Here is a 142,098-nt window from a genome sequence, read left to right as displayed (position 1 = left end):
CCCTCTCTACTTAATGGATGCCCTACATGCTTTATATATCACGAATGTATGCTAATTAAGAGAACAATATTAATTAACAATGTCATGGCATAATAAACCATTTTATACATTAATGTTTTCGTTAGAGTAAATTAATTTGTTATGGTGTAAATTATATTCATATATAGCATCAAATAATTAATTATAAAGTGATAAAATGTGGTAAAGAAAGATAAAAGAAAACAAGAAAAAAAAATATTTTTTATACTCTATAATATATGTCAACAAGAATATAGAAATAACCACAAACTATTATAATATGGTAGCACATATGAAAGTAACTTACTAACACATACCCATAAAAAAACGACCTAAGACATTAATAATCAGCCTATTGTAATGGTCCAACTTTCAAGTATCTCTCAAATAATTATTAACATTTGAGTATTTGAAAGATATGCATACTAACAAAGACAACTCAAGATAATAAAGATATCTTTGTTTATATATTTTCCAATTTTATATATAGACACCTTAATTAACATATACTTCTATACTCATTTTATCACTTATAATTATTATTTAATTTCTTGCTAACTTAAATATAGAGTCGGATGTATGTAAACTTCTATTCAATATTTGGTTTTTTTAATCACTATGGGGTTTTTTTTTTCTTGTTTTTACTAAGATGGGGTCGTTGTAAAAAATATTACAAATCTGGAATAAGTCGTGTCAACTTGTCACGACTTCATATGTAGAAGTCGTGCCAAGTTGGCATGTCCGCATAATATTTTTTTTTTTAAAAAATATTGTTTTTAAATAAATAAATATAGATATTATAATTATTTAATTATAATTAAAATTATAAGTTATGTGATATTTGAAATTAATTTGATAAATAATTTTTGTATGAAGGAATAAATACTTAGGTAAAGAAAATGAGGAAATTGATAATTAAACTTGAAATTAAATTTTATTATCAAGCTTGGTTGTGCGGACAATTGCTTCTATTGTGACCTTTAGTTCTGCAATATGAACATTTTTTTTGTTTTTCATATTTTTAATTAATCTAATAACCAAATTAATATATTACATTATCGTCAAACATGATTCATACACAATTATTCATTTTTTTATTGTTTAAAACTAACACCCTTAGAAAGTTATATATCAAATTAATTTTAAACATTACATAACTTACTACTCAATATATAAATAAGAAAATTTTACAAGAAAATTAATATATATATATATGACATGGACAAAGTCGTGCCAAGTTGGCACAACTTCAAGGGTTGACGTGGTAAAAGTCGTGTCAACTTGGCACGACTTCAGGCTGACGTGATAAAGCCGTGCCAATGAAGTCGTGCCAAGTTTGCCCAAATTTGTAATTTTTTTAAAAGCGACCCCATTTTGGTAAAAACGGAAAAAAAAAGGCACCATGGTGGTCAAAACCCCTCAATATTTGAATGACTTTATCTACCTTATATATATAAGTTCATAGCTAGATCATTTTATTTTTCAAAATTTACTTCATGTATATTTCATTTTTAGATAGAACATTTGATAATCACCATGTTAGTAAAATATTTTTTGACCACACAAACAAAAAAAAAAAGTGTTCGATCTTTTTTCTAAATCCTTTACGAATGGAAAGAATATTTTTTATTATTCAAAAGATAATTTTTATATTAGTACACCTCTCAATGTTTTTTTGAAATTAGTCAAAACCTTGAGGATGTACTTTTGTTTTAATTACGTTTTTATGGTCAATTTTTTGTGTGCAATTTTCTTAAGGAGTATATCTCCAAACATGTGTATACATAGTCATAGTTTTGTAATTGAATTTTTTGCATGAATGTGACTCTCACATCATGTGAAAATAGTCACAATCCCATGATCAAATATTTGTTATAATTTCTATATAAGCACACCTCTCACATATGAACACACTTATGTAGAGGTAACCACAACCAAGTGATTCAACTATGATATAATTTTTTGTATGAGTATATACATCACACATATATGAATGCAACGATAGAGACAAAGTGGAATATATAATGTACGGACATTCTACACTCATGTGAATGTCCTCAAAAACTTCTAATGATCGTGTCTATGGTACAACAAAAGAATTCTTCTACCCATTACCTTTTTTTTTAAATTTAAAATCTTGAATAGCTCCTTCGAAACTAATTGTATATTAACATTAATTTATTTTCTAATAAATAATTAGCAAAAAGACAATTTCTCAATTATACTGACTATTAACACAATTCAAACAAACTAACAAAATTAAAATTGTGTAGTTTTTTCTCTCTCTCTTATTATACTAAAAAATAAAATATATAAATTATACTGAATTGATTATTTACTCAAAATTTCGTCATTCAACGTTTGGTTCATAGACACTCCATTTTTCAATAATAGTGCCTGTAAATTAAGTGGTCCTTTTATAGTTTTTGTTTTTTTCTGACTGCTTTGAATATGGTTATGCATTATGCAAATAATTGAGATTCACCTTATGCATAGAGACGACACAGAATAAAAGTTTTGGTCAAATTTAAGCTAGAAAACGTAGAAAGAAGATAAATAAATGGAGAGTCTAACCCATGCATGCATCTGCAAACATTGAGATAATGTTTTGTCATATACTATACATTAGTTTTGGTTTTTAGAAATTGAGATTCACTGGATCACACCACCACAATTTTCCTAATATTCCATAAAATAATTTAAAACACTGCATGTCATATCATGTGGATCTTAATTTTCCAAACAAAATTCATTCTCCATCATCACTGATGAAACAATTATTTCAAATAGGAAGTTTTTGAATTTTTGGCCAATAAGTGTTTTTAAGAGAAAATAGATTTTATTCCAAAAAGAATAACAAGATGTTTAACTTCATAATGACTTTCTTCAATTAACTACTTTTTATGAGAATCTAAAGTCTCCGATGAAAGCTAATACTTCCTTTTTGAGGTGTATAAAAATGTTATGAGATGGTCGAGATTCGATCTTCTGATTGAGATAATTGAGACCCCTTATGGATAGTCTGGCCGACCGACAAATTTAACTATTAACGCTCAAATCAATGTCAGTGAAGCTAAATTATCATTAAGAATTAGGTAATGCAACCATAAGTGTGATTCATTCTACTAATTAGGCCCAATAAGGTAAACTCATTAAAATAATATAAATAGCGCACATCCAAACAAAAAAATACGTTATTATTACTGTACACACCCGAATGCCGAATATCTTCTTTACTAGCTGCAGGTACCTCTCATTTGACATTCATCCGAGACTGAGAACCGAAGGAGTAGTGCGAAGACCATAAGAATCACAGTAAAACTTTAACAACCTGCCCAAAAAAAAAAATAAGCCTTCAATAGTTCTCTAGGTCCATCTCCCACACTCCAAGAACATTTGGTTTCACTAAAATTAATTAAGATATTAAAACTATTCTAAATAATTTTTATTTTTCACGGTGAAACCAAACATAAACCTTCAATGTGTTGAGTGTGGCATGTTCATGGGACCCTTAAGAATCAGCCTTTTCAGAATACGTGTAAAACACATTTTCAACTTTTCAAATTTGCTTTCGTGCAATTGACTTCGACTTCTCTATAACAATCTCACAACCATTGTTAAAACACACAAATAATTTTTGTAAATAAAATCAATTTCGTGAGATTTTTTTTTTTAAATAACACTTAAAATTTAGCATTTTGTAATCTCTGTAAACCTTCTTAGTTTTGGTTGAAAAGTAAAAGGTTGAACATTTTAAATTCTTATATTTGTTTAAAACATTTATTATTAATATTTTGTTATACAGGCTGTGATTTCACATTCTTATATTCTAATTAATTATTTCATCTACATATAGTCTAAAATACAATTAAATTTATACGTGATGTGTCTGTTATTTCTCTGTCAATTTCTAATCATAACTAATTAGTTTATTTTTCTATTAAAATCTCCTATACGTAAAAAAAAGTATAAATAAAGTTTAGGTTATATATATATATATTAATTTTTTCATATAAGTATTATTTGGTAACTTTAATGAATGGTAAGGTCAAATGACAAATTACTTGTTTTTGTTTTGAATTTTTTTAGAAATTTATCTTTCTTTAAACATTTTTGCAAATACTATACTTATTTTGGAATCCAAAACTATGTCTACATTTTTATTTTATTTTCATTTTTACTAATAGCTGTTAAATTCAATAAACACTTGTATCCAACAGCTATTAGTTGTAAGTATTTTTCATTTTAAGATTGTAACAGCTTCACGCACTGTTAAGTTTTTGTGACAAAAAAATGATAAATAATTATTAACGTGTTGAGTGGTGTCAATTAATTTTCATTTTTATTCTATTAACATCAAAACTAAACAATGCAAAATATCTAAAGTAAATTAAGTTGACAGAGATTTAAACAGTTACAATTAAATTGCTGTCAAAAAGTCACAATCAAATTTTACTCTATTTTGTTTTAAGTTTTTTTAATATAAAAAAATATATTTTTTCCTTTTAATAAAATAAGTATAAAATTGACTCCTTTCATTTGTGCATTAATAATTAAATATTACATAAATTAGAAAATAAAAATAAAATTTAATATAGTCTTAAATTCTAAATATTACAGCTAAATGAAAAAACATTAGAAATAATTGAAGAATATTTAGTTACGCCTAGATTTCAGTTAAGAGTATAAGTTTATTTGCATTATTTAATGCGAAACGTGGTAAAGCGTATGCATATTAAATAACAACTCTTGTGAAAAGTGAGAAAATTTAATTAAACTATTAAACTAAATTAAGCAAAACAGTCTTTGAGAGTTTTACGAAATCTGACATAAATTTATGTTGATGATTAAGTATTATTGACAATTACGTGTTGAGTAACATATCAACAACAACATAATAATTTTAATTTAATACACAATTGATATAAAAACAAGGTAGTTACTTTCAATAATATTTCCATTTATTATTTAATAAATTGGACGGCGGAATATCGTATTAACGTAACACAAGCACTGGGAGAAAAATGGAAAATGAATGTAAACAACAGCATTCATCAAATTCAAACATATGATTGGACAATGCACCCCAAAAGTCAAATAAGTTAGGCCTGAGAGTCCTTACTAATGTGACTTTTTTTAATATATATTAAGTAGAATTTGAGTATTTTTAATTAAAGCTTTATTAAAAAAATTATTTATTAAGTATTTAAAAAAGTTTTTACTATTTAATTAGGTGAAGTAATTGTCATCTTACCATAAAGATTAAACTAAAAATACTCAAATTTATAGTGTAATTAAAACTTAGTTAAGCTAATAACAAAGTTTTTAAAGAAAGACATGCATGACATCACAATCAAATTATTTATAAATGATCTTTGACAAAATGTAAGAAAGTCTATTTTAATAAGGTCGAAAGTATAAATATGAAGAAGTATTTAGAAAATGTAGCTGTCAACATGTGAAATTATTCTGTAAGGTGGAAAAAGAAGAAGAAGAAGATGTAAGATGGTGATGATGTGTGCGAGGAAAGTACAGTGAGTAACATAGGATGTAACAGAGGACAAAAACATAAACAGTAACAAAAATGAAATCAGATTTTGTAGTGAGAATAAAGGACCAATGAGCGGGAATAACGCGCCCCTCATTTGAAAAACACATAAAACACGCACACCTTCATCACATCTAATAATTACCACCAAATCTTGGCCAAAGTAAACACCCCAACACAACACAACAAAAAAGATTAAATTTTTAAAGAACCAGGATTGCATAACACTTTTCTTCTGCTCTCTTTCTCTCTCCTCAAATGCTCTTCCCCACCCTCTCTCTCTTTCATTATTTCTTTTGTTTTAATTTTTGGTTTTTATCTGTCACAAAGAAACGTGTTGGATAATATTTCTGAATCTTCGCATGATGTTCCTTCACCTATGAAAAATTCCTCTGACATTCCTCTCCGATCTCCATAGCTTGTCTTTCCACACACTGGAAGTAGTGGAAGGTACTATATCCCATTCTTGTCCCTTTCAATTGGGTGCTCATCACACTTCTTGTTAAGCAATATCGTGAGAGATAATTTAAGTGGGTCAATCACCGATTCTTTTTTTGCAGATTTTTTTATCCTCAATGTCGGATTCAATGGCGTCAATTTGAGTAGTCCTTGGTAGGTGACTGTCAGAGGAGTTGTTTCTATTTCCAGTTTAGATTAGTATCCATGAAAATGAGATGAAATTAAATGAAAGGAAAAGAAAAGAAAAGAAAAGAAAGGAAATCTTTCATTTTTTTGTTTATTTTATTTTTGATGTTTGGGAGTGATCCCTTTCAAGCTTCCATCCAAAGCACAAAGCTTTTATGGAAAGTTTTTCAATAAAAGTTGAGAATGGAGGTAGATGGGTTTGGGTGGGAAGTGAATTCTAAGCAAAGCTCATAACTAACCACTTCCCTTCTGTTCTATTTCAAACTCGATTCTGGTTTCACTCTCCTATTTTTGTTTCCCTTATGGTGTGGATTTCGCTTGCCGAATGCAGATTTTGATAGCTACCTGATTGGTGTCATTGTCATATACCATTGAGTCTTGTTTCCCTGATCAAGTTTTGAGTTTTTTTGTGCTGTGTTGTGTAATGGTGTTGTAGGTGGGTCACTGTTGTGAGGGAATAAGGGAGGTGGTACCAGTTACTGCTTTTGCTTATAATATCGTAGATGGACCGGAGGAGTTGGCTTTGGCGCAGGAAGTCATCTGAGAAAAGTCCAGGTGAAACAGAGAGTTCTGGTTCAATCTCATCTCTTTCAGAAAGATTCTCTGATGATCAGGTGGGCATTGGAACGGAAGTGGTATCCATGTGTTTAAATTGAATTTTGATTGCTCAGATGATTGTTAAGTGCTTTTTATGGTAGCGGTTCGCACGGTTAGATCCTATTCAAGATGCTTGATATTGTAATTTCGTCATGATCCTTCAAATTGCACACAAATGTGGCTGTCAATTGCAGTCACGGATCATGTTCTAAAACCTCCTATCCTATTTCTTTATATCTTTGACAATTCAATCTTGGACAGCTTTGATAGTTGTTTGTTGGTGAAATAGATTGTCTGGGTTTTGACCATTTTCTGAAGTTAAAATCACACTCCTTGTTAACTGAAATGAAGAATTTAGAGGGAGGGATATGACTTCAAGGCTTGATTAGTTAAAAAATGTACCATTTTGAATAGAAATCATGATCGTGGAGTCAATTATGCAACTGTTCGTACTGTGAGATAGCCTGTAATGTGTAGTCAAGATGAAAAAAATGGTTATTGCTTGGTCTGCAGGTTTTAAATGGACTTATTCATTTTCTAAGCATGGTGGACTTTGTGGTTAATTATTCCCTTTTCAAGTGTGAGAATTCTGCTTCTTCGGATTACTGTGAAGTTGGAAAAGTAGTATGACGAATCTGATTCTTTTTCCTATGTTGTAAAGGTGTATACAACACAAGCTGCTTTATCTCCTGAAGTCACGTCTAAGTCTGCACCAAATGACGACGTTAATAGCCCAAAAATGAGTAAAGAAGAAGTTACGGATGTAAAGATTCTTACAGAAAAATTAGGTGCTGCTCTGCTGAATATTGGTGCCAAAGAAGACTTGGTAAAGCAGCATGCTAAAGTTGCAGAAGAAGCTGTATCAGGTATTTATCCTTTGGCCCTTACCATGCATATGAATGGAAATAGTGCTACCTCAAATATTTATTATCACTAAGAAATGGGTTGGGTGTTGCACCACAAAATGGATACTCTAAGGAGATTAAAAAGGAAAATTCTTGATGAAGATTTCTTAACTTTTTTAGATAATGATTTCTGCACTTTTTTTGGACACTATTTAAATTCATTGATTCTTCTGATGGTACACTTATTTATGAGTGTCTTTCTGAAAGATTTTATTCATCGTGTCGTTCTTGTGTACCAATAAATTAGGACAGTTTGGTGGTCATCATGACTAACACAATCTTTTGATTGGCTTCTCATTTTTAGGCTGGGAGAAAGCTGAAAATGAAGTGTCATCTTTAAAACAACAGCTTGATGCTACGAGGCAGAAGAACTCAATTCTCGAAGACCGAGTTGGTCATCTTGATGGTGCACTCAAAGAGTGTGTGAGGCAGCTTCGACAAGCTAGAGAAGTGCAAGAGCAAAAGATTGTTGAAGCTGTTGTGAATAGTTGTCGTGAGTGGGAATTCAATAAATCTGAACTTGAGGGGAAAGTTGCTGATCTTGAAGCTCAACTTCAAACAGCTAAAGCAGATTCTGCTGCATCGATTCGTTTTGATCTTCATCAGAGGCTAGAAGCTGTGAAGAAAGAGAATTCGAGTCTTAAGCATGAGCTGCAATCTCGACTGGAGGAACTAGAATTGAGGATAGTTGAGAGGGATTTAAGTTCTCGAGCAGCTGAGACAGCTAGCAAGCAACATTTGGAAAGTGTCAAGAAGGTTGCTAAGCTTGAGGCTGAGTGCCGAAGACTGAAAGCCATGACTCGTAAAACATTTTCTGTCAATGATCACAGGTCTGTGACTGCATCTTCAGTTTATGTTGAGTCTTTCACGGATAGCCTGTCAGATAGTGGAGAGAGGATACTAGCAGTTCAGAGTGATTTGCGTAAATTAGGTGGATGGGAGGTGAATGAATGTGAGCTAAGTCGTTTTGATTCGTGCTCGTCTTCTTTAGTTATGGAAATTGATCAACTTAAGAATGAAAAGACTAGTGGTAAAAATCACATGGTCCCTTCAACTGAGATCAATCTCATGGATGATTTCCTTGAGATGGAAAGGCTTGCTGCATTTCCAGAGAATGAAAGTAGAAGCAATTTTGTCAGGGAAGGAGTTGCATCAGATCAATCTGATGTTGGTCAGGCTACAGTGGATGCTTTGATTCAAAAGAATGTTGAATTGGAGAAGAAGCTGGGGAAAATGGAATTTGAAATGGAAGCTATGATTCAAAAGAATTCTGAATTGGAGAAGAAGCTGGAGAAAATGGAAGCAGGGAAAGTTGAGGTTGAGATGGTTTTAACCAGGTACCATACGCAGCTTGAGACATCAGAAAGTCGGATAAGGGAAGCAGAGTTGAAGGTATCAGAGTTTCAAACTCAGTTAGCTCTTGCAAAAAAATCAAATCAAGAAGCATGCGAAGAACTGAAAGCATCAAAAGCAAAGAAGGAGATAGTCGAGTCTACACTCACGCTGACTCAAACTGAGGTCGAAAAACTCATTTCAAAAATCTGTTCTTTGGAGGAAGGGATTCAGAAGGAGAGAGCTTTGTCTGCAGAGAATACAATCAAACGTGGAAAATTGGAGGAAGAGCTTTTGAATATGAAACAAGAAGCTCATGTTCAGCAAGACACCGAGATAAAGCATAGGGAAGTCGTTAATCACAATTTGAAGTTAAAACAGGTCAGTTTGCTAAAACTGATAGGAAACTTAATTTTTTAAGCCTTCTTTAATGTATTTCATATTTGTTAAAACATGCTAGCTAATCTTCTTGCACAATATTTTTATGATGGAATTCATCAAGAGCAATATCCTAAACATGATTCTTCAACCTTTTTATTTTTTGGTGCAAGAACTAGTTCATGTGGATTTGGTTTATAGAAAACTTATAATCATGGTCTATCATCAAATGTTTTTGTAGTATTACCTTGCTAGTCAAGCAACTTTTATCAAGGGTTGCAAGACAAATACAAGTGATACTTGTTGATTAAAAAAAATCATGCATCATCCATTTTATACTTGTCTTTAACTTGGCATGGTCTCTGCAGGAAAAGGAACTTGCATTGGCTGCTGGTAGATTTGCTGAGTGTCAGAAGACCATTGCATCTCTTGGACAGCAGTTGAAGTGTCTTGCAACTTTGGAAGACTTTCTACTTGATACTGACAACCCTATGGAGTCAACCTGTGAAGTCACAAAAGGTCCCCAAAATGGTGAGCAGATGAAACTACCTCATAGTGATTTGAGCACGCCCGAAAGAGATTTTGATTCATCCATTTCGTTAAACTCATCAGTTACTAATGAGAAAAGTCGTAATGGCTTTAGTAAGTTCATCCCTAAAAGCAAGAGTGTAAGCAAAAAAGGAAGTCACTAAGAGAAAATGGAGAGAAACTATAAATGATAAAGATAAAGTTGAATTGTAAATTTGAGTTATTCATTTTTATCTCATGTTGAAACCATCGCAAAAATAGCAATACATATAAAGTCCAAATTCTAAAATGTTCTCTTGTTACATATGGCAATTTACAACTTCACAAATAAAAATTATGTTGAAATGAAAGTTAAAAACAGAATTGGGGTGAGAGAGGCTCGAACTCTCGACCTCAGGATTACTCTAAAGCTATGAGACCTACGCGCTAGCCAACTGCGCCACCACCCCTTTGATCTCTGAAACAAATTTCTTTATTACTGTTTTGTTTAAAGTTTAAAAAGAAGTTTAAGATTAAGAAAATGGTTAATCTAGTTGATAACATTAAATCTGTAATAAATGTAAATTGAGTGGCATTGATGAGATTGAGAATGAAATTGGGTATGAAGAGAAAAAGAGTGTTTAGATTGTGTGATGAAAAGGAGGAATGAAAGAGAAAGAGAAGGCATTACCCCACACATGTGAGTGATGAGCTGCATATCACAAGTAATTGTTGGATTGCACTCATCAATCAGATCATGTTCTTCACACTCACTTGGTTGGTTGGGACTATCTTCTTCAATATTTAAAGTACATGTGATCAATCTTTACACACACAAAATCATCACAACCTAAACTTAAAATATGGTTTTGATTTCTCACATATTTTTGTAATAATGTTAGACTTACAACAATTTATAATTTTTGTAAAGAGCTATAAATTATCAATATTTTAAAGAGAACAAAATTAAATTTTACCCTATTATTTATATCATTATATAAAACAAATTATAATTATTTTGTGTCATTTTTAATTATAATATTTTATCATTTATTAAATAAAAATAATTTTATTATTTGATAAATAACCTCCCAATTCAAAAATAACCCCATAATATTTACGCTCAAACCTAACCATAAGTTTTTATAGCTTTTCTATAACTATATTATTTTTTATTTATTACATAACACAACTAATTATTAGTGACATCTAGTTATATAGGGGAATTTTTGTTATTTATGGATATTCAATAAAATGAACATGTGAAATAAAATAAAAAACAAAATGCATAATTTTACTAATTGTGTTCTTTTTTATTTTCTTAACAACTTAGTTTGTTAAATAAATAAATATAAATTAAAGAAACATAAACAAAACTTTATATAAGATTCAAAATGGTGATATAAATGTTAAACTTCATGTTTCTGATACATGTAGAGAAACCTTTTTCCATTGATGTCCAGAATTCTTTTTAAGGCTTCAAAATCTTGCATGCACCAATCAGTTGTGGTTTCAAAGTGAACCATCATGTAATCATCAAATTCATCCTAACATTCGAAGAACATAATTATCACATATGCATTTAGATTTTTATTATGAATGGATAAAAAAATTGACATCGAGACATAATAGCTGACTTGCAAATGTAAAACTTATAAGGTATCCATCTCTTGATTGAAAACAATAAATATATCAAAAGTATTTAGATAGTATTCTAGAAGATAATAATTTATTAACAAATTATAATATTATACAATATTTAAGTTTTATTATAAATGTATATTATATTTATATTTATATTTTATTATAAATATATTTAATATTAACATTGATGTTGCGTTTATGTGTATAAATTAATTTGAGAATAATAAAGAAAAGTTACATGTGCTGACCACGTAAATGGAACTTTTTTTTTATAAAAAACATTCCAAAACTAAATATTAAAAAATCGACATTATTTAATTCCACTACACGCCAAAAGTAAATGACCATTTATCACAACAATTGCTAACTTATATATGAACATACCAGATCTATTAAATGGAGTAAGTTTTTAACTACTAAAAAATTAAAAAAAAAATATATGTGGAAGATTTAAATTACAGAAATTGAAAGCCTTTTTTTTTTTTTACTTTAATAGAAAGTAGAAGTTCCTTAAAGAGATTATTTAAAAAAAAAAATTAACATGAGTGATTTGTAGGGAAGCTCACAACTGATTGCAAATCTGGCCTAAATTGAAAATTAATTAAATTGAAAGCTAAAATATTTTAACTTTTACTTATTGCGGTTTCGTATAGATGTTTTTTGTTCACGTGGCATTTACTATTTTAAAAAATAAATTTGAAATATTTTATAGTAATAAAGAATTTGAAATGTTTTATAATATTGTGTTATTTGGATAAGAAAGTGTAAAATAAATTAAGAATTTCAAATTTTATGTAAGGATTTGAATTTTTTTATTGATTTTTCTTTTTATTATTACGTCTATTTTATTCTTATTTTTTCATGAGTGCATTAGAAAATTTATTATCTTGATTTTGATTAAGAATTACATCAACTTTTTTTGTGATAATTTTGACTATTGGTAAATTTATTTTTTTAACTAGTGTTGGTTAGACTTTTTTTTATAGATGATAATAAAATTATCACTAAAGTACTTTTTTAAGTTGATTTTTTTTAATTCAATATCAACTATAAAATGTCATTTAATTTTTTTTATTTCACATCTATCATTGTTATCTTTTAGTCTATATTTATAAGTGTTATTTTTGGATTGATATCAGTAATGTTATTTTTTAATTAAAGTTGATCATAGTTTTTAAAATTTATATATATTTTGTATTTAAAAAATTTATTTTATTTAAATAAGTTAATCTAATGAGTATTAATCAATTTTATTTTTTATTTTCAAAATTATAAAGTTGTATTCCTTAATTTTAAAAATTGTTACATTGAAATTTAATTTTTATTATATGTAGTTTTCGCATAGTATCGTATAATAAAACATTTGTTACTTTAATTTGTAATATTACTTTTTAATTTAAATTAAATAAAGATTAAAAAAATATTAGTAAAGTAAAATAATAATAAATAAAACGAAAATACATGCTAGAAATCGTGTGAAGAAACTTATAACTTATTTTATAAACTGTATCATTCTACACATGAAATTCTTACTTTTGTGTTAATTATGCTTATTAAATACCTATCAAAAAGTATAACAGACACTCTTCTATATACTATTTTCTTATTACCCTATACTGAATAGTCACGTCATATACCAGCTTTTCTCATTTTAATAATAAAAATAAACAAAAATATAGATTCAAAAAGTAAGATCCTAATAAGATATTCTATAGATTTTATTTAAATTTAAAATGGATTAAATGGATATAAGCAAAAAAATAAGCACTATTTTCTAGAAACAATTAGTATGGAATTTATCATAACAATATTCCTATTTGGTAAAAATAAATTATAATAACAAAGTATGATAAAAAAAAAATAAAAGAGTTACATTTATTTCTTCTAAAAATCAAACATCTATAAAAACCCTAACATGACAAAGGTGTAGTTCCAGGTCCATACGGACGAAGAGTATCCATGTATGAAGTAAAAGAAAGATAGTATTTACATTTGTTTTCACATATTTCTTCAATCTTCATATAGTTTTCACCAATCAAACCACAACTATAAATATATTTTTCAGTAGCAAAGATGAGAAGTTCACCATTCATAACCATGAACCCTGTGATTGTAGGGTATTTTTCCTTCAAACCCATTTCTTTTGTTTTTACCTTCATAATTCTCCTCCACCTACTTGTTTTATAATCTTTTAGAATCCAAACTTTGAAAATATATCTTTTAAGTCTCACCAAGCAAATGGAGGAACTTGCCATTGACACCTTGCCCCAGTTGAAAATGCTCATGTCACACTTATCATCAGTTGAACTCTTTCTAGCCGTTTTGGACAACTTGAGCATTGTGGAGGTGCCATCCTTGAGATTGTAGGACATTATATAGGGTTCAAAATAAGGGCTCCCTTCAGTGATGTAAGAGCCACAATCTGAAATGAAGTGGATGACTTCATTGTGTTGCACAGGCATGTTAAACTTCAAGTTTCTGCCACCTGCACATAAACCCTTTTCCAGTGATTTCCACAATCCTTCTCGAGGCTTCAAAATCTTGCATGCATAATCTGAACACCAATCAGTTGGAGTTTCAAAATGAACCACCATGTAATCATCAAATTCATCATAACACTCCACCAACATGATTATTACATGGGCATTCAGATTTTCATCGTGGGTGGGTACAGAAATTGGTAACCGAGATTTTGTAGCTGGGTTGCAAATGTAGAATTCAGAAGGTGTCTTATCTGTTGCATGACAAAGTATCAATCCCTTTGTTGAAGCTAAGATTTTACTGGATTTTGACAAGAATTGGAGAACATCTCCAGACACACCTGATCCTTGTTGCGAAGGTAATGAGTGCAACCTAACTTCTTCATTGCAGGACATCTCTAATTGTAGGAAGAAACATGTATCATCTCTTTTCAACGAGTTATGAACATGATTCAATAGGAAAAAGGCTTCTTCAGCAAGATTGCAGAACCCCTTTCCCACAGCTTTGAACCTGTAAAGAGATTTTGCTGGCAAATAAGTACAAATAGGAAAGATCTCACTTGATATCATGGCCATGAAAAGGTGAAATTAGTTTGAGAAGCAGAGAAAACAAGTGTAGGCGAATTCAAAGGAGAGATTATGTAATGTTTGTAAAACTCAGTTTGATGATCATGAATATATACAGATAGGAAAAAAACTTGATATGTGACTAGTAAATTTTAAAAGATAAAGAAAATTTTAAAAGATAAAGAAAATTTTATCTAAAATTAAAAAAAATCTTGACAACAAATTTTGATTATCAAAATCTCATCATTAAGAAAATCTTTTCCAATTATAAAGATGATAACTATTTTCCTGAAAAGATGATAACTATTTTATTGATGGAATTGATATTTTTGAAAATCTTGTAAATTCACTAACTAAATATTTTTTGAATTAAAATGTGTAGGTGATTACAATCTCATCATTATTTTAGTTTCAACTTTTTATTCTTAAGCAATATATTGTATATTTTAAGATTATTTTTTATTTAATTGAAGATTATTTTTTATTTGAGATGTGTGAGGATTATATTTTATAACATGTGTTTGCCTTTATGCACCAAACTTAACTCATTTTATTCTTCACTAAGACTAAATCACCTTATATCTCTTATTTTTATCTTGTTTTGATTTGTTTTGATTTTTTTTTTTATATTTTTTATCTTTATTTTATTTTGTTTTGTCTTTATTCTATATCTTTTATGTTTTTAGTTATTATTTTTTTCTGCCATTTATTATTTTTTTCTGTTTTTATTTTTATTTTTATTATTGCTATTTTTATTTTCTATATTTATTTATTTTTACATTTTTTTCTTCTCATTTTTAAGCATTAAGGGTAGCATTTGCATTAGTTTCTTTTTTAGGATTTTGCATTTAGGATAGACACTTCAATATTATTTGTGTCCATTACTAATTATTATTAATTGACTTTGTTTTTTTTTTATAATTATGTCCTTTATATTTTACTTTAAATTAATATGATTACATCATTAATAATAATAAAAATAAATATTAATTTATGTTTATAGATTCAATTTTTATGTTGTTGTAGGGTTTGATTTTTTTTTTCTTCATTCTTACAAAAAAAATTGAATTTTAAACTAAATAATTTTAATTTATTATTTTTTTTTATTTTGTAAAAACTCATTTCTTAATTCATTAATTATATTTCTAACTATTTTAAACATTACAAATATTTTTTTTACAACCAATACATTTATTTTTTTAATGCATTCAAAATTAAAATTATCAATTCTTTTTAATTTATTATTTTGTTTAACCTTTAAAACGGTGTTAAATAAGGAAATAAAAACAGAAGAGTGTTAGATAGAGAAATAAAAACAGAATGGTGCTAGGAAAAATAAAAGTGTAAATAATGCTATATGAGATATTGAGTCACAAAAGAATATTATAATGTTTAAATATATTTATCTATTATATTCAATTTTATAAAACATGCCTTACCGTATATATGTTTTAATATATTTATATATATGTAAATAGTTAGCATATCAATATATATATAACTTATGTATATACTCAATATCTATAAAAAGATATTAATAATTAATAATAAAATATATTTTAAATTACACATGAAATTGTTTATATGGATACAATATACTATAATTAAATAATTAACATTAGTTGTTAATTTATTTCATAAAGAAATTATTAATACTGAAAATAATATTATATTATGATTTAAAATATTTAAAATAATTTTATTCATAATCTTTTATCTTGAAAATAAATATTTATATTTTAACCACCACATATAACATATCTGTTACTTCAAGATTAGAAAGATGGGAGAGAGGAAGGTGACTTTGATCCTTCAAAACTTCCGAAAGCAAGAACGCCGAAGAACCAACAAATGAAGGTTCGCATGATGAGCATTAGATGTAATACTTGTGAATTCAGGTTCTACTCTAAATGCACCTATTGCTCACCGGAATTTACTACTCATTCCCATAATTTAGATTATTTATTCTTTTAAATTTTTCAAATGAAAATTATGAATCGAAGTTTAATATTGAAATTTGTGATATCAAAATTAAAATTTAAGCTGCACAACATGTTTCCATGAGTTGTGTTTATGGTTGTGGTTTCAATGGTTTCATCCAAATTTCCTGCTTTGCACGTTTCATCCAAATTTCCTGCTTTGCACGTTTCATCAAGCATAATATTGCAAATCACACTACAACTCAAGTTACACTACTCTTGACAAATTACAATGAATTTATTTAATTGTTCATTGTTTATTTTTGGATAAACATGAATAGAGAAGATGGTTAGAATGTCAATGGATGTCAAAAGTCTAAATTTTGATCACCTGGTCATTAGTTACCATAACTGTAAATTAAAAACTACATAGGTCTAATTTTTAATTAATTAATTTAATCAAAAGATATAATCATTGTAATTACTGTAATTTCTATAATGATCATATACTTTTATTATTTAAAAATGGACAACTCTGACTGAGAAAGTGATGAATGTTAACATTATCATGTGACACTACTATATGCAAATCAGAATAGATCCAATTTTAAGTTTAAGTTGCCAGATTTTAGCATCTCTTAAAGACTTAGTTTGATAGTGATGAAGATAAGGAAAGGAAAGTACTAGGAATACACATTTTTTTAATGAAAAAAAATCCCCTTTTACCATTCACATTAAAAAAAAAATAAGAAAAAAGATTTTGAACCCACACTAAAATTTGTTCTGACTGATACAAATAAATAACACCCTTAAAAAGCATTTTCCCTTCCTCTTTCCCACTTTATGTTGAAATATATGCTGGTAATGTGAATGTGGCTCTTTATGCACAACCATTATTTCCCTATCTCAAGAACATAATCAAAGAGCATTAACATATTTTTTCCCATCAATACCAAACAGAAGGATAAAAGAAACAAAAATCGTTGTCTCATTTAAGCAAGTCAAGAAAGTTAATCCAAACCAATTCATAAACGCATAATAGGCAGTCAAGCAAAACTCAGTGTGAACAATAGAGGTGTAATAATAAGCTGAAAGCAAGACTAGTTCAGAGAAAATGCAAAAACATTTTACTTTAGCAACAACAAATTTGAACCCATAAAATTCACAATTTGACTGAATCTAATCAATTCCATGAATTTTCTAAACAGGAATGACAGTTTTCCACAATTATTACAAGCATCACATGAGGAAGCATCAGAAGCAGCTATAGTGAATGTTGTATAACTACTACCTTCTGCGCTTAAGGGGTCCTGTCTTATAGCCACTCTTAGTTGGCTTGCCCCAAGGAGTGCGTGATACTTGCCCAAATTTTCCACTACTCTTGCTTTTACCCCTTCCTCCACCGTGAGGATGATCTACGGCATTCATTGCCACTCCTCGAACAACAGGTCTTCGACCAAGCCATCGGCTGTGTCCGGCCTTCCTAAGCTTGCGATCCCCATGACTTGGATTAGACACAACACCAACAGTGGCCCTACACCGAGAATCAATTAACTTTTTAACACCAGAGGGCATCTGGATTAAACAGTATGCTGATGTGGGCTCTTTCAAGATCTTTGCACTTGTTCCTGCAGCTCGGACAAGCTTGCCACCTTGCCCTGGGTTCAATTCAATGTTGTGAATGATTGTTCCAATTCGCATTGCAGACAGTGGCATGCAACTCCCAATTCTTGAGTTTATGTCAGAATACATCATTTGATTCATCATAATCTCTCGCGTTTTTTGAGCACTGGAGTTTGTCACCTCTGAAAATGCAGAACAAATACATGTAACTAAACGATAGAGAAAGAAGTAACAAGGGCAGCATAGAAGCCATAATTTCCATTTTGGATCTAGCAGGTCTAAGATAGCATTTAGCCCATAGACAAAATAAAATGTACAAATTTCTCACCCCATGTTTCGTTTTCTTTAATTTTAAAACACAACCCATATAAATTTTCTTTGGTTCCTCTTCTAACAAGTGTACCTAATGCTACCTAAAACAACATCATTTTGCAATAGAGCATGAACAAGGCTATTACTTGACTTGACAGTGTTTATATAAGATAAATGATTTCATAAGCCACCATTAAACAACATTGAAAAGAATACGGCTTTCTTAGTATAAGGCTAGGGTGTAAAGAAATCAAGTCAATTGTACAAAGCTGTGTAACTAAACTGAAGAGCAGTCAAAAAAAAGAAACCCTAAAGCAACAGAGATTTTTTCCAATATTTTCCCCATCTTGCTCCATTGCTACAAAATACTACGAAACTAACGTTCTAATTGCTGAGAATTAAAAGATAAATGAATGTACCAGAAGAGAATCCGCGAAGAGTATTGGCAAACAAGTGCAGTGTTGATGAAGCAGTGCGACTTCTCCACAGTGACAGAGCCATTTCAAACATGCAATGCCTACAAATTCAGAGCCCATTTGCTTCAGCTTATAAAAATTGATTGTCAATTATGTAAAGAAAAATTGGAATTTATAGAGGTTTTGAAAAAATGATTGTCAATTATGTAAAGAAAAAAGAAATGCGATTTGAAATGGTGGAAGTTAAGAAGTTGATGCAGAGCAGAACATAAAGGAACTTCCGAACGGAGAGAACGAGAATCGAAATGCATAAAATGGTTGAAGGCTTGAAATACAGAGAATGCGAGAGACTCACCGGCGGTAGAAGGTAGGGTTGGCGAAGCCAGTGAGAGAGCTGCGATGCGAACAGAGAGCGTAAGGGTTTTGGCCCTAATGTAGACATAAGTTAGCTAATTTTGAAAATACTTTAATTTTACGGTTCAAATTGGTTAATAAGAAATTAGGAGTTTATAAATTTATTTTTATCTTTAAAAATATATGAATAATAAAAAATAATTAATTAATTTATATATTTATTTTTATAATTAATAATAATAATAATAATCATTTTTTATTATTATTAGTTTCAGATAATGGACAGTGCTACTGTCAGTGCAGACTGCAGAAATGTGTAACCTCTCTTAGAACAAGGTGTCCCTGTTAAGTTCACAGTAAATCAGCATATGCTAGAAATTGAATAGGATAAAGAAAAAGTTACTAAATAGAACATATAGGAAGGAACTAATTTCTTTCATAAATAATAAATAATGATAAACAACACGTAAAAAAATATAAAATATAACTTAATAATTATGATTGGATTCTACCCTATCTAGTCACCAAATTCTATAAACACTATTATTCGCTTAGAAATAAATTTATTTTCATTTTTTCATTCAGTTAGTTACAAAATCAGTTATATTATAGAAGGACAGTTCATCCTTAAAAACATTTACAGTTTGTGTTTCTTACTCATAAAGTTTGACAAATATTAGTTGTATAAAAAAAAATAGGAGTTGTGAAAAATAAGTTATTAAAGGTAAAATTCAACGTAGAGAATTTTGGACAGTTGCACTTAAAAAAAATCTATTTGGCTGTCACTATGGAGTTCAGTTTTACATTTGTTTTTATTAGTATTCATGCTGTTCAGTAAGAAAAACAGCATCTATAATAACAGTTGAGTTCTGTGAGGAGCTGTTCAATCTTGAATACTAGTTAGCTTTCGGATTCTAGGCTTTAAATTGTGGTGCACATTTGCAATTGTGGCTGCAACATCAAGGTTTTTGTGGTTTTCACAACCACATAGGGGCACCAGCCACATTTATTTGCATTATCAAGAATTGCAGGTAGCTGCATCCTCAAATTAAACCTTGTTTCATGTCAAGGAGTTCCTTTACCATATTTGTTATTGTATTGGTATAGCCGAGAGGCCGAGACCTTGAAAGATTTGGCCGAGAGGCCGAGACCTTGGAAGGCTTGGCCGAGACGACCGAGAGGCCGAGACCTTGAAAGACTTGGCCGAGAGGCCGAGACCTTGGAAGGCTTGGCCGAGACGACCGAGAGGCCGAGACCTTGGAAGACTTGGCCGAGAGACCGAGACCTTGGAAGGCTTGGCCGAGACCTTAGAAGACTTGCCCGAGGGGCCGAGACCTTAGAAGACTTGGCCGAGAGGCCGAGACGACCGAGACCACTGGAACATGGCCGATGGCCGACCCATGCCATTATGATTTGGTCGATGGCCGACCCCTATTACAGTTAACGCTCAAACCAAGATCAGTGAAGTTAATCTATCATTAAGAATTAGGTAATGAAAACCTAAGAGGTGTCCACCTCGATAAATGGGCCCAACAAGGTAGGCCCACTAGAATAATATAAATAGTACGCATCCCAAGGAGTAAGGTATGTCATTTATCACTCTGAGAGCTGACCACCCGCTTTACTGACTTGAGCGTCGGAGTGCCTTCGCAGGTACCCCACCATCCGGTGTTCCCCCGACGGCCGAGTCCCGAGCGCCGAAGGATAAGCAGGAGGACGAGAAGAATCCCAGGTCATCACCCAGTCACCTGCCCGACCGAAGGAAGACGAAGAACACTTCAATAGTTCCCTAGGTCCTATCTCCCGGGAAGAGTTATATATTGAAAATTGAAATTATTTAACGAAAAAGGCAATGCTTAGTGCCTTTAGAACTTAGAAAGGCTTTGCTTTTCAATTTCCTTTTAATGTTTGTTTATTTTTTAATCCTTAACGGCGAATTATAACGGTATTATTTTATGTTATCTGCTAGGTTTTGTTTCTCTTCATGTTTTTTGTCTACTCATGTATTTCAACATTCACATTGCAGGCGACGTAACTCATCATCTTGTTCTCTCATATGCATAAGAAATGGAGATTTAAATTAAAGTGCTCCTGTTTCGCGGCTTCCGCTGAGATCTTTGTTCCAGTGCGGCGCGGCGCAGCTCCACCCGTGCACAGTCACCATGTCCACTTCAATCCTCTCAGGTCTCAAACCCATTTCTGTTAACACCCTCAACCAAGGAATCCTCAAACCCGCTTTTGAATCCTTAACCCTCCTTTCTTCTCACCCTCTCACGTCCCCCTTGCGTCTCGAACACGCGCATTCTCTCCTCCTTGACTTCTGCACCACTGAGAAAGCCCTTCCACAAGGCCAACAGTTGCATGCCCGTTTGCTAAAATCTCACGTTTCGGTGTTTCTAGCCACCAAGCTCGTCCATATGTACGGGAAATGTGGCTCTTTGCTCGATGCACTCAAAGTGTTCGATGAGATAACTGAGAGAACTATTTTTACCTGGAATGCCATGATGGGTGCGTTTTTGTCAAGTGGGAAATACCTCGCAGCAATTGAGTTGTACAGAGAGATGAGAGCCCTTGGAGTGGCGCTAGATGCTTGTACTTTTCCCTCTGTGCTTAAAGCGTGTGGTGCTCTTGGTGAAACCCGCTCGGGGGCTGAAATCCATGGTGTGGCGGTTAAGTGTGGATATGGTGAAATTGTGTTTGTGTGTAATGCACTTATAAGTATGTATGCCAAGTGTGGTGATCTTGATGGGGCTAGGGTGCTGTTCGATGGGATTATGATGGAGAAAGAGGACACTGTTTCTTGGAATTCTATTATTTCGGCACATGTAGCAGAAGGGAAATGTTTGGAGGCATTGTCGCTTTTTAGAAGAATGCAGGAGGTTGGTGTCGAGAGTAATACATATACTTTTGTTTCAGCTCTTCAAGGTTGTGAGGATCCCTCGTTTGTTAAACTGGGTATGGAAATTCATGGTTTTGTGTTGAAATCTAACCATTTTGTTGATGTTTATGTTGCCAATGCTTTGATTGCCATGTATGCAAAGTGTGGTCGAATGGAGGATTCTGTAAGAGTTTTTGATAGTATGCTTTGCAGGGATTGCGTATCTTGGAATACGTTGCTCTCCGGTTTGGTTCAAAATGAGCTCTATAGTGATGCTCTAAATTACTTCCGGGATATGCAGGGTTCTGGCTCTAAGTTTGATCAGGTGTCAGTGTTAAACTTGATTGCCGCATCTGGGCGATTAGGAAATTTATTGAAAGGGAAGGAAGTTCATGCCTATGTAATAAGAAATGGAATGGATTCTAATATGCAGATTGGGAACACCATGATAGATATGTATGCTAAATGTTTCTGTCTGAAATATATGGGTCGTGCTTTTGAATGTATGCCTAAAAAGGATCTGATTTCTTGGACAACTGTCATTGCTGGTTATGCACAGAATGAATCCGGATGGTTCAGGTGGATGGGATGGCTGTTGACCACATGATGATTGGAAGTGTTTTGCAGGCTTGTAGTGAGTTGAAATCCAAAAACTTTGTCAGAGAGATTCATGGTTATGTTTTGAAGAGAGATTATTTAGCTGATACAGTGCTACAAAATGTCATTGTCAATGTATACGGAGAGGTTGGGCATATAGATTATGCAAGACGTGTATTTGAATCAATTAAATCCAAAGGTATTGTGTCTTGGACAAGTATGATTACCTGCTGTGTTCATAATGGACTTCCAGTTGAGGCTCTTGAACTTTTCTACACACTAAACCAATTTAAAATTCATCCTGATTCTATAGCTGTCATTAGTGCACTCTTCTGCCACTGCTAGTTTATCTTCATTGAAGAAAGGGAAGGAGATTCATGGGTTTCTGATCAGGAAAGGTTTCTTCTTGGAGGGACCAATTGCTAGCTCCCTAGTGGATACATATGCTCACTGTGGAAGTGTGGAGAACTCAAGAAAGATATTTAATTCTGTAAAACAGAGAGATCTAATTTTATGGACTTCCATGATTAATGCAAATGGAATGCATGGATGTGGAAGTAAGGCCATTGCTTTATTCAAGAAAATGACAGATGAAAATGTTATTCCCAACCATATAACCTTTTTAGCTTTATTAAATGCATGCAGCCATTCAGGGTTGATGGATGAAGGTAAGAGGATTTTCGATATTATGAAATATGAATATAAATTGGAACCATTGCCTGATCATTATGCCTGTATGGTTGATCTCCTCAGCCGTTCCAATTCCCTTGAAGAGCTCATCATTTTGTGAGAAACATGCCTATCAAACCTACTTCTGAAGTCTGGTGTGCTCTTCTCAGCGCTTCCCGCATTCATTCTAATAAAGAATTGGGAGAGCTTGCAACAAAGAAGCTCTTACAATTGGATACAGAGAATTCAGGAAAATATGTGTTGATATCAAACATCTTCGCAGCAGATGGAAGATGGAATGATGTTGAAGAAGTGAGGTTGAGAATGAAGGGAAACGGCACAAAGAAGACACCAGGATGCAGTTGGATTGAGGTTGAGAATAAGATTCACACCTTCATGGCAAGGGACAAGTCTCATCCAAAGTCTGATGATATTTGTCTAAAACTAGCTCAGTTTACAAAACTTCTGGAAAAAGGAGGGTATAGGGCTCAAACGAAGTTTGTGTTCCACAATGTTAGTGAAGAAGAGAAAATACAAATGTTATATAGACATAGTGAAAGGTTGGCACTTGGTTATGGTCTGCTTGTTACCCCAAACGGTACTTCAATTCGAATCACAAAAAACCTTCGAATTTGTGATGATTGTCATGCATTCTTTAAGATAGCATCAAAAGTCTCCCAAAGGACCCTTGTTGTAAAGGATGCCAATAGGTTCCATCATTTTGAAAGAGGAATTTGTTCATGTGGAGATTTCTGGTGAATACATTGATAATATGAAAATAAATGTGGACTAAGGATGACAATAGTTAAGGCGACTTTCCCGCTTTTACCAATGAAGCAGTATCTGAATATTGATAATCATAAGACGCAGTGTGGACTTGAGATTTTCTCAATATGGTCCACCAATAAAAGATAAAAATAATTCTTAAGACGGGGATTATCATATTTGTCATGTGTCAGTTTGTGATTGCACTTCACACAAAACAGAACACACATATATATATATATTTGAGGACTTTTGGATAAGTAGTCTATGCACAATTTTGTTAGAAGAATAGAAATTTCATTAATTCTAAGCTAAGTCTGGATTTGATAAAGAATGACAGCAAATCGTGAAGTATTTTTCTATAAAATTCGAGAGGAAATTGAGAATGTTTTGGGGGTGGAAATGAAGAGATACAATATGAAAGATTTTGTAGGTTCATTCATTTACAATATATCTTCAATCACAAGTTATCATGGATGATAAGTTGGTTGATTTTTCCAATAAAAGTTAAACAGTTATGCCAAGGATCTGCAGTGTAAAGATTTTCATAGTACGTGGAAATTAAACTCTATAGATTGTTTAAAAAGTTATTATTTTTTTGGGATGGTGGTGATTTTTTGAAGGGAAATGAAGCGGACTCTAGAATGAGGGCAGCCTCAGAGAGGCGTGGTATTCAGTTAACTTCTATTTCAAGGCCAATCAAGCCCTCTGATTTCACTGACTTTGACCTCATTCTTGCTATGGACAAGCAGAACAGAGGTAGATTCTGAGATGGAATGTTTGGTTACTTGCTTTGTGATATCTGCTGATGGACATTTTCTTGTTTCCTTTAAAGGACATATTGGAGGCCTTTAATAGATGGAAAGGAAAACATACCTTACCGGATGATGCACATAAAAAGGTTGGTGCAAGGTCTTGCTCTTCTTTCGGGCTTTTGTTTGGTATACTTTTTGGTCTAACCAGGATTGTGATGATGCAGGTTAAGTTGATGTGCTCATATTGTAAGAAGCATGATGAAAGTGAAGTCCCGGATCCCTATTATGGTGGAGTGCAAGGGTTTGAGAAGGTAATGATATTCATGAATCATGTTGGTTATGGTAGGACTTGGTTAGACTTGTATGTTGGAGTGGAGTGTTAATACCTAGTGCTACGATAGTTTTGAATGATGCCACTACTTGGTTCAATAAACTATTATATGGATATTGCTTGGTTGATCTGGTCTCAAATTGTTCATGATGCAAGAAATGCATCTATTTTAAAAGATAACCAACACTATTGAACTACAGGAGAACTCTTGACTCTTGGTTGATGCTTTGCTTATCATCATTATGTTGGCACTGGCAGGTGTTGGATTTGCTAGAAGATGCTTGCGGATCATTACTGGAAACCTTTTTGGCAGAAAATAAACATGTACAAGAATCTTAAAACATGTACAGAAGTTTCAATCCTGTGGTGAATTTATAGATCCATTGATGCAGATGTCATAATATCTTCTTGTTTGCGTGGTTCACTGTCCCAAACCCAACGATTTCTATGTATTGTTTGAAACTTCTTGCCATAGTCAGATAACAATTTGAGTCATTAGTTCCATTTCATCTTTGTTTTCCTTCAATGCTGAATTTCAGCCGATTATAGCAGAGATATGTACGATGATATATATTGGCTATTATGTTGACGTACACGTTTTTAATTCTTTCACGGGTGAGGACTGATTTGGGGCGTGTTTGGTTTTGTGTTTACTGGTGTGCTGCTATGCACATCTTTTCAGAAGCTATATTATATACGTTTGAGGCAAACGCATGGGTTGTTGTCTAGGCCTTTCAAATGATGAATATTATTATTAGTTGTTAGAAGCAACCACTGAATCGAACCTAAAATTCAGATTCATTTAACTTGGTTGTTTACTGCGTGTGATGTTACACATATTTTTAGAAGCTATTAATAAAAAAGTTGTGCATTTTTCATGATTTGATATGTTTAAGACGTGTGTCAAAAACAAGCATTAGTTGTCTAAGCCTTTCAAATGAGGCACATTATTTGGTGTTACATGCTGCAGCATTTAACCCAAAAGTTCAGATCCATTTAACTTAGTTTGACAAGGTTTACCTACTACCATTGATGGAGAGTAATGAGGTGGTGAATGCATTTAAAATGTTCAATTGAATATCTGGAGAAAATTTAAAAATGCATATTCAAAGAAATGTCAGTGCTCTGCTTCGGAGGAGGGAAGATTTTAATGGTGGGTGATATGTTGGTTGGTTAAGAGCAGAAGAGTGTTAATAGAAAGAAAATATTTTCAACATTTTCTCACTTCTTTATTATAAGACTTTAATTAAAATTAGAACTTATTCATTTTTTAAAACCATAGTGTCATTTTTGTTATTTATTTTTATAAAAATACCTTACAAGATGGGGTGCTGCTATTTCAAGGATGAACTCACCCACCTCCTGCATTTGTACACTAGGAGCATGTTGAATGCAAAGAAGATATTTTCCAAGACTTCAATGGTGCTAAGATATGATTTACTATTTTTAAGTTTTCTTGATCAATTTAAAGGAAAAATTAGTACAAGCAATATTGTAAAGAGTAAAGATACCACACACTGCAAATTAAACATTATAACGAGTATTTAATCCAATCCAATGAAATTTGAGTTCTAAAATAGTTTAAATTTGTTAATTCAAATTTTTAAAAAAATTGTTTTATGAAGAATCAGGAAAACAACCACTCATCACTCCCCCACCAATACAACATTCAAAATACATGAACTCACTGAATGTATTAACATCAATACAACACTAAAATACATTAACTCATGATGAATGCATTAACATCATCACTTTCTTGTGAATTGAATCCATCATTCAATCAATGCTAACCTATATATAAAGAGAGTTCCATTAATTTTTAAGTTATATATTATTTAAAGATTTTATCAAAATGTAATTTATACGTAAAAGAACTCGACAAATCTTTTTAGTAAAAAAAACATGTGATTTGTTCATAAGACTTGAATTCAATGTATTGGTAAAAATGTCTTAAGTTCCATTGCAACAATATATAATATAATAATTTCATTAATTTGTATTATATAGTTACTGATTCGTAATTTGATTATTTATTAAATTTGTGCAATTTCGGATATTTAACTAAATTCGTACAGCTTTTTTTTAGATGGATAAATTTTAAAAAATAGATAAATAATTCATGTTCGAAAATACATAAATGAACCATTTATATCTCAACGCATAACGTTAGTTTTTATTTTAGCAAAGAAGTCATAAAAAATACAACTTTAGTAAGATTTCTATTCTTTACCTCTAAAAAAATTCTCTATGAATTATTTGAGGAGATAATAATGTAAAAATTAAGTAGAGTCAATCAAATTATTGTCTTAGGTAAGTAATTATATTTTACTAAGAATTTAATTTAATTTTTTTCTTTTATCATAATTTTTTAATTATGGAAGGTATTTTCAGTGTAGAATTTTATGTTTTTTTTATTATTAGAAGTTTTGTAACTACGTGAAAAATGTTTTGATTATAGACACTGCCTCCTAATAATATTTATTTAAATTTAAATTTAGTGATACGATGTATTTTACAAGTGGGGAAAGTAAGAGAAAAATATTTTTTTTCTTTATTTTTTTTTCTTGATCTCGAGGTGCCACTGGATCAAAATTGTTGTTTTTATGCATCTTCTTACTCGAACTGTTTTCACAAACTTCCCTCGTCTAGCACCTGACACTTATGTATCATACAAAAATAGATGTAATGAGGTGCTATCCTCCGATAAAACACACATCATTTTGAGATTTATATTGATAGTCTTTTCCAAAATTGGAATTCACATTAATACCACTCGGGAGGTATATGTCATACCGATAGATTGTAATCTTCGAGTCTTCGGGAAGGAGTTTAATTGATGGTGTAGTTTTCCATTTTTTGCTAGATAGTACTTAGTGCTACTTGAAGGTATATATATCCAAAGGTAGAACCTCCATGAACAAAATCTTTCACATCATAATAATCGAAATCAGAAGTTTCACCTGAGCGCAAGCTTGAAAACCATTTAAAAAAATGTCATTGAGAGACCTTGTATCCCATCGATACACGCATTGGCGAATATCATAGTTCTTTGAATTTTGGACAAATATTTCTAACCATATTCAATCTAATTATACTGAACAAATAAACTCGAAATATTTTCTTGCGTTATTTTATCAAGAGTTGATTCACATAATTTTAGAATATGAAAATAAATTAACTTGTTTTTTTAAATAAATTTAAAACATGGAAAAGATGATGAATTGATCATTTTATTATTAATGTACACAAAAGAAATTATACACAATTATTTTACGTATCAACCGCGATGGATGACAGACAAAAAAAAAATTGATATTTCAATTTTTTATTAACTATAATAAATATAAAAATAATTCGTATTTAAAATATTAAAATAACAGATATCATATGAGTTATTGTATTTTTTTATTTATGTCACTTTTTTAATTATTAACAATAATATATCACTATCTATTTGGTTGAGTTAGTATATTATTACCAAACTTAACTTTACTTTTCAAATATTTTTATAATTAATTATATACCTTGTTAATTTGGTGTTAAACTTTTATATTAAATTTTATCCTTGTTAAATAAATAAAGAAAAAATTTCTTATTAAGAATCCAAATCAGATTAAGCATTTGTAAGTAAATTACATTAGAGCCATGATTATATATATATTACAACTTTTACATTTTGATAAAATATTTTTAACCATATTCAATTTAATTATACTGAAGAAATAAATTCAAAATTTATTTTATAGTAAATTAAGTTAAAGTTATTTAAATAAATCACTCGAATTTAAACAACATTTTAAAAAAAGCATAAAAAGCAATAATCAAATTTACTCAATTTTCCTAAGCCAAAAATGTATTAAATATCAAATATTAATATATAATATATGGATAAAAGAGTGTAATAATATTAAAAATGGTAATAAAATGATAATGCTTAGATAATAAAAGATTATAATTAATATAAATAAAAGTGTGTCTAAAAGAAAGATAAATAATTTAAAATTTTAAAATTCATTTTAATAAAGAAAATCTTATAACGTATTTATTTAGCTTAAAAAATTAATAGTTAATAATTTATATATATATATATTGATATATAACTATATTTATAAATATTAAAAATTTGAAAAAACGTAATTTAAATTTTATAAATAATTTCGAATATTTCTTTCATAAATAACTATATTTATAAATATTAATATTTATATAATATGTTAATATAATTATGTGTTTTCATAAAAAAAATACATTATATAAATTATGTTTTAATATTTTCAATTGAGATAGGTTAATTTATTTTAATAAGTTATAAATTAAAGTACAAAATTTTATATTATATAAAAAGAGAGTAAATTTTGGAAAAACAATGTTGGGAAGATTAAAGTATTACTTGGAAATATGAAAACCAACATGCTAACTGATTTATACATCTAACATACATTTTAATAGAACTTACATCCTAACTGATTTATACATAGAATTTACATCACTCATTTATTCCGTATAAGTGATTCACTTCTTTAATATCTCTAACAAACATCCATAATATCATCCAAAAGTCTAATGACTCTTCTTAGAGGTTGAGACCCACTCTTTTTCTAAACCTTTTTGTCATTGTCTTTAATCTTTCAAAGACCTCTTATTGAAAACAATCATATCATCCAACCTATTCGGTTGGATACCACATACACTAAAGATAAAAACATTTCATAATATATAAGTTGGTGCAAACATCATCCAATAAACCGGTTTTATGAGTCCGAGTTAAGATTAAAGTACACTTCTTAATATATTTTTTCACTATTTTAATACAAAAGACATTTTTCCTTTCTTTATTAGTAAATATTAGTAAACGCAAAGAATTGTTGAGTGCATGATTCTTGGAACTAAGCTTGGTTTATTATTTGGTGATAAACCTTGAGGGGATGTACACCTATAACAACCCTCAACACTCTTACATTATATGGTGGTGTCAAAGATCATGAATGGCTGAGTCTATACATTGCTATTGAAGATGAGGATTGGAATTACATTGACTAGATTTCTATGTATCAGGTTTATCTTAAGTTTATATGTTACACTTTCTATGTCCACATTTTTTAGTGGTAAAACATCTTGCTCTAAACATGTATTGCACTTTCTTTAAACTTATTAAAATCAAACAGTATCAACGAAGTAAAATAGATTCTGATAAAACTATTTATATTCTTACCAAATATGTTTGAATTTTAAAATAAACATAAATATAAAATTCTTAAATTGTATTGAAATATTCGAGAGTAAAGTTAACATTAAGAAAATATGGAAAAATTGACAATAAGAGACAAATTAGCTGCTGCTGTGCTGAATTGCATTTTGCAATTTATAACACTTAATCTTTCAAATAACAAATAAATAAAAATTATGTTGAAAGCATAGTTAAAAAATAAATGGGGTGAGAGAGGCTCGAACTCTCGACCTCAGGATTACTCTAAAGCTATGAGACCTACGCGCTAGCCAACTGCGCCACCACCCCTTTGATCATTGAAACAAATTTTGTTAATATGATTTTGTTAAAGTCTACAAAGAAGGTTAAGATTAAGAAAATGGTTATATATATATATATATTCTCTCTTTATATATTGTTATGATAGTCTCTTAAAAAAACACAAATAAATATGATGAAATTTCAAAACTTGTTACAAAATAACATAATTCATCAGATAAAAAATATATATAGGATCCCATCAGTGAAATAAAATAAAACATAAAAACATGTCATGTCTCATATAAAATATTAGAAATTATTCTGTTTATTATCATTCTTCTTCCTTACACATTGGCCTGTAATAAATAGTAGAGACGGAACTATATGACCGAACCTTGTCATGACGTGCATGAATGAATTGTGTTATTGTAAAAGATAAAGAAAGAAAGAGTCTCTCATGCTTCCTGCTACTGCTACTGCTAGCCCATGCTTCCTTCTTACTTGTCTCTTCTTAGCTGATCATAAAATATCTTCGGCTTTCTGTATTTTGACAGGCAAATGGTCTGATATCATAACAACACCATCATCATGTTAGTACACAAATTTGGACCATTTAGATGAAAAAATATTATTTGTTGTCACATGCCTTTGTAATGTAGTAGTGGCTACACAAAGGAATTTCATTACCTGCATTGCAAATGCCAAGTGGATCAGTGTTGCTTCTGCCCAAGGTCTTCCTATAAACTGAAGTCCAATAGGCAAACCCAAGGTGTCATATCCAACCTATGATGAAAGGATGATAAAGTTATCATTGAACCTTAGCTCTTAAAGAATTATAAAGAAATTGATTTAGTTGCTTTTAGTTTCTCAATATTTCATAACTGAGATTTTAAAGAAGAAGATCAACTATTTTTGTGTAAACAAGTAGAATTAATAGAGTAAATATAGGTACATAGAGAATACAATTATACCGGAACTGTCACAACAGGAAGTCCAAGGAAGTTTCCTGATATAGAATACCTAATAAGTGCAGCTGAAAGTGTGGCAAATGTTACATATTATTGTAAGCATGTGGTTAGTTATGCTACCCACAAAACTTCTAAGTGTCACCACAAATGTGAATTTCATTTATACCTCCATTTACATAGTCAAGTTCACCAGTCTTTAGTGCATCATCCTGAATCGAGTATGCAGTTACACTGCAATAAATATTAGACAATGTGTTACCCAAGACAAAATTGCTATCAAATAAAGGCACTGAGAGAACAAAACAAACCCTGTTGTTGGTGACACAATGACATCAGCCTCAGCAAATATTCTCTTGTGAAACTTTGCCTGGCGATTCCTGACCATAATTTAACAAAACAGTGTAAAACTTTAAAAGTCTAAGAGATATGCTGCTTCATGAATATAAATTGCGATTGGATTGATTGCATGAAGATTTATTAGATTTTGGAAAATAGAGCTCACAGGAAAAAATAGGATTTACTAGTAAAAACTCGATAATGGGTTGAATTTTAGGATAGAATATTAAATATTGAGACTAAGCCTTTATGATTCCTCTGATGCAATATTGAGAAGTGATAATATGTTGCAGACCAGAGTGAACGATTAAATTACCAAAGCAAAATTTAGTAGAGGAATACATGATTTTCAAGAAGATGACAAAAATGTTGTCTATGTTTTAATATATTGATTTTGAACTTTCATTAATTCTTTTCTCAGCATAAATTTTTCTATCATTTATTAAGAAAAGCAGACAACTAACCTCAATTTTTGAGCTTTAATGTACTCCTTGCTACTGAAAGAACCATAGAGAGAAAGTGCTACCCTTGCATCCCATCCTAATTCTGCAATATGTCTTTGGTAATAATTTTGTAATGTCAGCAATCAACCCCTCTCAATTTAGAGGACAAAATTGAAGAAAAAAAATCAAGGGTTGTATGACATACTTCTTTCCAAAAGAATCAAACCAAGTGGAACATTCTGATCCAATTGTTAAGTAATGTGCCAGGCGCATTGCTTCTATGTCTGGTAAAGTGACATCTATTGTCTTGTATGTTTAAAATAAGGTTGGAAGGTTAGTAAGTAATTACTCTTCTATTTATTAATGAAATGTTCAAAAATTGTGGGGATTTTCTGCTCAAAACAGTTTGTTTCTTCCAACTTTTTAATCATGGAAACAAAGTCAACATTTAAAGACCCTTTTTGTGTTTTATTCTGCAGTACCTTCCAACCATAATAATCCTGAAGTTCGCTTAATGCCTGGGTGCAGCATAATCTGACATCTTCACTGCAATCGTTAAACCACTAATTGATGCAATTAGTGGTTAGATTAGAGATATTAAATGGTGCATGACAACCTACTTATATGGGAATGCATAGTCTAAATATTCAACAAGACAAGAAAACATGCTTCTGACCTTCCCATACTTTGCCAATTTGATGTCACGTATGGACTTTGAGAAGGACAGCAGTGGTAGATTTATCTTGGTCTACGTCATTGCACAAAATATTTTCAGAAGTATAAGGTGAATATTACCAGTTCTTTGAACTTTATTAACAATGTGAAAATAGAAAGGAGTCATTTGAAAAGTCAATCACTTGGATTTTGAGGAGAAAAAGTCCTTACAAGCATACTAGAGGGCTGTTTGGATGGAATTTCTCCACTAATGGCTGCATACCTGTAAATATTGAAATATTAGAGGCTTTGAAACCAATCTTAGAACTTCTTGAAGAAAGAAAATCATAGAAAGTACAACTAACGTGATCAATGCATCCTCAACAGTGCCTGCTAGTATTCCAACCATCCCAACTGTCCAGTTTAGTGGAAGGACTCTGAATGTAGTGCAAGATAAATCTTTTAAATCATCACAAGCCTCACAATTTATACAAACATGACATCAAATTTGCACACCCACCCGGAATGAGGTACACGATCAAAAGTTGGTTTTAGACCAACAACACCACAAAGTGCCGCAGGCATCCTCACAGAACCTGAACAAGTATGCTAATAGAACATTAACCCATCACTCATGATGTCTATTCAAATCTCATATCCCTACTCATATGGACCTGTCTAGTATACTCAGGTAACTTTGGCTATAACATAAATATGTGAAATGGATGAGCAATAATAAATGATGATTTCGTTGATCTTTCATAATTTAAATTAAATACCTCCCCCATCAACACCAAGGGCAACAGGACACAACCCTGCAGACACCACAGCAGCAGATCCACTAGAAGAACCTCCTGCAATCTTGTTGGCATCATATGGGTTTCTAGAAGCCCTATGGAAGTAAATAAACCATGTCAGCAACAAGTTTTGTGCAAATTCATTAATGTATAGCTCAGAAGTCACAAAAGATGTATCATAATGTGAATAAAATTCTAGGTGTATTTCTCATGGTCACTTTCTTACCCATAATGTGGATTGATACCACTTGTTCCAGCCCCAAGTTCATGCATATTAGTCTTCCCAACAAGCATGGCACCACACAATCTCAGACGCTTAACACAACAAGCATCATCTATACAAGGCCTTTCTTTGTGCAACCACTTTGTACCTCCTAAAGGGCGCATTTTTAGATACCAAAGTGAAAATGAGATCAATCGCTAAAACAACTGAAACTCTAGTACACAACACGTCAGTGAAAGGATAACACATTGCTCTACCTGTAGTTGGATATGGCAAACAATCTATTTCATCCTTGACTGCAATAGGAACTCCGTCTAGGACAGAGATAGGTTCCCCTGCGAAAACAACATGCACCAAATCATAAGACGGTTGAAGACACACCAGCATACAAACCATAACTCTTTTTTGAAAAAAAATAATTTTTTTGGAACAAAGGTAAAAATTGTATACACCTTACTTCCGAATTTCAATAGCACATGAGAACCATTAACTTTATGAGTTTCAACTTATAATAACACCATCATCAGATTAAATCATCTAAAGATCAATCGAAAGATAATTATTACCCTTTCGAATTGACACTTGAAATTGTTATGTAGTAGTACCTTTCTTATACCTAAGAGTTGATTCATCTGCTTGTCTTAGTATATCATCAGGATTGTAGTTAATGAAGAATCCCATTGGGAGTGGATGCTTTGAAGATTCATCAACAGCAGCTATAAATCGTTCTGCAACCTTTGCAAATGAAACAGGAGAGCCAATGAATGGAAAAGTACATACGAATAAATATGAAGGGCTTGTTATGAAAAGAAATAACCTTGCATAAATATTTATTCAATGTAAAATTTTGAATGATAGATGATGTTGATGAGTTAACACAATAATGATAACATGAGGACATGTTAAAAGAATATGAATATCTGAAATACCACTCGTGGTGTTATTGCTTCCGAACTGTAGGCTTCGTAATAGTCCATTATTGTCCAACGAGAGAAAGAAGGGTTCGTTTCATTTTGTGCTTTTTCTGAAGACGAGGGTAAGCACTCTATTGCAAGTTGAACTTTCTCTTGTGGTGTTAAACCAGAATCCAAGTTTTTGACTTCTTGTTCATTGTGGTCTGCAAGAATAAACTGATATCAGGCCCCTTTCATTCAAGAAAGACCTGAGAAAATTTTGTGATTTGAGATAAACAAACTTTTAAGACAAAAAGAACAACATATCAATGTGGTTTATGATAACTGCAATCTAGCAATATCCATGTTCACACCATTATGCAGGTAACCTTTTATACCTAATAGAAAGAACCTAGTGAGAAATAACAAACCTTCAAAATGGTGTGCGGGAACATAGAGAGGCGACTCATCTAACTCTGCATTTGTAATAAGCTGCAAAAAAAAAAATATGCATTGAAAAAGGAAAATTGCTATTCAAGTGAAATCCATACCAGTAGTCTCTCCAATCAAATTAGAAAGTGATACTAGTACACAAAGAAGATGATAGAATTCTGATTCTTAAGGGAAAAAATTTCATGAAAATGGAGTAAATAGAGCATGGATCGAAAGCTTACCGTGTGAATAAGATTGTTACCCTTCAATATATATAGTAGCAATGGTCCAAATATTGGAGACTCCAAGAACCAAGTGAAAACCTTGACCAAGATTCCAGTCATACGAGGAGCTACAATAAATTGAAGTAATGATAAGTACTAACGAACACTTTTGACAACCAGAGATTCTGATATAAACATTTAATTCTAGTAACTGATGAAAATACAACTTCACATTAGATTTTCATTCTTTATCTCTAATTATGTTTTCTCTGTGGATTTTTTAGGAGATAATAATGTAAAAATTAAGTAAAGTCAATCAAATTCTTGTGTTAGAAAATTAATTATTTTTTACTAAGAATTTAATTTAATTTTTTTCTTTTATCATAACTTTTTAATAATGATGGAAGGTATTTTCAGTGTAGAAATTAATGTTTTTTTTTTTCTTATTAGAAGTTTTGAAACTACATGAAAAATGTTTTGATTACAGATACACCTCCTAATAATCAGAGTTAATAATAATATCTATTTAATAAAAAAATTGTTTAGATGCATGAATTATATATAAACATATAGTATGATTCTCCTAATAAGAAAAATATATAATGATAAGAGATTATGAGAGTGATAAATTGAGATGATTTAATGCATATAACCTATTATCTGATATAAGAATGTTCTGTCATATGTGAATGAAAATTTGTTCTATGAACAAATATGGCTGTTTTAGAGTAACACTGTGTGTTGGAAACAAATGTGTATACCTATTCAATTACTCAATTTTATTTTTACAATAAAGTATTTTTTTATAATATTTATATTATTTAATATAATACTTATTGATGAAATCCTTTATTATAAGTTAAGATTTGTTATCATAAATAGTATAATAACATGGAAAAAATCTTTTATATTTTTAATCTAAATTATTTTCATTATAATCATTATAAAAATAGTAATAATTTAAATAGATTAATATATGTGATAATATTTATTAGATAAAAATTAGTAACTAATATCATTTATAATATAAAAAAAAGGAGTCTAATTTAATTATCACTAATATTAGTTTACCATAAATTAATGTATGATCCAATAATGTCGGCCATTTAACACTTGCCATATTTGGGGGCACAAAATCCTAAGTTAAAATTAAATGTTCCTAAATCTGAAATGCAAATAAGATTAAACAAATGGTTTTTTTGTAAGGTTCACACTGCATGCAATAAGCTTCACATGACAAAACTCATATCAGATCAAGATTTATGCTTCCTAGTTATCAGAGTTTATCTTTTTCCTTCATTAGGATGAAGAAAATAATCAAACGTCCCTTAAAGAACAAAAATCTAATCTTAAAAGAAAATGATTTGAAACATGAGACTATACTTATTAACAAGTATCTTTGGTAGCAGAGAATTGTAAAGTTTGCATGAGAGGAAAACATGAAGATAAAGAGAAGAAGTAGGAAAGTGAGTGAATTATGAACCTTTGACATTGGCATGGAGATAGAATTGAGGGCTATCAGAAGCCAAGTTGAGATCCTTGACAGGCCTATAAACCACCCTTCTGCTTTTGACGAAACCCATTGAAAGTGTTTTGTTTGAGAGATGGAGAAAAAGTGAATAGATGTTATATAGTAGTTGGTAGCATGGCGAAGATAGCAAGAACATTAATTAATTCAAACTTGTTTTGTTGAGATATCTTAGTTGGCATGGTGATGGATAGGTATGGTGTGACAACTCTCTCATCAATGAACTTTGTATGACAAAAACTAAGAGGTCAACATTCTAGAAAACTCAAACTCACCACCTTCCAATTTCTGGATCTTTTTGCCTCTGCAAACTTTCTTTCATTTACTAAATTTTTTTTATGTTGCAGTATTATAAATTAAAATTAATTTATAAACAATTTAAAAAAAATCCATTCAAAAGATTTTTTTATGAATTAATTTATATATAATTTATTTTAGATTACAAAAAAAGTCATCATTTTAGAAAATAAGTTCAGTGTTTAGAAACTCGTGTTTAAAGAGGCTGGGACCATTTGACAGGCCAAACTTTATTTATTTTTTATGAATGTGATCCAGGTATATTAAAACATTGAAAATTGTTAAAAAACGATTAAAACAATATAATAAATATAAAAACAATTCGTTTTTAAAAATAATAAAATAACAAATATCAAATGAGTCATTTTATTTTTTATTTCTGCCACTTTTTAATTATTAGCAATAATACATCATTATCAATTTAGCTGAATTTGTATATTATTACCAAATTTTACTTCTTAAATATTTTTTATAATTAATTATACCCTTATTGATTTGGAACAGAACTTTTATATTACATTTTATCCTTGTTAAATTAATAAAGAATAAAGTTACTTGTGATTAAGACTCTAAATCAAATGAGATTAAGCATTTGTAAGTAAATTACTTTATAGTCATGATTATATATATGAATGGAAAAATATCTCTTATCGAACTTAATCCTTTTAATGAATCTCAATATTTTTAAGAATTTAATCTTTTGATTTTAATTTGAAATATATATATATATATATATATATATAATTGTACTATACACTTTGGACTAACAAAAAAAACTTATAAAACTTGTATTCTTTAAATTTTGAAAATGTAATAGGTTGGAATTTTTTAACCTTTTTAAGCAACATTTAAAATAAGAAACATATAAATAAATAATCAACTTTACTCAATTTTTATACGTTAAAAATGTATTAAATGTCAACTATTAATATATACTATATGGATAAAAGAGTCTAATAATATTAAAAATTGTAATAAAATGATAATAATTATATATAAATATAATTATTGACATGGTTTTAAAGCGTGTTTTAAAAAAGAAAGCAAAGATGGGACAATGAATAAAAAAGACAATATTGGTTAAAAGTTATGAGCATCAGTCTCTCACCAATACAACATTGAAAATACATGAAACTCACAGTGAATGCATTAACATCAATACGACACTAGAATACATTAACTCATAGTGAATGCATTAACATCATCACTTTCTTCTAAATTCAATCCATCATTCAATCAATGTTAACCATGTTATCACTTAATACACCTAATATTAATATATATATATATATATAGAGAGAGAGAGAGAGAGAATTTATTAATTTTTAAGTTATATGTTATTTAACGGTTTTATCAAAAACTAATTTATACGTAAAAGAACTAGACAAATCATTTTTAGTAAAAAAAAATGTGTTTTGTTCATAAGACTTGAATTCAATATATTTGTAAAAATGTCTTATTTAAGTTCCATTCCAACCATAATATAATAATTTAATTAATTTATATTATATAGGTACTAATTCGTAATTTGATTATTTTACTAAATTGGTGTAATTTCGGATATTTAACTAAATTCGTATAGTTTTTTTTAATAAATTTTAAAAAATAGATAAATAATTCAGGTTTAATTCCTATCTAGCATCATTTACACTTTTATTTATCCATCTAGCATCCTTTTGTTTTTATTTCCCTATCTAACATCCTTTTGTTTTTTATTTTCCTATCTAACACCATTTCAAAAATAAATAAAATAACAATAATTTTATTTTTTTATATAATTTTAATTTTGAATGCATTAAAAAAAATATTTTTAATGTTTAAAATATTCAGAAATATAATTAATTAATAAAGAAAAGAGTTTTTACAAAATAAAAATAAAAAAGTAATAAATTAAAATTGTTTAGTTTAAACTTTTTTTTAAGAATTAAGAAAATAAAAAATTAAACTCTACAACAACATAAAAGTTGAATCTATAAACATAAATTAGTATTTATTTTTATTATTATTGATGATGTAATCATGTTAATTTCAAGTAAAAAATACATGACATAATTATAAAAAAATCAAAGTCAATTAGTATTAATTAATATTAGACACACAAATAATATTGAAGTGTCTATCCTAAATGCAAAATCCTAAAAAAAAAACTAATGCAATTGTTACACTTAATGCTTAAAAATGAGAAGAAAATAAATGTAAAAATAAATAAATATAAAAAATAAAAACAACAACATTTCAACAGGTCTGTCATGTTATGAAAGACTATTTGATGGAACTCAGAAATGAAGAGTATTGGCATGCATGCACTAGTCAAATACTATGCTCAAGTCCCGACATGAAAGTAACCTCAAAGGGGAAGACTAAGTCAAGTCGAATAAGGATTTATATGAACATAAGAGAACAACATGATCGAACCAAAAAATGTTCATATTGTCAAAGACCAGGACACACAAAAAGAACTTGTCCCAACATTACTGGATTGTGCACTTCTCATCATTAATTATGTTCCATTTCGCACGTTGAATGTACCATTGAAGAAAAATATTAAATGAATGATCATCTTTCATTTATTTTTCTTTTTATGATCAACATATACTTATTTAGTATCGTCTTATATCTCTTATCTTTATCTTTGTTTGGATTTTTTTTTTATATCTTTTATCTTTATCTAATTTTGTTTTGTCTTTATTTTATATCTTTTATGTTTTTAGTTATTATTATTTTTTCTGTCATTCTTTATTTATTTCTATTTTTTGTTTCTATTTTTATTTTCTATACTTATCTATTTTTGCATTTTTTTTCTTCTCATTTTTAAGCATTAAGTGTAACATTTGCATTAGTTTTTTTTAAAGATTTTGCATTTAGGGTAGACACTTCAATATTATTTGTGTATCTACTATTAATTAATACTAATTGACTTTGGTTTTTTTATAATTATGTCTTGTATTTTTTACTTGAAATTAACATGATTAACTAAACATTTTTAATTTATTACTTTTTTTATTTTGTAAAAATTCATTTCATTATTCATTAATTTATTTTTGAAATGGTGTTAGATAGGGAAATAAAAAATAAAATGGTGCTAGATAGGGAAACAAAAACAAAAGGATGCTAGATAGGAAAATAAAAACAAAATGGTGTTGGATGGAGAAATAAAAATGTAAATGGTGCTAGATAGGGAATTTGATGCGGACATCCAAGCCCAAGGGCGGCTGATCTTTTGGAGGCCCACAATTTAAAAAGACTAAGTTGATTACAGAGTATCAACCTAACCACTGGGACAAATGATCATTATTGAAATATAAGGATTGTAGTTTCATCTTATTGTCTTACAAACAAGAAAAGACCTCTAGCTAAATTTGTAATTTATACACTGCTGGAACTCATAATAGGCTGAACGAATATTTTGACAATTTTAGAGAAAGTGTTTCTCTACTAGGGTTTTTTACCTGCATCTTGCGATCTTATCAAGAATCTACCAATTCTTGTGGCGGTCATTCTTAGACTTATCAAACTTTGTTTGTGACACCTTCCTTTATCCAGGTTTCTATTGTTACTGTTTTGAATTTATTCCGTTTCGTAACCCTAAATTTTCAATTTTACTTTCATTTCTATTTGGATTCATATCATTTGGTATCAAAATAAAGGTTTGAATCATAATTATATTATGCATCATATTTTTTTTTTCTCATTATTATTCATGTTCTACGGTTCATATTCACATTCTACTGTTCATGGTACTGTTCACAGTACTAACTAATTAGTTAGTGATAATTAGTTTACCTAAATTGATGCATGTCCAATAATGTCGGTCATTTAACAATTGCCATATTTGGGGGTACAAAATGATACGGAGTTGAAATTAAATGTTCTTAAATCTCAATTTTTTATTAATAATATTTTTTTACATAACGATAAATGATTAGTCTTACTATCAGTCTAATTTATATCTCAACTTTAATAATAATGTCTAACAGAATTTTTATAAAAAAACACACGCACATATTGGTAAACACTGCCTCCAAGCTTCATATAATAATATTTGGAAAGAGAAATTTATTATATATCTTGTTTTTAGTTTGAGAGTTAATTGTTTATCTTATTAATATTGTAATCATGTTTAATTCTGTAAAATAATTAAGATCAAATTAGTTAGTTAAATAATGATGTTATAAAATAATTACATGTGCTTTGACGATATTTTCTAAACCTTTTTCATTTAACTTTTTCAAAAACTTAAATGCATAATTTTTTCTTGATATGACGCATAACAACTATTAGAAAGTGACAAATTTGGAAATTGAATTAAAGAAAGAAAACTTAGCACTCACACACTCCATATTTTAGTTACTAACGCAAGACACCAAACTTGGTCATTGGTATCAACTGCAGAAAAAAAGAGAGTTGATATTTCAGTTTTATTTATGGATGATTCATTAATGGTTGATACTATAAGTTTAATAAATTTTTATTTTAAATATTTTTAATATTATATTAAAACATATATTTTAAGTTTAATTTTATTGTACAATTTGTCTATTTTAGAAAATTACACAATAATAATAATTTTTCTCACTCTGTGTTACTTTTCTTTTTTCTTTTTTCTAGATTGTGTGATGTTTGGAGTGATTTAATATCCTTGTTAATTAAAAGTTGTGGCTGCGGAAATGAATTTCATTAATTTAGATTTTTCTGGATTGGTAAGCATGTGATGCATACTAAATGGCCATAATGACAAAATAAAGGGAAGGGAAGTGATGTCTTCTAGAGGACTTTCTCTAAAATATAATATTTCCAAAATGTTTCAATTCTTCTTAATTTCCAAACAAACTATTAGCCCAGAAATTATTGTGCAAGAAAATTCTTATATATATTTCTCCGCAGTTATCATAATTTAATAGAGAGAAAATAAAGAAGGTAAATTATCATTTTAATACTAAGAAGTGAAGACAGATAATTCAGTTTAAATAGACAAAAATTGATTTAATATTTAAATGGACAAAACGATATAATAATCACATTTTTCATACATAGTTTAATGTTTCAAATAATGTTAAATTGATCGTTGAATAATATAATTTAGTATTATATTGACATTACTTCTTGATTACAAAATGATTTTTTTAATATATATATATATGTGTGTGTGTGTGTAATTGTCACGTTTTTTTTTTAATTTAAATTTGAATCTGTAATATTTTATAAACTTAATTGTCATCAATTAACAGATAACAAACAAATAAACAAAAATATATATATTAAATTGTTTTCATATTTTAGCTTTGCTTTTGAGTTATTTCATGAAAAAGTTAGCATTTTAATTTCAAATGTATCCAACATATCAATTCAATGATTTGTGTAATGAAAAAAAAGGAGATAGTGAATCAGTTGGTTTAATTTGAAAACTAATTACTAACAGGGCTAAAAATCAGAACAAATAAAAATGAGCGGAGTAAAATATTAATTAATAACCAGTTAAACGAATGATAAAACTATATTTAAAAATCTCATCCAATTTTTTTAGATAAATAAATAATGCATGTGATTATTTAAACTTTATTATTAAATAGTGGTTTAGTATAATAAATATTGACATGTTTGTTTTCGGTATAATAAAAAAAATTATAGCCTTATTACAACATCTAACTTTTTTTTAATTATGTTAATTTTGTTTGAACACATTAAATGATGAATATAATTGAGCATATGGTTGGTTAACAATTATCTTATATGTTTATTAAAGAGAAAATTAATATTAATATATTACCAACCTTCTAATAATCATTTAAAACTTAAAATTTACAAAGAAAAAATAAAAAGTAAAAGACTTTTATTAACATTAATTGCATGTTAACATTAAATTTTCTTTCAATAAACATAGGTAAAAATAAAATATATCAATATTTATTGTATTGAACCAGTAATTTATCTTATCTATATTTTATTTTGTATAACATTTGATATTATTCTTTTACTAATTTCAATTTTTATAATTTATATTTGTATAAATTAATATGGCATATGATACATTGAAATCTTTATTTTCTTTATACATGCTGAGGAAATTTTGTTTTATTTTTTACTAATTTTATTTTAAAAAGTTATAAATTATCTTTATAGAAGACCGATAGAAAAAATAAAATAAAAAGTATTTGTAATTGAATGAAAGATGATTTAATTTCATTCAATTTAATTAGATTATGTTCGTATAAATGAAGTAGATTATATTCATATTTTAGATAACTGTGCTTAATTTATTTCCTTCTTATATTCTAGACGAAATAAAATAAACCTGCTTTATTTAATAAAGGAAAAAATCCTTTGATAAAATGAAAATAAGTAAAAATTAAAGATATTAGGTTGAAAATTATAAAATTGAGAGACAGAAAAGGATAAACAAACCTACTATTTTTAAAAAGAAGTTCTCTTGCTCTTCCACCAAACATTCCGCATCCTCTCGACTCCTCCCAATTAAACAAAGGTATGAAGAAAGAAAGGCCTAGCTAGCAAGTAATTGTTGGTAAAAATGTTTGTTGCAATCATTAATGAAAGATATTAATTATATTGAATAAGTATGTTATTAAAATCCGTTTAAATAAATAAAAATATTGTCAGATATTTGATTCAGTGTACTCAATATCACAATGTTAGAAAAATCCGTGTCTAAAATTGAATAATGCAGATCCTTCCAATTGAAAACAAAATTCTTGCAATTCCATTTCTTTTATTATCCTTGTGCTACAGGCGTTTGCTTGCCCATATCTAAATCTCCACATTTATGTCGGGAAACAGATTGTCAATAAAAAAATAGCTGATTCTTTCTGAAGCTATGAGCCTGAAAGGACCTTGTACAAGGTACTTTGCAGCGATGACACTGAATCAATCGCAGATTTTGTAAGCCAGCTAATCCCCACTTTAAGCCTATGTTCATCTGTTGGTAACCTGATCAAATAAGCTATCTTCCTTGCTGCAAAAAACAGAAAAACTCAAGCCTGATTTTTTGCTATTTTATTTAATAAGTAACTAACATAATGAAGAAATGTGCATTGGGCGACTTACCAGTATGACCAAGAGGTCCTTCTAATGTCAATCCATCAACAAAACTCGGAGAAATGACAGCATCATTTCTTCCCAGGGTCATCATCTCACCTAGATTCTGAAACCTGGCACCCCCATGAGGAACAACTATAGTGTTAGGACTTAAGAGTGTGTGGTTAAGTACCTAAATGGCAAAAGTAAGTACCTAAATGGCAAAAGTGGACGCCCATTGATTGCAGCCCACAGATTCCAACCAGTGAAGTCTGCTTGCTGAAATGCAACCTGCAAGGCAAAGGGAAACAATAAGAGAACAAAGATGATAGTATACTCAACATTATTTTATATACATGTCATAGTATTATCACATAGGATTTCAAGCAGCAGTTACCACCTGTGCAGTGGCTGGAAGTATCCGTCCACTTGAATCCCTTAATGCGGACGAGTCGCCAAGGGCAAAAATCCGGGGATGACCCTTAACACGGAGTGTTTCATCTGTTTCAGCCTGTCCTCGAGCATTGAGTGGAATTACAAATGGTACATCTGAAGGTTCTAGCTGAGGGAGAGGAGGTTTGGTTCCAACAGTCCACAATACCAGATCTGCTTCGATGATTTCACTCTGCATTCCCCTTTCAGCAGGTTGTAGCTCCAATATATATTTCTCAGAAGCAGGTACTACTTCAGTACTATTTTCATCCACCCCTGTGAAGGCATCTGAAGATTCCAATTCACTGAGCTTCCGAATACAGCGGACAAAATAACCCAATAAAAGTTCGACTTTCCTTGATGAAAGAACCTAACATGCATAGGACAATGTTTCTTCAGAAACCAGAAGCTATACGTGCATAACATGGGTAATGAACCTAGGCTAGAGGAATACAATTGAATGGAAAGCAAAAACTAAAGCAGCCTTAGTTGAGAACATTGAAGGCAGGACTTCAAGGACTTAGTTTGAAGGTTTGACAAACATTTGGTTATCCAATCTCATCGTGTAGCACCGATGTAGACTTCAATTATGGCCATTGCTTTGATGGCTTTAAGAAATTTACTGTAAAATGGGTGTTAACTAGTGAAGTTACATGAAAGGAAATTTTATAACTTCAAACTGCTCATATTCTTCTTCAGAATATTTTAGGCAAACTATTAGGTAATATTTCTATGCAGCACTCCATTTTTTGAGAAAATTCAAAAAAGTACCTTTTTAGCCTGAAATTTGTAAGAGAAAATTTATAAAGTTTTGCCGTCAATTTTCAAGTCCTTGTAAAAGCACTAATTTACTAAACATGTTTACTTAAGCATCATGGAACCTGCAAAGAAATTAGTTTCAATTAGTTGCCTACGTCCGACCAAAGAAGCAAAACACGTAATTTAAGCGAGGATCATCTTGCCTTGAAGTGTTACATTTATTTAAGCAAGGATTATCTTTTCCTCATATCTAATTAATTGGGTTACATTTCCTCAACCCAGGCAATAAACAATCACATTTAAATTTAAGCATATACTTTTTGAAGTTAATAGACGAATTATATTTTATTTAACATTTAAAAATTACGCTTAAAGCTCTAAATATCTGGCTTAACTCCATTATTAACATGAAATAGGGAAAGAAAAAATTGAACAGAGAAGGGTATCTTGCTGACTTCCATACAAGGAAATACAAAGTCAACATCTTAGTGGACCATCACCTAATTGCATATGATTTTTTGGCATGTACAAAACGAATATCCAAGTTCCAACAAGCATAGAATATAAAATCTAAACAACTTACTTTTAGTGCAGCTTCCCTGTTTGCTGGTGGTGCATTTGGGCAAATCACAGTTTCAACATTAATTGCTCTCACAATTCCTCTGTTTTGTAATCGCTCTGCTAGTGTTGCAGCCAATTCAACTCCCGAGTAACCACAACCAACAACAGCCACACTAATTTGAACGTCCTTTCCAAAGGTCTTTCTCTCTAATGTTGTTAATTTATCATTGACTTTCTGAGACAGGAAGAGACCAGCATATAAAATCAACGAAATGCAAAGATGGCAAGAAAAAGGCCGAATCTATTCCTGAGATATTAAATAATAGACCAATGTATATCATGCACTCACACGTGCATCTTCTAGCGTTGAGAAAGGAATTGCAAATTCTGCTGCCCCTGGTACAACATCCAGTTTAGCTTCAGCACCTAATGCAAGAACCAACCTGGCTGTCCAGTGAGAAGAAATGAAAAGGCTCAAATCACAGAAATGATGCAATTCTATTTGCCATAACAATATAAATGTATTTCCATTTCATTTAACAATAAGCAAATTTTCTTTCTTTTACAGATGCTTTAGGTACACAAAAGAACACTTCAGCTAACTACATTAAAGGGATCCAACCCAAACATCCTAATCAGTATCAAAAGGCATAAACTTAAGTATGTCACAAGAAAATAACCACACAAAAAAACAGAGGTACTTAAAAAGTGCAGATTGTACCAGTCATATTCAATAAGAAGGCCGCTTTCAAGATGAACAGTTCCTCCACATCTAGATGTTTTGGATACATTCATTCCCCAATGATCAGAGGGATGCAAAACTTTTACTCTGTCTTTGAAAAATTGCACACTAGTGTTTGCCAGCAAATCTAAGAAACGAGGAGCTATTTCCCATTCGTCCACTTCTACACATTATAATTAATGTAATTCTATTTAATACTTTTTTAATAAAGAAGAAAACTGCAAATGGTGCTCAGATTTAGTAATGTATACCTCCAGATAGAAGCTCATACAACATTGGCTTGAAAACAAAACGTTCAGACTGATCGACAAGAATAATCTGCTCCATATTTGATAAAGAATTTATCTTGTAAAAACATCACAAGTAAACAAAAAGTGTGCACAAAGCCCTAACAATTAAGTCTCCAGGCATGCATATAAGACGTCATAATCAAGGTTCTATGAGAAGAAGAACATAACTTCTAATCAAACAATCGTTTGCAAATGATAAAGCTTCTTTTTCCCTCTTGTTGGGACGGGCTTTTGTGTCATGGCTTTTGTATCAGCAGCCATACAGCTGAATGAATTGAATTGGAGAACTATCCTGAGCTAAGGAATAAAGCAAGAACTAGCAGCTTTAGGTTTAGCTTATTATACCCTGGGATGTTGTGATGTGGTGCTCAAAGTTGAGTGGTTGGTTATTCTAGGGGACATTACATGGAACTTTGAGAAGTTGTCCATGCAGTTTTATGTTTAAGAGCAGGTATTGAGAGGGGCAACAAGTGAGGGACTTAAAACAGCCAGAAAAATGTGGGAAATACATTGGCACATGGAGTAAGATACTTGTAATTTGAAGGATCAAGCAATATATTCAACAAAGGACATGAGTACGAAACAATTATGCAAAATGTTGAATAAAAAGAATAAAAAGCCCGTGGTGACTTGCCTTTATATATCCATTGCATTAAAATTAAACAGAGATACAGACTATACTAGAACAAGCAATCACAGAGTTTTAATGCCAATCAAACCAAACTTCTATGTGACACGAAATAAAATTCCACGAAAGATTTATTTGAAGACAACTTACCTGTGGTTTGTTATCATCAGGCCACTCCAATGATTCCAACCTTAAAGCAGTATATAAGCCACCAAATCCACCGCCTAATATGCACACCCTAGGTTTCTGCAATCAGATAATAGTTTTTTCTTGTCAATTTAACCACGAAATTTCACACATAAACCAAGATCGCAGGTTCCCTAGGCCAATCACACATGCAAATAGGTACGATTTCCAAAAGAGAAAAAGTAACACTCCGAAACCTTGCTATTAGGCCACGCAAAGTTCGCAGGCTCTTTTTCGGCTTCAGATATCTCCTCCGCAATGCCGCCATTATTTCCCGACGCGAAAAAACGCAATTGCAACCGTTTCCCGAGAGAGTTTGCGAACAAGGACGAACCAGTTCCCCTGCTTCTGGGAAATAGCGCGCTCCATTGCTTCGCTCCGCCTGAAACCGCAAAAGAGAATGCCGATGCATTAATAAAATGAAAATTGATAGTAATTAAGAACTAAAAGTACAAAACAAAACTCCGATAATTCTCCATTAGTTTTATCAGATTCCAAACACTAAGCAATGCGTATGAGATGATAATTGATAGAGGAAGAAGAGAACACACGGTGAAAAGCGACGACAGTGGGAGATGAGGGTGCAGCTAACGCAATGAGCGACATTCTAATCTGCGAAGCGAGAAGCATATACAACGAAATTCAATTGAGTCACTGGAATTGACTTGGGTTTGCTTTCATCGCCAAAGAAAGAAAGAAAGAGAAGAGTTGGAAACAAACAGAAACAGAGAAGAGAGTAGAAGAAGTTAGGCAAGCCTTAGTCACAAGCTTTGCGGCTATTCTGCTTCCACGGCTTCTCCATCTCCTTTCTCCTCATATCATTTTGGTTACTGATATTTATTTTTTAATGGTACATATTATAGTTGGCATGCTAACCTTAAAATAAATGTTTTTAAATAATTAACTTTTAAATTTTACTTATTCAATAAATAAATAAGAGATATATTTTATTTGTGTTTTTTTTTCTTAATGTGATTATATTTAATTGAATAAAATTAATATATTTCTTTATTTTAATTGAGTGATTTTATTATTGTTGATATTAAAATACTTATTTAAAGTTTAATCACACCTATCCACTTCAATTAATAAAATTTATTTTCAAATAAAATAAATGATAATAAAATTTTAAATAATAAAATATAAATATATATATATATATAAATTGATATATTTAATAAATAATACTTAATAATAATATATTATTTTTATCTAATTAAAGGTACGAGGAATATAAGGTGTTAATAACTTTTCTACACATAACTTACCTCTCAACCTTAAATTGGTTTTGCAAATTAATATTTTTTATTTTTCCATAATTTTTTTTAATAAACTATGATGACTCATGTGACAGTGAAACTATTTTTATTTTATAATTTTTATAATTAGTAATCTATTAAATTTTTGCTGATAATCTTATTGGAGAATTTTTATTCCCTTACATAGTTTTTCTTCTTAAGTTATGTTTTTGGTTATTTTTGTTTAAGTTTGTAGGTGAATACAATTTTATTTAAGTTTAAGCTAATTTGGTCATTGAAACTATAATGGACAACTAACTTGTTCTGTGTTTGAGTTTAGAAATTAAATGACAATTTTGTATCGTCCATAGCAGTGTTGAATGCTCATTTTTGGGTTGAAATGTTTGAGACATAAAATTCCTATAATAGATAATGATAATTATGCATTCTGAATCAGTTAAAATATAATTGTGTAAGAGTTTTGAAATGATTTTTAGTTATTAATAATAGACTTTTTGATATATTTAGACTCAAGCAAAAATAAAGTACAGAGAATAGGTATTTTATCACCCAAACAAAATGATTTCAGCCGAGTGAAAAAACAACAAAGAATAATTCCTTCTTCTTTAGACGAATATTGCTCAAATAATGTGATATATTTATATGTTTTTTAGGTTAAAAAATGTTATGTATATAGAAGTAGATAAAATGTTAAGAGCATTATTTGATATGTTATTTGATAAATAATTTTTCTTTTGTTGATAATAATGATTAAAGGAAGTATAATGTGTTGAATTGAATCCTCATATATTTGAGATGATATGATTGATAAGTTATTTATTCTAAAGAATTAACTATATAACTTATTATTAATATATATATATATAATTTAATTATTATATAAATCAATATAGATTAAGATATTATATGGTGAAAAATTAAGAAATAATTGTTATTACTAAAACATAATGTTAGTGTATAATTTTGTACAATAAATTTATCAGACTTATGAAAGATTTGTAAACCCATGAACCTTAAAATATTTAGATGTTAAGTATTATTAGGTCATACTTCTTCTATCTTATGACTAATCCAAAGTTTATTTGGTATTGTAACAATTTTTATTGTATTATATATTAACTTAATTGTTATTGATTTTCTCAAAGTTCTTAAACAATAGATAATTGCATATTCAACATTTCTACATCTATATATATATATTAATTAATTAAGGTATTAAAACTAAATTGTAACATAAATATAGAGAAGATCTCTACATGAAAATAAGTGTTGTTTCTACCCGTATGACAAATACATACGAAAGAAAAACAAGAAAAGAATTAAGGTTTTTTAAGTCTTAAATATCAATTTTAATAACCTTAACATGTAATATGACTTGACCTACAACCATAAGAATCAATCTCACTTTATCAAACATGTGGATCTATATTTCACTTTTGATGTATGAACAATCAAAAGTTACTTGAAAAGTGATTAGGTATATGAGTATTTCTCATTAAAAATATTGGCACATTGACTTAGCGATGAAGAGTAAGTATCAAATAGTCCTAAGTTTGGCCAATGAATATCCTAATCCAATACGATATTTGAACTATCAAGATATTCACCTACTGATAAATACTTTATTAGACCCCACCATGGTTTATGTCTTCATCCCGTAGTGTACCAAACTATGACTTTCCAAAACAATGACTCATACACTAGTATGGTCTTGTTGACCCTTTCAAGAATCACACAACATGATGAATATTAGGATACATAATATTTGTCTTGACCAATAATGTATACACAACATTCAAACATATTAAAAAAGGTATAATAATAATAAAACATATATGCAACTTTCTTTTATCTAAGCTCATTAAATAAAAAATAAGAACCACTTTTACTTTATTTTTTTATTATTTTATATATAACTTTGAATTATAAAATTATTATATTTCAAATAATTTAAAATAAAATAAGAATAAAATAAAAAACTTTAAATAATTAGATATGGATCATTGTAGTAAAATAACATAACAAAAATAAAAACTAATAAAGAGGACGTGACTGAAAATAAATTAAACAACATAGTCATAAATTGAATAAAGACAATACAAAAAAAAATGGTTTTAACGAGGGTTTATTTTTACATTATCCAGAATTAAAACCTCTATTAAGTTATTTACTTAGGTTGCAGTTTCCCCTACTAAACCATCCACGGGGAACGTGTTACCTATGGTTGTTTTAAACCTCAAAAAAAGTCTTTTAGAACCTCTATTAAATACCACAAGTTTAAAAACCTTCGTAGAATACCATGGGCTTCAAAACCTTCATAAAATACCATGAGTTCAAAACCTCCGCTAAATACCATGGGTTTAAAAACCTCTGTAAAATGCTATGAGTTTCAAAATTTCCATAAAATGACTTGTCGTTTGAAATAACCTCTTCGCCACAGACTCAATGGTCGCAACTATTATCTATCTCAGCAACAATTGGTGTTTATTATTACTTTATATATCATAAATACTTACATTTTCTATCAGATGTGGGCTTCAAAGACATGTGTGTTTTTGGCTAAAGATTGCAAGAACATATTGCAAGAATAAATTAACTTTATCCTCACTTTCACAGTGAATTAATTATTAGATGCATTTTAAAATAAAGACCTTAATTTAAAATATTTCAAAATTATGAGAATTAAATATTAATAATTATAGCTAAAACTAAAATTGTACATAAAATATACGTACACCAAAAGTTAAAACAAAATAAGTCAAGTGTTTTGAAGTATAAGCTTGTAACAAAAAAAATCTAGGAATTATATAAACCAACTACCATTAATCATAAAAAATATGCAAATATTGTTGAAATACTTATCATCCAATACTAGTTGTTGATATACTTATTATCCAAGGTTATTTTGCTAAGTTTTTAAAAAAAAATCTGAAACTTTAGAAAACTTATTTGTAATGTAAAGTTACACTTTCAAAATTTTAGAGAATTTAGTTATAAAATATATTAAAAATATGTACTTTTTAATTATTTATTTCCAAATATAATTAATTATATTTATTTATTGAAGTTTGAAAAATCTGGAGTGTTTTATTGAGGTTTTACGATAAATCTTTAAAATTTAACGAAGTTTAAAAAAATATCTATTATTTTGCTTAGGTTTTAGAAAAATCTTTTGAAATTTAACGAAAGTTAAAAAAAGTTATATTTTGCTGAGGTTTAACGAAATTTAACGAAAGTTAAAAAAAATTCGTTATTCTGCTGAGGTTTTAGAATAAACCTTTTGAATTTAACGAATGTTAAAAAAATCTCCGTTATTTTGTTGAGGTTTTAAAATAAACTTTTGAAATTTAGCGAAGGTTAAAAAGTCTCAGTTACTTTATTGAGGTTTTTGAATAACCTATGAAACTTAACGAAGGTTAAAAAACTTTTGTTAATTAAATCAATTCCTATGGCTATATCAATTTGCGCTAAAACACTTTTGTTAAAAATCTTTTTTCTTGTAGTGAGAGGAGGGAGTAAGTGGAGACAAACTAAATAACATATACGAATGCATATAAACATGATTGATGCAACGTTACTGAACATAAATTAAATTACACAAACATGAATAAATAATCAGGATCAATGTGTATTTGAAGATAAATTAAATTATATAAATATAAATAGGGCCAATGTGTAACTGGATATCAATTAAATAACCTTAATTTAAAGAAATAAACAAGACGAAGTAACTGAATATTAAATTAAATATAAATAAAAAGAAAAAAGAAAAGAAAATAAAAGAATATATAATTTAAAACAAATAAAAGGTTAATAAAACATACATAAATTTATTAATATTAATGTAAAAATAGTTTAACCTGAGTCTTTCCTTACATTCGTTACCTTTGATTGAAGTGACTCGTTAGAATTTAAACTTTTAGTGTCTTTTTGGATATAAGAGGTGCATTGTTCAAACAGACGAATGTGAGGGTGCATCCTGTGTTTGTATTCATTGATGCAGAAGGGTGAGGGGCGCAAAAAGAGCAAGAAACCTCATTTTCTTTACCTTGCATCATTGGAGAGAAACATCAACGAAGATAAGAGAAAATCACGTAGGATGATTTTACTTATGTGCCATCTCAATATATGCTATATATATTGATCACTCACTCCCAACCACTGTCATGCATAACTACATACCTCCTTTATTCATGCATGGAATCTCGTTGACTGAGTGTTATTAAATACATTGACTACTATATTAATATCATAAATATATAAATAAATATACTCATTCACGCTCAAGTTAGACATTTTCAAGATTCTTCACCGTGCCTAATCGATTATGCTTGAAAAAAACACACAGAACTTAATCGATTATGTCATAAAAAAAATTGATAATCAATTAAGCATATAACATAATCGATTAACCTCTATTTTTAGGAGGTAATCGATTATGTGGTGTGTGTTAAAACAAACCTAATTGATTATGCATGTTCAATTATTTTACATACTCGATTATGTTTGTTTTTTAAGGGAAGACATAGTCGATTAAGCTCCTAAAGACAGTAAATTGTTTTTTTAAGACAAAGCATAATCAGTTATGTTCATATTTTTTTTTTCAAATTTTACAGTTTTGTTTTTTTATGAATTTTTCCTTTAGTTTTCAAGTGTTTTTTTTTTGTATTTTTTTTTTGTTTTTTTCCAATTTCATATTCTATTTGTATTTATTTTTAGATATATTAAAAAAAATATTTTTTATTAATCAAAATTATTAAAGTACATTATTTGAAATTACAGGCTGTTATTTCATTTTGATTTATTAATAACAATAGAAAATCCATTTAAATATTTAAATTCTAAGAATAGAAATAATAAAATTCAATTGATATATTATAGTAATCCATATTTTGATTTATTAATTGATATATTATAATAATTCAGATTGATTTATTAATAATAATAAATAATTTATTTAAATTCTAAAAATAGAAATAATAAAACTCAATTGATATATTATAATAATCAGACTTTGATTTATTAAGAGAATAAAGAATCTATTTAAATGTTTAAATTTTAAATAAAAATAATAGAATTTAATCCAAATTTAGATTTAGATTTTAATTTATTAACTTGAATACATAATCTATTAATATTTAAATTCTAAAATTAGAAATATTAATATAATTCTTTTATTAATATACATCTAACTTTTTTTTACATTTAACTTTTTAATCCAAATACATCTAACTTTTTTTACACTTTCTTCTCAAATTCTCACACTTACGTTACATACCTATGGCAAGTTTTCTACATATATACCTTTCTTACTTACGTGAACAGTATAAAAAAAAAGCAAAATAGATTGGACATTTAAGCCTTCCAGCCAACAGACATATTTTTCATAACTCCTAGGTCGTTCTACCTAATTCCACAACCCAAGTAAATTTTTTTTTCCTTTTGAGTATTTTATTGGCATCTATAATTATTTGTGGGTTGGATATATCTAAATGGTTTTGTTCATTCTTTCATTAATATTGTATATTATAAATACAAATTTATATTTTATTATATTATATTTTAATATTTTTCATAGTATATATACTTTATTTACTTACAAATTTAATGATTAAGTTTTTTCTTTTGACTGTTACACTTAAAAGTATTAGTTAGAAAATAAATAATTAATATTTATAATATAAATAAAATATTCTTGTCAAAAAAAGTTATTAATGAAATTATACAATAAACATGTAAATGTTTTTTATCCTTACATTAAATGAATTGTTGAATAATACACAATAAATATTAAATGTTTTGTATTCTCAATAAATGAAATGTTAAATAATAAAAATAAACATTAAATACATTTTGTATCCTTATAATAAATAAAGAATAAGTGACAAAAATTAGTTATTTCATTCATCTTTGAAATTACATATTTTCAGGACTTGTTTGTTTTTATGAAAGTCTCAGAATTTGAATAAACGAAGATTTGAGAGAAAAATGTGAAGAAAATGTGTGTATTTAGATTGAAATATATTAAAATAAATTTATAAAAAAAGTTTATTAAAGTTTGTAAATGATATAATAATTGTAAAGATATTTTTATTTTTTTAAAGATATAAAATATAAAATTACTTAGTTATTTTTGTTTAAATTTAGATAAATTAATTAATTTTAGTAAAAAATACGAGTTAATTGAAAAAAATAATTTATATCTAAAAATTATAAATTTTTATATAAAAATAAATAATTTAAATATTCATAAATTTAAAAATTTTAATTAAAAAATTCTTTTGTATTAAATGTAAATGTAAATAGAATTATTATATTTATAATAATAATAATTATATAATTTATTTATTTATGGAAAAAAATGAATATTTTTTGTTGACATTAAGAATGTTTTTAGAGACTATGCTGTTTTATGACTAAGATGAAACACTTTTGGGCTGAATTTAGTGATTTATCCAATAAATAAATAAACAATACCATTTCAATTTTGACAACATTCGCTTATCCTCGCGATCGAACAAGAGACTTCTTCTTCTTCTTTCTTCGTCGTCATGGGTGACGGAAGTGGGAGCCGGTGGAGCAGGGCGGAGTGGGTGCAGCAATACGATCTGTTAGGTAAAATCGGCGAAGGCACTTACGGCCTAGTTTTTCTGGCAAGAACCAAAACCCCTTCTCCCTCCAAATCCATCGCCATCAAGAAGTTCAAGCAGTCTAAGGACGGGGACGGCGTCTCCCCCACCGCCATCCGAGAAATCATGGTATCATTTATTTCCGCTTCCTTCCACTTTCAATTTCGATTTCCTCTCACTCCTCTTTTCTTGCAGTTGTTGAGGGAGATTACGCACGAGAACGTCGTGAAGCTCGTCAATGTCCACATCAACCACGCCGACATGTCGCTCTACCTCGCCTTCGATTACGCCGAGCACGATCTTTATGTCGGTATTCCGTTCTTTCGATGGCGTCTTTCGCCTTTTTTGTTGAGTGTGAAATAAGAAATTGCAGTGTTAAATGGCGCAGGAAATTATTAGGCATCACAGGGACAAACTCAACCATTCCATTAATCAATACACCGTTAAGTCTTTGCTCTGGCAGTTACTCAATGGATTGACTTATCTGCACAGGTCTGAAATACTGAATTTGAAACATCACTCTTTTTATTTCTTTCTTTATTTTTTCCTTCTTTTGTAAAAACTTGTGAAAGACTTGATATTTTTTGCATTTTCGCCCCTGTAGTAATTGGATGATACACCGAGACTTGAAGCCATCAAATATATTGGTATGGTTTTGGCTACCTCATTACTGCAATACATGTGTAGTTGTTCGTATTTCAAATTGTGAACTTTGTTTCTCAAGTTATTAATGCATTTGGTTTTTTAATTAAATGAACTTTCTTTGTCAGGTTATGGGTGAAGGAGAGGAGCATGGAGTTGTTAAGATTGCTGACTTTGGACTTGCAAGGATATATCAAGCTCCTCTGAAGTCACTATCTGATAATGGGGTATGATTTGGGCTATATCTAGAAAATTGGTGGCCTTTAGCAAAAATTATATTTGAGGCCTAGTTTAGTTTAATATAATTGATAATTTTGCCATTTTATTTTTCTAGCTTTTTGAGCTGCTAAATTATTAATCAAAGTGTTATATGGTCAAATATATTTGATATATTTTGCAATGTAGTCAATCTCAGATAGGATTTAATCAACTTTAGTTCCTGATTTTACATGAGCCCCACCACTTTAGTTCCTTAATTTACATGAGCCCCACCACTTTAGTTCCTTACTTTGTAAAATGACATTCTCTTTAGTCTTCTTTTACTGTAAAACCTTCATCCAAAATTTGTAATGTCTGTGAATCAAATAAAAAATAAGTACATATTCTAAACATTGTTCAAATTGGTTCTCAATAGAGGAAATAAACTAATATAATGTGTATATAAAAGAAACAAAATTGAAAGAATCTTCCATTGAATGTGTGATCTGCTACACTCGTCACTAATAATTGAAATTAGCAATGAATGACTTTGTTGAAGCCTTAAATGATTGGTGACTGTAGACAACTGTCAGTTTAGCTTAAAAGTCTCACCTGGTCTGTGTATGTTAGTGTAAAACCCCTTTACTAAACAATGGTTTGTTAGTATAATTATTTCATGCCCTGTTTGTATCTAGGTGAGGAAAGTCAAGAAACATGGAAATGGCACCAAAATTGAGAATGGATGTGACAGAATAAAATTTTAGCCATTTGCAAAGAAATACTTTCTTCGCAGAATGTGCAGAAAGTCATCAATTTTGAAGAAAAAATATAATAATAATTTAAATATAATATTAAAAAATAATAAATAAAAATTATTAATAATTTTTTTTTATCTTCCTTTCTATTCTCATTCTCTTTCTTTCTTCTCACTTTCCCTTAATCCAAGCAACTTCACTTTTCCTTAATCCAAACAACCTTACCTTCCATTATCTTTTGTTTCATTTTCTTCCTTTTCCATTCCCTTGGACAGTTATAACCAGTTTCTCTTTTAGTATTACTGTTTTAGTTTAACAGTTAGAACCATCCTGAAATTACTTTGTACTGTACAAAAATCCCTGTAAACAGGAGTCAGTGTGCAATATTTTCTCAATTCAGTAGTATACAGTTTTCTTTTCGCTCAACAGGGTATGACCATAAGGTGCATTTTTTCATTTTCATCCACATTTATTATATCCGACATATATTTTATTGGTGTATTTAAGAAATCTTTATCTGTATCTGCACGTGGTTGCACATACATGCATGGTATTCTTAGGATTTAAGAAACCAAAGTCTGGCTAAGTATATAATGTAGACAGGAAATCATTGATTTAAAGGTGATATTACCCCAGCTTCCTTCTACAAGCAGAATGATGGATATGTTGGTTTCAAGTTTACCTTCTTCCACTACCTAGATTGCCATTAGGAGGGAGATAAAAAAAATGGGCGTTCGTTCATACTTTCCTAGGCAAAAAATGGAGAAGGAAGACTCTCCTTTTGTTGGGTGAATGACCATTTGTGTTGGGTCCAACTTTTTACAAATACACCCTTAGTTTGCTGCTATCATTTTATAATATTTTGGTTCCCCACACAAGGGTTGCTTAAATTGTCTGTTCTCTTCTGTAGTCCTCAATTATCAGCTTGCCATGTTTTTGATTATCTGTTTTTTTGAATATAAGATATACTGACTTGCAGGTTGTTGTAACTATTTGGTATCGTGCACCTGAGTTGCTTCTTGGAGCAAAACATTATACCAGTGCTGTTGGTATCCTTTATTGAAGTTTTACTTTTTTTGAAGTATTGGATATAAAGGTGATTTTTTTTTCCCATTTTTTACTGTCAATGAATTTCTGTTCTGTGCAATAGCTAGCTTCAGTTTTATGTTCTGTGGTTCTGTTGTTGTCTCTAGTTTTAGTCAAGACACCCACTTCATTGAGTTATGATTTCAATGAATTGGTGATTTCCACAAGATTGAAATAATGTTTACATTTTAATTTATCCGTGTGGGTGTTTGGGGCAAGCTTATCACTATGGTACACATAAACCAAAGTTAAACTTGTCCTGTATATAGTAACTGAATATGTCTAGCATTTTTCCTTGGGTGGGATTATATTTTTCTGCGCTTCTAAAAATGGTCCAGTACACCAGTCATTTTTCCTTAAATATACATTTAGATATGTGGGCAGTGGGATGCATTTTTGCCGAGTTGTTGACCTTGAAGCCACTATTTCAAGGGGCAGAAGTCAAAGCTACATCAAATCCGTTTCAGGTATTTCTTGATGCAATAAGTTATAGCTTTCTGATTCTGTAGTTGAATACTGTGCTGTAGATTTAGTTTTCTTTGGGTTGGTGTTGAAATATTTTTTTTATTAGAGCTAGTTTTGTCTTTTGGATTTTTCATAATTATTGTTCCACCTTTGCAGCTTGACCAACTTGACAAGATATTTAAGGTTTTAGGTAATTATCTGCTTAATGTTTTTCATTTTCCCTGCTGGTGGACATTCATACTGTTGATGAATATTCTAGAGCTATATCACAGGACATTGTTACTGTGCCAGGCCATCCCACATTAGAAAAGTGGCCTTCGTTGGCAAGTCTTCAACATTGGCAACAAGATGTGCAACATATACAAGGACGCAAATAGTAAGATCTTTTGATATTATTGTAGGTGGTGCTGTCAATTTTCCTTATTAATGTGATTATACACTTATATGTAAGAATGATATTTTCCTTTAATATGTAGTCCTTCTTTACTTACCCTTCATTCTTTAAATTTTAAAATTAAATTGATTTATTTCCACTTTGAAATTAATGGATTTTTTTTGTGGGTATAAAGTGACAACACCGGTCTCTACAATGTTGTGCACCTATCTACAAAAAGTCCTGCATACGACCTCTTGTCAAAGATGCTTGAGTAAGTTTGTTCCATGGATTTTAATTTTTTTTTATTTTTCTATGCCTACACAAAACATAAAAAATGGCTTGTTTCATTTTCTATTTAATACAAAATTAAACACCTAGGTGCAGTACAATAACTTCTTTATATTTGTGAGTTAGTGCTCCCAAACAGTGATGGAATGAATAAATGAGCCAAAACATTTTCTTTCCTTACCATGATGTTGATATGTAAAAAGTAGGCTTGAGATTTTTATTACTTTTACTTGTAATTATACTCCTGTTAACATCTTGTATCTTTAATAATCATGATACTAGTTCTTTCTGTTTCAACATCAGTCTATCTCTTCCTGGTTTTTATGTCATCCCAATGGTTTATTCTTCTTGTTGTTACACTAGTCAACCTGTTAAATAATCTACACTGTGATCTTTCCAATCGTGAAAGGCTGTGACGCAGATGCTTTCAATGTAAAATATTCACCATGTGAGCCATAAACCTATTTGTCATCTGAATTCTAAGAATTTGTTGATATGGACAATGAATTCAAAGGCCCATTTTACTATGCTAAATGTCTTAGAATTTGGGTTAATGATCTACATCAACCTCACAAACTTGACTTATAGGCAAGGATTGCCCAAGCGTTTTAAGCCCCATTTAAGTCATATCTCTGGTTGATATTAGATTACACACCACCCTTGAGATTACAATTAAGGAAACCCTCAAATAGGCTGCAAGATGAGCTAGGGTTGCCCTCACTTAAGGTACATTTCTAACAATACCCCTCATGCTTAGGGCCACATACCTAGAGTGTGGCAATGTAGGTGACATGACAATATATCTAGGATAGACTCTAATATTATTATATTGGGAATAAAGATGTAACTGAACTCTACAAAACTGAATTGTAAGGTGAGGGCTGTTGAGTTTTATAAGCTCTATTTAAGTCATATCTCAGTCAATTTGATATTAAACAACACCTTTGAAGTTGCAATCCGCAACTAAGGTGGGCTTGGGGTGACTTAAATTAAGACGTCTTTCCAACATCTTACAATAATTTACAGGATCTTTCTTGCATTACCTTTGAGGATTAGTTTCCATATTTTATTGTATTTGTTGATTTGTTTCTTTATCTAGTTAGGATTATAATCTAGTACTAGACTGTATGCATAAGGTTTTATGGTTTATGTCTTTTGCAACATGTACAACTCATCATACCATATCAAGTCAGTACTTATTTCAGTGTGTTTGTTGAGTGGCTCTGCGTCCTTTTCCTTCCTCTACCTAAAACATCAGTTTCAACACAAAATTCCATTTTTTAGTTCTTATTTTCTTTTTAAGATGATGGGGGATGTCATAAACCAACCATTCCCTATGCTTAAGTTACATAATTATTTTTATGTTTTACACTCCCCAAACAAGTCCTTTAGCTTTGAAGTGTGGGTTGCACAAGCCAGCCTTTATCTAGCTTCAACTTTTTTACTTGTGAGTGTTGGGGTGACAATGATTGCCTCTAGATTATTTGACCATTGAGGCTCTAATAGTGATTTTACATTTAATATCAGTTTGTGGATTTATGTGCAGATATGATCCTCGAAAGCGTATAACAGCAGCACAAGCTTTGGAGCATGAGTAGGACTCTTTTCTTTTCCTTTTTGTTCTTGGGTATATTATGTGTATCTAAAACCTTGTTTACATTTATTTAGTTATTGGTTTTTCTGTTACTGAAATTTTACTTTGTTCTATCTTTTTTAACTTCTATTTCTTGGTATATGACTTATGGTGCACTGAAAAGGATGTGGTTGTCATCTTGTTGTATCAATATAGTTAAGACTGTGCACTGTGAATTTGGTTATATTAGTTCCTCTTTGTAGTTCAGCTGTTATCTGACAAGCATGCTTATCCTCTGCTTTTCCAGGTATTTCAAAATTGAACCATTACCTGGACGGAAGTGAGATTCTTTCTTACCACTTTTGATTATTCTGGGTTGACCTTTATTCTAAATTCAATGAATAAAACCTGGTCCTATCATTCTCAATTCCTTTTAATTTATTTAAATTTTTGTTGGAAGATTTATAAAAAAAATATTAGTGCAGTTATTTTGTGTTTTTTACGAAAATGGCAGTCCTTATGAAGTCTATATTCCATCAATGTTTATTTTCTTTAACTGAACATTATTGTAAAATCATGATCAGTGCCCTTGTACCATGTCAACTTGGAGAGAAAATTGTAAATTATCCCACTCGTCCAGTGGACAACACAACTGATCTTGAAGGGACAACCAATCTGCCACCTTCACAAGCGGTATGCAATGATGCTTGAGAATTTGTTGCTTTAATATGATTGGAGTATATTCTAAACTGCAATTGCACATACCTAATATATTGTTGGGGTATCTCAGTCTATGGATTTAAAATTTTCATAGAGTAGGGCATGTTAAAAATAGTGAATGCGATGATTCAATTTTGTCCTTAAATAATCTTTTAGTGAAATTATACAGACATAAGTCTACTAGGACCAACAAACCTTCAAATTGTTAAGTATTACATATTTAGAAAAGTGAAGGACTATTTAGAGGATGTGGGTAGTCTATGTGGGTTATAACAGCTGGAATATTTTTTTATGTGAGTGAAAATTTTAAGGTTAACCAGGATTATAGGATGATAAGAAATTATACTCTACAAAGATAAATTACTTTTCTATTGGGTGGAAAGTTTAAGGTTAATCAGGGTTATAAGATAATGATGAATCATACTGTATAATGATTAATTACTTTTTCACTTGTCAATGAACAAAAACTTGAAGATGTTTAGGAAATGAGACCTTTTAAATAGGCATGTTATACAAGGGGAATATGTAAAGAAGAAAAGGGGAGTGAGTAAGAGAGAAGAAAAGAACTTGTTCATATATAAATTTATGATATCTCTAGAAGATATATTATTTTGAACTTTTAATGATGACTGCATGTATTTCCTGCCTGAGAATGTTAACTGCAATTTCTATTTTGAATTTCAACACTTCCTCTGTTCACAGTTGTAAAATACTTCCTTGTAACCTTGTTTTTACTTCTAATTTTGTATCCAAATTGAGAATTGATTGCAGAAAATTGAATTTAAAAGAGATTAGATCGAGTTTACGTGGGCTAATCATATCTATTGGAGTTCATCCAATTTAAAATTTGAGTACTTAATACTACAAAAGAGAAGTTTTAAGAGTCACTCTCTTTCTCAGCACGGTATTCGGTTTCTCTTTGATTAGTATCTTCCATTTAAAAAAAATATTTATATTTTTAACTTATATATTATTGCTTAAACTTAGTTAATCCCTTTCCGAATTTGGTTTTCAAATTTTGAATTTTAACAATCCATTTCAAATTAACAGACATAGATAACATGTTTTGATTGAAAAAATATTTTAGTAATTTCATATTCGATTTTAAAAAAAATACTTGTTTAGGTTATTCCTATCTAATAAAATAGAAATCTCATTATCTGCAATGAATAAGTCCTCCATTATATTTTATTCTTAAAATATGTTATTTCACCATTGTTAACAATATTATTTTTTCTCCTATATACTTATATCATCTATATTTTTAAATTTAATTATAATTTAAAAGTATCCTTGCATTAACTTGCCAGTTTTACATTTCTTACAGATAAGGGAACTGCTTGGAGAAAATGTAGGTGATAGTTAACATTAATAACGTTCAATTACATGGTGCCATGATGTTCATGAACAATTTCAATGGTTTTGCTATGTTTAGTAGAACACAGTTGCCTTTGTTTATAGCTTACCAGTTCGTGACAATTCTAAAATACTACTGTGAACAAGTTGTGTTCGAATCATATGTGGATTGGTAATGACAAGTCATAGTTGGTACTAATGACTATTGTGAACAAGTTGTACTTGAATTTTTTTAGATGTTATGCTATATTACAAAAGTTGTACACATGAAAAATAACACTCTAATTATATAACGAGTTATCTGCGTAATATACCACTTAGCTATATGATTTACATAATTAGAAAATTAGTAAGCCTTTAGATTTTTTTAAAAATATTTGAAGTAAAAGTTATGTAAATTATAGGTATGTTTGAGTAAACTTCATAATTCTTGTAGGAAAAGAAAGAAATAAAATAAGTTTTTCCAAATTTAATATATAAGTGGGGACATACTTTACTCTGGTTTTTAGGGGTTGAGTTACACTTACAATCCAATTTTCTATGATGATATCAGAGAGTCTCCTAGCGATGTTTGTTTGGTGTATCTTATCATGCCATTATTAGATCATCCACAAATATTTAGTCCCATGTTTGAAATGTTCAGTCCTTGTCTCATGATGAATTGTTGGAGCCCTTATCTTTATCGTTCTCACTGCTTAGCACAGCTGTAGATTTCATTTTTTGAAATGAAATCTCCAAAGTAGCCCCTGAATGAGCCACAATCTCTTTATTATGAGGTATTTTTTTAAATCAACAAGACACTCCTATCTCTTCTGCTATGGCAGGTCTTCCCTATTTGGTCTTTATGGCTGAATTAAATTGATCTGTTATGGTGGTCACAGTAGCAGCCAGGGGCCACTCTGTTTCCCTAAACTGCTAAAACATACTATTTAGAACTCTATTTTAATCAGCATCTTGTGTTTTCCGTTTTGCACGATAAACATGAGAGTTTTTGAAAAGATGATGCTGTTTTTCTGCACCAGAGTGTGAATATTTAATGACAAGACCTTTTTTTTTGTTTTGTTTTAGACATTTTTTGTCCACATGTGAAGTGGTTGGCATGAACATCTGACTCTATTAAAATTGATTGTTAAATTGGACAGGAAGGGAGATATGATGAATATTGGTAAATTGTGTATATCCTTAATTTAATATATAAGGATGAAAAATGCAACTAGAGTAATAACTCAAGGATTAGGGTGATGAAATGTTTTTTTTTTACCTTAAATTAAAAAAAAAAATTACAATGCTATGTAATTCGTCTAGTTTATGGCATACAGATTACATAATTTGAAAAGTTTGGCAATGTGTATATGTGTGCGACTGACTTAAAAATTATCCAAGTTATATATGCCATATATGATGACTATGTAATTTTTTCAATTTAAAAATTTGTTATTTAATTAAATAAATATCGTGATTTGACTCATGATTAAAGTAAAATTAAGTTGTCATTTTTCATGTATACAACTTTTCTAAATCAATTTTAATTATTAAGATTTGCACGAAATATGTTTTCCTCTTTAATATCGGACCAACTCCTTAAAAAATTCATAGATGGTGGAGTAGTAAATTGCAGAGTTGCACTAGTTTGGATATTCTACTAGTATAGTTAAAAAGCTGGATATAATTACTTAACTATTTGTTAATAATATGACAATATGTGACTTTTGTGCATATTATTGTGTGGTATGGTATCTTGCTGAACTTAAATGTGTGTAAATAATCTGAGGGCGAGCCTGTCTGAAGTGATAAAGTAGCCTTGTGAACTGTGAACTAGAGGTTCAGACCTGGAAACATTCTTATGTGAATAATAACTAGGAGTGGAAGTGCATTTGATATCATTGTTCCTTATTGAAATTAAAGTTGCTTGCTTATAAAAAATACCATTCATAGTAAAGTATGGTTTTATACTAGCTTGTGTGCAAGCTTATGCGTGTAAACATGCTCTGCACTTCTGAGTTTTAACTGTGTATGTATGTTTCTTATTTCTGAGTCAGGTAACTGCAGTTTCTGGCAGCATGCCTGGTGCTCATGGGTCTAATAGATCTGTCCCTCGGCCAATGAATGTTGTTGGAATGCCAAGATTGCCACCTCAGGCAATGGCAGCTTATAACCTCACATCTCAGGCAGCCATGGGAGATGGAATGAATCCTGGGAGTATCTCAAAGCAACGAGGTGTTCCACAGGGCCATCCACAACAGGTTTAGTGTTTCATGAGAATTGAGAAAGAGGAGAAGGGGTTTAACTTTTGTTTTTTTGTAATTTTTTTTTTCTGTTGTATTATATTCAAATTTATTATGTTGTGAACAGTTGAGAAGGAAGGAGCAAATGGGGATGCCGGGATACCCTTCACAACAGAAGTCAAGACGAATATAAGGTAATGCAATTTTTGAGTTATGGCTTCACTTATTTATTTTTGGCAATGGTGTGGTAGGCAGACAGTTATTTTAGATATGAACTTGATTTCCCTTGGACTGGGAGATACCTTTGAAATGTGAAACATCTTTAATTGGTATATTTTGAGGGCAAGCCCTAGTGCAACAATAAAGTTTCTACCTAATAACAGTTGTCATATATGTTTTAATCAAAAAAATCCTGTTGTATTTGTAAGGATAAGATTGTGTACAATGATCTCCCCATTCCTTCGTTGGGGAGTCTTATGGCTCAGGTATACTTTTGTTGGGGTGATTTTTATTGAAGAATAAGGTTCATGAGAGATGTATGGGAAAAATTCAAATAAGCTTCGAATTTTGCCATGTTTGTTTTAAAAATTACATGGGAATTTCAAAATCAATGTGTTACTTGGCAAACATCAAGTTAGTTTTATAATTCCAGCCATATTGAACCTGATTGAATACATAAAGTATTGGACTGGTTGTGAGATTTAATATTGTCTCATGGTTAGGTTTGTGCTGGGAGAGAGAACAAGTGAGGATAGATTTGGGGTCTCAATAGTTCAGTGGACTCATGCAGGACATTTCTAGACGCAGGATTTGCCCTCAATTCTTGCTAGCATCGCTTTATTGCATTCAAAGATTGGGTGCATTCTTCACTGGAATTTTGATGCTAAAATGCTAACTGTAATGTTGGAGAGCACCAATGAAGTCATGAAAGGAAAAGGGAATAAACGCAGGAAAAGGGTTAAGTTATTGTAAAGTAGATATACTGTGATCATAACGATTCCACTCTCTTTTTATTTTTCAGCTTTTGGGCAAGATCTCAATGTCAGTAAATCAAATATGAGCATTTTTATGTTTTCAAAATGTAGCATTAAATCTATCATATTCTACTATGTATTTGTAGAATATTATTACCTCTATAGTTCAAATATCACTTGCATTGTTTTCAGGTATTTCCGTTCAAGAAAATTGAAATAAATTATATTTAAATGATTTCTTCTAACTGAATTTTCTTTATTAATATTAGTAATTTTCATTTCTGTATTTTAATATTCTTTGTTTGAATAAAATGCTTTAATTTCCATTTAATACAGAATTCTTTTTAAATAGTTTTCAAAATCAAAATTTTAGAAATAACTGAATTGCATTTTCTTAAAAAAATTATTATACGAAATACTAATTTATCTTAAAAAATTGAATTGGTCTCTTAAAATATTCAATTCCAAACACTTAGTTTTTTTTATAGTTGTTGGTAGTTTAGCCATCAAATTTAAACAAATATCTAAATATGTGTTGTGGATTCTTTAGATAGAAAATATTAAGTGTATTTATAAGTAGTCTTCCTATGATTCCTTTTAAATGCTTTCGTTGCAATTGCTGATACCCGTGGATTCAAATGAATGTATTTGGTGTTAGTAATTTTACTTTGATTAAGAAATACTTTTACTAAAACTTGTATAATTGACAAAATCAAATCTAAGCTAACAATTTCTCAATAACTGTATTTTGTAGTGGTAAAATTCAAATCAAATAAATAGATTATCATACAGACTTTAAGCGTTTAAGATTCAATTTTAAAGTGTTTTAGATCAATAATTGTGTATATGATTCATTTACATTGTGTATAAAAAATGGTGACTGCTTGTGCGATTGAAAAGAGTGAAAGTGGTGGATAGTTGCGAAGACTCATAAGGACTCAAGGTTATGATGTATTGTTTTTAATTTATTTATAATGTATATAACTTGAGAATTAAAATTGTTATATGTTTGTATATGAAGGCGTATATAAATATTGGTTTAAATTTAGATATGAATACTATAATATCGTACCCAAACCTTATCTATTTTCATCTTGTTCCATATACGTATTTAAAATAAAATTATTAAATTATACTATATTTCTCCAACTTTTAAGCACAACTTCAGATCTTATTTGAATGACTTCATTTTTTTTATGTTAAAATTGAAAATTGTAAGTTTTTACTCTAGGTTCGTATTTATGGATCCCCAAATAAACCTATTTAAAAAAAAATATCAAATAAATTTTTTTAAACTTTATTTGCACAAATAAATCTATCTATTGTTTATAGATTATATTTTAGAGAGTTGAATTCTGAACTTTAAATAATGGTGATCTATATTGAAAAGTCTATAGTCAGCATTATTTATGAAAGAACTCTGTTTATAGGTTAGAATTTGGTTCCATAAAATGAAATTTAGTATAGTTTATTTATGCATTTTTTTAAATAATTATATTTAAGAAGAAAAATCTAGCTCTGTGTGAAACTATTTGTGGGTTTGAGACAAATTACCATAATGATCAAAATTAATTTAATTAATATGATTTACACTAAAAATATATATTTGATTTATTTTATGTAAAATAATTTTAATTAATTAATTTATTTTTTAAATAGGTTCCCTATGATATTTATTCTCTTTTATCCGACGGACTTGAATATTTATTATTTTGACAACTTTAAGGCAATTAGCCCCTTTAAAAGTACCTGGTTATCTATAATATATTATGTTTAAATATATTTTTAATCATTAAAATATAGTCTTTAGGAAGAAAATACTATTTTGTCTTTGTATTTCAGGTTAACATGGTGAAGTTCCTTATAAATTTGTTTATATTAATTGAGAACAAGTATACATTTTTTTCTTTATAAATGAGAATGGAGGCATCTTAAGTAAAAGTGTGCAATTTGAATTCATACTTTGTCTTTTCTTTTAACAAAGTTCAATAATTATCTTGAAAACTGTGGGACAAACTTAGCTTTCAAGAAAGTGTGAAGTGGAAAAGCAATATTGAGTTGAGACATCATAGAAATAGCCGACATATATTAAACCTTTCATGCAAAGCAGAAACAAGTTTGTTGTTGTTTTCCTTCCTGTAACCAAGGCACCCTGCAACAGACTACTTCTAGGTACTTCTGCCATATATTTTTTTAGTCTCAACAATGATCTCATCCACTGTTATTGCTATTATTATATCATCTCAACTAGGCTTCACACACGCACTGCACACACATCTCATTAAATATCTTTCATTACATTACATAGCATCATGTAATTTAATCTAAATTAATTCATACCACTTTTGTGTCTTTTCACTTTTCCACAGATGAGATACACTGAATCTAATGTCAATCTCATCATCCAATGGCATGTGTAGACCCTGAAACTGAAAGCCTCCATATCCCACTTGCAAGTGCATGTCTCTCCCTATAAAAACCACACTGTCTACTTCTGTTGTTCTTAAACATTTTTCCACTTTATTCTCAGCTATGTCTGTGTTTCCTTGCAGTTGCAACCAAACCTCTGAAAAGGGTAACCCTGGTGGTGACACTGAAAGCTTTCACCACTTTTTTGAGGGCTGGATTTCTGAGCAAAACCAACATCTGAAGGACCTTTTAGTTGTTGGTGAGGAACTTCAGTCAGTGAAAGATAAGGTGGTTGAGCATTATGAGTCTTACTACAAGACCAAGTCAAGGTGTGCAAAGCAAGATGTGTTGGCCATGTTGTCTCCAACATGGACGAGTTCCTTGGAAGATGCTTTTCTTTGGATTGGTGGATGGAGACCAAGCATGGCCTTTCACTTGCTATATTCCAAGTCTGGTTTGCAATTTGAGGCCAGACTCCAAGAATTGGTCCAAGGGCTGAGAACTCATGACTTGGGAGACTTGTCAGCATCCCAAATATCTCAGCTTGATGAGATGCAAAAGAGGGTCATCTTGGAGGAGAGGCAGATCACAGATTTGATGGCAGGTCACCAGGAGACGGTGGCTGATGCCTCAATGGTGGAGTTGTCTCATGTGGCTTCTGAGATGATTAGAGCCAATGAAAGAGGAGAGGTTGAGGAGAGTAAAGAATTTGAGGACAAGGTTGAATCAACCCTGGTGCAAAAGGAAGAGGGTTTGGAGAAGATCCTGCAGAAAGCTGATGAACTTAGGTTGGGAACACTGAAGGCTATTGTTAATGTTCTGACTCCAAAACAGGCCATTCACTTCTTGATTGCTGCTGCAGAACTGCACCTGAGGCTACATGAGTGGGGAAAGAAGATAGATGCCAGAAAGGAAAATCATGGTACTGGTGAGGGTAAAAACTATAATTCATCAATTTGAAGATAGCAAATACTGGATTGGAATCAATCAAAGTGAAATCTGCAGAAAATTGTGCTACCTTGGATTTTATGTTTCTGTAATAACTCAGAACAAGTTGAAAAACTTTTTTTGGTAGGGTAAGAATATGATCAAATCAAATGAAGTCATTATTACTGTGTATTCTCAGCTTTAGGAAGGAAAAAGTAATGCTTAAATTTAAAAGTCTTGTCCAAATGAAGCAAACAGGGATGTTTATTCTTTCAAGGTTCAATCCAAACATCAAAAGCCTGCTTAGTTGGATCTTCCCATGTTTTACAATGCCAATATTTATCTCAAATCAACCCAAAAGGGGATTTGAATTTGTAAGCAAATCTCTTATGTTCTCTATTGCAAAAATGTTTAGTTACATTGATCAGTTGCCACAAGGAGAGAAATGCTAAATTTTTTGAAATAACAAGTCCGGAAAATTAAAAGATTGAAGAAAGAAAACTTCAGATAGGAAATGCTAGAGTAGAATGACCAAAAAGCATAATAATAGAAAGAAGCACCAACTCTTGTCTGCATATTGTTTAGATAAGGAAAATATATCCTTCTTCAAATTCTGTAAATTCTTGAAATCACAAACAATTATGAGTGATGTGAAATGAACACAAATAAATCTATTATCCACTCAGCATCATCACTGTTTAATACATTTCTGATAATTCTTAACTATCTTTTACCATTACCAAAGTTGCATCACGAGATCAACATGATCTGTCAATGTTATTAACCTTTGTCTACCTATTAGGATTCCTTATTACAATACTATGACTTAATGTTGGAAACATTATCTCCATCCTTCCTCTATCTAGACTTAGACTTTCTCTTGTTCCTATTCTCATTCTTGGATGTTCTTCTCTTTGTTATGAATCCATCTCCATTTTCAGAGTACTTCACCTCACACTTCTCATGCAGTTCTTTCGACACAAGATCAACCTAACTTCTTGAAGAAAAAGTATCTCTTTTCCATATAACAAAACGAAGTTTCGCTTTCATATAATAAGGTAGGTTTTCTCGAAATGATCATGCATCTTAGATATCTTAGAGAATAAACAGAATAACGATAACTTTTGATTCTCATCTTCAATTTATACATCAATATTCTGTTGACCAAAAATCAATCTGTTAAATTCATCCAGTTTTTAACTTATCTTGTATATGAATACAACACTTGTTTCAAATACAAACTATATTTCGTCATTCGTCATATACAAACTTTTATACTTTGTCCATTGTCTTTTTCTTCGACTCTTGCCTTTGTAGGTAGTCATTAAGAGTAAGGAAAATTGCACTATGAGCATTTTGCAACAAAATTTTCTTATCCTTCTCAATCATAACAACATCAACCATAGATTCACTTTTCAACACTTATAGAATACCTTGTTGAACACCTAATCCAAAATCATTGATTTCTAATGAACTTCTCAACTTCATATTTTACCAAGGACATTGTTGAGTCAATCCACATTCAGTGCACTAATTTGTTATAGATTTTAAACCCATGTTTACTGATAAACACAATACAAGAATGTCTGAAACAAACACCACAATGAAATGAAGAATAGTAATAAGAAACAAGAAGGAAACACAAAGTACACAAGAAGTTCAGGTGATTCAATTAGAGTATTTAGAAACTCTAATTTATGCTCCAAGACAATTGACTGTACTACAAGTTTTTATTGCTTAAAGAATTAAGGACAAAAACTTAGGAGAATACAACTCAATCGTTACAACCAACATCAATGCATTTAACACAAGGTGCATCCATATAATACAATTATGACATATTTTCACTCTAATACAATTACTTAAGTAGATGGTCTATAAGGTGAAAGATGTTCTGGGTGGCCTCAAATTAGCAACAAATGTGTGTGTACAAGGTACAATTACTCAGTTTTATTTTTTAAAATAAAGCATTTTTCTTTATCATATTTACATTTTTTATATAATCATTCTTTTGATAAAGTCCTTCATCATAATTTAAGATCTGTATTATGATATATATTATGATAAAGAATATAAATTGAAAGTGACATATCAAGTAAAAAGAGAAAGGTAGTTGGCATATATCAAAAGGAAAAGACCCACAAACACTAAATCTTAAGATTTTTTGATCTTTTATATGAACAACTCAAACTCATTGGTGATGGTAAATCTTCATAGTCTATCCTATCCTGTGTGACAAAAATTATATGAAAGGTAGAGTTTTCATATTATTAAACAAATTTTATATTTCAAAAGTTCATTAACAGGTACATATTTATATATGTTATCTGATAACTATTTATTTTAAATATAATAAAAAACAATTTATTTTTCTATATTGAACAATAACTCACAAATAGTATGCAGAAGACAATCTTTACATACAAGTAAAGACATTTTATTGAGTTAAGATAAACATAAATGGTGGCAATATGAATTACAGTATGAATTTTTCTTCATAATTTTCTGAGGCAATAAAGAATATGTTGGTTTTCAGTTTTGTGCAGGTATAGTTTCTTGAACTGTACAGGGTGATCATGTGTCAATCATAGCTAGCAATTGAATTATAGCTGAAGAAGATAATGGTACCTCTACACCTGTTATTACAAATATAAGCACCAGAGAAAACACTCTGCATCCTATGAGGGAAGAAAGGAAACAAAAATTTCACCAAAATGAAGAAACTAATTGTTCAACTACAAGATAATCTCGGTTCCTCATACAATAACACAAAACAATCACCACTGACTCAAAACCTTCTATGTTCAAGCCTATTATTTCTTCTTGTGTTGGTGTTTGAAATTCCATATTAGGCTACTATTATTTATGTTGTTACCACTACTTTTAGTTCTATTTACAATATCTTTCACTGTTAGGATTATTATTATTATTATCTTTACTACTATTGTGTTTATTTTGTCGTCACCACTAATGCCTTTTCATAAGACTAATTTATTTAAATATAGTTTATGTATGAATATTGTTAAGTTATTAGTTCAGATCAAACATTCAATAGGAATTTATTCCATTTCTATCTTTTCATATTCTTATCTTATTATATTCACTACAAAAATAATTAAATAAATAGAAACTAATCTTAAAGACCAAAATAATTAATTATTATATTAATTAAATTAAAAATCATTTTAAATTGATTTTTAAATTAATTTTTATTATTGATAAATAGTTTTTAAATTAGTTACCAAGTGTTTTACTACCAAATTTAGAATATAAATAATTAGTCGTTAAAACTTTGGTAGTTAAAACTTTTATAGCTAATCAGATATCAATTTTAAAATTATTTATCAATAATATAAACTAATTTAGAAATCAATAATTTTTTAATTTCAAAAATGATTTATAATTTAGTCAATATATCAATTAATTATTTTTTATCTATAAAATTAATTTCTATTTAATAATTTTTTTATAGTGATTGACATCATAAAATCAATCAGTTAAGTTTTTTTTTAATTTCAAGTTATTTAATATGTGCAAGTTTTTTTTAGTCAATGTTTTTTATCTTTTATCCTGTCACTTAATTTTGTTTAAATCACTATAACACACGTTAAATATAGACAATTGTATATGAAAAATTGAAATTTTGTCTATCATTATTTTTTCCGCTCTCAATAGTGTATTTGATTTGTTTTATATTATCTTTCAGTTTTTTTTTTAAATGAATATTTTGATAGAAGTTCTAAAATATTTAGTACGACTATTTAAAACATTTTTTATTGTTCTAAATTTTAAATGAATAGTACTTTATTCAAAATTAGTAATTAAAGACATTAACAGTTATAAAATAAATAAAAAAAGTCCATTAAAAGTTGGTTTACAATGATGAACCATATCAAAAAGTCAAAATGTTTGTATTGGTTTTAATGAATAAAAGTACATTTTAATATATTAGAATATAAAGTGTAATTTTTAAATTTTAAAATGTCAATATACATTAACTAGCATTTCTATATGTAAAAAATATAATTTTAAAAATAAAATATAAATAAGGATAAAAGTAAAGGAGTTATACAGTTTTTTAGTTAAGGAATTAAATAATTATTTTCACTTAGAAAGATTGTATACTTGTACATTTCATCAAATAATGAAAAAGTAAAATTTTCTAATGACTCAAAAACTAACTATAAAACAATTGTATCACTTTTATATAATAGTATAAATGATACCTTTAAAAACTTTACAATTTGTTTCAACTTTCCAAAACAATTAGAATTTAATTCAAATGAGAAATTATTTTTAAAGAAAAATAATAATTTTTTTAATGTGGAATAAACATAAATGACCCTTTATTTAAAAATACTAAAAATACTCACTGAATTATTTCATATTCAAGCCCTTAAATTACGAGTTAAATTACATCGCTTCTTTCATATTTTCTAAATTTCTCTTTAGTGTTTTTTCTCCTAAGTACCTTCCAATAATTCAATAAGCCAGAGATTAGTAATGTTGGCAGCATTTTAACCTCACTGATTGAACTGACAAAGGTGAAAATCAAAGTAAAAATTCTCATTAATAAATTGTTGTAAAAAAGAACAGGGTTGTTAACTCTAGTAAAAATTACTGTAAGAAAAGGGGAAAAAAAACTAAAATGACAATGTAATATAGAAAAAAAAAACATTAATGTTAAGGAAGATTTGAGGAATACAAGGAGAACGGTAACACACCGAAATGGAAATAAAAAAATGTGCTTTTATTAGATAGATGCGTGATGGTATTGATGTTTTGTAAGGAAAGGGCTACAAATGGAGAAGAGTGGGCAGACGCAATTGGTATGTATGTATGTATGTACGTACATGTATGTATGTATGTATGCAGTGTAAGAGCTGAAAACGGTGAGAATGTATTATTGAACTGTATTGTGAAAGAGAAAGAAAGAAAGAAAGAAACGATGCGAGCAAAAGATACATAAACAAGAAGAGAAGAGAAGAGAAGAGAAGAGTGGTAACAGTAAGTGAGGAGTGAGTGAATGAGTGAATGAAACTCACAAGACAAGACAAGACCCTCTAACGCACTCAACTCAAATCAATTCTCTCTGGGTAAGTTCTTCACTACTGTCACCTGAATCTTCCATTTTTTATTCAATTTTCATCGTTAGTAAGGGATTTCACTGATGCCCTTATAAAATCAAACAATTGGGTTTTCTTAATGTTGCTTCTTTAATTGTGGGTGCCGCCTCCACCGCTTCATTATCACATTCTCAGTTGTATGCTAGTTATAGTTTATTCTTCAGATTTATTCTATGATATTCGCTCAATAAGAAAATCTAGGCCTTTGGGGTACATAAAGTTTTGAATTTTTAATTTCCCTTGGAATTTTTGACTGCTTCGCTCTTCATATTTTTTTTATTTGTTTATTTTTTATAATTCAACTAGTGGTTTGGACATTAATTTGCAATTAACATACATATACGCGTTTCAGGTTACAAAAGAACTGGATTTGCAGCGTTGAAATTTCTGTATTCTTCCGGAGAATATCTAGTCCAATCTCGTTCCGTTGTTTTCTGCTGAGGGCCTCTGGTTTACAATTGAAGTTAAAACTGCGAATGGTTGTTGTTTTTGTGTGTTGGAATGCTAGTTTTTTTGTTGACGATGGTTCTCAGTGCAGGAGAAGGGTTTGTGAACTGAATTAAGTTAATCTTATTGAAGTAGAAGAATGGTCTAATAATCTGAAAGGCCAATTTGTGTCTTTGAGTCTGAAGACTGATCAGATGGGCAGAGAAAATGATTTAGCAAGAACAAAGGAAGAAGTCAGTGATGATGGTTCCTCGACTCTTGAGAATGGGGATTTAGAATCTCATGCTCGAATTAGTCTGGACAAGGAAGGCTTGGAAACTTGTCGTGTGTGCCAATGTACTGAATCTGATAAAAGGGCAGATGCGGCGCTAGAATTTCTGGGCATCACCCCGGGTTCAGAATTGTGTAAAAGCAAGGGGGAAGTAGGGTGTGATGGCAATGGAATTCCCAGAAATATGTCTCTTAACAGAAACATTGAAAACAATACAGGGATGGTGGAATTTGTAAGCCCCGATGGGGAGGTTTTCATTTGTAAAAGCGATTTGGAACTTGGTTTGTCTCATCAAGATAAACTAATTGAACTGGGATGTTCTTGTAAAAACGATCTTGCTTTAGTACATTATGCTTGTGCACTCAAGTGGTTTGTCAACCATGGATCTACCATTTGTGAAATATGTGGACATATAGCAAATAATATCAGAGTTTCTGACTTCAATAAGGTTGTTGGAGCTTTGAAGGAGTATGAAGTATTGAGGGAAAGAACTGCTAGTGGTGATCCTGGTCTCGCACAAGCTCGTGCAAATGCTGGTGTGGATCCTGATGCAGTGGCTGCTATTCGGAGGCAACGGCTAAGTGAGATTGCACTATGGTTTTGTCCTCATAATAGCAGTACCAATAACAACGTTAGCAATGTGGACACACTTTCACAGGTTGCTTCTGAGCAGCCTTTGAGCATTGTTACTGAAGATGTTGTCCCTGTACAGAATACTGCAACTAAATGGGCCGTGGAGGGTACAGGTATCCTGCTTGCTACGGGGCTGCTTACCATCACCCTTGCATGGCTTATAGCCCCTCGTGTTGGAAAGGTATTTAAAATTAGCAATTTGAATAAGTACCCGAACTTGCTAATATATTTGAATGATAAGTTCTTGTTTTCCTTTTCTTTGCCTGAATGTTCCTGTACATGATTGTATGCAACTACTTTTGGTTTACTTTCAACTTATGAATTTACAAAATAGTAGGCTTAAACTTTGAAGAGGTTGTGACAGTGATGCATACATTGAGGCAGGCTTAATTAGTTACTCATACATGAAGCAAATATAATAGTTTGGCTCGCTATCAATTCATTTCTCTACATAATCTGTTGGGCCACCTTTTGCTCACGTGTTTCTTCATCTGCTAGACCAAATGCTAACTTTTTTTAACAGAAGCTGCTTTCATCCTTATTCAATATTCTACCAGTCTTCTTTAGTAAAAAATACATTGTGGAAAGTCAATAACTGGATCATGACTGGGAAGAATGATGGGAATTATATGGGACAGCAAATTACTAATGGACTTTAGGTTGACCACTGAGTTAACATTTAGTCTGGTATTCTGTGTAATGATCACCTATATGCCTGCATTTAATACTGGTAAAGGAAAAGGTCTTATGGCCAATGTCTAATATATAGATCTGAAGCTGAGCCATCGAGATGAATGATGGAAAGCTTTGTGGTCTGTTCTCTGCTTCCTGTAGTTTAGTCAGCACTTCCTTGGTCTGTTATAAGGGGCAGTTTTGAAGATTTTTAGGTTATATTTGGGAGTTGGGAGGAGAAGGGAGCAGTTGATAAAAAGGAAAAGAAAAGTGGAAAGGAGTGAAAAAGGATGAGGTCTCAAGTCAAGTAATACCTTTTCTACATGATAATCCTTCTTTTTCCTCCCCGTTTCCACACACTCCCACACAATGGTTAAGTCTACTCAGTCTTACCCTCCATCTAAAAACACCCTTAAGAATTATCTTTGAGAATCTCACTTATGCGTGTGCAAACAATGGTGTCAGGTAAAATGCAATTTGGGGCAATAGAAATATGTTTTTTAATTATTAAAATTGAATGGTCATTTATCAATGTGTTGTACACTGTGAAGTGGTCATTTTTATGGTTGTTACATGATTCATTTACATTCAGTCCTTTTGATATCTAGTAGTCTGTTTAATATTTGTAATTCGAAAGTATGATTTAGATTAGAATTGGTGGCATATAAACCCTTGAATCATGTCAACTTCAGTTTTTGAAGATTTATTTCCTAGGTGATATTATACTTTATTTAAACAACTAGTTTTTTTCAGTTTGCCTGATGGTACTGGATTAACTTTTGGTAGAGAACATTTGGGTGGGGGATGTTTTTACCTTAGAGGACTTTCCTGTCCAGTTTCATCTTTCTGCTTTGCTCAACTCACCATTAGCTTCTTTTATTCTATTATTCATGGTCTCTCTATACTAGGACTTTCATTTTTGGCTAGATTTGAATAAAAGAAAAACAATCCCTTTTATTCCTACATACTTGATTGTATATTTCTGTTAGCCAATTATGATAGGTGAGTTGGAGTTTGGATTCTTATGCAGAGTTCTCTTGCATCCCCGCTCCCTGGCTCGCATTCTCTATGCTAGCAAGATTAATACAAATCACTTATTGCAATTTCATGGGCCTCGTGTCACTTTTTCTTGATATGCGTGGTGTTGCACATCTAGCTATGTCACTTGTATTTGCATATCAAGGTGGATATTTTCCTTTTAAACAATTGTTTTTAGCATTACACTGCACTGGGTGTGTGCAGGCTAGAACATTTTTTGATGGTTAAGTATAGAGTATGCCACTTGTAGTTTCTTAACTATAAAAACTGGTAAATATATAGACACTAAAATCTTATGAGGGTGTTTTTTTTTCTATTCTTCAGTTTGTGTGGTTCAAATGTAATGCTTGTACTTTTTAGGGTGCTTTGGTGGTCTACTCATGGTTACTTCAAGAGAGGAACCATTTTGAATGGATAAAGTGATCAAACAACTTCATTGCTTCTTTTTTTTCCTTTTGTTACACTTGTTTGTGTGGTCTGTATATTTGTTCTTCCCTATTGATTTGGTTAGAAGCATAATGAGCCTGTGTTTGTTGTGCAGAAAACTGCTAGAAGTGGTCTTCATATCTTACTTGGAGGGGTATGTGCTTTAGCAGTGGTGGTTTTCTTCCGCTTTGTAAGTACTTTGTGTCCCTTCCTTTTGCTCCCCTAAGAAGATTTTTTCAGATTTGGTTATGTTTGGATGGATTCAAACTTGACTATGTTTTTATCCTACTCGAGTAGGATTGTCTTTTATGAAGATACGTGTGGCCTTGTACCAAAATAAACACAACAATGATTTTAAAAACAATTGAAATATAAATGAAGATCCTGACTGATTAAGTTCACAATTATCATAGACCATTGAATAGTTGAATGAATAATTTCCAAATTATTATGGCATAATCTTTGGAGTTCAACATTGAGTAGGATAAATTAATTGACGTGGTACTTGAGCTTTGAGGTTCTCCCATCTAACGGACTAGTCTTTTGGATTGAATTCTCCTCTTTTGTTTAAGTCCCAACAATTAGTGCCCTTGTTGAGGGTTGGGCCACGGAAAGGACTACCTCACATTGAGTAGGATAAAGTACGTTAAAGTCTTGAGGTTCTCTCACTTAATTGACTAGTATTTATGGTTGTACTCTTTTCTTGTGCTTAAAAATACAATACATGGTTGATCTTAGTGGCATATACATAACTGCACTTTTATTTTGCAGTTTGTGCTTACCAGAATCAAGTATGGACCTGCACGTTATTGGGCAATCTTGTTCGTTTTCTGGTTTCTGGTCTTCGGAATATGGGCGTCAAGGACCCATGGTGCCCATACAACATGATCCCTTGGTACAGTTTAGATCTTTGTTAAGTCTTTTGTCCCTCTCCGACAAAACAAAACTGCCCTTCCTTCCCATCTTGAGTTTTGAGATTTTGAATATATTCATTATGATACGACTTATGAGTCTATAGATTCGCATATTTGTTCAATGTAAAATAACAATTATGTTGTTTGCAAGCTAGATTTCTGAATGCTCACACACACATGTGCAATCCTGGGCTCCATATGTACTTGGTCATGAAAATAATGAGAATGCCGTGGGCTCTATTTGAGTTTTATGTGTTTTACTAATATTTCAGTGTATATGTTGTCTTTCTTGATTGTTACAGAGTCATCCCATAAGGTTACAAACTACGGTTGAAGGAAAATATGCAGTTCTGAACTTAAAGATCTCATGAATGAGTGATCAAATAATACTTCTCGTTGGATCTACATTTATGTCTAAATTCCTATCAGTTCTACATTTTACATTATTTTGATTGAATGCCTATTTTCGATGTGTCAACAATTTTGGTTGCTTGCACCTGATACTGTATTTTTGGTTACTTCCATTGACAAGCTCATTTCAACACCATTTCTATGTATATGTGTATGTATTTAGATAACCAATCAATGTTCTTATTACAACATTAGTTAGAGAAACAAAAAATTAAAATAATGTGGAAAAAGAGGAATTTATTTTATTACAAAATGCAATATCCATCTCGTCAAAAGTAAGTTATCCATATTCTTGAAAAAGGATTTAACATGGTGAGCAAATTTCTTTGGGTAAATAGTATCTGGCAGATAAAACTGAGGCAGAAACTGAAGTCATAAAATGTTTCCCTTCTTCAATTCTGCAATTCATTATTGTGATCAAATTATTAAGACATCAACAACATCTATTTATAGTACACATAGAAACTACTTCCTCAGTAACATAGAAACTACTTCCTCGGTAAGTTCTTGCACGTGTCAGCTCTAGAAATTTTTTCAAAAGAATATACAAACTAAAATCACTTATAAAGTTACCAAAAGAAGAAATAAAAAACTCCAACGTGGTGCACTCTTAAGCTGATACTATATTGGTACAATTTTTTTAATCATACTCTACTTTTCCAAAACAATTCAGGGAACAATGAACAATCAACATAGAGTTCTGGGGCTAAATCAGATAGCAGTGAGTGTGAAGAGGGAGTTGTTAGTGTGGTAAGGTCTTATTACCTTTAATTCCTAATAACTGGAATAATCAGCTCTTTCTTTCATTCAAAAAAGCATTTTGACATTTATGGTCATTTTCCAAGACTTAAATCGTGGAATGGATGATCAAGAATGTACGTCTTGAAGTCACTTAATTGAGGAGATCTTTGGAAGAATATAGGTACTTTTCCATCTGGTATTATATTGAAATTATATTTTTTTGTCACAGTGATATGGAGTTTCTCCTGATACTGCATGATTTGCAAGAAAAAAATAGTAAAATTAAAGTTTCATTCAAAACCTTTTCATTGATGTCTCATTTTTTTGACCGTGCTTGATAAAAAATGAGTAATTTTTTCTCTCTTGGTTTATATATTGATTAGGCTATTTGAATTATTTATCATGAAACTCATGCCAGGTCAGACACAACGCCTCTAAAGTCTCACAGAAAAACAAGCCAAGGAAATTGTAGAAAACAAACTCTACACTAAGGAGTTAAAAGATACAAAGAGAATTTTGGCTCAAAATGTAATCACATGCTTCATCAGCACACGAAATAACATTTTCCTAATAAGAACTGTTTTTCTTACTAACCTTGGTTTCTGTCTAACTTGCCAAAAGGTAAAGGAGTTTTTATGGAAATGAAAGCAGCAGAAGAAGAAGTTGGTAGATGGACGGAAGCTTGTGAGTTGGAAATTGAAGCTAGAAAGGTAGAGATTGAAGAGCGTGACAAAATGGTAAAGATATGTAGGAAAATATTGTAGGAGAGTAGAGAATTATGTTTTCATCCCTTTCCAATAGAAGGTGACATTTGAGAGCATCTTTCTTTTTCTAAATGCTATGCTTGGATGCTAAATTAGTTTATAATTACTCTATCATTTCCCTTAGCAAACAATAGAGTTGGAGATGCTACCAGAAATGTAAGCCTTAATTTAATTAACAGAAATACACATTTACATAATTTTTCAAAACTAGTGAGTTGATTCATCTTAAACTTCATTTTCCCATGTAACATTTCATCACTTTTGTTAATGTAAATGTGCTATACTTTATTGTTGTTGTTTGGACATATAAAGCACAATCACTAAAACTTTCAAAACTGACATTTGATTAACTTTAATTGTAGTGTGTGAAGGGTATATAGTTATCATTGCACAAATTTTTACTGATAAAATATAGGTGTAATGAATTTATTAAATTTTAATACATTAATTAATTTACAAAAGTTGTTTCATATAGTTTCTTCAATTTTTTTAACTTAAGCATAATCCAACAACTAGAATGCTATAACTTGAATGATGTCAATTTCCTTTACTGTATATTGTTTGAAGCAGCAATCTAGTTTCTAAACAATACCTAATTGTTTCTTGATTACTAAAATACTTGAATTAGTTAAAAGATTAAACAAATACAAATTCTGAATTATTTATTTTCTTATTTAAATAAATAAATAAAGTTTTAGACTATTCAAATGTTTAAATAAATACAATGCCTAAGTTTTTTAATATTTTACTTAAGTAAAAATCTGAAATAAAAAAAAATCCTAAATAACTCAAAATTCTAAATAAATACAAAACTCTAAATTAATTAAAATTCTACATAAATACAAATCTGAAATAAATAAAAATTATAAATTATTCAAAATCCTAAATAAATACAAACTCTAAATTATTTAATTTTCTACTTAAATAAACATCTAAAACTAATAATTCTTAAATTATTTAAAATATTAAATAAATATAAATCAAAATTATTTAATGTTCTACATGAACAAAAATAAAATATAAAAAATAGATTATTCAAAATTATAAGTAAATCCATATCCTAAATTATTTAATATCACACACTAATAAAAAATTAAAATAAAAACAAAAAAATTGAGATCATACTAAATTTTTTGAAAAATAAAAATATAAAAATAATAAATTATTCAAAATCATAAATAAATACAAATCCTAAATTATTTAACGTCTTACATAAATAAAAATATGAAAAAAAAATCTTAAATTATTCAAATTTCTAAATAGATATAAATTCTAAATTATTTAATGTCATAACTAAATAAATATCTAAAATAAATAAAATTCTTAAATTTTTCAAAATATTAATTAAATATCAACCCTAAATTATTTAATATCTTACTTAAATAAAAATATAAATTAAAGATAACCTTTAAATTATTCAAAATCCTAAATAAATACAAATCTTAAATGATTTAATATCTCACTTAATTAAAAATCTGAAATAAATAAATTCCTAAATTATTCAAATCCTAATAAATATAAATTCTAAATTATTAAATGTCCTACTTAAATGAACCCTAAAATAAATAATATCTCTAAATCATTCCAAATTTTAAATAAACACAAATCCTAAATTAATTTATGTCTTACTTAACTAAAAATATAAAATAAATAATTTTTTTTAACTTTTCAAAATTCTAAACAAATATAAATCCTAAATTACTTTATTTCCTATTTACATAAAAGTATAAAATAAATAAAATCTCTAATTTTTTAAAAATTTAAATAAATACAAATCTTAAATTATTTAATGTGCTACTTAAATAAATATTCAAAATAAATAAAATTATTTAATTATTCAAATTTTTATATGAATAGAAATCTTAAATCAATTAACGTCCTACTTAATAAAAATCTGTAATAAATAAAATTTCTAAATTATTCCAATTTTTTTTAAAAATACAATACCTAAATTATTTAATATCCTATTTAAATAAATTATCTAGAATAAAACTCCTAAATTATTAAAAATATTAATAAATGAATATTTAAACTTATTTAATGTATTACTTAAATGAAAGTATGAAATAAGTATAGTTTTAAATTATTCAAAATCCTAAATAAAAAAAAATCCTAAATCATTTTATGTTCTACTCTTATAAAAATCTAAACTAAATAAAATTTATAAGTTTTTTAAAATCTTAAATAAATGCAAATTCTAAATTACTTTATTTCTATTTAAATAAAAATCTAACATAAATAAAATTGGTAACTTTTTCAAAATACTAAATCAATATAAAATCTAAGTTGTATAATGTTTTACTTAAATAAAAATCTGAAATAATTAAAATTTCTAAATTATTTAAGATTCTAATTTATGTTATGTTTTTGCCAATGAGCATTCAAGTTTTCTATTTTGTTTTTTTACTATATGCTTATTACTTGAATTTGCAGGCTCATATAATGTTTTTAATTATAGTTTTACTTATGCATTACAATAAATATAATATCTTATCAAAATCTTCTATTATATATTGTTTTCTATTAACATGTTTTATTTTCTTTTTTTAAACGATACTTTACTCACTATTTTTTTTTTCTAAGTGGTAACACAACATGTATGAAAAATACAAATAGTGTCCTATATTTCATATATTATACTCTTTGTAATTTATGTTATTTGGAGTTACTTTGATCTGTAAGTTTTTTTTTTCTATCAATTTTACATTTAAGTTATCTGTTGTAATAATTCAAACGTATTGACATTATAATTTCATATTGCTCAAAATTCAAATTATGATAGCTAAAGGAAAACACTTATTTATTGTTTGTTGGTTCTATTATATTTTGTCACTTATATTGATTTTTTTTTTTATATTTGCTACTTATTACAAGTTTTTGTCAATTTCGTTATGTATTAGTTCATAAATTTTGTGATTACTAATTTGCTCTTATTGATCCTTTGTTACCTTATTTCAAATTTGTTGATTCAATAATATCATGTGCTGAAAAGTAATAAAAGTAATATTGTTTCATTTATATGTGTATATTTTGATACTTACATTTCTACAAATATATTTTTGTGTTTTTCGTTTTTGAGTTTGCTTCTACAATTTTATTGCTTAAATATTATATATGGTCTCATTTCAAATGTGTTGACTTTATCATTTCATGTAGTCAACACTCAAAATTTGACAACTACATAAAAAGTATCTTTAGGTTATAAGTCTATTTTAGGTATAAACAATTTCATATCTATTAATTCTAATTCACTACAAGAAAAATCAATTTATCTACAGAAGAATTTCAAATGTAACAGTCGTAAGTAAATCAACATTACCTGTAGATTATCCACGGAACAAAATCCATATGTAATGTAGGCGTAGATAATTTACCTACAAACAGTGTTTTCTGGGTAACGAAAACAGGAGTTACCCATCAACTCCAGTCCGTGGATAAATTCATAGAAAATTAAACATATTTTATTTTTAAATTTTAATTATTATTTGAATTCTTTTTTTATTTTCAATTATTATTTACAAATATTATTTATGCTATTTTTAGGATTATTATTGAAAATTATTATATATGCTAGACATAAATTGTGGTAGGTGAGACTCAAAACCAAGTCCTTTGGATGACAAAAAAATACTTTAATCATTACATAAGTCAAGTATTGTTTTATATTATGATTATTATTATATTTATTAGTATAATTATCAATATTAATATAATTAATAATATAAACATTATTAATATTATTCATATATTTACTATGGTTCATATTATTATTTAGAATAATAACATTATTAATATTATTAAATATTATGAATATTATTAATACTATTAAATATCATTAAATATTATTAATACTATTAAATATTAATAATATTATTAATATTATTAAATATTATTAATGTTATTAAATATTATAATATGTAGATAATGCTGAGTTTATCTAGAATTAAGTACAATAAGTAATATTTATAGATAATAAGTAATATTTATAGATAAGGTTAAATTTACTAGTAATTTTTAGTAATTTTTAGATTTGTAGATAAAAATCTTTAAATAATACTGATATATTTTTTTAGTGATTATTATTCTTACATCTAATTTCTACTTCTACTTTTTTTATTTACAAGAAGTAGTAGTATGCTACATTTCCAAAATCTAAGGTTTCTGGTTCCCGACTCTAGAAGCCTCACCAATGAACACCTTAATGGGCACTACAAGAAGAGTGTTCAAATTAAGTCAGCATTCTGAATTAGTACACTTTTTGAATGGATGATACTGTTTAATACTTTACAACGGTGTGGAGAACACAAAAATCTTTGTATCTGATAACAGGGTTGTCATCTATAGTAGTGGAGAACCACATAACTTTCTATTAATAAATAATAACACAACTATTTAGGATAAAAGTTGAAATAGTAGATTTACAAGTTAATGGATAAATATAATCTTCTTTTATCCAATGGAACTCTCCAAAAATATCATATGAATGACTTCATTCAATACTTTAATCGCTGAGAAACATAAGTGGAACACTTATCATGGAAGGTACAAAACCAGACTCAACTTTACAAATCTATTCAACTCTATTAATTATTATAATCAAACATTTCAAAAAGTAAAAATGCGTTTTTCAAATACGAGGGATTAAAGTAATTCTTTGTATTTTGAGGGACAATAACTAATTTATCTTAAAGTTCAAGATTAAAAACATAATTAATAATAAAAAATATCAAAAATTATAATGTTGCCCCATTTTAATCGTGCGTGAAAAAGGTACACAAATACAATGACACTGTTCTATTTCGTGATTCTCACCTTTCGTCTTCAACTAACACAGTACACAAACTTTTGGATTTGTGTGCAGGTATGTGTCACCCTTGATCCTTCTTCACTCATTTTACTGCCTTTGATCCAGGGACTGTGGCAAAGGAGATGCATCATGCATGCTTCATGGAACGGTTAGGATTCAAGAGATTCATGTGGGTTCTCGTACCACATAAAATCCTATCCATTCCATTATCAAACATTACTTTTCTACACAAGATTTTTTTCTCACTACTAAAACGTTTCTTTCAATTTTGGATTTTGGCCATGTCTTTGTCAAGCTGTACATGATCAGTACCTAGTCATTAAATGTATGCAACATTATCTTCGAATTTTTCCATGGCTGAGAACTCACTCTAGTTATGCTTATATATATACATGTAAATGCAAGTTAATGCAGATTTTTTATTTTTAGTTTTAGACATCAGTACCGAAGATTTTTCTGCTTCTTGTCGCACCATGGAAAGTCTCTGCCTTGGGCACTTCCTTGCTGCTAGGTACATGTTTTATTTTCTTCTACCGTTTGTATTCATTAAGCCAGTGATTGTTCATTTAATTTTTATTTATTTTGGGATATGAAAACAAAGATGGTCAATGCAACTTGATGGGAAGTATAATCACCCAAAGGAATAATAGAATGGCTAAATAAGTTGGAAAAAAAAGGCACTGCAATTTCATCATTATTAGTGTGCTTCTTATCCTAGTTCTTCATATTAACAGTAACCCAGTTAGTTCAAGAGCCTTTGGAGGCCATTTAACCAGAAAGTGCTTCCACAAGCATGTCCATTTTCACTCCCGTTCTGTTGTTTTCTCTTCAATGTTGTAAGCCCTCTCTCTCCCTCCACCTTTTTTGGTCATGAGGTGTTGTAATTGTATTTGCTCAATTATGATGTTCTTTTTATGTGGTTTGGTTGCATGTATATGTATGGTTAATCTTGTGAAGATGTTCTGCAACTCTATCAGTGTTGCCAGAATTAGAAGAGAAGCCGATATTTGATGGAGAGAAGGCTAATTTGCTTGTCAGAGATCTCAGAAAGTGCTTTGATTCAGGCAGGACAAAGAGCTATGAATGGAGGGTTTCCCAGTTGGAGGCCATTAGTAAGATGTTAGAAGAGAAAGAGAAGGAAATCACTGAAGCTCTTTATAAGGACCTTGCTAAACCTCCATTTGAAGCATTTATAACCGAGGTCTTCAATTTCTTGCTTCTTTTATGCATTAGTTTATGGAATTCTTTCAATTTGCTTTTTCTCCATTCCCTTTTGTCATGTTGCCATTTAATGTTTCAATTTGTCCAGTAGTCTTGTCAGCCTCACTATCATCATGGTCACATCAGATTTGATGTAAGTGTTTCTTAATGCAGGTTACCCAGGCAAAATCCTCATGTAATGAAGCACTTACAGAGCTGAAACACTGGATGAAGCCTGAGAGGGTAAATTGCAAGACGAACAATAAGTTCCAACATAGTTAAATTAATTAACAACCAATTTCTTTTACCCTTTTAGGTGAGTACTTCCATCACAACATTTCCATCATCAGCAGAGATTGTGCCAGAACCACTGGGGGTTGTGTTGGTTATCTCGACATGGAACTTTCCTTTCTGTATGTAGATGTTCCCTTTTCATTCAATTCACATATCTATACAATGTTTGGTCATAATGGAGAACAGCTTTTCTTCGTTTCAATTGTTTTCATCACTCTGTGGAGGACTTCTTTTGGATGTGTAACTGTAAATACAAACCTTTTGCACACTTTTCTTTCTGTCAAAATTCAAATTTCACCAGTTATTTCAAGCTCTAAAATTCTATCTGTTTTCTGTAAATGAATTTGGCCACTTGCTTAAAATTTCAATAAATTAGAGCCAAGTCTGTGATACTTGTGCATTCTTCTCAATATCACCATAATCTTTTGGTATTCATCTATCATGACTTTTCGTGTCTAATGATATTGAGTCTTCAGTATTTTTTTTTGGAGGGTGATGCTTACTCTCATTTGTTGACTTGGCTTCTTTTCTAAGTCCTATTCTTTCCATTGATATGTGCTTACTTCCTATCTTTAGTGTTATCAATGGATCCAGTCATAGGAGCCATTTCTGCGGGTAACACAGTGGTCCTAAAACCATCAGAAATTTCTCCAGCAACATCATCGCTGCTTGCAAATTTGATCGAACAATATTTAGACAACTCTGCCATAAGAGTTGTTGAAGGGGCTGTTCCTGAAACAACTGCACTCCTGGAGCAGAAGTGGGATAAGATACTTTATACAGGTAACTTGTCTTCTAATATTTTGTTCATATTCTACAACAAAGAGATTCATTTTAAGATGCCTGAAATTTGGATCTGATTAAAGCTGTTTCATATAAATGACTGATCCTATTAACACGTACTTATTATAAGTTGTGTCCAGAAATTTGAGTCAACACAGTTGAAATTTTCATTCTATAATTAACAAGTCAAATGTATATAGCTCATTTAGCAGGCCTGCTTCGCTATAAGTTTCCATGCATAATCAACCCGCTTTTTGCAGGTAGTGCTAGAATTGGCCGCATTGTCATGGCTGCAGCTGCAAAGCACCTAACACCGGTGATTCTGGAACTTGGAGGAAAGTGTCCTGCTGTTGTTGAATCGGATGTCAACTTACAAGTAACATCTTCGAAGGATCTCTTGATTTACACATCGATTAACATATTTTCATGCATAGTAATCATTGCATTTTCAGGTTACTGCTAGGAGGATAATAGCTAGCAAGTGGGCATGCAATAGTGGACAAGCATGCATTTCTGTTGATTATATCATCACAAGAAAAGAGTTTGCTCCAAAGCTGGTAAGGTTGCCTTAAAAATACAAAATTCTGTGCACTGTTAAAATATATTACTCTTGATGAATTTACACTCGACAGATAAGTGCCTTAAAAGAAGAATTGGAACAGTTTTTTGGGAAAGATCCATTGGAATCAAAAGACATGTCGCGGATTGTGTCTCCTAACCAGTTCGCACGACTTGTGAAGCTCTTGGATGAGGATAAGGTATCTGGCAAAATTGTTTTAGGAGGTCAGAGGGATGAGAAGAAACTGTGAGTTGCATTCCCTTTTTAATTATTAAGATTGGAATATTACTTATACAATATCTATGAATTGGTTTTGCGGTCATGATTACCTTTGATTTTTATGTGGCTCTTGGATATTATATAAGGGTTGGGATACCTGAAGTCATTTTTAATATACTTTTATTCTTGGTTGATAAAAAAAAAATATATCATAACATCAGTTCTTTCTTCCTTTATATTGCAGAAAAATTTCCCCAACTATCATATTGGATGTTCCTGAAGATGCTTTGGTAATGCAGGAGGAAATATTTGGGCCAATAATGCCAATAATCACAGTGAGTACTAGATCACTATTAAAGAGTACTAGATCACTATTAAAAAGTACATTTTGAGACATGTTGACAAGGATCATGGTTCATGGTTCATAGTTCTTGGTAAGTGTTTTGGTTCAAAACCACAAACCAGAACATTAAGAATTGAGTGATTTGTTCATAGTGAGGGGTATATTTAATAAACTCTAGTTAGTTGCTATGTTATCCTTTGGATCTTAACTAATATCATCTAATCCTTAAAGTTTGAATTTCTCTCAATCGATTCAAGTACCACAAGTAAATATTTTTGTGATTTTCACCTAAGATTCTGGATAGTTTTATTGATTCCCTATGTTAGCAAATCCTATAACCAGCCCATTAGATAAGTTACATTCCTTTTTAATAGGGGATTAGACTAACTAACGGTACACAACTCCCTACTCTTGAGTCGAGCTAGGTGAAAAGGCTTTCAAAAAGAGTTGTTTGGCTTTTAGATGTTTGACTTATCCACTATGGTACATTGGCCCCAACCTCAAGTTGGCTAGGCGAAAAGGCTTCATTAGTATTACTTCTGGAAGCTTCTATTGAAACTCTCTATTGTCCCATTGTTTCTAAGTGGAAAACCTCTCAACCGTCATGTCTTTTCAAGTATCTTTCTACATGACTACGCGAAATTGACATGTTGCCTAAGAGGTTACTCGGAACAAATGCACATGTAGAGCATATGATTTTAATAAGCTATCCTAAATAAAATGCTCTTGTCAATTTGGTTTTAAATTAAAACACAAGTTGGTACCAAATATTTTTAAATTTGGTAGTAAAAACCTTGGTTGCTAATTAGATACTAATTTAGAAACTATTTAACAATAATAAAAACTAATTTAGAAACCAATTTTTTTTAGTTTATAAAATGGTCTCTAATTTAGTTACTATTTTTAACTAATTATTTTAGTCTCTAAAAATTGATTTCTATTTCATAATTTTCTTGTAGTGTATATTTCATAGGTTAAAATAAACAAATTTTTTAAATTGAAAATATATTTAAGTTTAAGTAATACAATACATATTTCATAAAATATTCATTAATTTTTGTATGAAATCAACTACTCGACTGACATCTTAAAATAAACAAATTTTTTAAATTGAAAATATATTTAAGTTTAAGTAATACAATACATATTTCATAAAATATTCATTAATTTTTGTATGAAATCAACTACTCGACTGACATCTTAAAACATAATATTTTTTCTATATTAATCGCATAAAAAAAATATTTATTAATTTTTTAAAGAGTAAAGTAATAATTATAATATTAGTAGGGAAGTTTAAAAAATGTAAAAAAGAGACAACAGATCTACACTGATGTATTTGACACTCCATCTCTTAAAACCTATAGCAAAGAGATTTTCATCAATCACTCACATTGTTAGATTATGTTTTTCAATGAATCAATGTTCTTATTCAAAGTTTAAGTGGCCTTAAACAATTAATTGAATTTATTCATATTGAGATGTATTTTATAAACACTAGTTAGTAGTTTTGTTATCTTTATATCTTAATTAATATTATATAATCCTTAAAGCTTGTATTTTATTCAACCGATTTAAAAAATTAGATATTTTTATAGTTTTTGTCTAAGTTGGTAATTTTATTGAATCCTTTTGTAAGTGATTAACAGACCTGTTGGATAAGTTACATTTCCTTTTTAATATGAGATTAATCATACTAACAGTTCAGTAACTATCCTTGATGCAGCAAAAACATGTTCCATCTCATTTATGACTTTTTTTTTTCCTTTTCCTGCTGTTAGTGGCCATTGTTTGATTCGAACTCTTTCAAAACCGTACTGGTTTTGTTTACCAGTTTCCTGTTCCCTTTACAACTGATATAGATCCCAACTGGTTGTTAAACTTGCATCTCTTTTTTTCTTTTCTTGTATTATGTGCGAGTGAGAGTATATTGAAAAGATGATTCTAACTTAACTCAGTCTTCAATTGTTTTTTCCAGAATTATTTTACCTTCCTAGCATAAAATCACTATGTTACCGTGTACTATCAATCTTCCTTACTCCCTTTTGCATATCAATGTTGTTTCCAACCAAGTTAACTCTTACAAAATTTTATAATGGAAGGACTTCATATGTTTCTTCATACTTAGCATAGAATGTTATATTTTTGCAGGTAGACAACATAGAAGATTGCTACAGTATAATCAAATCAAGGCCAAAACCTCTTGCTGCATATCTCTTCACAAACAATGAGCAGCTGAAGAAGGATTATGTGGATAAGATATCTTCAGGAGGGATGCTCATCAATGACGCTGTCATCCATGTACTTATTCTCTTCCTAAAATTTACACATGATATTGTTTGCTATCATAATATTTTTTAATTATCATCATATTTTTTTAATAAATCAATTGTTTCCTTATAGTTCTCCATATATAAAAGGACAAAGAAAAGTTGTGTCTTTTATTTGACATCTTTCATTGCCATACATAGAATTGTTCAATTTAGCTTGAGAAAATTTTCGGTTGTGGGCTGATATAAGTGGACTTGAATCAATAATTGAAGAAAAACCATTGGTTTTAGCATTCTAGAACAAATAGTCATTAATTTTATCAGAGGAAGTAACTCATGCAGTTGTGATATGAATCTTACAAATAAATGTCAAAATTGAAGTGTTTTTTCAGAGTACTAATTATTAAGTTTCTTAGAGTTATACAGTTATACAGTTGTATTTATAATAGAGGATGAACATGCATTGGAAGCTTTCCTAAGTTTCAATATTTTGCAAGGTCAGAGTTGAATCTCATTTTTGTCTTAAAACATGAAGTGACTCATGTCAAGCTTAGATTCATAGATTCAATAACACAAGAACATAACAAAAACATAAGAATCATGTGGACTGAATTACAAAGAGTTAATGGTGAGAATTTAAAAGCATTAGAACAAGTAGAATAAAATTGCAATCAAAGAAAGTAGAAAATATGGAAAAGAAATAGAAATGGAGAACATGCTACTTGAGATTAGCTCAAGATAAATACATCGGAGAATTACCACTTGAAATCCAAGAATTTCAAGACAAGACATGGTTGTTCTTAGAAGCTTGAGTCTATAATTCAGCACTAAATGAAATTGAACCCATAACTTAAGATGCTTGAGACTTCACAACCTAACTTTTCTGTAGAATGAAATGAAAACATAAAAATCCAGTGCACATATAATGATGAAATGAAATCAAAACTTGAAATTTAATCTAGTTTATACATGCACTTAAATGTGTTATCTATGCTTGCAGGTTGCAACTCGTGGTTTGCCTTTTGGAGGAGTTGAAGAGAGTGGAATGGGTTGTTACCATGGAAAATTCTCTTTTGATAGTTTCAGCCATAGGAAGCCAGTTCTCTATAGAAGTTTTGATGGAGATTCATCCATAAGGTACCCACCATACACACCTCAGAAGGAAAAATTATTGAAGGCCATTATCACTGGCAATATTGTTCAAATATTTCTTGCTCTTCTTGGATGGTCTTAAGGAGAAGGAATGATTGGATTCTTTTTAAAATGTTCATGAATTAGAAAGTACTAAAACAGTCAGTAACTTGTGCCTTCCAATTTGGTAGAAGTAGCAAAATTTAATTACAATTTTTCCCCACAAGTTTTCAATCTCATGAATTTGTTCTTTGATTGCCATTAAATTATTGATTGAGATATCGAAGATAATGTGCCTGCTTTGATAGAATAGGGTGTGGTGGCAACACAACATAACTTGAAGGTGTTTCACATATTGTAGGTTCCTTTTCAGTGTCAATGTCTGTAATTTATTCATGTTTGTTTTGAACTGTAATGTAATAAATAAATCAAAGACTATGAGTGCACGTGACTATGAATTAGAAAGAGATTCAGATCAGATAAGCAAAATATACCTCTAACTATCGAAGAATAAATTAATTATTTATTATTAATATCCTTAACCTATTTATATAAATATTATATTTTTTGTGAGTGCACGTGCCGAAATTGTACTTTGTAAATTTCATAACACTTTAGTACAATCGACAAGTAAAATATTTTTTAAAATTCATTGTTTCTATATGCAATCATTTTTCATAAGTTATTTAATACTTTCAAATTTTAAAGATGAATTTTAATATTTTTATAGTGTACATTCTAAAACTACTAGGCACAACTTTGATTATGTTATACATAAGTATGGATTGTAAATGGTTTTGGGTTATTTAATTATAGTTATTTGTAAAGTGACTCTGATACCATGTTAAGAAGTGAGCTTTAAATCTAACTCAACTCATAAAACTGGCTCATAAGGTAAAGTTTGAACTCACTTATATACAATGAAATGTCCTCATCTCTAGTCGATGTAGGATCTCCAACAGGTCGGTCGTTATCACTTTCAACAGGCTGTGGTGGTACTTGCAGAAGACACTCTGATGATCAAGTCAGTCAGGGTGTTGTCACTCGATTGTCAGAGTACTGTAGATAATGACGTACCTGATTCTTGTAATTTGTGTTATTTATATTACCTTAATGGATTTTCGTTGGTGAACCAGATTAGGAGGTTGGTTCTTGTTTAGGGTTGCACTAAACAACTTTTAACTACGGATTAACCCGACTGACTTGGTCAACCCATGACTTGTCGTCATGGGTCGTGACAGTACAATAAATAATGTGATATATAAATACAGTTATGATACAAATAAAATTAAACTTAAAAGTAACATAACTGTTATGATAAAAAAAATCGTTGTTGTATGCCTTTTTTTAGATAAGGATTCTTACATTAACTATAATTTAAAGTAGTCTTGAAAAGCAAAAAATTGAGAATAAAATTATGATGATTAGTATCCATCATATTTTTCTACTTCCAATGATGATTCTTGCATGAATAGTCATCAAAAGCACCTAAAAAATAAATTTTAAAAAAAACATGTTAAAAGTTAATCACAATGATTAAAAAAATCATTATCTTATGACAACAAAATGATAGCAATTATGAAACTATTGTACATCGAAGAAACGATAACAATTATAACTATTATTATTGTTACTAATAATTTTTAAAGAAAATTGAATCAACAACTATTATTAAATTTCCATTACAAACTTTCATTATGGTTGAATTTTTTTTTTTAATAAATAGTGAATTATTTAAAATCAATTATTTTAATTATGTTATTTAGTTTTAACTATTATATGTTTTGAATTCTAGTGAATTATTAATATTATATTATTATTTTTGGAAAATATTAAATAAAAATTAATTTAAAAAAACAAATAATTAATTATTATATTGATTAAATTAGATATAATTTTAAAGATTAAAAATATTATTAATATTGAAAATAATTTTTATTATTAATGAATAATATTTATTTAAATATTTAAATTTTAATTATTAATTATTTAAATTTTAATTAAAACCTGATAATTAATAAAAGTTTAAAAACTATTTCTCAATAATAAAAATTAATTTAGATATCAATAATTTTTTTTAAATATCTAATTTAGTCAATATAATAATTAAATATTTATTATTTTTAAAATTGATGTTTATTTAATTATTTTAATATAAATATAATTAGTTAAAAATAATATAATATAATTAAATAAACATTATATTTGTATTAATTATGTTGATTATCTATTTTAAAGTATAATAAAATCAACTTTATTTAATAAAACACTAAAATAAGTATTATAAAAAAAGAAGAAAATAAATATAAAGAGTTAACATTTAAAATAACTATATTCGAGTGATGTTTAAAAATTTAGGAGTGAAAAAAACGTGTTCACAATACACTGTTTATAAGATTATTGTACGTACTTTAAGCAATAAAAACTAAAATACTTGGGCATAAGCTAAATTGTTTAAATTTATAAGGATTAAAAATATTATAAATAGTATATTATAACTAAAAGATATTATTTTTAAAATGTAAAAACTAAAAGTTTATGTTTGCTTAATTATAAAAGTTAAAGAAGTTATTAAAAAAAATAGAAATATTCTCAACCACTTAAAATAAAATATATAAAGTTTTTGGCTGCAGTGTTGGAAGGAGACAAGAAGAAGTTTCCCAGAAGTTAGCAAAGAGTCTCAAACACTCGGAACAGTGTTTCCAGTTCCAGTTCCAGTTCCAATTTTTTCTTTCATTTACTAAAAAATGGTTGTGATATTTTTTGTAGACTATGTTCAGTGTTGATGCTTTATGAGGAAGAAAGGAACTAGAAGCTACAGCATGAGAAGCAATCCCACTACCAATTCCAATGCCAAGGTTGTTCAGTTCTTTCCTCCTTCCTAAACCCAAACCCAAACTCAAACCCAATCCAAGGTTGTCACTTATATTCCCATAAACTAATACCAACAATTGAAGTTAAAGCAATACCCATGAATCCCATCCTTCATGGGTAAGGACAAAACCAACTCTTTCAACAAGAATCGAGATTTGTGATTTAAACTTAACCCCACCACCACTCTTGAGTTTCTTTCATCCATACATTTAAAAATAATAAACAAAATAATAAAAGAAAGAAGTTATTGGTTGGATCTAGAGAGAGAAGAGGATGAAGATGGGGAAAGTGGAGATGGTGCTTGCAATGATGGTGTTGTTCAACATGTCTTCTTGTTCGGCTTGGTTTGGTAACAAACACAAAAGTGGAAGGAGCTCAATTCTCCCAAGTCAACCCACGTCATCATCATGTCCAAGGCTATTGAATCCTGCTGGCTCTTCTGTTGTGATCCCTCTTCATGGCAACGTTTATCCTGTTGGGTAGGTACATAAGATGTTGTTTTCTGGTTCAGAACTTTTTCATGAGTATAGCAAAACAACTTTAGTTTTTTGTTCCTGGCGAAAGTAGTCTTCTGTAGACATCTATAGCTTCCTTTCTAATTGAAGTGAAACATTATAGGATATTGATATTCTGATATAAGTCATTTTTTATCGTTGATTTCAATGTTTGTAGGTTCTATAATGTTACTCTCAATATCGGTCAGCCACCAAGGCCTTATTTTCTTGATGTGGACACAGGTAGTGACCTCACATGGCTCCAGTGTGATGCCCCTTGTACCCATTGCTCTGAGGTATTATCATCATTTCACTACCTATATGAAAAGAAAATCCCCCATTAACTAATTCCTTTTTGAATGCGACTTCAAAATGTTTTGAGATTGAAAAGCTCATTCTTGCTTATAGTATTACACTGCGCATGTAATCTTGATTGGTTGAATTGAATTTGTTGCTTGTTTTTCCAGACACCCCATCCACTGTACAGGCCTAGCAATGACTTTGTTCCTTGCAAGGATCCCCTTTGTGCATCCTTGCAGCCCTCTGATGACTACAACTGTGAGCACCCTGATCAATGTGACTATGAAATTAATTATGCAGATCAGTACTCAACCTTCGGTGTGCTTCTAAATGATGTCTACCTTCTTAACTTTACCAATAGAGTCCAACTTAAAGTTCGGATGGCACTCGGGTTAGTTTATTATGCAACCTTTGTTTCACCACCTCTCAACCATTTTTCCTTTGTCTATGATTGTTCTCTTAATATATATTGGCGTTTCTGCATGCTTGCTTTTAGAAAAGGCCTTCAGATAAAATATGAAATATTCAGCAAAATGTTTGTATTGTACCAATCACATACGCACATACAATTTTTTCCTAAATCATGTCAAATAAAAGGATTTGATGCAGATGCTGGGAATTGTAGCCTATGTTAATGGATGTTCCGTTTCCTAAAATGCAGAACCAAACATGCACGTTGTGCCATGTAAAACGCTATTTACTAACAATTGAGTGATTAAAAATAATTAACAACAGAGAAGTTATGTTTTTCATAGTACACATTTTTCTTTCAGGGATGACTAAAACTTTTTTCTTTTCATTTTCCAACAAATTTCTTATGGAGTTCAGCAATCCTGAGAATTTGAATATATTCTCTCCGGATAATTCGTTTAAGTATTGCCATTGCCAGAAAGGTTCTAGAAAATCACTCCATTGTTGGGTGTTCAGAATATTGTTGATCATGCCATCTTTACATTAGAATGTGTCAAGTATTTTTGTTGAGACATTCTTAGTAGTAAGCTAATGCACCTCTTTTTCTATTCATTTCTACAGATGTGGATATGATCAAGTCTTCTCTCCTTCTTCTTACCATCCCTTAGATGGAATACTTGGCCTTGGAAGGGGAAAGACCAGCTTGGTATCCCAGCTGAATAATCAGGGCTTGGTGCGAAATGTGATTGGGCACTGTTTAAGTTCACAAGGAGGAGGGTATATCTTCTTTGGAAATGCATATGATTCTGCTCGAGTGACATGGACTCCAATGTCATCTGTAGATCCGTGAGTACATCTAAGAAGTCACATCCTCATTTTACCTTTTCCACTTGTTCTCATGATTCATAACTCTAGGTTCTCATTTAAATCTTCTGTGTGTTTTGTGTCAGCAAACATTACTCTGCAGGGCCAGCTGAACTTGTTTTTGGAGGGAGGAAAACTGGGGTTGGAAGTCTAACTGCTGTTTTTGATACTGGGAGTTCTTATAGTTACTTCAACTCTCGTGCTTACCAAGCATTACTTTCTTGGGTCAGTTAAATGATTTTCACTACATTCCTCAATTTGAAGTGTTTCAATAGGCATGAGGCCTTTCTTCTATATGATCATGCAAGTTTTATTGGAAAATGGAAAAATAATAAACCTAATTCATTCTTATGTTCATCAAAATTCAGGTTTACATTACAGTAATTTTCCTTGGCATATATCTTTATATTCCAACCCTTAAATTTTTCGAGAGGTGTCTTGCCTAGTGTAAATATTGATGTATCAATGCATCTGCCAAACGGACCAAATCAAGCACAAAAGTCTAGTTTGCAGTGTTGCTCCCTATTTGTCTCTGTCCTTATTTCTTTCAGGTTTCATCAAGAAGATTCAAATTATAAGAAAAACAAATAAATAAAGTGCTTTAAGTGAAGGTTTTGTTAACATAAGCCCTCAGGGCAATTTTAAGCAACAATTGGAAAGTTTTTTTCACAAAAGAAAAGAAAGCATTTATCATATTTTCTACTTTTGTGCCAGAAAATAATGGGAGGTTACTTAATATGGCCATTTGTTCAATTTCCAACTGTAGCTGAAGAAAGATTTAACTGGAAAGCCCCTGAAAGCAGCACCTGATGATCAGACTTTACCTCTCTGCTGGCACGGTAGAAGACCTTTCAAAAGCATACGTGAAGTTCGAAGATACTTCAAGCCTGTGGCACTCACTTTCAACAATGGTGGAAGAGTTAAAGCTCAATTTGAGATCGCTCCTGAAGCTTATCTTATTATATCAGTGAGTTCTACACTCGAACCTATCAATATCTATCTTGTATGTTTCTCAACTTCTTTGCTGCTATCACATGTAATGGATGTATTTGATGTGTCCTACGTTTTTCCAGAACCTGGGAAATGTTTGTCTGGGCATTCTAAACGGCTCTGAAATAGGTTTGGAGGAACTGAACCTAATTGGAGGTAGGGATTGTTATACTGTCACCATCTCTTTTGTTCTGGTTCCCCATTTGGATAATGGATATATATTATATAACTTGCATCGCAAATCTTCTCTTTATTGTTTATGCAGACATATCCATGCAAGACAAGGTGATGGTATTCGAAAATGAGAAGAACCTAATTGGTTGGGGACCGGCAGAATGCAGCCGTGTTCCAAAATCTAGAGATGTCAGTATTTGATCATTAAAAAAAACTAGTTCAGGCATGCATGGCACAGGGTTGGTGTTCCAAAATCTAGAGATGTTGGTTATATTGGAACATGTTACGGAGGTCCATCATGCTTAGGATATTTATTGTTCTGTTGTATTAGTATAACATTCTGATTCCCGAAGTAATTACTTATAAACATTCGTAAAATTTAAAAGGTAAAACACAATGAAAGTTGATGCAGTATCGACGACAATAACACAAGTTTAGTTTCAAAGTAGACAAAGTCTCGTTTCGAGAAGATGAGATGAAACCCTGCATTTCAATTTTCAATTGCTTCTGAAAAATTAAAAAAATATAATATAATATTATCACAAACATACAAAAAAATCCAACTGCAATAGCATTGGAGCTAGAATTTTCTACAGGGTCCTTACACCTTAACACAATTCCTAACATAACTAACGGATCTTCATTCTTCACCCAGTGGAGATCATTTTACTTTAGTGACCAATAGCAGTTAAATTCCACAGAGAACGGTCACCACTGCACGTGCAGTAGTTATGGCCGCACGATTTAATGGTTTTTTTTTTGGCTTTTAACGAATTTTAAAAATAAATGTGAAACCTTGTTTCATGCGGGTCCCACCCTAAAGAATTAAAATGTCTTGGGAAGGTACGAGAACATATCGAGCCACGGGGGCTGGTTGATTTGGTATTGGGTTTGAGGGGCAAAAGCGTCATTTGCCGACATCTCCATGAAATTAAAATCGAAGCCCGAAACCAGGTCCGGGCCCAACTCGAGGTCGTTCCACTTGGGCTCGCTCTGCACCTCCTTCTCGCAGGTGCCGTCCGGCGAAACCACGTGCTCCGAGCAGCTAGAGTCTGTATTTAACCTCGGCACCGAATCCGACGTGTTCATGTACAATTGGCTGTTCCTGAAATGATCGTGGCCGTACATCTTGATGTCAGGCTTCATCTCGGGCTGGAACAAAACCTCTTCGGGTAAATTCGCCGGTTTCTGATCCACCACAGCATCGCTATTATTGTACTTCTCAATCTTCCCTTTCTTGTTGTAAATTCGACACAGCACCCAATCATCAAGCTGCAATCCCAACAGACACAATCGTTACAAAAGTTCACCAAGTCGCATGTTATTATCACCATGAAGTGAAATTAAAAAAAAAAAAATTGAAGATTGCTGTTATTGGGACATACCCTCAAATTGTTGTTTTTCTTGGAGGCAGATCTATCGACGTTGGCCAAGCGATATTCGTGCATGATCCAATTGGTCTTCACTCCTTTCGGGGCTTTCCCCGCGTAGAACACAAGGGCTTTCTTAATTCCAAGGGCTTTCGGTTTTCCAATCGGTTTATCCGCTCCGGTGGCCTTCCAGTACCCGGTCCCGGCCGCCCGGTTCGGTCGTGAACCGTTTGGGTATTTTCGGTCTCGAGGGGAGAAAAAGTACCACTCTTTCTCACCGTAAAGAGCCATGTCTGCACACAGAAAACAACAAAGTAGATTTTAGGGTGTGTCCAAGTTCTTTGTTAGTTGAATAATGCTCAAGAAAAAGGTGGGTACCTGGAAGCTGCCATGGATCAAACTTGTACAAATCGATTTCTTTGATGATGGGAGCAGCAATGGAGTGAGCAGCACACTTGGTACACAAGTAGTGGTTCACGAGTTCATCGTCAGTGGGGTGGAATCTAAACCCGGGTGGTAATTCCAGTTGTCCTTGCATTCGCGGTTTTTCTCTGCTCTGGTTTGTGACTGTGTTCCTCGTATCCTTAGTATAGTTGTTGTGTGTGAGTTTAAACTTGAGAAAAGAAAGGTGAGGTTAAGCTTTATAGGAAGCGAGAAAGGGTTAATTTTCACGCGTGCCTGGAAGGAAGGCGGTACGTAGGGTAGACAAGTCCTTCAAACTTCGAACCTGGTCTGCTTTCCAACCTATAAAGCTCACCGCACTCCATACGTGGCACATTCTGAGTGGATGATGCGTTTCAGTGAGCCACCTTCGCCTCATTTTGTCACTGCTTTCGTCACCGCCCCACCCGGTTTCGGTCAAATCGTTGACTCTTTTGGTACCTCTTTGTCTCGTCGACATCCTGTGGGGCCAACTCTTCTCTCCCACGTGTATTATTTAATATCAAACACTTCTCACGCTACGATACTTGTGTATAACAATGGATAATTAGATAAATAGTATCTGTTAATTTTAATATTATATTAACAAGTAAATTTTATTTAATTATAAAAAATTGATTTGTAAGATAATATTTACATATTATAAATGTTATAAAAAAAATCTTCAAACCAGCTCAAACAAAATCAAAATACAACGGCCATGAGCCAATCTTTCTAATATCGGAATTTGCTGTTTGATATTTGATTGATTATTAAGAAAAATAGGAGAGTTCATGAGATGTTTTGAATCTAAAAGGGTTTATGATCATGCTCCAAACACTAATACTCCAATCATTTCTCCCAAAACTAGCTTTTAAATCTTTTCGTAAAATGTGAATCCAGGCTGCGCAGCAAATCTGGAACTTCATAATGTTAATTACCTGACAAAATTAATTGTCAGCCGTCAATAATTCTTCTGCACCACACAATAAAAGTCGTCTATTGATGACATAATCGAAATTGTTGTTTTTTGTAAATGTTTTATTTTTATTTCGGTCATTCTTAATTTGTATTATGTTGTGTTGTATTAATATAATATAGTACGAGGGTTTAGCACACTACTTTGGTAACAGGTTGAGTGATAATTAGACACTAAAGTGATTAGTATTTTAATATATCAACCACTTCAAATTTCTTTAAAAAAAGAGGTTTCATAACTATTATTAATAATAAAAAACATTTTCTGAAACACACTCCTACAAAGTAATAATAGTGTATGGTTAGTTGCAGTTGGATATTGGCACCACACTTCAGTAATGCTTTGACTATGATGTGCGCGCCACATTTGATGAAGAGTTGGTGACATCTTTTTCCGTGGCGCAGCACACAATTAAGACACCAATGTGCACACACAGAATTTTAGGTTGTGACTATTCTTCTAGAATGTTTTCAGTAAAAAAAAAAACACAACAAAAGTTATTGGGGATGTTGTAGCACTGGTTGATAAATGGAACGAGGTAAAAAAACATTGGGTAAATAGTTATATTGAGAGTTGCATGGAATATATTTTTGAATTTAGCAAGAAGAAAGGGATTGAGAAAGAGTAAAAAAAGAATGTGAAATTGATGTGGTTGGTGAGGGTAGTGGATAAGGACGTTGGTCTAAAGGGGAAGCTACCAGGATGTTACCTCGTAATAGATTCATGAAGACTAGTCAGTCCACAATTAATTGGTCTATGTTACCAATCATTTTCATCTTTTGGCCCTTCGGATTCAATTCAAACCTTTTTCTTCAACTTCTTGTCCTCTTCCTTTTTTTTTCAACTTTCCACCTTGGATCCATCCACAATCCATTCCTCCCTCCCACCTTTCACTTTTATCTCCTCTGCTTCCCATATTCAACAATAATATCTTATAATATTAAATTGAGTACAATATCACTCAAAACCAATTCTATTTTTTTAAATCGTAAGCCCAATTGATTTAAATACTTATTAAATAATAAAAATAAATATCTTTTTTACACAAAAAGTAATTTTTTATTTTTTATTTAAACTTTATACTTTTTGAAGGAATATGTTAAAATAATAAGAATATTTTGTAGAAGATAGTTGACGTCTATAAAAAAAATGTTGTAGTTTATTAAAAGCAATTGTGTGTAGAGTGAGTGTGAACACTACTGGATGTAGATATGAATTTACTGACTAACTGTTGACTTAAAATAAGGAATAACTAAAAAGATTGGTGGCTGTTTGTGAGTTTGAAATTTGGTTTGATGAGATTGAGGTGTAAACTTGAGCACCAAGTTTTGTTTCTGAAAACGTTTTGTTTCTGAAAACATAATGATCATATATGTTCGCCGCCGTCTCTTTAGTGGTCCAATAAAATATAGTATTTGTTTAAAAGTAAATAAAGGCATATTCCAATGAAGATGTGGTCCAAGACAAATTAACATTTTGTTTTCTAGTAACTTTCCCACCTTCTACGAACCTTCTTAATACTTTACATTTCTTTTAAATTTTAAAAACCTCATAAATTACATATATTACCAACATTTAAGAAAAATATATTTTCAAACGAGATTCTAAAATGAAAATTAATATTTCAGTATTTGGATTAATATTTTGGAATATACTATAATATGCTTATGAAAGAGGCCCAACTATACTGTCGCAGGTATGATTCCTGTAAATGCACTTTTATTCAACCAATAATTTAGTGTAGGTGATACCTCATTTTGTTTTCTTTCATTAAATCGTAAACATGAAAAATAGATTGAGAATGAATATCAAAACGTGGAAAAAGCATTTGGAGAAGAAGGATCACTTTATCTTGAGTGGGCTGCAAAAATGTCTGTAGGTTAGTCCAATTCAGCCCAACTTTTCATTGTCACAAATTTTCCACCTTTTTTTAAAAATTAAGAGAATTATTAAAATTACTTTAAAGAAATACTATTCTATTTTAATGTATTTTCAATTACAAATTCCTTTTTTCTATTTAACATTTAAGGATAAAGTTAGAATGTTGAACACTTTTACTAAAATCTTTTGATAATGAGTTACTATTCGACCACTTCCTTTTAATTCAATCTTATAAAATTAGTTTATAAAATTAGTTTATAAGGTTTTTATTTCTACTAATAAAGAATTTTCAATATATTATAAAAAAGTGAAAATGAAATAGAAATTTAAAAAATGTAAGATGCTAGTTTCCTAGACAAAATGAAGATAGTGAAGTTAACTGAAAAGGGGCAAGTGCAGCGCAACAAGTGTGTCCCATGCAAGTTGACACGTTAGTAGATTGAAGTCATTTTTAACAATTTCTGCTATCTCCATCGTCAATAAAGTCTCAACTCATCGAAAGAAGCTTAAGTGAAGGAAATGCCATGTCAGGTGTTTCATTAGCGGTGTGTGGTCCAGAGGAACAGGGAAGCATCAGCTTTATGGGTTCATTGCGTTTGATAGAGCTTCAGCTAGTCGCATTCGTCTTCGTTTTCTCAGCCACTGGTCTTGTCCCTCTTCTTGACCTAGCCTATTCGGCCCTCATATCCATCTACCTAATCTTACTCGCTCGTTTCGCATTTCCCTCACACGGATCTGGGCCGGGCCCTATCTTCCATGCAAGTGGGCTTTTCCGAGTGTACGTGGTTGTGGGCACCGTGGTGGGCCTGTTCCTGCCCCTGGCCTATGTGCTTGGTGGGTTTGGGAGAGGAGACAAGCACGCGGTGCAGGCCTCGAGCCCACACCTGTTCTTGCTCTCGTTTCAGATACTAACTGAGAACGTGATAAGTAGCTTTTCACTGTTCTCACCACCCGTTAGGGCCATGGTGCCCTTAATGTACAGTGCGAGGAGGATCTTTGTGGACATTGATTGGGTATCTGATGCGTGGCTGAACCAGAGTTTGGTCAGAAATGCAGACCTTAAACAGGAGAAGGCGTGGTTTTGGTTTGGGAGGGTTTTGTCTGTGGCTAATCTGCTTTATTTCTCCATCAATCTCTTTGGCTTCTTGATACCAAGCTTCTTACCAAGGGCTTTTATGAAATACTTCCAAGAAAGAGGAGAGGTTTATGCCAAGGTAATGGAAGATCAACAATATATCATCAACAATGTATCTCATCCACCGGATAATAAGAAGTCACATTAACTATGTTTCTCTCCAAACACATTTTACTATGCTTTCTGTTAACATCATCATACCTCTTCATTCAACTTGTTCATATCTAATTATAGTCTCATTTACTTTATGAGCATGAGTAACAAATAATTTCATAAAATACATTGAGTATTCGAAGACTATATACAAATTGATTGCGCAACACTAGCCGTACACAATACTGTGAATTTTGTTCATAAAATAACTTTTGAGAATTAACTAAAGTTGTAAGGTTTTTAATAGGGATATCAAAATTACAATTTAGCCTACCGTAAACTGAATATAATAAACTATTGAAATGAAATATTTCGAAGACTTATAAATAATTTTATAACTTAAATTTAAACAAATCGATATTAAAAAAATGATAATTGATATTGTATTATTTGAAAGGAATACATTCTGAGATGGAAATCCAGATAATGCTTGCTGCGTACGTCACTCAAGTATAGACACTACTGAAACCAAGAAATAATATGCTAAGATTGGTATAATATATATATATATATATATATATATGTGTGTGTGTGTACGAACAATTCTTTCACATCCACATCCACATGGACATATATAAGGAAAATCACCTTTGTACTAAAAAGAGGAGATATAAAATATGAATTAATTAAGTGTTCTTGCTACCACCCAAATACTTCCAAATTGGAATTTAGTTAAAATTAACATTTTTTATGTGCATTAATCCTGTTAATATTCTATTTGAGGAGAAATTAAACAACTATAAATAATCAAATTACATAAGCATTGCATGGATGAGTATATATATCCTATTAACTTGTTATATATATTTGTGGATATCTTAATAACTGTTGTTCTCTGCAGACAGTGTTAGCATTACAATTTGAAAACTTAATCTTTCATAATCTTCATATATTTTATTAAATAACTACTAAATATTCCGCATGATCTTTTGACTAATCATATTCTTCTATATTTGTGTATGTATAAGATATATTCTGCAACATAAAAATCTCATTATTGGAGGAATTTATGATATCATATCTGTGGCCAATTTATGATATATAGAAGAAAAATGATTGAAAGGCCAACACTTTAGTCCCTTTTGAGCTGTGGCTAGCTATTTGGTGCTTATCTCATCACAACTTTATGAAGAGAAGAGTTAAATGAGACATATAAATTGATATTTTAAACACTTGTGATAAAAAAAATCATTTCACAAATAATTATATTTTTATTTTTTAAATTAAATTATTAATATATTATTTTATTATTAAAAATAATTTTTTCAAAGTGAATGTTTATTGGATAAAGAGTGTCAAAATATAATTTTTGAAGTGTTAATCTCCAACTTTTTTGTGACAGTTTATCACCATAGGAAAGTTTTGGTAATATTTTATAACTTAAAAGAATTCGTTGATGTTCTCATTAGGCACTAAAAACTTAACTTATATGCAATGTACAAACTAAAATTTATAATTTTGTTAAAACTTAATGCCAATTATAGAGACAGAATTGAATAGTTTAACCTTAAAAAAGAATGCTTATCATTTAGTAAAATCTACACCTTTTGAAGCAAAAACCATGAAGAAGGCCACGTTGATAAGTGTTGTAGTGACCACACATTTTACATGCTGTATGGCTGCATGGGGTATGCTGCTTTTGGAGATGGCGCACCTGGGAATCTGCTAGCTGGTGTGATTTCTATAACCCATATTGGCTCGTAGACACTGCAAATGCTGCCATAGTAATTCACCTCGTGGGAGTGGCCATTGGGATTTTGGCCCCTAACTGTGTACTTTCCTGTGGAGATGTATGTTTCACAGAAGATCCCAAAATGGAGTAACAGATGGATTGGCCTCAAAATATTACCTGTTGTTGGCTCAGTGGCAGGTGTCTTGCTTGACCTTGAGAAATATAAACCATTCCACACAAATTATTACTTCATCTGTCGCCTTCTTCTGGATGTAAGAAACTGAAGTGACATGCTAGCTATGGTTCTGGTTTGTATGCAACATTTTCTATTAGATCAATTGGATTACTCTAAGCCTCTCCTTGTTTAGAAAAATCAAAGTCAGGAGTTTCCTAGAATCACTTATATCTATGTGTCCAAACAAGGACTACCTACCTTCCTCAATATTATGCATGTTTTTCGAGGTTTAGCACTCCCCAAGCCATTTTCATTTTTTAACTGCAACAGGTAATATAACTTTTCCCGAGTCTACGTTTCGAAAATGAATGCAATTTTAATGCTTTTTTTCGCTTGCTATTTTTATTTACTCCTTTTGTATCCAGATATTCATTAAATACTTAACAAATTTAAGAATGTTTCAAAGAAAAGATTTGGTAAGAAAAAATAGTAATCAAACCACAATATCTTCTAAACGAAACCTGACTCGGCTTTATATTTGACTTCCTTTAACTAAGTTAAGATTTAACATCATTATAAAAACCCTGTAGAAGCCTTACTAACCCCTAATTTAATTATTTTAACTAAATGAATCAAACTTGAAGACATATTCATACAAACTAAGTCGAAATTTTCAAGAGGTGACATGCCTTATTTACACCACCCACAATATGTACATAGAAACAAAGTTGAATATACAGAAATTTCCAGAGAAAATGAAAAACGTACAGAAGTTTTTCATCAGTGGACTAAAGACTTTGCTGTCCCAGCAAACAAAAATGTTGAACAAGCTCAACCGAACACAGCTGATGACAAACAAATTTGAATGTATAAAATGCAGAAGCTTGTGCGAAGATCCATGTAATAATCGCAGCTTTTGGTGTCAATCCATGGTATATGTATTCAAGACATCGTACTATATATACCACAAGTATAAAAGGAGGGCTTCCTAGGACCCATTTCGGGGTGGATCCTCCCTTGAACCCGGAAAAAAGGATCACTCATGAGCCCTCATTAGGCAGGGATAATGAATAATGAAATTGATAGCACAAAAAAATATTTTACATCAACAAAACATGCTACATTAATTAACATTTGAAGAAACCAAAGGACCCCCTGGAAGAACATCAATTAGACCCAAGAAGACTTGAGACGCCAGATAAGGAAGCAGTATTTAAACATCAACGCATCATAACTTCAATCAAAACAAATATGCTATTAGGGAGGGAGGTAGATGAAATGGGGCCTTGGTCCTCTCTGAACAGAATCGTTGAACAGTTACCTTCAATTGGATGAATTCATCAAAAGACTAGAAAAGCTCCTCAGAATTGAATTTATTCCAGGCTTCCTGTAATAAACGATTAAACATTCAGGAAAAATGAAGGCTGTTATTCTGGACTTAGCAAAAATATAAACGAGTCTTCACACAAACCCCCGTACATGTCATATATTTATTAAAAAGAAAAGGAGGGGGGAATATTTACGAAGAAACAGCAAACTACTGACCACTAACTGCAGCTACCTAAAATTTTGGCGTAATGAATAAATTATGTATAACCACCAGACTAAAATACACACAACACAACACGTTTTCCTTTTAACTATAACACAACCCTGCTTGATAAATTCAACCAGCCACAGGATCATAACCAATATCATCTAGTTGTCCAGCCTCTTCAAAGCTATCTATGGCAACACTTTGTTCATTGGACCAGCAGGCGGTAGCTTGAAAATTATGCAAGGTGGTACTGAAGTATTTTGAGTGTGTTTGGTAAAACCAATAAGCCAACTACTAACTTATTTGACTAGCTTATAAGCTAGTTTGACCAACACAAAAGTGTTTGGTAAATACATCAAAGTAACTTATTTTAGGAACTTCTAGCTTATAAGCCATAAGCTACTTCAGCTAAATTCTTTCTAACTTTTAGCTTATTTAATTTTCTTTCATTATTATCCCTTATATTTTCATATATTTCCTTATTATCTTTATTTTATTTTACCTATTATTACCTATTTTAATTTTTCAATTACAGATATTTAGTTACACAGAAACATATGTAGTTATGTACTTTTAAGACATTTTACATTTACCAACTAGCTTATCAGGTAATTTTACCAAACACTTAAAAGTTAATAAGCTACCTAATGAACTCATAACTTATAAGCTAGGAACTTATAGCCTAGCAACTAGCTTATCAGTTAAAAACAGTAGTTTATAAGTTAAACATTAGCTTATCAGCTAGTTTTGCCAAACAGATGCTTTATAAATCATAACTGTAAGTTTTTGTTGGTTTAGTACACAAACATAATGGTGAGCAGTTTACACAGCTTTACCAAAATCTTAAATCCTCGATAAACAGTTATGATGTTAATGCAGATCATATAAAGCTAATAAAAATGTGATATTATACGTTGTGCACTAAAATACTAAATATAAAGCTCTCAGAGAGTTAGCTCTAGCTCATTTAATTAAAATTATATATATATATATGTATGTATATCACTTTGTCTGCTAGCAGGCATGTGTCACAACTCCAATACAAAAGAAAATGAAAGGAAGATGCAGGAAAGCTTGTAAGCGTTTCCAAGAAAATAATAACAGCTAAGCTAATAACCCAAGATCAACTGACTTCGTTGATCTTATTAACATACACTTTGGGTTAAACCCGTCCCCCAACTTAGTTAAAAATCCTGTCTTGGCTCATAGACAGAATTTTGACCAAAAATTGCTACACAGAATCACTTCTAAAAGCTTCGTAGAATAAGGGTAGTGTAATATACATTCAGAAACTCACTGATTACCACGGGCAACAGTAAACATATTATTTATAAAACGTTGATACAAAATGCATATACATGTTATGTTACACAAAATGACCAAAAAATACCTTGAGTAGATCAAACACCTTCTCTGCAACATATTTCTGCTGTAGATTGGCACCCTTCTGCTGAACTTTATCAGGATGGATACACAACGTTGCTTTCCTGTAGGCTTTTTTAACGGCGGCAGCTGTGATCAAATCAGTCAAAGAAACTGGCTGCCAACCACATTCAGGCCACAGTACCTGATCATCATTCATGAAGGAAGCAAGTTAATATAATTGATACAACCCTGTAACAAAAACAATAACACCAAAAATGTTAAGGGACTGCTTCAAAATTCAAATGCATGGACTGTTCAGTGTGTATAAATAATAATGGAAAACAAGTCCCTTTTACTCTGCTTTCCTCGGGAATCTGCTGGATTGTTTGCAATTGAACAATGAATATATCCTAACAATCTTTTCAAAACCAAACTTGCTTCCTAAGGACATGTCTTCTAGCAAATACCTGATCAGAAATTGCTCCTATGGATAATATCTATTGTATGTATGGTGGTTGAACCCAATGAATAGCAATTCAAACCCATACAATCAGTAGGGGTACAGTGTTAGAATTAGCACACCATCACATCTAGCCGTAGGGTCGTAGATTGATGATCTGAGAAAAAATATGCCAAAACACAAAATCCTACCATGCAATACACTAAAATTTGAACCAAAGAATTCAAAGAGAAGACATCATGAAGTAATTTAATGCATATTTCCAAGCACCACATGGGTATGGATAGAAAAAATCAGAGATATTATCCAAAGTGTGTGCACTAGATGTGCATACATATTGTAAGGTGGATAGCAAAGCTCGTAAATTCGCCTCTTTTCCCGCAGCCCAGCGCTTAATTTCAAAATCCAGTGTTTCACCAAGCCTCTGAAATCAGTGCACAGAAATTAGATAACAAAATTAAAGGATATTAGAAAAATGCAAACTTTTACTAGCAATTTTCACAAAACAGAGTTTTGGCCAGAACAAGGGTGAAGGAGAAAAAATAGAATCTAGCTTATGCAAGAATATGAAAGAAACCCACTCACATACAAAATCAAAAGAATAAAAAAGACAACTTACATTTCTCTCAGCTTGTTCTCTTTGAGTTTGCATGTCTCTCTGATTCTTCTCAGCCAATGCTTTTGCCTAGAATAAAATGGAAAAGGTATAAACAAAACAAGTTCAAACAATTTTGTACAGAAAGATACATTTGAGACATCCACAAATCTAATTTCAAGTTGGTTCAAAAAGAAAACAAAGTAATCAAATTAAGTAGACAACTACAGAAATGCAATAATACATACAGCACGCTCCTGAGTCCTCTGGTGGCGCTCCAACCTGGCTCGTCGCCTGTCTTCACTTTCCCCTTCAACATCTTGGAACTCTCCGGATGATGGAGCAGCTTCAAACCATAAAAGGAAATGGAAAAGAAAAGAAACAAATAAGCAATTGAGACTAACATGCTAACCACTACTGCAAAATTATATTGAGAATGCTGAACTACCTCCAAAAATTGAGGAAAGATCATCAACAATATTAGTGGATGATGATGCTTTTTTCATACTAGTAGATGTACTAGTAGATTTCCTTGTTGCATCTGACTGAAATTGGGATTCAAATACAGAGTCCTGAAAACATCCAGGTTCAGAAAATTAGCTATAAACTTTCAAATAAAATCAATCTAGTCTTAACATGCATGTCGGTCTTGCCTTTTTAATTTAGTTTAAAGAGCTTTAAATTTATAAAAGACTGCATAACAATCCACTTTTCATTCAAAAAATGATATTTGTTTAGAATTAAAAAGGAAAGAGTGAAAATAAGTACCCACTAACTAAAACTTGTTTTTTTACAGGGTAAATTTTGCAAGATGGGAATACACAAAATGCCAAGTTTTGGCCATTATATGCTAGTATAGAACTATAGATTAAAGAGAGGGTTCTCACTGAAGAGTTAGCCCTAGGAGGCCTTGGGGCACTGCTAGCTCGACCCATGCCAAAGAAGGATTCAAGATCATTTTCATTCTTTTGTTGGCTCATCCTTGCAGCAGCTGCAGCCCTTTCGCGCGCCTCAGCAGCAGCCCTTTCTACACTGGCACGTTCTGTTTTAACTCGTGCTTCGGCTTCAGCCCTTGCAGATGTAGCTCTTTCTTGTGCTTCCCTCTCCTTTGCCTCAGCAGCAGCCTTTTCGGCTTTTTCTTTCGCCCATGCAGCAGCCCTTTCTCGAGCTTCTGCTTGTGCCCTTTGCACTGCAGCCCTTTCAGCACGTCCTCGAGCTTCAGCATTAGCTTTATCTACAGCAGCCCTCTCAGCTCTTTGGCGAGCATCAGCAGCCGCTCTTTCTCGTGCTTCTCTAGTAGCTCGTTCTACTGCTTGTCTTGCCTTTTCCCTTTCCAGTCGTTGTTGTTCTCTTTCTTTCTCCTCTCTTTCTTTCATAACTCTTCTTTGCTCCTTTTCATCCCTCTCCTTTTGCTGCCGTTCCCGGTCTAACCTTTCCTGTTTTTCTCTCTCCTCAAGCACAGTTCTCTCATCTCTTTCCATTTGCACAGCTTCTTTGCTTCTAGCAGCCTTTGAATACTCTCTCTCCCTAACTTCCTTTGCATGCCTAAACTTAGCTTCAGCTCTATCCATTGCCTCCTTCATAGCTGCAGCAGCAGAGTTCATCTCTAATTCTTCATCAGGAAGACCATTTCCACCCTCATTATCATTACCACGACTTCTGCCCATGGCAAAATCATCAAGTTCATCAAACTGAGGTGAAGTGGGTACCCTTCCAGCAGCTGGAGCAGACTTAGGACCCTGAGAAAATCGTGTGGAACTAGGAAAAGAAGAAAAATCATTATCCTTCTTCCTAGCATTGGCAGACACTGAGGAAGTTGATCCTGACTTGGGAATATGCACTGGCCGTGGAGGAGGAGGTCTTGAAGGTGGTGGAGCAGTAGTTGGTTGTGTAAAAAGAGGAATCTCTGATACTGTCAGCCATATATCTTCACTTGGTTCCAATTTATCTTCATACTTCGGAGACATATCTTCCTGAATATTGGCTTGTCTAAAATCAACATTATTATATGGAGGGGAAGTAGACCTTTTGCCAACTGGTTTATCAGAATCAGAAGAATAGGTAGGCATATGAAATGGGGCCTGTGGAAATTCCCTGTCATTTTCAACAGGAGTCTTGCTTTTTGTGTCTCTCTCAGGACTCCTCCCAGATATCTTGTCAACTGGTTCTTTATCTCCAGTCCAACTTGGGGAACTGCTACCCTTCATGCTATTTCTCTCTGATGAGAAAGCAGGTACAGATTTTCCAAGACCATCAAATGGATCAATATCTTCATGCACAATGCCATTTGGAGTTGAAGAACTATCATTTTTTGTACTTCCAGAACTACTAAATTTATTAATTTCTTCCAATGGGTCCATAAAGTGGCCTGTGGATGAATCCCCTGGTGCTGAAGCTGATTCAAATACTTTGAAAGGATCCTCTGCCATGGTGGAGGTTGTTTTAGATGCGCTAGCAGTAGGTTCTGAGGAGAAAGTGGTATCAGGAGTGTGCCTGTTAATAATAATAATATATAGAAAACATTATGATACATCAACCATTGACCAAATAAACAATATCAAAGACTCAGACATCAAAGATAAGTATAGACAACTATGATGCTGTTCATTCCATTAACAAAAATAAGTTTAGATAAGTTTATGAAACGGATTCATTTAATTGGAGATTCACAGAAATTAGAAAACACAACGTTCATAGACCACATTTTGATTTTGATATAGACTTATTTCAGAAAAGGAACAAAGAACTTTTTAACAGACTCTCCTCAAAAGAGATTATAAACATATCTTTGATATTTGATGACATATTATTCTCCTTCATGTTACTTGGTTTATCCATGTTACTCACATTCAAAACCACTACCACTTTTAAAAACACATTTATCATTGATAAAATAAAATACAAGACAGAAAGACATGACAAGATTTAGTTCCTAGCTGCATACACCTTGTGTCCTTTCATATTCAAAATTCCAATCATCGTGTATTTTCATAGCAGTGTTATCAATTGCAGGTTGCAGAAAAGGCCGAAAGTCAATAATTCGATACACCATACAGAAGATAAAACTGTGGCCAAATAGCAGAAATTGCAAAGCAATTATATATTTATGAAAAATTAAGCTGTGTGCAAATAAAAGTAAAATGCATAAATTAACATAATATATAACAGTTCAATTGAATGGAGACTCATGAAAGATGATAAAGATGCAGGAAGAACGTTGGAGTAACAACATGCATGGCATTGGCAGCCAGTGGACAAAGTTACAATTGCGGATCCAAGAAATTCAGAAATGCAATAGTTCTGCTATAGCCGTTATTTAACAACACTGATCCATCACATGGGGTATTTTATGCGTAAACTACAAACAGAAATTAAAACAAATACAAATTTATCTCCAACAAAAAAATGTGATGCATGAACCAGCATATAAAATAATAGTTTGTCTGTCAATGTAAAGTTTGGTCCCATGAATGGACCATCCCCTCTACTTTCCTTCTAAGGATCAACCACATTTTACTTCGCTTAATTTTATGCACATAAAAAGCGTATGTTCACAAAGTCAAATTATAATCTGTTTGTTTTCCCTCAGTCTGTCCAATTTCACAGGAACCAAGGAGTCAACATAAAATTGGTTCCCAAGAATGGATCCCTCTACTTTCCTTCCATGGTTCTACCACATCAAATCCATATAATTATAATAGTGGCTAAAAGCTTTTGTTAGTTGTAGTAGTAGTAGTAGTAGTATTAAATAGTAATAATTGTAGTGGAATTGGATTCCTCCTTCCACTATTCACAATCATGGTAGTTGAATCAAGATGCAAATCATGAATTAATGCACATTTTCTGAATTGCAAATCAAATTGTAAGATTCAAGATAACATTAATATTAATATATGTATACATAAAAGACATACAAAGGCATAAATTCACTATCAATAACTAAGACCGTTTATTTTAATTTCTTGAACCTCTATTACAAGGGCCCAATAGCTAAAGCTAACCCTCCAAACAGCAATGGTTAAACTAACTAACTGTCCAAATCCAAACAAGATTTGTCTGGTCATGGAACTAACAGAAAAAACCAAAGACAAAAAAAACACATTACAATTTCATTTAGAGTTAGGGTTGTAAATGCATCGTACTTCTCTGGCCCACTAGCAACAAGCACAACCATGTGGGTGGCAGAACAATCAACACAGGCTGTAGATTTGCAATATGGCATCACTTCGCAATTTTGGCCACAAGAAGGCTGGCTAGGTGCGAAGTGATGACCCTTGGAGTGGGCAGGATGCCGCAATGCAATGATTTGCATTAGTGCCACTATTGTGTTGTGTGCAATTAACTACTATGAGTGCAGCACGGTTTTGCCAGCTCTGGCAGCCATTTTTGCATTTTTGGTATTTTTACAAAAGCCACAACTGCCAGGCACGAGCCAAAAAGCCCTTGGGAAAACAAGGGTTTTTAACCTGTATTGCAAGAACCATACAATTCATCATCCCAGTACGATACAGGCACAAAAACGATTTGTATCACCAACCTCATGTCTGACATTGTATCGCAAAATCATACTATACTAACTACCTTGCTCACATTCTCTTACTTTCCATTCTGCCTAACCAGATGAAACGCTTAGCAACAACAAAATTTTAAGACTTTCAACTCCTAGCTCCTAGTAAACAAAGCATCCTCAGGACAAGAGTAACTTAATTTTCTTTCATCATGGTAGAGCTGCTACACATCAGCAACCAGATAAAAAGAAAAACTCCCTTTGTAGAAATACAAATGAACAACATATATCACCTGGAACCTCACAAGTTATTTCCAATGCAAGGATAACCTTTGATCTACAAACAAAATGCTAAACTTAAACTCCACAGGATGCATGACATTCTCAAACTCTCAAAGCATTTTAGTTTTAAGATTTGATGATTACTCAAACTCTCGAATTACAAAGTGCATCTGTAACTTAAGTTGACCCAATTTGGGAGTTCCATACTGCCAATACACAAATAATAAATACCCACTAATGAAATCACCTCGTTATTCATCTTTGAAAATCCCTTGAGTTTGTTCAGTCACAAAACTAAAGAAAAGTATAACAAAAGTTACTAACCTTTTACTTCAAACTGTGATATGCATGCTTAAACGTCAATCAGACAGATTACCAAATAGACTGATATCTCATGAACAACAAATAATAGACTGATATCTCATGAACAACAAATAATTTAATATTGTGTGTACGGAATCAATCAAATCTTTACTACCAAAAACAGTTTGCACCTAAATTAACAGATGAAATACTTAGAGGAAGACAGCAGAGAGCAAAAGGCAACCTCCCCCCCTAACCAAAACAGCATCACCACCTCCACCTTCTAGTCAGTTCTATAGAGAATAGATCTAAACAACTAAAATCAATTTTGAGAAGGGCCAAGTTCAAAATTCAAACAACAAACCATTGATGACTCTAGAGGATAAAGGGGGACTGATTCTTTATTTAATTCGAACAATATCCTGTGGATAGATAATACTTCCCAGCATGTTCACCATACAGTGGAGATAAACTTTATATTCAATGGGACTGAGAACAGAAGAAAGCTATGAAGATCTCCAAGGAGAAATTTAGTCACTACATAATCCTGTATAGACCCAGACAAATCAAATTTCAGGAAGATTATTGCCAATTATTTGTTTTTTCAATGCAAATTTAAACCCAGTTATTAAACCATTTAGTGCTATAGAATCATCCCATTCTTTAATGAAGATCGTCCCTAATTAATGTTTATAATAAGCTATATTATCTTCTAAACAAAATGTAAGAAAGACATACAAAATTCAAACCTATCTCTGATTACAGAGTTTCTAGATGAAACCTTAAAGCGCTATAGTTTACAACCCATACTAGCCTTTACGGAATTTTTCAGTTCAACAGAGTCATTTTCACATTTCTCACTGATGTTTCCAGATTAAAAACGGAACAACTTTCCCCATAGAACACTAAATTCCAGCTCTCTCTGACAACTGCGCATGATAAAGAACAAAAAAACGCACCCGCACACTACTTCCTTGCGCATTAAGTAAAAGGTCAAAACCATGAATACCACACTGGGCAATGCCAATTGCAAAAGAACCCTAGTTACCAACTCACAGACACACATATGCATATACCTTCCACTAGATGGTGCCCTACTGTGTCCGAATCCAGCAAGCAAATCATCGAAATCCGAAGCACCTTTAGCATCCTTCTCCGATCTCTTCCCACCAGAACTCTTCGGTTCCTTCCCAAACCCGCCAAAAATATCGTCGAACGCGGCTGCGGAGCCACCGCTCTCTGTGGTGGCGAAAACATCATCGAATCTAACCTTAGAGGTGGTCTTCATCCCCGGCACGCCGTCGAAAATGTCGTCGTCATAGACAGGCTTGTCGTAGACCGGCGGCGGCGAGCTGGTAGACCGGGCGGGAGGTCCGCCGTACATGGAGTCCAAATCGAAGGGGGAATCGGCGCGGCGAGTGTCGGATCCGGCTCCGGCGAGGAGATCGTCGAAGGTGGAGGCGGATCGCGATGATCCGAAATCGAAGTTGAGAGGGTCAGCGTTGGAAGATCCCTTGGAGGGAGGAGCCATTGGCGCGGATTTGCCCTGAGGTTTGAGGCCAAAATCGGAGGTGAAGAGACCATCGAAATCGTTCATGGTTGGAATTGGAGAAAGGAGAAGGAGGAGCGATCTGGTGTGTGATGGTGCAGCGGAATGATGCGTTGCAAGGAGCACAGAGGGAAATGAAGGGGAAGGTTTGGGTCACGCCTTTGATTCCACCCTCCCTTTGTCCAATTGGAGCATTTGCCAAGAGACGGATCCACCTTGTTTAAACTCCTTTTTCCTTTTCTTTTCTTTTCTTTTCTTTTTCTCTTCAATCAATCATGTTTAACTATTAAGCCATCATTTTCCACTCTTTCACCTCTTCCATCTTATTCTTTTTCTCCATTTTTCTTAACCTCCTTTTACTTTTTCTTCTCTTTTCTTCATTAACTTCTTCTACTTTTGCATCCTTACCCTATTCAACCCTCAATTGGTGAAGTAGGAACACATTTCAAATATAAATACTTCTTTTTCTTCTTCTAACTATATTTTTTTTATTCATTGACTTTCTTCAATTGTTCAAATATTTGGTTCATTATTGTTCATGAAATTTCTCCTCTAATTAATTTCTTTTCTATTTATAAAACCCAAAGAAAATAATAACACGTGTTCAATTGTAATATTTATTTATCGCATTTTTTTATAAAAGTTAGAGCTAAGAAAGGAAGTTTAAATTAAATTATTGATGAATTAGTGAGAAAGATAATGTCTCCTAGGGTTTAGTTTTTTAGATGTTTTTTTTTAAAAAAAAACACAAACTTTGTTAATAAAACACAAATATTATTAATACTGAATTCACTTTTGAAGGTATTAATGCTTGAAAGAAGACAAATTGTTTTTATGGTGATAAGTTTATGGAAGTGTGTATATATATTTATAAGTTTCTTAACCTTGGATAAAGGAGAAGTATTGAATATGGTAGACATGGCAAATGATTATTATTGGGTGCAATTTTTGGATGAAACCCATTAATTCATATAACTTCTATAACTATTATAACAAAGATATTTCATTTTGGTGTACAATTTTAACTAGCTATTTTTATCTTTAATTTCGAATCATATAAAATTGAATAAGTAAGTCAATCTTTTTTTCAGAATTTGTATTTTGAAATCCATAACTAACATTCTGGATTTTACTTTATATCATTTCAAAATCACTTATGAATTACCATTTTCAAAATGTAAAATACACACAAATGTTTTTCAAATGTTTTTGGATTGTTTATTCTAAAAGGTTTTTCTAGAACCCATTTTCGGAACAAGCTTCTCACACTCCTTTCTTATGTTTGGTGTTTCTTGTTCCTAGAAAAACAATTTTTTTCCTTGCAGAGTCCATTCTCATTACAACTTTATAATAACAATAAAAAAAATTGTATTTTATATTTGCAAGTGATTTTGACGAAGATAAAAGATAAAGTTAATTTTTTTGTCGTTTTAATGCATGAATTTGAGAGATAAAGGTGAGGTATTTTAATGAGATGTATTCTAATTGTTATGCTTTTCAGTTCACGTGAAAATATAAATATACATTTGTATCATTGTTATAATCTCTCTTTTTGTGTAGAAAAAAATTGAGATTTTCTTTTTAAAATTCTTTATAGAAGGACAATGTGGTAAGAATGCGATGATGTGACTGTGAGTTTAGTATTTAAGGAGTTAAATAGCTAATAACAGTTTTCTTAGTTAACTTTATACCTTTTACTTATGGATAAACAAAATGATTTTGTATGGAAAATAAAATTAACATTGAAATCTCTTCTTGCATCAGCTTTTGCAAAAAAAATGATTTTGTATTTTATTATGGTATCTTCAATTAAATATTTCACATTAATTGTTCCCTAAATATGATTTAATATGATTATGTCACATTAATACTAAGTAACTACAATTTTTAAAAAAATACTTTTTAAAAAACTAGCTTGCAAAATAATCAAAATTTATGTTAAACAATTTACAAAACCATCATTCTTACTTATCATAACAAACAACTGATTCATGTACTAACTCCTACTTAACACTGTCATGCACATATTCTTCATTTTCCACAGCTCCTTATGCATGCTGCTCTTTCTAATTGTAACATCATTCTCTTCAGTGCTGTTATCAGATCATGACATCACTTTCAGGAACACTAGTTTCATATCCATCATCTCCCCTTCCTGAACCTGAGGCCTGCCAAATCATATTCTGTGACTGCATCAACTTGTGTTTCAAAAGAGTTTATATGCAAGCAAAAGTTAGCCAACACTATTACTTTTTTATGTTTCTAATGATATATCTATAGTCTCAAATAACTTTGTGATTTGTGAGCCTTATCCTTCTAGGTTTAAAAACTAATCAAATATCAGATTAAAAAATTATGACAGAATTTATATAAATTAATAAATGCATAGATGCTACTTTCAGTTTCATGTGGAACTGAATGCTAGTGAATGTTAAAGCAATAAACTTACAGTTTCATGTGGCACAATTGCATATCTGTCTGATATGGAGGAGGAGGATTTCCCTAAAAAAATATATAGAATCATATGCTAATTATTTTAGAAGAAAAGGATATTGATCCCAAATTACAGAAGAGTCTATCAGTGCACCTGATGATGGACAAGGTTTTGAGGTTTCTATGTACTGCCCAGAAGATCCATCAACACTGAAGGCCTCAATAATAGTTGGAACATTCCTAATCCCAAAAATGACACATATTCAAGCTTAGTGAAATATTATTCTATATGAAACTTCTCATGAATATATTATTTAATTGTTTCAAACATGCAATATTAAAGTTAAATAATGTGATAAACTTTTAAAAAAATTTAAAGTTATATGAAATTTGTGCTGATTAAATTTGTATACCTGTCTTTGATTTCTCCATTCCCAAGTTGTCCATTTGCTCCTCTTCCCCATGAATATACATTTCCACTTTCAGTAACAGCAATCGTATGTCTCCACCCACATGAAACCTGATGTACTTTCTACCATTCCAGATAAAAAATTTGCAGAGATATAAAAAGTGGATCATTGTTATCACACGCTCAAAATTTTCCAATAAGTGAAGAAGGGTGTTGCACTTTCAAGTACCTGATCATAGGGAAAGTTCACTTGCATAGGAGACCAACAATCTAAATTGTTACCAACTCCAATCTGTCCGAACTACACATAATTCAAGAAGAAACAGACTATCAGATCCTGCATTCACCACCTCAATGAGTACATAATTTTATTATTTGTTTACTTTTGACTTCTTCTAAAATATATATAGATAGATAGATATTTAACCAACCATATAAATTTCTATCCACTGTGTTGTGTTGAAGTGTATTTCATGATATGATTATGGTAAAAAGAGGTTGATGAAAATAGGAGAAGAATAAAAAATAATGGCAACCTTATTCCATCCCCAGCCAAAAAGTTGTCCACTAGACGTGAGTGCCATACTATGCCTCCACCCACCTGATACCTGAGACAAGTCAAAACAAACATAGGAGACAAGGCCAACTATAAACCACTATACTTTGTGCCAAACATATCACGTTCTGTTGCATGTCAGAGGGTGTAGGACAAGATTCAGTGCTTTGTCACCAACTTTTTTTATTTTAAACAAGTTGAATTTGTAGAAAGCTTATAAGCAATAAAACGACAAAACATGTAAACCAAGCATGAAGTTAAAGGAGCACCTGCGAAATGAACTTATCAATCAAGGTTTCAACCTTGCGAGGTACAAGATGATCCTCAAAATCCCCATGTCCTAGCTGACCATATTTTCCCCATCCATATGAGTATAATCCACCAGAAGATGAAACACATATTGTATGCCGCCAGCCACAAGCAACCAGTGTTATTTTGTAATCCTGTCAAATTTACAGTTATGAATTAACACCAGCAAGCGATGCCTTCTATCAAAGTTATGGACAGAATTTAGATGCTCAACATCAGAATTCAATTTCATGTTAATAATCTATATTTATTTTTTTTAACAAGCGTATCAAGAAACTCAGTTTCAAAAGTGGAGAACAACAAACTAAGTATCTATATCTAACTTTTGCTGTTATAGTTTAATAGAAAGTTTAACTCTAAGAAATGAAATACTAATAATACATTCTCATAATATATTTTTCCAGACTATAGAATCATAATCATATTGTACAAGTTTGAGAGTGTACATCAATAGTCACTTTCTGAGGGAGCAAACGATCATTTCTGTCTCCCAAGCCCAAGTTTCCATAACGGCCCCAACCCCATCCATACAAATTCCCGTCTTCAGTGACTGCTACACTATGTTCAGCACCAGCAGCAACCATTTTGACAGGTATTCCCTACAACAATACAAAAGTTTACTTGTGTGTCCAAGTAGTCAAGGGAATAATCTTGTTTGATGCATATACATTTTATTGTCCAATTAATTTATACAATGCCACGACTCCAGAAATTAACCCTTTCTTCACAAGAGAACAATTCCTGCTATTGGTTTTATTGATTTTAGCTTTCCTTTCTCCATAATTTGTTCAAATTGAAGGATATTTATTTGAAAACTATCAAGTTAATCACGCTTTATTTTAATGAATATCAGATGATGGGTTGGTTAATTACCATCACATTATCAAGGCACCACAACTTTGGGCTAAGAAGACGGAAGAAGATATAAAACTATGATTAGAGCATCAATTTCTAAGAGTCTTTTTAATTTTCTTAGTCTTGTAAAGTTGTATAGAGCAGTGTAGTTTGGTAATTTTGGTTTAGGATTTGATTGGGCTTGTACTTAAGCCACGTATTGGACTTATTTACATAGATAATGTATTGTGTCAATTAGAGTAAGGTGTAAATAGAAAGAAAAGAGTCTAGCTAGAGTTACAATTGGACATCCTTGGATCCAATGTACAAATAAATGACTAGAGTGCAAATCGAAAGCATGGAGTGACAATGAAGACATAAAGGTTCACATGTCATCCCCTCAATGGAGGGGATTTCACCAACTAAGAATGACCTCTTGTCAACCTCTGGTTTGAGAGGAAGATTTGCTCATGAGAAAATACCTATTGTCATCATTTGAATGGAGAGAATTCTCTCAAATTAGAAGACACTTGTCAAGTCATGAGTGGAGAGTTTTTAGGTTAAACTTTTCTAAATTTTGGCATCTTTTAGCACTATAAATACAAGTGTCAGCTATTTTGTAAATGAGAGTAGAATTGATAAACAAAAGTTGTCCATGTGAACAAACTGTGTTCTTTTCTCAATCTTTGTTAGCACTTTTGTAGTTGGTCTCATCTCTTCTAAGTCTCTATATTCATCAACCAAATTCATCTTCTTCATTCAATTTTATTCATCCATTTAACCCACACAAAGCATGGTTTTTGAAAATTCTTAAACATCAAGGAGAAAGCACAGTAAATTTTTCATTTCGAAAATAGTCATGATATTTGAAAGGATGGTACTTCTTCGAGTTTTTTTTCACATTTTGATGAAAAAGATATATTTCCTCAGCAATTTTTCTAGCTATATATAATTCATTGCACTAATCAGTTAATAGAACGTTTTGTGAGCAGAAATTATGAGAACTGTACAATGCTTTCTAGCTTCATTGAATAATATTAAAAACAATTCTATAAAGATTAGTAAATACATCTTATTGAGTGCTGAAAATAACCAGGCCAGGAAGTATAGTTCGTCACCGAAAACCTCGATTCAAATCTAAAATTGGTACCTCAAATTTTTGAATTTTTTGTGGCAGAAGAGAGTCCTCTGTGGTACCAAGTCCAAGTTCACCATTTTTATTATGCCCCCAACTTCAATTGTGACAGAAAAATAATACAGAAAGATCTTCAAATATTTTCAAGTAAACATATAAGTTAGAATGGAATGAAGATGTGTCAAAGAATCAGCACATGAAAAGAACAGGTGAGAATAGACAAAGACTGGTTAACTACAAACCTCAGCACCAACTTGTCCATGGTAACTGACAAACAATGACTGTCCCCACAAGCAACTTGTTGTATCATTAGACCTTCTAATGCTCTAATGGGATGAGGAATGAGCATGTCATTATGATCACCATGACCCAACCTACCAAAGTCACCCCTGGAAAGCCATAGTACGATCTACTTCAGAACTCAAGTATTCCAGATTAAACTAGCTATTACTTACCTGAAGCTAATCCAACACTAAATGAGAACAAACATTCTAAATCAACAGCCAAAGTTACTAGCTAATTTTTGAAAAACACAGTTAAGATGGAGAGCATAGTACCATCCCCAACTATATACAGTTCTGCCAGACTCAGAACGTGCCATAGTATGATCAGCTCCACAAGTAACACTTATTATATCTTGATCATCCAATGCACTCAGTTTTGTTGGTAATAGTCGATCGTCGGTGTCACCATGGCCTAACTGTCCATCTTCTCCTTGTCCCCACGAGCAAACAACATTTCCACCTTTTAAAAGAATCAAAATTGAGAAGTAAAAACATGACACAAGAGTGTATATGGACATGAATGAAAAAGAAGAATTGAAGTTTGAACTTGAAAAAGTTGCATTTATTTTTATGAAGTCCTTCTTTACAAGGAATTTAAAAATCATCCAGTGTATTGTATGTGAAGAGGACTCATGCAAATATCAAAAAGTGCTACCATTAAACACCTTATTTAGCCACATTCCAGTAGTTCAAGACAACTCAATATCAAACTCTGAATCATGCATGATGAATATCTCACTTTGCCTACCTCAAATTTCAGAATACAACTTACTTATATGACAACTTCACACTTTAAGATGAACTCTGAATCTATACGTAGACACGCAGCATACAAACCAAATAAGAGAAGGGTCATCAAAAAACTGCATAAAAGAAACATTCTATAGATTGGGACCACATAGAACAAGATCCTGACACCAAAAATGAACCGATGATTAAGTGGGGACCTTCAGCTTAAGGCAGACAAATATTATATATATATACAACAACACAGAATATATATATATACAACAACACAGAATCTAAAAAACTTGCAAACGTAAATCCGTCACTCTTTTTGGAAAACTGAATATAAAGCTTCATTCAGAAAAATAACAACAATAAGTACATGCTAAACAAAAAGAAAAGTGAGCACTGATTGATGCTTGCTTACTCAGAAGTGCTACACTGTGGCTGGCACCAGCCGATACAAGAAGAACACGACGAGGTGGAGCAACCACTTCACTCGTCCCTTCATCTTCCATCTGCATGATCGCTACAGTCAACAAAACTTGTCGTGCTCAATATTTCGGTGAAAGAAGAAGTTTTGCTTCTTATATACCCGCACAAACAGAGAAGCATAAAAGAAAACCATGTTGTTCAAAGAGTCAAAATATTTGTATAATAAATAATTCTCTTCATACCAGACAAAAGGGTAGGTGAAAGTTTAACACTTTGAGGTAGATCATTTAAGAAACTTCCTGTTGCTAACTTGATTTTTTCACCAAATTATCTGTTAGTACTCTGTACCCAACCCCTTCCAAATCCTGATCTCTAAGGAAATTAATGCAGCTATGATATTACTAATTACCATTGCTCTAGGCAAATCTCTTTACTTTAAAACATATATAAATCCAAAAGTTAAAAACGTACTTCACATTGGTTTGATGGATACATTTGCACTGTATCAGAAAAATGATAGTGATGTTTGCATAACAGATAATTGGATTTGGAAACACATACTTCAGGGACCGGTAATGTAGAGACGATGGAATTCAATGCTGAGGGCCCAAATGTTGGATAGCACGACTCCATCTTTCTCTTGATTTTCTTTGGGGCAAGCTCTGTCATGCTCATGTATCTGCCATGAATTTGACGTGTGATGTGGTCTAGACTATAGGACTAGAGTTGCAGACTTTTGGAGTCATAATGCATATAGATATCTACACTAGTTATCAAACGTTCACGTGATATTACTGTTTTAAACTTTGAATTATTATGATTCTACATATTTCAAACATTGAGGCTAGGGCTAATGTAGTTTATTTCTGCATTACCATCATAGTTTTATGTGCTGCCATGAAGAAGTAAGGTATAAAGATATGTAAATAGCATCATAATAACCGTTATAAGAAATTAGAAGATAAAAAATAAAATTTTAAAAGTTTGAAAACTATAAAGAAATTAATGTTTTATATATAAGGTGTTTAAAAATAAAGTTTAAGTTCAAATATGTAAGAAAACAAAAATATCTAAAATATTGAAAATAAGTATATTTAATTACAAAGATATAAATTTGAAATTAGATTAAGTATTTAAAAAAATAGAGAAAAATATACAATAAAAAATAATATTTTAAAAAATGATGAAAATTAGAAAACTAATATTTTTAAATTAAAAAATTTAAAATATGTATATTTAATTATAAAAGTATATAATGAGTAAAGTAATGTTTGAAAAAAATAACATACAAAATATAAAGTTTGTATAATTTTGCAAAACATTAAAATAACTTTTAAAAGTTGAAAAATATATGAAAATTATTTTTATATATATAATGTGTTTAAAAATAAAATTTTATGTTCGAAATATATAAAAAAAAGACTAAAAATAAGTAAAATATTGAAAATATGTAAATAACTTTTAGAAGAAATTTGAAGATAAAAATAATTATTCCGGTTATAAAAAATAAGAAGAGAGAAAATAACTTTTACAGGTCTGAAAACTATACAAAAAATTAATATTATATATTTAATGGTGTTTAAAAATAAAAGCTTAACTTAGAATAGGTAAAAAACCAAAAATAACTAAAATGTTAAAAATAAGTATATTTAATTAGAAATGTATGAATTTTAAATTAGAGGTAGTATTTATAAAAATGGAGAAGAGTTTCCAATAAAAAATAATGTTTAAAAAAATGATGAAAATTATAAAACTAATATTTTTAAAACAATTTTTTTAAATAAATATTTTTAATTGTAAAAGTATATAACTATCAGTAAAGTAAAGTTTGAAAAATATTAAATGGAAAATATAAGATTTATATAATTTTGAAAAACATTAAGAAAGTGAAGAAAAAAAGTATATATATATATATATATATGTGTGTGTGTAAATAATAATAATCGTTATAAGAAATTACAAGATAAAAAATAAACTTTTAAAAATTTGAAAACTATAAAGAAATTAATGTTATATATATAATGGTGTTAAAAAATAAAGTTTAAGTTAGAATATGTAAAAAAAAGAAAAAACTAAAATATTAAAAATAAGTATATTTAATTAGAAAGATATAAATTGGAAATTATATGAAGTATTTAACAAAATAGAGAAAAATATACAATAAAAATAATATTTACAAAAAATATGAAAATTAGAAAACTAATAATTTTGAATTAAAAAATAAAAAAAAAATATATATATATATATATATATATTCAATTGTAAAAGTATATAATTACGAGTAAAGTAATATATTACATGGACAAAATTCAATTCCGTGTTAGAGTACAAAAGTCAATTTTATTTCATAGTACAGGGACAAAAGTCAATTCTGTGTTGTAGTACTGGGACAAAAGCCAATTTTGTGTTATAGTACAGGTACGAAAGCCAAATCCGTGTTATACTACATGGATGAAAGTCAATTCCGTGTTATAATACTGAGACTAAAAGCGTATTCCGTATTAGAGTACATTGACAAAATCCAATCCCATATTATAATACTGAGACCAAAAGCAAATTTTGTGATATAGTATAGGGATAAAAGTCAATCTCATATTATATTACAGGAAAAAAAATCAATTTAACCCACTAATAAATCACTGATATACTTAATAATCCAATAAATTGATCAAACCAACTATGGATCTAATTTTCATAACACTTGTTATAAGCAATGCGAAATAGAAATGCAATCAGCAAAATAATTTTACACAACCATGTATAATTAATAAACCTTATTAGGTGATATCAGATAGGACAGTTGTGTAATAATCACAAGCTGGTATATAAACCTTATTATGACATCAAAAAAACAACCTGAAATATGAACATAATTATTATGACATCAAACTCTTCTGCAACTCTAGTAAATAAACACAAGGATATTTGATTAAAGATGCAAGTCTAAATCTTACCGGAAGGCTCTGAAGCAATCCTACATTCATAGTTGAGGCTGCAGTGCAAGTAGCAAAGTGAACGGTAAAAATAACCAATCCCAGTTCTTCAAAATCAGTAGTTAAAAGATTAAGAGTATATTTTGTACCAGAAAACATTTCTTGAAAATATCGATAATTTCCTGGAAATCAACTATTGTCTCTGTATAAGCAAAACAATGAAAAGAAAGTGAATTTTGGAGCGTGAGAAGGAACTAATCTGCTGGTGCAATCAAAAAGAGGAGGAGGATCAGAGGTGGATGTCAATGGAGGAGGACGAACCACTTGCGCGCCACTGTGAAAGTTACAGAGAAAGAGAGGAATGTTATGACTTTGGTACCATGTTGAGATGAGAGGAATCAAGAAAGACTTTCCCTAACAGAAAAACAGTTAAAGCACTTATAAAATTTGATTTTTTTTAAAAATATATATTTTAAATTATATATTCCAAAATAAAAATATGTATATCAAAATATATAATTCAAAATACATATTAATACATATTTTGAACTATGGAATATACAATTTAAAATAATTATAAATTATATAATTAGAAATATAATTTTTTATATCTTAAATTGCATAATCTAAAATAAATATTTTATATTTTTAGTATTAATAAAAAATATTTTAGATATCAATAACTTTTTGTTTATTTTTTTAAAAAAAAATGAGAGAGAAAGCAAGTTCTGAAAAAATGGTTGATTGGTTTGTCTCTTTGTTAGAAAAGATTAAAAAAAAGTGAATGAGGAACAACTCTAAAAATCATAAAAGAGAAAAATGAATAAATTTGTGCATAACTCAAAAATAAAAAGGAAGACTAAAGTGAAATTCATAAGTAGGAGACTGTAAATAATAAAATTTGTGAATATCTCAAATATTAGAGTTTTTCGTCTTTTTTTAAAATATTATTGTTACAAAGTATTTATAATTTATGATTATCTTTTATTAAAAATACTTATTGATCACTTTTGGTATATTACCTGTAAACTGTAAATTATATGTTTTTAGAAATAATAATTATAATTAATGGTATAAAATTCAATTAATTCTATTATGTGTAATAATTATAATAGTAAATATAATAGATTTAAAATTGAGGCATGAACCAAATTATATTATTTATAATCCTTTACACATGTTTTAAACACAATAAAGAACTAGTTTTTCACTCCTACTAACAATTATATTCATTCAAACTAGTTAAGATGTATTAGTATTCTCAATGTAACAAACTAACACAAAACATCATATTACATCATAAAACAAATATTCTCCATTCATAAAAACACGTACATATTCACTAAAAAAGTTTTAACTAAAAGTTTAGATCCAAGTAATAATTTCCTTAAAAATAGCTAATAATACTTATTTTAACAATTTCAACTTATTGTGAGGTTTAAAGCCTATGTAATTTTCAACATTTATCAAAATTAATTCCAATACACAAATCATCAATTTAATGATCATTATAGTGCCACACAAAGTTAAGAAGTCAATCGTCAATTAAAATATGAAATAACTTTCTTTATCTTTTTTTTATTCAAAAAAATTGTTCCAAAAACTTAAAAATAATAAATAAGTCATACTTTATTGAAATTCTGATTGATCATAGTTGATTTTCAATTTATCACTATCTTATTAAAATCTTTTGATCGAGACAAATTTAAATAAATAATTAAATACTTTATTATACTTTATAATAAAGTCTACTTAAATGAAAAATAGTCTTATATCAGAGTAAGAAGGACGCAACACGAAACATAAAATATAAGACTTACTAGTGGTAGAAATATGGTAAGACGGAGCAAGAACTTGTTATGTTTCATGTACCTTGATCGGTTCTTGTTTGTCGTTCGATGCTAACCCTAACAGTATTAAGAAGGTGAGCATAAGTGTGAGAAGTAAACAGCAAGATTGGGTGGTAGAATAAAAGTATCGATTGGAGAATCGAAGTCAGTGATTGCGGAAAATTGGGGGATGTTTTGGTGTTGATTTAGTGTGGAGGATTCAATCGTTTCTTCATCATCCGAGAAAGGTTGATGAGAAAAGAAATTGAAATGAAAAAAAAAAAAAAAAAAAGCGTAACATTACCGAAAGGTCTGTAAGAGGGTTTGCAAGAAGCATAGTGATCTTGGAGGAAGCGATAGTGACTCTCATTGAGACTTATTGGTTTATTGGAACTCTTGTTGTTAGCCATTGTTGTGCTCTCTTCTCTTCTCTTCTCTCTTCTCTCTTCTCTCTTCTCTTCTCACGCTTTGTTTAGTATATTTGAATTTGAACGAGGTTAGGGAAGGAACATCCTCTTCCATTTCCTATTTAATGTTGTCATTCATTCCAAATCCTAATAACCACACTCCATGATTTCATATTTTTTTTATTTTTCTCATTATTCCTTAACTACTATAGACACTTTCAATTAAACTTTAGTTTTTTCTTTATTTATTTTTATATTAACGGTTGTTTTCACACATTACATTTTAGTTGAAAAACAATAACATATAATACCCAATATAATTTCAAATGTTATTAGTAAGAAAATCATCATACTAATATACATAATAACATAACATGTATTAATATATATATATATATATATATATAATAGTTAAATGAAAATCTTAAATAATATTCAAATAATAATCACGAGTTGATGAACCAATTCAGTTTATGATTGATTAAACTCGATAAGTTGGATTCTTAGTAAGTTGGTTTGATTTTAACATGTATCAAAATTTATTTATTTTTTAATTGAAAATGAAACTCATGGTAGGTTGGATTAGTTCATAAGTTTAACAACTCTAATATTCATATTTGATATCATGTAAAATTAATAACATGATATAATATCAAATAAAAAAACTTAAAAATTGTTGTATGATTCTCACATTTGGCCTACTCTGATTTTCTTTTCTTTTCTTTTATTTCATTTGATTTTATTTAAAAATTGTGAAATGTTATTTTTTTTTCATTTTTTCTTGTTAAAATGTTAAATTTTTAGAAACTCTTGTTGTCACGTAGATCAATTTCATATAAGTTTCTTATAAGAAAAAATTAATTTTCATTAAGTAACAAGTTAAGTAATTTAACCTGGAAATTTTATTAGTTAAGAGTTTTTTATTTTATTTTGGGATCTATAAAAGTCCTTTACTAAGAGCATATTGTCACACAAATTTTCATAACTAAAAAAAATATACTATTATCAAATATCTCGATGACATATAAATAATGGTAACGTTACGTTATGCTAAGTTACTTTAAACTCAAAAGCTTTAAGAAGTTCTTTCATTTCTATTATTTCGAATTCATTTTATTTTATTTTAATAACCAGTATTGTTCTTATAAGAGCCTTTAAACAATACTTTCTTCGAAGGTTGATTTCTTGAACTTTATGATCTTTTCGCCAGGCTTCTCGATCTCTATTAACTTCTTGAATTGGGCTTCTCGTATTGGTCTTTTGGTCTACTGGATCTCTCGGTTTCCTCTCACAGTTGGGTGTGTGTACTTGCAAGGCACTTCGATGCTAAAGTCAGAATCAGTTTATATGATTATCAGATAAATTCACTGTACATACATCTGAGATTGATAACCTATTTATAGTGTTCTCCTATTGGGTCCAAAACCTATTTGGACTTTTCTTTTTGTACCTAATATTTTTTAAACACACACCTGTTAATTTGGGCCATATTATTATGGACTTTGCTACAATAACCAATTCTAATTTTTTATTTATTTATTTTTTACACTCAACCTTTCTGCTTGACGCCTAGCAGTACACTAGCCCCCAAGCATAAGAATTTTTACAAAAAGACGTTATGCCTATTACGAAAAAAAAAAAGCATTTAAACCTTGTCAGTAAAAATATTTTTTCAAATCATTTCGATTTTGTATTAAATGCCTCGATTCACATGCTTTTTTCTCGAATGCACCGATTGACTTGATGAGGGTTAAGAACATCTTATCATTGGATGCAATGTAATTTAACCGTCTTACTAATGTTATAAATACCTAACTTCATGTTGTTCATACTCATTTTCTTGTATTTTCAACTCTGAAAGATTTATCAAATTCCATCAAAGGTATAATGTCTCACTCCATCTTTAGTTTTTTTAGCGCGGATAATAAATCTACTAGGAAAGTGATGGAGGTTAATCATAATGTGGATTCGGTTGCGTCATCTGCTACGCTTTCGTGTATGAAAGACTCAAATGAAGCAGCTATAGGTGTTGAAGTTGAAGGAACCGAAAGAGTTGAAGAAAGGATAAGTCTTCGTCTCGATTATGATTGGGTTAATCATAAAATCCAAGATTTTTTCTCTGGTATCGTTCTTCTTCAACTCTTAGCGATTTGCTTTCCAATATTTACATTTATTCTCCAAATGCTATTGAAGAGATAATTTCTTTTCGGCATGTATTTTCTTGGTATGTAGTTTTTCAAAAAATTTCTTTATATAAAGAGATTTTTAATTTTGCTAAATGTTTTATTGACTTTCAAATTTGATGGCGACAACTAATCTGTAAGCACGATCTTACTTTTCAAAGATCGTGAGCAAAGCGGGGGTTTAACTCCTCAGCCTGAAAAGAAGGTTAATCATGAGGTAGAAGTAGAAGTTGTTGGACCAATATCCCGAGTAGATGTTGTCGTTGAACCCGACAACAACGAAAATATTGTCGGGCCTTCAAATAAGAACAGGAAGAGAGATCGAAGTACTAGAAGGTTGCATTCATCCTCTAGGCGACATCGTCATGTCTTTGTAAGTTATTCTCAGCCACCTCCAGACTCAATTTTTGCTTCCACAGCTCAATTTTCAAACTTTATTCAATCTAACCTTGATGGAACTTCATACAATATGCTTAAAACTTATTGCTGATATAAAAAAAAACAAAAAAAAAAACAATATGCTTAAAACATTTGATATTTCATCCTTGGCTGATTCCGTTGTTGAACTTTAAGAGTAGTATTTATTCTGCTGTTTTTAAGAAATTGAAGACTGAACTTTCTAAATCAAATGGAAAGCTTGATTCTTTGACTACTCAAGTTAAAGACTTAAGTACTCAGAATGTTCAATATGAAGTCCATAAAGAATCACGAACTTATCTGCTGCTAAACAAGTTGACAGTGAAACTATCCATCTTTTGCAAAAGGAAATAGACCAACTGAAATTAAACGTATTTGAGGTTGAAGGCTTCTTGATAGTTCAACATAAGTTGGATTTTGATATAGTTCTTCAACAGGTTAAGTATTTTTATAAAATCCCTTTTGATGAAGGGAACTTTGATGTCTGCAATGAGATGAATGGGAAGTGGAAGGTGGCGCCATCAAGCATTCAATGCAATCCTAACTATTTGCACAAAACTTCTCAACTCCTTTAAATACTATCTTGTTATTCTTAATTAATGCAAACACATTATAATTACTAGCAGAAATATTGTAAGAGCTTAATGCAAATAAATGTAGTGCACGTTTTTGAAACAGTTTTTTACAAATTTAATAATAACTTTTTTTTTTTAGTTTTGATGAAATTATTTATTATTTTAATTTGTGTTATGATGTAAAATGATAAATAATAAGTTATTTTAATAATATTTCAATCATTAGTTATATTAAAAAAAATACATTGGTAAATCAAAATCTTATTTTACTGACAATTAATAATACTATGCATCATTTCAAATTAACTTTAGCCCAAAATCATGCAATATTAACATTTCTTTCTATTTTTTATTAAATTTTATGCAAAATTATAAATAGTTTTGTTCATATATATACACGTTATTTTTTTTAAATAACCAATGTTATCTTATAGATTTGGAATGTTCATTGGCTTCCCACGGGAAACCAAACATGGTTTAAGAGTTTCAATGGTATTATTATGATTGCAAAATAATGTGAAGCAGAGAAGATAAGACTTACCAGGGGAAGAACTAACCACGTTGGGTGAATCTTCTTCTTCCTGTTCTTCTTCTTGAAAGATGATCGGTTCGTGTTTCTTGTCTAAGTTGCACCCTAATAACACCAACGTAAATTGCGCCCTAATAACACCAACTAAATATTGAAAAGTTGAAAAGAACAAGTTTCATGTTCCACGAAGATTATGACGAAATTACAGTCACCAAATTAGTCCCTCGATGATGTAAACTGCCCATATTAGTCCTTCAAAGATTTTGTCACCAAATTAGTCCTTGATATTTAATTTTCAATATATTTATAATGGACTAAAGTAAGTAGTGATGAAAAGAATCTTTGGAGGAGAAACTTTTGTAGGGACTAATGAAGTGATACAAGATTCACAGAACAGCAACCATGAACTCCCAAAGAAGAGTATCTTTTCCAGGATATGTCCTGTATAGAGATAAACACACTAAAGAACCCCAATTTTCACAATCCCTTGCAGAAACCGATTTCACACGAAACCCCCCTTCCAAACCACTCCCACACACCTCATGGCTATAAAAGTGACATTGTCCTCTCCAAATTTTAAATACAAAATCACTCAAATTCAAAGTCCTATATAATCCAAAACTCAATTAGCTAAAAGCACTTAAAAAGATTGTTAACGAGTGTATCCCTTCCACAAAATCAAACCATAAATCAAACTCTATTAAAAAGGCAATTAAAGAAGACAACATTGAACGTGAGTTGAACCCTTCAACCACAAAACTCTTGAACAGTAAAAAAAACACGAAAATTTGTTTACCTATTTTGGAGCAAATGCACCGACACACTTCAAAAAACCTGTATTTTCATTAAAAAAGAATCAAGAACATGAGAACTGGTGTGAATAACTGCATTCTATTTAGTGTTTCTTTTGTGAGAAACTTCATTAATGAACGCATTAAAATCAAAATCAAATCCCTGCAACATGCAAGGTTGAAGCAAACCTTAATCAGCGAGACCACTTAACACAAACTCATTCTCGTGCTCATAACCTGGCACCGTGCGAGAATTGCAAACTGATAAACACATTATCGCAAAATGGAACGAAAATGAACAAAAAGGAATGACGACGCAAGGAATAAAGCCAGGACCTAGGTGATTCCATTGCAGGCGCGAAGAAATGCAAAAAGGGGAATGTGAAAAATTACTTTGTATTTTCACCCATTAGAGTTGACAGGGAAGGTTTGAATATGCCTCCCTCAATGTCTCTACCAAAGCACTAGCTGATAAATATGGCAGCAATTAAAACAGAAAATTAGCATCATTACAAAATAAAGCAGAAATATGACAATTTCAAACACACATATGGATAGAGTTAGGACTATGAGAAGCTAACAACAGAACTCAAAAAATCATTGTAACCACTCATCTTGGTTCCCCATGCATCTACTTAGCTTAATATTAACAATGAAACCCTCAAAAGTAAACCTCTAAAGTATGTCATCCAAATATAATTTACTAAGAACACATTGCACAGATCATAACAAATCAAAAAAATAAGCCTTCTCATAGTTAGACACCACATTTTTCCTAATCCTTTGAGATTTAAATTTTTATTCTTAATATTACAATTTGATTATGATGTGAAAGAAAGTGAAAAATAAGGGAGGATTAATAAATAAACAAGCGAATAAGAGAGTAAGAGGACAACACAAACTATGGTGCTCATAATCATGAAAGAAACCAAAATAGTGAGGGCATATGTAATTAATTAAGGTTGAAATGGAATAATAAAATCAAAGTATCCAGGTAAAGAAATAGTAACAATATGATATATATATATATATATATATATATGTGAGAGAAAGGAATAAATATTGATCATTAAATCTTATAATGAAATTGACCATTAAATCTTCCAATCACTAAAAATAATCTGTAAATTCTAATAAAATTGTACAACTATATGACACTTAATTAAATAAATTCCCTTTGAAGTATGATATGCATTTTAGAAATATAAGCAAGTGCTGACTACAAGATTACATAACTACAAATGTCTGATTGATCTAAAATTTGGTGTGCATGAATCTTGAGTCAATATCAAGATATCTAATGGTTTGATCAATAAAAATTAACATATACAAGAACTTAAAATAAAATATCCTCCAAGAGATGAAAAAAATGAACAGGTAGCAACAACTTCACTCATTTGGTAATTCTCTTCATATCTTTTTCTACAAACTATCAAACCCTGTGTGTCTAATTTTAGCCACAAAGACAAAAGCCTACAATTTTGTTAGCAGAAACAGTCTTTTAAGCTAATAAACATATGCATAGAAGTGGATGCTAAAGACACTGCTCTGCTCAGCAGCCTTCTCTGTCCTAATTATTGCATCATAAAGACATCTGGTGATATCCAGTATGGCAATGACTTCACCATTTTCTACAACAGGGAGGTGCCTGAATTTACCTATCAGTTAAAATGAATAAATCATATCTCATTTAATGGATTACTTTATGACTATCACAATTAGTACAAAAATTAAATACACAGATAATAGAAAAATATGGCAAAGTTATGATCAGGTATTCACCAGATAAAGATAAATATATATTAATTACTACTTAAATAATTAATAACTTATGTTTTTCTTAATTAATATTTATGAATACAATACCATCTAATAATTAATATATGTAAAATGTAATAAATTAAACTAATAATAATCTATTAAATTTAATAAATAATAAATTTCATAACATTAACTTATATTACTAATATATATTATAAATACCTGACTTCATTTGTTTATATTCTTGTATTTTCAACTCTGAAAGATTTATCAAATTCCATGAAAGGTATAATGTCTCTCTCCATCTCTGTTATCGTTTTTGAAGAATTTATGGATTTTTTTAGCGTGGATAATAAATGTATTGGGAAAGTGATGGAGGTTAATCATAATGTGGATTCGGTTTTGTCATCTACTACGCTTTCATGTACGAAAGACTCAAATGAAGTAGCTATAGGTGTTGAAGTTGAAGGAATCGAAAGAGCTGAAGAAAGGATAAGTCTTCGTCTCGGTTATGATTGGGTTAATCATAAAGTCCAAGATTTTTTCTCTTGGTATCGTTCTTCTTCAACTCTTAGCGATTTGCTTCCCAATATTTACATTTATTCTCCAAATGCTATTAAAGAAATAATTTCTTTTCGGCACACCGAGTCGTCGACAATGTTTGTCATGTCCGTGAAAGTGATAGTTGTGAATTTTTCTATATTTTATGAATTTTTTTTACTGACCTTCATGTTATGTTTCCTTTAAATGAGTTTCAAATGGTTGTACTTAAATATCTAAACATTGTTCGTACCCAACTTCATCCTAACGGTTAGCCTTCTATGCAAGCTTTTAGCATCTTATCTAAATTTCTTTCATTATCTCCTAGTCCAAAAGCTTTCCTGTATTATTATAGTTCTCGACCTGATAAGTGACCAGGTTGGTTGTCTTTGATTAGTAAATCAAAAAATTGTTTTCTTAAACCATTTACTTCCTCATACAATAATTTCAAAGGATTTTTTTTTTTTCAAAATCCTAATCGAAGACGATTACATAACCTAGAAGTTAATCTCGAATTCAAAAATAGCTTTTGGATTATGTAATCCATAATATATTTTTTTTAAATGTTATTTCAGATTACATAACTTGGAAACAACTTTTAGATTATGTAATCCAAAAGCTAGTCTCATATTAGAAAAGACTTTAAAATTATGTAATCCGAAAACTAATCACACATATGAAAAAAGGCTTTCGGATTACATAATCCATAAGTTAATTACAATTTTGGTAAAAGACTTCCAAATTATGTAATTTGGAATATTGGAGAAGGACATTTTTGGAATACAAACTATTTTTGCGGGTGGCAGAAGAACGTATGGAGGTGCAGGAAGAAACAATCTTGGAGAAAATTTGGTGATAGATTTTTTTGGGTCAAATAAAAAATGTGAAGAAATTTATAGTTTTACTTCCTGCACCCTTTTCTTGAACCTACACGCCCACAATTTTATGAACAAATTTCTGTAACTCGTTTTCTCGAATTCATGAAATACATTTTCTATAATAGGATAAAATCTGAAACAAAATTTACAAAACAGGTGAAATACATTCTGCAACAAGCTTTCTAATACAGAATTTTTGAAACAAACGTTCCAATTTTATTTTCTTTTTCTTCTAATTGTAGGGTTCTCCTCCTATTTTTCTTCTTCTGCGCATTGATTGTGTAATGGTGGTGATTGCAACCAGGGAGAAACAAACGAGCAATTCAATCATCACTGCAAGTACTATTTTTTTTTTACATTCAGAAACTGAAAATAGGTGAATAATTGAGTTAAACTAAAAAAATCACTAACATTAGTGGTAACAACTTTTAATTAAGTAAAAAAACTATGCACATAATTATTCTCTATTTTTTTTTTAAAAAAATCACCTATTGTTTTGGGTGAACTTTTAATTATGATTTTTATTGAGTAAAATTAATTTTAGATTGTAATTTTTTATTATTAAAATTGTTTCCATAATATGAATGCAACTCCATATTAAAATTGTAACATATTGTATGTTACTATAGTTAAAAAATACATATTACATTAATAGTTTTATATATCTTTTAGGAAAATATGTGAGAAAAATTAGTAGTATTTATTTTGCTTGAACAAATATTTGATACCAAGAGCTATTAAGAAGATATTTGGATAACAGCCACTAGGCTAAAATAAAATCTTCAAATTTGTATATGAAAAATATAATTTATAAATATTTTCTTTAATATATAATTTAATACTGAATGTATACTTGTTCAATATTTTATTTAAATAAACAAAAAAATAGATAAAAATCATATTTTTAATTCATTTATGAAAGAATTAAAAATATCTAAATGTATGTAATTGATAAGCTTTTTAAAATATTATGGAGGTACAAGTAACAATTCGTTTATATTCTTAGACACTTCTTGTAAAAAAATGTTATTCGAAAATGCCCATTTCAAATTAATGAGGGAATTTTTTTTACACCATATCAGTTTTAACATACACCTGGACTTTTATTAAAATGACAAAAATATTTATGTGAAGTAACAAAAATGACCTTAAATGAAACTGGATAAAGAAAATATTTCTGAAAACCCTTTTCTGTAATACATTTTCAAATTTGGATTTCTTGAACACATCCTAAATTCTGGAAATTATTTTTTTAAATATATTTCTAGATTTTATTTTCCAAAATGTATTTTTGACATTTCAAAATTATTTTTCCAAAATAAAATTTTTCGAATTATATTTTTTGAATTCTGAATTTTTAAGTCTATAATAGAAGATAAATTTGAAAGATAATATGGTACAAGTTCAAAGATTGTATGGTACATGTTCAAATTGGTATTTTACACGTTAGGATATGTTTGTGGGTGTAAAATGATTTGTACAATGAACTTATCTGACCTTTAAAGTCTATATTCACATGTAGATCAAAATTACTAAGTATGAGTTAGATATTATTCTCTCTCTAGAATATGTTTAGGTTCATAAGTCAATCTATAATGTCTAAGTGTCTAGAAATAGATCAAGCACAGTAGGTGGATTTTTTATATATTTGAATTATGATTAATTTTATGTTAATCTTATGTTTGATAAGCTACCCTTGATGAGAGTCTCTCTATATATAATATTTTTGTAAATTATTTTTGTTTTTTAAACAATCTCTTAGATAATTTATAATTAATTATATGAATTTACCTTGAGAGTGAAATATATAAATTTATATGGAGAGTGAAATACTAAATGTAGGTTCATAGTTACTCTATATAAAAGATGATCATTTGAAAAAAAAAATGAAAAAATGGATGAAATATCATATTTCTTAATTTTTAAAAATAGAAAAATACTTAAGCAGCTCCGAAAATTTGAAAACTAAAGTTACACACAGTCCAAGATATATAAGCATATGTAATTAAACTCTATATATTGTAAATTATCTTAACTATTCGTCTGTGCCAAGCATGTCAGTTTTGTTGATATACTTCTAATTCGTTGCTATATTACTATTACTATTATTATTATTAAAACTTATTAATTATTGAATTAAAATTAAATTAGTTATATAAAAATAAAAAGGGGATAAATAATTTTTAAAAAGTTAGTTTTAAAATAACTTAATCTTTCATTTTTCTCCATATTATGTAATGGGATCAGCAAATTATAATTAAAAATTATTTTAAAATCTATATTCATTAATAATATGGATATCCAATTATGAATCTCTCCATATATCAATATCCAACTCCATCCATGTATGTCTGAAAATCGATTTATAATCAATAACTAAAGTGATTAGTTACCCTAAAATATAAATACAATCTAAAAATATTCTTACTTCACTCATTAATTCCTTTAGAATTTACTTTTATTTTATTATTTTTTTACTGAGTTAAATATTAGGTAATCTTCTCTAAATATTTTCACTCAACTTTTACTATTAAAACTTATTGTAGTTATAAAAAAAATTAACTACTTACTTAACTTGAATTTAACGAATTAATGTCGAAAAATCAGTATCGTAAATGCAACTTCATAATAAAAAAATAGAAAAATTATTTAACATCGGTTCAAGAGTCGAAAGTGTGTATAAATAGATTGTTTCCTGAGAGTATGATATATATATATATATATAACAATGTTAAACCTTATAATATTTAGTGTAACAAAAATATGATGAATCTTTTATATTTGCTGATCCATTAAATAGTATATAAAATAGTCATCAAATATTTAATTAGACTAAATATTATAAGGTTTAACATTCTTAATTATATATATAATATAATATAGAGAGGTACGTTGATTGAGTATAAAAGTGTATTGTAATAAAGTGAGTTGAAAACTGAATGCCGCGTGAAGGTTGACTGGCTTTGACGTGTTGACCGAAGTTGGGTGACTTCACTGAATCGAAAACGCGCTTCGGGAGACATAAATTATGTGCTTATTTATTTACTACCGGAATCTGAAAACGACAAGGTCAATTAAATCAAAATAAATCTCATCACTTCAAAATTTATTTTTACACTTTTTTTTAATTCAAGTAATCTATAATCTTATTATTTTTCACTCACTTTAATTTCGGAAAATTAAATAAATTAAAACAGAGTACATGAACTAATATACCCTTTTGCCAGACAAGGATTAATATACTACCAATTTTTTTTTATCTCACTTGTGAACATGGAAAATCTAAAAATAAAAATTTAATATGACTTCGTATCTTTTTTCATAGGATTTTAACTTCCTCGCTTATCATTAGTTTTGCGATCGGAATACGCCATTAGACTCCTGACAGCAAAGACTATAAATTACCCGATCAAAATAATAAATTGAAATTTCTTACAGGATTTCTTGTGTTTTAGTATATTGAAATTTGTTTGAGATTGAAATGTGAAATTGTATATATAATAGATGTTGTAGAATGTATGGGTTTGGAATTGAATGTGTTAATTAATGTATTTGAATAATTTATTGAATTAATTCAAATGAAATGTTTGATTTTAATTGATTTTGGTTTAGAAATGATATATATATATATATATATAGAGAGAGTGATTGACATAATAGCTAATTGACTCAATGAGAGTACTTGTATAATACTAAGCAGGAACTGTTAATATAATGTGTAGATTTGTAAAATTATGGGTTGAATGAAAGATTGATTTATTTCTTTTTGTATAGTTTCTACTTATAAATGATGTAGACTTTTATTATATGTATATTTAATTGAAAAATCCTTTAATTAGATATTTATGTGATTATTGGATGAAATTTTGTGTGGTTTGAAATTCTACGCTTTGGTATGATGTAATTGTGTGATTTTGGATATTGTGAGATTTAAAATATGAATTTTAATCAAGGTAGTATATTCACGAAATAAAATATTATGTTAAGATTGTTTAAGATATGCATCGACTAGGGATTCGTCTGGAATGAGATATTTTGACGATAATGAAATCATAAAGTCGAATGAGGTTCATATGAATGTGTAAGTTGTTTGAAAGATAACTATATTGACCTGTTATATGAGTTAACCTTGTCATAATAGGAAAGATAATATTGAAATTATTTATGCACATAGCTCTGTGGATTTCACAATGAGATAGTATGACATGTGCAAATCTTTGAGTTTAGGTCAACGCACGAGTCTTTGGGAAGTAGAGTCAAGTGTCTGAGTATGTTGGTTTGACATGGGAGATGTGAATGATGATTTATGATAAGCACTTGATGGGTTAAGAAAATTTACGAGACTTGATGAATTATGACTTTTAAATTGAAATTTTATAGAATTATTTTATAATTAGCTTACCTTATTGTTTGTTGTGTTTTGTTCTCTTTATATGTGATAATATTGTTTTTACATGGAAGCAAATGAGGTTGCAGATAATAGAGTTCCTCAGTGAAAATTTACAAGATAAGATGACTTTATTTTGAATGCTCTCTTTTGTTTTTTAAAAATTGTTGTGTATATATTAAAATTCCTATAAA

General features: G+C 30.5%; 16 protein-coding genes and 2 non-coding genes across 34 annotated transcripts; 9 read left to right on the top strand and 9 right to left on the bottom strand.

Moving 5' to 3' along the window:
* The first annotated feature begins 5,696 nt into the window (after window positions 1–5,696).
* Window positions 5,697–10,240, top strand: LOC137812513 (filament-like plant protein 3). Of its 3 annotated transcripts, XM_068614525.1 has the most exons (6): window positions 5,697–6,016; window positions 6,127–6,178; window positions 6,648–6,825; window positions 7,470–7,674; window positions 8,018–9,426; window positions 9,792–10,240. In XM_068614525.1, the coding sequence occupies exons 3-6, from the start codon at window positions 6,715–6,717 to the stop codon at window positions 10,113–10,115; spliced, it is 2,049 nt and encodes a 682-aa protein (XP_068470626.1). In that variant the 5' UTR covers window positions 5,697–6,016; window positions 6,127–6,178; window positions 6,648–6,714; the 3' UTR covers window positions 10,116–10,240. The 3 variants fall into 3 exon arrangements, with proteins under 3 accessions (XP_068470626.1, XP_068470627.1, XP_068470628.1); XM_068614526.1 differs by lacking the exon at window positions 6,127–6,178 and having other exon boundaries at window positions 5,748–6,016; XM_068614527.1 differs by lacking the exons at window positions 5,697–6,016; window positions 6,127–6,178 and adding an exon at window positions 7,322–7,388 and having other exon boundaries at window positions 6,651–6,825.
* Window positions 10,241–10,315: 75 nt separating this feature from the next.
* TRNAM-CAU (transfer RNA methionine (anticodon CAU)) lies at window positions 10,316–10,400 on the bottom strand. The gene is given in 2 exon segments: window positions 10,316–10,351; window positions 10,363–10,400. It is a non-coding gene; the product is annotated as a tRNA-Met (tRNA).
* A 3,084-nt stretch (window positions 10,401–13,484) lies between these two features.
* On the bottom strand, window positions 13,485–14,624 carry LOC137809531 (uncharacterized). Its single transcript, XM_068610638.1, has one exon. It carries the CDS (start codon window positions 14,622–14,624, stop codon window positions 13,485–13,487), a length of 1,140 nt encoding a protein of 379 aa, XP_068466739.1.
* A 3,020-nt stretch (window positions 14,625–17,644) lies between these two features.
* On the bottom strand, window positions 17,645–19,372 carry LOC137812523 (large ribosomal subunit protein uL2my, C-terminal part). Its single transcript, XM_068614549.1, has 3 exons — window positions 19,247–19,372; window positions 18,895–18,992; window positions 17,645–18,345 (listed from the first exon to the last, which is right to left on the bottom strand). Exons 2-3 carry the CDS (start codon window positions 18,983–18,985, stop codon window positions 17,828–17,830), a joined length of 609 nt encoding a protein of 202 aa, XP_068470650.1. The 5' UTR covers window positions 18,986–18,992; window positions 19,247–19,372; the 3' UTR covers window positions 17,645–17,827.
* A 1,844-nt stretch (window positions 19,373–21,216) lies between these two features.
* On the top strand, window positions 21,217–24,149 carry LOC137812519 (pentatricopeptide repeat-containing protein At3g63370, chloroplastic-like). The gene is given in 4 exon segments (XM_068614548.1): window positions 21,217–22,692; window positions 22,695–23,050; window positions 23,052–23,493; window positions 23,496–24,149. Coding segments are annotated over 4 exon segments (2,736 nt in total). The 5' UTR covers window positions 21,217–21,407; the 3' UTR covers window position 24,149.
* Window positions 24,150–24,487: 338 nt separating this feature from the next.
* LOC137809530 (uncharacterized) lies at window positions 24,488–25,835 on the top strand. Its single transcript, XM_068610637.1, has 5 exons — window positions 24,488–24,583; window positions 24,706–24,913; window positions 24,988–25,055; window positions 25,134–25,220; window positions 25,499–25,835. Exons 1-5 carry the CDS (start codon window positions 24,488–24,490, stop codon window positions 25,577–25,579), a joined length of 540 nt encoding a protein of 179 aa, XP_068466738.1. The 3' UTR covers window positions 25,580–25,835.
* Window positions 25,836–30,673: 4,838 nt separating this feature from the next.
* TRNAM-CAU (transfer RNA methionine (anticodon CAU)) lies at window positions 30,674–30,758 on the bottom strand. Its single transcript is given in 2 exon segments — window positions 30,674–30,709; window positions 30,721–30,758. It is a non-coding gene; the product is annotated as a tRNA-Met (tRNA).
* Window positions 30,759–30,973: 215 nt separating this feature from the next.
* Window positions 30,974–37,317, bottom strand: LOC137812512 (fatty acid amide hydrolase-like). 2 transcript variants are annotated; one of them, XM_068614523.1, is made up of 20 exons: window positions 37,164–37,317; window positions 35,699–35,808; window positions 35,456–35,516; window positions 35,061–35,248; window positions 34,737–34,866; window positions 34,389–34,466; window positions 34,135–34,282; window positions 33,891–34,003; window positions 33,632–33,707; window positions 33,477–33,548; window positions 33,343–33,394; window positions 33,134–33,205; window positions 32,940–33,020; window positions 32,663–32,763; window positions 32,479–32,571; window positions 31,987–32,055; window positions 31,845–31,909; window positions 31,682–31,743; window positions 31,398–31,493; window positions 30,974–31,273 (listed from the first exon to the last, which is right to left on the bottom strand). In XM_068614523.1, exons 1-20 carry the CDS (start codon window positions 37,261–37,263, stop codon window positions 31,208–31,210), a joined length of 1,833 nt encoding a protein of 610 aa, XP_068470624.1. In that variant the 5' UTR covers window positions 37,264–37,317; the 3' UTR covers window positions 30,974–31,207. The 2 variants fall into 2 exon arrangements, 1 of the variants encoding a protein (XP_068470624.1); XR_011081260.1 differs by lacking the exon at window positions 31,682–31,743.
* Window positions 37,318–44,197: 6,880 nt separating this feature from the next.
* On the bottom strand, window positions 44,198–48,965 carry LOC137812511 (alternative NAD(P)H-ubiquinone oxidoreductase C1, chloroplastic/mitochondrial). 2 transcript variants are annotated; one of them, XM_068614522.1, is made up of 12 exons: window positions 48,853–48,965; window positions 48,684–48,744; window positions 48,330–48,514; window positions 48,097–48,192; window positions 47,280–47,346; window positions 47,008–47,191; window positions 46,636–46,729; window positions 46,309–46,521; window positions 44,935–45,336; window positions 44,749–44,825; window positions 44,565–44,668; window positions 44,198–44,472 (listed from the first exon to the last, which is right to left on the bottom strand). In XM_068614522.1, exons 2-12 carry the CDS (start codon window positions 48,736–48,738, stop codon window positions 44,333–44,335), a joined length of 1,617 nt encoding a protein of 538 aa, XP_068470623.1. In that variant the 5' UTR covers window positions 48,739–48,744; window positions 48,853–48,965; the 3' UTR covers window positions 44,198–44,332. The 2 variants fall into 2 exon arrangements, with proteins under 2 accessions (XP_068470623.1, XP_068470622.1); XM_068614521.1 differs by having other exon boundaries at window positions 48,684–48,927.
* A 6,895-nt stretch (window positions 48,966–55,860) lies between these two features.
* Window positions 55,861–72,978, top strand: LOC137812509 (cyclin-dependent kinase E-1). Of its 4 annotated transcripts, none has more exons than XM_068614519.1 (16): window positions 55,861–56,149; window positions 56,216–56,326; window positions 56,409–56,512; window positions 56,625–56,667; window positions 56,791–56,889; window positions 58,595–58,664; window positions 59,074–59,168; window positions 59,323–59,356; window positions 59,458–59,542; window positions 59,736–59,813; window positions 61,377–61,424; window positions 61,711–61,743; window positions 61,988–62,096; window positions 65,519–65,722; window positions 65,832–65,898; window positions 72,561–72,978. In XM_068614519.1, exons 1-15 carry the CDS (start codon window positions 55,943–55,945, stop codon window positions 65,895–65,897), a joined length of 1,386 nt encoding a protein of 461 aa, XP_068470620.1. In that variant the 5' UTR covers window positions 55,861–55,942; the 3' UTR covers window position 65,898; window positions 72,561–72,978. The 4 variants fall into 4 exon arrangements, with proteins under 4 accessions (XP_068470620.1, XP_068470618.1, XP_068470621.1 ...); XM_068614517.1 differs by lacking the exon at window positions 72,561–72,978 and adding an exon at window positions 66,427–66,873; XM_068614520.1 differs by lacking the exon at window positions 72,561–72,978 and adding an exon at window positions 66,506–66,573.
* On the top strand, window positions 69,166–70,432 carry LOC137812506 (protein DOG1-like 4). The gene has a single exon (XM_068614509.1). It carries the CDS (start codon window positions 69,211–69,213, stop codon window positions 70,045–70,047), a length of 837 nt encoding a protein of 278 aa, XP_068470610.1. The 5' UTR covers window positions 69,166–69,210; the 3' UTR covers window positions 70,048–70,432.
* A 1,730-nt stretch (window positions 72,979–74,708) lies between the features above and the next one.
* Window positions 74,709–81,703, top strand: LOC137812508 (uncharacterized). 3 transcript variants are annotated; one of them, XR_011081259.1, is made up of 7 exons: window positions 74,709–75,110; window positions 75,493–76,672; window positions 78,743–78,817; window positions 79,399–79,522; window positions 80,626–80,702; window positions 80,798–80,874; window positions 81,315–81,703. XR_011081259.1 is itself a non-coding variant. In XM_068614516.1 (5 exons), the coding sequence occupies exons 2-4, from the start codon at window positions 75,782–75,784 to the stop codon at window positions 79,513–79,515; spliced, it is 1,083 nt and encodes a 360-aa protein (XP_068470617.1). In that variant the 5' UTR covers window positions 74,709–75,110; window positions 75,493–75,781; the 3' UTR covers window positions 79,516–79,522; window positions 79,844–79,960. The 3 variants fall into 3 exon arrangements, 2 of the variants coding, with proteins under 2 accessions (XP_068470617.1, XP_068470616.1); XM_068614516.1 differs by lacking the exons at window positions 80,626–80,702; window positions 80,798–80,874; window positions 81,315–81,703 and adding an exon at window positions 79,844–79,960; XM_068614515.1 differs by lacking the exons at window positions 80,626–80,702; window positions 80,798–80,874; window positions 81,315–81,703 and having other exon boundaries at window positions 79,399–79,790.
* Window positions 81,704–86,243: 4,540 nt separating this feature from the next.
* LOC137812507 (aldehyde dehydrogenase family 3 member I1, chloroplastic-like) lies at window positions 86,244–93,289 on the top strand. 4 transcript variants are annotated; one of them, XM_068614513.1, is made up of 13 exons: window positions 86,244–86,318; window positions 86,694–86,775; window positions 86,999–87,100; window positions 87,222–87,465; window positions 87,639–87,707; window positions 87,781–87,877; window positions 88,335–88,541; window positions 88,802–88,917; window positions 88,994–89,098; window positions 89,174–89,346; window positions 89,564–89,654; window positions 91,814–91,963; window positions 92,933–93,289. In XM_068614513.1, the coding sequence occupies exons 2-13, from the start codon at window positions 86,738–86,740 to the stop codon at window positions 93,164–93,166; spliced, it is 1,626 nt and encodes a 541-aa protein (XP_068470614.1). In that variant the 5' UTR covers window positions 86,244–86,318; window positions 86,694–86,737; the 3' UTR covers window positions 93,167–93,289. The 4 variants fall into 4 exon arrangements, with proteins under 4 accessions (XP_068470614.1, XP_068470613.1, XP_068470615.1 ...); XM_068614512.1 differs by lacking the exon at window positions 86,244–86,318 and adding an exon at window positions 86,383–86,589; XM_068614514.1 differs by lacking the exon at window positions 86,244–86,318 and having other exon boundaries at window positions 86,605–86,775; window positions 87,242–87,465.
* Window positions 93,290–95,665: 2,376 nt separating this feature from the next.
* On the top strand, window positions 95,666–99,548 carry LOC137812504 (aspartic proteinase Asp1-like). Its single transcript, XM_068614507.1, has 8 exons — window positions 95,666–96,416; window positions 96,610–96,727; window positions 96,899–97,122; window positions 97,764–97,988; window positions 98,093–98,231; window positions 98,773–98,973; window positions 99,080–99,152; window positions 99,262–99,548. The coding sequence occupies exons 1-8, from the start codon at window positions 96,211–96,213 to the stop codon at window positions 99,369–99,371; spliced, it is 1,296 nt and encodes a 431-aa protein (XP_068470608.1). The 5' UTR covers window positions 95,666–96,210; the 3' UTR covers window positions 99,372–99,548.
* Window positions 99,549–99,641: 93 nt separating this feature from the next.
* On the bottom strand, window positions 99,642–101,263 carry LOC137812505 (protein ATAF2-like). The gene is made up of 3 exons (XM_068614508.1): window positions 100,919–101,263; window positions 100,556–100,833; window positions 99,642–100,442 (listed from the first exon to the last, which is right to left on the bottom strand). The coding sequence occupies exons 1-3, from the start codon at window positions 101,076–101,078 to the stop codon at window positions 99,996–99,998; spliced, it is 885 nt and encodes a 294-aa protein (XP_068470609.1). The 5' UTR covers window positions 101,079–101,263; the 3' UTR covers window positions 99,642–99,995.
* A 2,977-nt stretch (window positions 101,264–104,240) lies between these two features.
* On the top strand, window positions 104,241–105,106 carry LOC137809804 (uncharacterized). Its single transcript, XM_068610878.1, has one exon. The coding sequence runs from the start codon at window positions 104,345–104,347 to the stop codon at window positions 105,101–105,103; it is 759 nt and encodes a 252-aa protein (XP_068466979.1). The 5' UTR covers window positions 104,241–104,344; the 3' UTR covers window positions 105,104–105,106.
* A 2,519-nt stretch (window positions 105,107–107,625) lies between these two features.
* On the bottom strand, window positions 107,626–117,979 carry LOC137812503 (auxilin-related protein 2-like). 2 transcript variants are annotated; one of them, XM_068614506.1, is made up of 9 exons: window positions 117,081–117,979; window positions 111,800–113,405; window positions 111,361–111,484; window positions 111,161–111,258; window positions 110,937–111,002; window positions 110,652–110,741; window positions 109,883–110,059; window positions 108,277–108,342; window positions 107,626–108,189 (listed from the first exon to the last, which is right to left on the bottom strand). In XM_068614506.1, exons 1-8 carry the CDS (start codon window positions 117,599–117,601, stop codon window positions 108,304–108,306), a joined length of 2,721 nt encoding a protein of 906 aa, XP_068470607.1. In that variant the 5' UTR covers window positions 117,602–117,979; the 3' UTR covers window positions 107,626–108,189; window positions 108,277–108,303. The 2 variants fall into 2 exon arrangements, with proteins under 2 accessions (XP_068470607.1, XP_068470606.1); XM_068614505.1 differs by having other exon boundaries at window positions 107,626–108,342.
* Window positions 117,980–119,452: 1,473 nt separating this feature from the next.
* LOC137812502 (ultraviolet-B receptor UVR8-like) lies at window positions 119,453–124,853 on the bottom strand. Of its 4 annotated transcripts, none has more exons than XM_068614500.1 (12): window positions 124,667–124,853; window positions 123,787–123,973; window positions 123,472–123,618; window positions 123,245–123,326; window positions 121,707–121,859; window positions 121,221–121,394; window positions 120,932–121,003; window positions 120,625–120,696; window positions 120,400–120,518; window positions 120,141–120,226; window positions 120,003–120,055; window positions 119,453–119,736 (listed from the first exon to the last, which is right to left on the bottom strand). In XM_068614500.1, the coding sequence occupies exons 1-12, from the start codon at window positions 124,761–124,763 to the stop codon at window positions 119,653–119,655; spliced, it is 1,326 nt and encodes a 441-aa protein (XP_068470601.1). In that variant the 5' UTR covers window positions 124,764–124,853; the 3' UTR covers window positions 119,453–119,652. The 4 variants fall into 4 exon arrangements, with proteins under 4 accessions (XP_068470601.1, XP_068470603.1, XP_068470605.1 ...); XM_068614502.1 differs by having other exon boundaries at window positions 120,003–120,031; XM_068614504.1 differs by having other exon boundaries at window positions 119,453–119,721; window positions 120,003–120,031.
* Window positions 124,854–142,098: the final 17,245 nt, after the last annotated feature.

Source organism: Phaseolus vulgaris, chromosome 2 (genome assembly GCF_000499845.2).
Source record: "Phaseolus vulgaris cultivar G19833 chromosome 2, P. vulgaris v2.0, whole genome shotgun sequence".
NCBI classification, from domain to species: Eukaryota; Viridiplantae; Streptophyta; class Magnoliopsida; order Fabales; family Fabaceae; genus Phaseolus; species Phaseolus vulgaris.
The sequence above is the reverse complement of the archived record's forward strand: the minus strand, read 5'-3'. Positions and strand labels throughout refer to the sequence as shown.

Coding starts and splice junctions, on each gene's coding strand:
- LOC137812513 (XM_068614525.1), top strand. CDS start 6,715: ATGGACCGGAGGAGTTGGCTTTGGCGCAGGAAGTCATCTGAGAAAAGT. Junction 6,826..7,469: donor AAAGATTCTCTGATGATCAG/GTGGGCATTGGA, acceptor TATGTTGTAAAG/GTGTATACAACACAAGCTGC. Junction 7,675..8,017: donor TGCAGAAGAAGCTGTATCAG/GTATTTATCCTT, acceptor TCTCATTTTTAG/GCTGGGAGAAAGCTGAAAAT.
- LOC137809531 (XM_068610638.1), bottom strand. CDS start 14,624: ATGATATCAAGTGAGATCTTTCCTATTTGTACTTATTTGCCAGCAAAA.
- LOC137812523 (XM_068614549.1), bottom strand. CDS start 18,985: ATGTTTGAAATGGCTCTGTCACTGTGGAGAAGTCGCACTGCTTCATCA. Junction 18,346..18,894: donor TCTTCGCGGATTCTCTTCTG/GTACATTCATTT, acceptor CTGCATTTTCAG/AGGTGACAAACTCCAGTGCT.
- LOC137809530 (XM_068610637.1), top strand. CDS start 24,488: ATGACAGCAAATCGTGAAGTATTTTTCTATAAAATTCGAGAGGAAATT. Junction 24,914..24,987: donor TATGGACAAGCAGAACAGAG/GTAGATTCTGAG, acceptor TGTTTCCTTTAA/AGGACATATTGGAGGCCTTT. Junction 25,056..25,133: donor CGGATGATGCACATAAAAAG/GTTGGTGCAAGG, acceptor GTGATGATGCAG/GTTAAGTTGATGTGCTCATA.
- LOC137812512 (XM_068614523.1), bottom strand. CDS start 37,263: ATGGGTTTCGTCAAAAGCAGAAGGGTGGTTTATAGGCCTGTCAAGGAT. Junction 33,395..33,476: donor GTTGAGGATGCATTGATCAC/GTTAGTTGTACT, acceptor CAATATTTACAG/GTATGCAGCCATTAGTGGAG. Junction 31,274..31,397: donor ACTTGGCATTTGCAATGCAG/GTAATGAAATTC, acceptor TTATGATATCAG/ACCATTTGCCTGTCAAAATA.
- LOC137812511 (XM_068614521.1), bottom strand. CDS start 48,762: ATGCTTCTCGCTTCGCAGATTAGAATGTCGCTCATTGCGTTAGCTGCA. Junction 46,730..47,007: donor CTTCTTATTGAATATGACTG/GTACAATCTGCA, acceptor CTGGACAGCCAG/GTTGGTTCTTGCATTAGGTG. Junction 44,669..44,748: donor CGTCCACTTTTGCCATTTAG/GTACTTACTTTT, acceptor TGGGGGTGCCAG/GTTTCAGAATCTAGGTGAGA.
- LOC137812509 (XM_068614519.1), top strand. CDS start 55,943: ATGGGTGACGGAAGTGGGAGCCGGTGGAGCAGGGCGGAGTGGGTGCAG. Junction 56,513..56,624: donor GGATTGACTTATCTGCACAG/GTCTGAAATACT, acceptor TCGCCCCTGTAG/TAATTGGATGATACACCGAG. Junction 61,425..61,710: donor GCACAAGCTTTGGAGCATGA/GTAGGACTCTTT, acceptor CTGCTTTTCCAG/GTATTTCAAAATTGAACCAT.
- LOC137812506 (XM_068614509.1), top strand. CDS start 69,211: ATGTCTGTGTTTCCTTGCAGTTGCAACCAAACCTCTGAAAAGGGTAAC.
- LOC137812508 (XM_068614516.1), top strand. CDS start 75,782: ATGGGCAGAGAAAATGATTTAGCAAGAACAAAGGAAGAAGTCAGTGAT. Junction 76,673..78,742: donor TAGCCCCTCGTGTTGGAAAG/GTATTTAAAATT, acceptor TTTGTTGTGCAG/AAAACTGCTAGAAGTGGTCT. Junction 78,818..79,398: donor TGGTGGTTTTCTTCCGCTTT/GTAAGTACTTTG, acceptor TTTATTTTGCAG/TTTGTGCTTACCAGAATCAA.
- LOC137812507 (XM_068614510.1), top strand. CDS start 86,663: ATGCAAGTTAATGCAGATTTTTTATTTTTAGTTTTAGACATCAGTACC. Junction 89,099..89,173: donor AAGAGTTTGCTCCAAAGCTG/GTAAGGTTGCCT, acceptor TACACTCGACAG/ATAAGTGCCTTAAAAGAAGA. Junction 89,655..91,813: donor CAATAATGCCAATAATCACA/GTGAGTACTAGA, acceptor ATATTTTTGCAG/GTAGACAACATAGAAGATTG.
- LOC137812504 (XM_068614507.1), top strand. CDS start 96,211: ATGAAGATGGGGAAAGTGGAGATGGTGCTTGCAATGATGGTGTTGTTC. Junction 96,417..96,609: donor GGCAACGTTTATCCTGTTGG/GTAGGTACATAA, acceptor CAATGTTTGTAG/GTTCTATAATGTTACTCTCA. Junction 97,123..97,763: donor AAAGTTCGGATGGCACTCGG/GTTAGTTTATTA, acceptor TCATTTCTACAG/ATGTGGATATGATCAAGTCT.
- LOC137812505 (XM_068614508.1), bottom strand. CDS start 101,078: ATGCAAGGACAACTGGAATTACCACCCGGGTTTAGATTCCACCCCACT. Junction 100,834..100,918: donor TGATCCATGGCAGCTTCCAG/GTACCCACCTTT, acceptor TTCTGTGTGCAG/ACATGGCTCTTTACGGTGAG. Junction 100,443..100,555: donor AGAAAAACAACAATTTGAGG/GTATGTCCCAAT, acceptor TTGGGATTGCAG/CTTGATGATTGGGTGCTGTG.
- LOC137809804 (XM_068610878.1), top strand. CDS start 104,345: ATGTCAGGTGTTTCATTAGCGGTGTGTGGTCCAGAGGAACAGGGAAGC.
- LOC137812503 (XM_068614505.1), bottom strand. CDS start 117,601: ATGAACGATTTCGATGGTCTCTTCACCTCCGATTTTGGCCTCAAACCT. Junction 111,485..111,799: donor CTCCTAGGGCTAACTCTTCA/GTGAGAACCCTC, acceptor GGATGTTTTCAG/GACTCTGTATTTGAATCCCA. Junction 110,742..110,936: donor GAGAACAAGCTGAGAGAAAT/GTAAGTTGTCTT, acceptor CACTGATTTCAG/AGGCTTGGTGAAACACTGGA.
- LOC137812502 (XM_068614500.1), bottom strand. CDS start 124,763: ATGCAGATGGAAGATGAAGGGACGAGTGAAGTGGTTGCTCCACCTCGT. Junction 120,519..120,624: donor TGAACTTTCCCTATGATCAG/GTACTTGAAAGT, acceptor CTGGAATGGTAG/AAAGTACATCAGGTTTCATG. Junction 120,056..120,140: donor AAAACCTTGTCCATCATCAG/GTGCACTGATAG, acceptor ATATTTTTTTAG/GGAAATCCTCCTCCTCCATA.